Below are 133,457 nucleotides of genomic sequence, written 5' to 3' on the forward strand. Positions count from 1 at the left end.
CGGTTCCTTCTCTTAACCGACGGCAAACCATAGGCTCATTTTCGGATTTGAAACCGTCCAAGCCAATCAATTCATTCTTTACCCCGAAACGCGTTCCGCTTGCCGAGTTGGATCCGAACAGTCTCACTCCATCTCCGAGTCAGCAACGACTGCTTCATCATCATGCGAACAGTTCTTGGGAGCCCTCTCCTGCCCCGTCTCGCCCGTCTGTTGTTAGGTCTGCCACGCTTAATGATTCATCTAACCGAGTCTCTAGTCCGCTCGTGAGAAGTGCGGAACGATCTTCGTTCCTAGCTCGCGCCTCAAAGCTATCGACCTTGCAGCCTAGCAAACGCCAAAGGCTCTGCTCGGAGACAGAAGAAATCAGTCCTGTTAACACACCAGACTCCCGCAGTCGCTTCTTTGCAGCCGGTTCGAATGACACTACTCCAAGCGGCGGCCAGAAACTTAATCGTCCAAAGAAAGCGCGCAAATCCACGTTGGACGTGTTCTCGGACGATATGGCCGAAGATATCATGTCGCAGCTTCCTGACCCGAGTGAGGCAGCGAAAATATCAGCTAAGAAGGCCCAGACAGTGACTAATACTGATGAAATCGATAATAAAGAGTTGGAACTGACGAATACGGACGGTCCAACTACTGTCAAGGGCGACGCCGACAGCTCGCAAGCGGAGGTCGAGGAGCCCACAACTCAGACTGCACTTGAAAGCGTGACACCTTCCAAAACGGTCAGCGCCAATTCGGAGCCTCATGTATTTAGTCAGGTGCTTGACTATCATATCAAGCGGCAAAACTCGACAATACTCTCGAAGTACTCCTTCAAATCCAATGCTGGTGGAACCAGGCCAGACCCACATCTCTCAGGCGCGAACGGTACTGAAGCAAGTGCTGTGCGCAAGGTGGATTTTCGCGGAACCGGAACACCCAAACAGCCCAAGCGTCTCACCCCCTTGCAACGCTTGGGCCAGAACGCTTTAGCCCGATCACGATCCTTGAATAACATGCCAGCCTCTCCTTCGATCTGGAGATCCCCAAACCGATTTGAGAACAGGTCCAGCGTGAGCCCTGGTAACCATGCTCCTGCAGCTAGCCAAGGCAGCGAGGATCTCATAGTCCCAGACAGCGAAGAGGAAGACGACGGCGCACCCGACACCGCGGTTGACCGATCTCAATTAGCAGCTTTGGATCTCAAACGGTTTTCTTTTACGACGAGATAATGTATTCCCAGTTGGTTTATCATAGTGCCTGGTCTTCATGCATTGGTGTAACGGAGTTTGGATGAGTTGAAGGTGCTCAGGAGCTCAATATTTTGATCGATTGGTCAACGGTTTGGTGTCTCGGCGGTTGCTTTGTGCCTTTGAGGGCGTATTGAGTACATATCCCATACTTCGATAGCATGGCTTTGGGGCAAGACATAGCATTAGCACTATCTTGGTGTCGTACATGGATCTCAGACCAAATTTCAACTTAAAGTTTGGGTTTCGCCTAAAGATGGAACCCGGGGGCGGTCCTGGCGCTAACCGGAATCCGATTAGCGCGATCTGTGGCACGATCTGCTGTGGCAGGAAGAGAAGGCGGTGAAGACGGTTACCGGGGAACCACGACCCGTAAACAAAGGGCGTTGGCCCAGCCTCTCGATTTAGTGTGGAGGATCCAGTTGTATACCGTCAGATGGCCCAGCCACCCACTATCTTCGCTGGTGACGCTCTCTTGTTTTGCAAATATTCGGTGGCAGGAAAGTCTCGCTGATTTGGGCTGCAATTGTGGACTTGTCCAGATACGATCTCTCCCTCTCCATCTTCCTCCCTCTTACAGAGACCACTCTCTCAAATTGCCCGTCTAGACCATTGTCGTCCCACTGAGACTCTGGGTGACGGTGCTTTGGTATTCATTGATAACTGACCACTCTGTACAGCTCGGAGTCTTCCCTTCCACGAGATACTTCGGTACATTCCTTCTTCCATCGCCATTCCTCCCATCTCTTTAATCCACCGCATTCCACGCCGACTCTTGCGACATTCTTTTGAGCGGGCCACTGTTGTCACTGTCTGGGGTCAAACACTCGGTACTCGACAGTCGAGGTCACAAAGTCCGACTATCTTCACCTTCGGGTCGACAGGACCGGGCGCAGCCGTTGGGCAAAGTGTGTAGGGTTAACGGCACTCCTTCTCGGGGCTCCGAGAAGTGAGGCTCAACAAGGGAAGGGATCGAAGGAAGATAGACACAGCGAGAGGCTGTTGGGAACTCAAGATGCCGAGATTTGCGCGGGGCTTTGCCCGTATGTGTTATCTCTCTCTTTGATATTGCGACAGAAATCCGCTAACAGATTGCAAGGGTTCATTCCGATGATCGGATATCACCATGTGCTCATGATCATTATTGCCGTTACTATTATTCTTCTCTGTGAGTTATCACTCCTCACTCTCAGCGTTTTGCATGCAACTTACTAACCTACTCCGTCAGCGCTGTTACTGGCAGGATGCTCGTCATCATCACCCCAGATGCCCACAATTTTCCTGATCTCTATGTACTATGAGCGCTACGATCCGGTCTTCGACCTCGCCCAAGTTAATCCTCAGGTCGTGACAGCCACAGCCAATATTGTCGGAGGTGCCCAGCTGGAGGTTCGCGTGGGCTATTTTGGCATCTGTGTTCAACCGGACGGTGGGTCTTACATCTGCAACAACAACGCAACCGCATTAGCAGAGATCTTGAACTTTGATCAAGATCCGCTGAACCTCGTCTGGGTTGCGTCAACGTTCAAAGATGCGGTTGTCTTCCCGTACTTAATGTGAGTTTGCACTTTCCCCCGGACCTAGGCTCATGAGACTAACCCTCCTAGAATCATCGCCATCATCCTTGCTTTCATCTGTTTCATTATCCTCGCAACCTTTCCTGGCTGGCACGAGGAGGTTGACGCGAGCGGTTCCGAAGTCGAAGTGAAACCGTTCCCTTCCCGCCCCGTATCGCAGGTGGCCCTGGCCCTGATCTTCGTGGCCGCAGTGTTCGTGCTAGTATCAGTGCTATGGCAACATACAGCCTCTGTTGGAGCAAGCACAATAGTGCAAGACCTAGGGAATGGAAGTGTCAAGAGCGGCGTCGGAACTTCCGCCATGGTTTTGGGTTGGTTCGGATTCGCCCTGCTGGTGGTCGTGACAATCGGACTGCTAGTCATGATTCTGAATTTGCGGATGTTAAGACAACTGACGGACGAAGAGCCCTAAAAGGGCGGAGCATGACCTTTTGTTTTTCTTGGTTTTTCTTATGTTTTCACCTCTCGACTCGATGCACGCACAATACCCCTTCTCCACGACCTCGACACAACGAATACTACGACCGCCGCATGAATAATACAATACTATGAGACCCCGATTTCTCCACCAAAGATAATGGTCGGATCGACTGAGATCAACCCTTGACCGAATCGGGGTAGATTAATCGACTCTACGATCTCGACCTTCATCAACCCATGATACACCATGCTTGTTTTTTGTTATTTGACCTTCACCATATCGCAAATGTACATTCCCCCCGCGATCTACGCTCATCGACTCCATTTTCCGTGTTGTATAAAGAGTTCTTTCCTTTTGTTGTGGCAATCAGGATCTGGTGCTTAAGGGTTGGAACCTATGTTTATGATTGGATGGACAGGATATGGCTAAGGTTACATATGATATATGGATTGGATGCGCGAAATGAAATATATGGATACAGCAATGATATGACCAACTACCAACTTCTTGCGCTGTATATATCACTCTAAGAATTTCTAGTAGTGTGTATTCCGTACTCTGAAGAATGATTCGGGCTGTGTCTCTTCGATTCGGCGACGATTCGTCGTAAATAGAGTGCGTAGGTAGGGCTTTTTGCTCCGTGTTATACCTCCTTTGCACTCAACCACACATTCGCCTAGGCAGAAGGGGCGACGATAACTGCACGGCGGGCTCCATCATGCCTTCCTACTCAGAATAGGCAGGCACGACCACTTTCAGACATCGGGAAGGAGCGACCGGCCCTCCTCACCCATCGCACCTTCCTTGGCATGTGTTTATATCTATCCATAATAGGAAGGCACAACAACCGCGAGCGAAGTTTCGGGAAGGAGCGACCGGCCCCCCTCACCCATCACAACTTCCTTGGCATGTGTTTATATCTATCCATAATGGGAAGGCTCAACAACCGCCAGCGAAGCTTCAGGAAGGAGCAGCCAGCGGACTTACCCGAGCTTCTGTTGACGTTCGAGGAATGCAGAATATTGCAGTCGACGAAAGAATCGTTCTCTCACTGGCATCTCGAACATTGACTCCATTATTGCCGTATATCAGGGTACAAGGCCAATAAATCAAGCTAAGACGTTATCGGGAAACCCTAAGAACTCGCACTGCTCTAGGTCCTGGAAGGGCGCATTCTGACTAGGGAAGTCTAGCATCTGAATTGGGCCGCTAGCGTTGTGCACCGGCTCCCAAGGCCCAAAGGCCCGGAGGGCTTTGAGTGTTCTCTTATAGCCGCGCGCAGTCAGGTATTTGGCATCAGGATTCGGTTGTCCGGATCGTACGAATTCCGCGAAATAGGACGATATAAGCTGCGCGGCGTAGAGGTCTGATGGGTCCCGGATTGTGTCGAGGTTGCCGAAGACGAAAGGCAGGTCTGAGCCGTGGAGGCGGAAGTAAGGGAGTTGGGGGTCTCCGTTTGGAGAGTCTGGTGTTGGTGGTGGTCCGCCGATATTGTTTGGGTCGACTCCGCCCATTGTCCGCTGCATTTGGTAGTAGTATGAGGGCTTGATTTTACCGGATGAGACGCCTGCATATATAGCGGCTTGATTGGGACATCGGACTTTGACGTCTGTTGCTATGCGTTGTGCAATTGTGAAGGAGTCGAGTGTTATATTGCCTGTGTTCGGACTGGGGAAGTGGTTCGAGTCCAGGATCCTCAGGGCTTGGGTTGTGCTGAGGTCCAGGGGTTCCTGGATTCCGTCAAGTTCGGTTTTGATGTCGGTGGAGGGGTACTGGATGAAAGAAGCGCCTTCATCGACGGTGTTGCCGAACATGACTGGGATGTCTGCATGTTCTGCACCGTGGTCAAGGCCTGGTGTGTCTATGTATTTTCCGTCCTGGACGACATGGCGTGCAACTGTTGGCAAGGTGACAAGGGTAAACGCAGAAAGCTCCCTTAAGCATGATATCTGCTGCTCAGTCGTGCCCTCGCAGCGGGCCTCGGAAAAAACCTTCTGGCCGGTTGTTTGGTATAGTTCCAAGATGCTTAGGTAGGAGTTATTTGGCGCTTCGCCGGGTACATGCACAATATGAACGCCGTCTTTTACGTCTGACATTGCAATGGCACCTTGGAATTTGCCCCGTGCATGCGGCGAGCTTAAGAGGGCCTTTACTGAACTAGCCCCTGCTCCTTCGCCCATTATCGTGATTTGTCGAGGATCACCACCAAATTGAGCGATATGTTTGATTGTCCACTGCGTATCTTAGCATTGCTTTAGATCATATCCAGGTCACTGGGCCAAATTACCTCAAGAGCAAGGAGCTGATCTGCAATGCCATAGTTCCCTTGGATGTCTGTCCCTGGAACCGCTAAAAATCCCAGCGTCGAGAGTCGATAATTAAACGTCACGACGACTATGTCCTCCCGCGACGCAAGATTTCCACCATCTGTCACAGGGTCCGAACCTGTCCCAGCAGTGAAATCACCACCATGGATCCAGAATAACACGGGCCGCAGACCAAGCGTGGAGTTCTTCTTCGGGATATATGGTGTCTGGATGTTGAGGTACAGGCAGTTCTCGCTTCCACCGGCAAACTGCACACAACTAGGACCATATTCCGTAGCTTCGATAGTGTGAAACTTGCCGGAATACGGTTTCGCGTAAGAGAACCGGGTCGGAGAGTCAGCGTATGGGATCCCCAAGAAACGGAATGACTTTCGATCTCGGGAACCTATGTACGTGTTGCTCTCGGAGTTGACTCGAATCAATTGCCGCTGTGCATCCCTGTCGCGTCTTTCGCCGCCGCCACTACTCGATTGCGTACACAACACGGGAAGCTGGACGTTTCGAGAAGGAAAAGGGTGATGTTCAAAGTGCTCATCACCATCCTTAACAATCAGCACCCCATTTCGAATGTAGAACCGCTCTTGTTCGATCTTCTCTGTCTGGTTTCTGACATAAAAATGGTATGAAAATATATTCAGGAAGTCTTCTTTGTACTCCATGATTGTGGAAAGGGAGATCATGGTCTCTCCAATCTCTTCGCATGCATCGCGAAGGTCATGTTGTCCCGTAGGGTCCAGCAGAATCGCCCCAGCATGATTCTGATCGTCGGACGAGTTCAAATTATTCTGGTAGAGAAGGGTAAGTGACGTCTTCTCGTTGGCAACGCGACCATGCTCAGATAGCCGGTAGTTGTGTAGGGGAGCTTGGGCTTCGGTATCCAAGTCCGCCGGCCCAAAACCCCCTCGCAACAACCCTAATCCATGCGCATGCAAGCTGAACACAGCAACCACAAGTAAGCGTACCATCATAGTGGCGATTGCACGAGCAAATGCTCGCTCAGTTGCTCAGGAAGGAGTCGCCTGCCTCGCAGTATAAAAAGGTATTCGACTGCCGCAGGGAGCATTCCAATTATCCGCATTCGTCGAAAGTGAGGGCCCCAATATATTAGCTAGATATCGGGTACCTCCCCGCATCTTGTCCTCCTTGTTTTATTCTAGGCAGGGCCCAAGGGCGACACTTGCAAGCCAGCATGACATGGTGAACGCGGGGAGGGCATTAACCTTAGTGCTGGCAGTCACTTGAGCTGGCCTTTAAACTTTGGGACCCAATCGTCAGCGAGAAATAGGGCGATAGGATTCTGCCAAGAAGATAGTTGCAAGACACAGTTCAGCACCTGCGCTCGCTCTGTGAAACAGGGTATTTCAAGCGACGCTTTGGTTGGCCATGTCTTGCTGCGCATTATTTAGATCAGACCTTGTGGCGGGACTGGTCAAGTCGCCAGCAAGGGATTCGAGAACCACTTTGATCCGAGGCCCCGGACGGACTCCATTTGCTCAGCCCGTCAAGAGGAATGTTTGCAAGCTCGAATCATGGAGATCGCGTGCCTCTGACAGGGACGGACAAGTCCGCCAATTGTATACGGCCCTTGAATCAGCACCGGCACTAGTACCAGATGGACCCGGAGACTCGGAGTATACATACTGTGCTGATCCGTGTTTCCGTAATCAGTCAGCCCGCGCATGTTACGGAGTATAATGGACGATGAAAAGAAAGTCCGAGAGACACACGGTTGGTGACATTGGTGGACGGAGGAAGAAGTGAAGCTTGGCGGGGCAATTGGTGTCGGTGTCCCGTGATTGAGTTCAGTAAACACGCAACTATACTAATGGAAGATTATGGCACAGTTGTACAAGGCCTTGATTTCGCTTTACTTCTATTCTTGCTCTGTATTTCATCGTGCTTGGGGTGACACCGAAAGTAGGTAATGAGACCAAATTCAAGATGAATGCCGCACCGGGCAGCCAGAGCATATTAAAACGAACGCTCAAGGAATGAAGAAGCTTGCTCCGCCCACTCTCAACGCTTCTTGGCAGATCCGAAGGAGCAGATGTAATTCAGAAACACATTGAAGAAGCTAATAATTCATAGGTCCCGGCCTCTCATCATAACCGCCACCGCCCCCCTCAATCGCAGAATGATCATCAAGAGACTTATAGTATGCTGGATGGCCAGTTTCACGACCACGGGCTCTACCACGGCCACCTCCACGGGGATTTCCACGACCGCGCGCACCGCCGCCACGGCCGCGGCCACGATAGCCTCCTCGTCGATGCCCATCATCATGCCCATGGCGGTTATTACCACGGTGGTTGTGGTTCTGACGACCAGACTGTCCTTCGGGATTGCTCTGGCTGGGATAGAGAATATCATCGTCTCTCTCCTGCTGATGGCGTCTCTTGCCAGACCTATTCATAAACTGCTCATCACTTTGGCCATCTTCTTCAATGCGTAGGACGACCTTTTCGCCCACGACACTCTCAACCCCAATGGCCCTATCACTGGGGACAGGGTGCCAATTATGGATCTTTGAAGCATCCACAGGTCGAGCTCCTTTGCGTATTGCTAGGACCACAAACGGGACTCTGTTTTCTGTATGGTATTTCTCTGTACCTGGAACTGGCTGCAACCGGGCGGCCCAGACTCTGTTTTCAAAGATGCCAGTCCCGGTGACAACCCAGCTTAGCTTTTTGCCGATACCGCCAACCTTGTCTAGGATTGAACGGCTTGCGGGCCTTGGAGTGATCAAAATACTGTTAGCCATATACTTCAGATCATTTGAGTCAGCCAAGCCATGGGGCAGCAATGGGTTTAATATCTGTCGGATTAGGCGGTCGGAATCTGCATTTGGGATGAGATAACCAGTGAAGTAGGTTGTTCGCTTTATGCTGAGCCGACCATACGGCGATTTTGTCATATTCAGCGCTGGGTTGCGAGTTGCAACATTGTGAGAGTTGATCATACGCTGCACTTCAGCAGCTTCAATTACGGGGGACAGGTACGCAGACCCTTCAGCAACCTGGATAACTTCAGCATTGATAGGTTTCCGTGAGTCAGGACCGCTTGTTGTCTGGAAATTCCGGTTAAGCGCCTCAAAGAAGTCCCGGAATCCCTTCACACTGTAATGGATTAGAATGAACTTTCAGCAGGCGAGTTTCAAACTTACTGTTTTGGACGATCCTCATAGACGCGGATTTCGTCAGCCTTCTCATAGGTGAGGATAATGTCTGAGAGGAAATTCTGCTTGAAGTCCATAGTTGACGAAAACCGCTGGCCATTTGGCCCAACCTCGGGCTTCAAGCAAATAAGATCGAACTCGAGCTTCCTGCTATCGACAATGCGCTTGACAATATCAGAGAACCCAGCTTCTGAGCGACCGGTCAAGAGCACTGTAATTGCATCTTTCTGCTTCATACTCAACTCCACCAGTTGTACCTATACGTAATCAGTGCACGTCCCAGGGCATGTTTATGTGACTCGCACAATTCGCTCGTTCCACCATCCTTTCCAGGCGCGAGGCTCTTCTTTTTCTAAACCGTCGCCGGTGGCAGACAGAAGGTTGGGGTCATGCCACCATCCTCCATTTGCGAAGCTTTCGTAGGCTTGTAGGAATCCAATGCTCGGACCATTCCATAGCTGCGGGTTCGGAAGGGGACTTAAGAACACTGAGCGAAAGGATTAACTCGGCAATATTCGGGACCTGGAAAACTCAATTTCCAGCCTTACATGTGTTGTCGAAGTCATAGACGTGAATCGCTTTGACCTGCGGCGGAGCTAGAAGTCGCGGGCAAACAAGGTCAGCAACATCCCCGCCAACATACGGAAAAGACGCAGTAGGTGCCTTACCTGGTAGCTCTCTGTTGATGATAGACCATCGACGCATTCCTGTAATAGTCCGCGATAAAGACTGGTGGTCCACGTAAGACCCATTTGCTGCTCCGCGCGCCATTGCGTAGCTTTCAGCGACAACCGACTTGGCAGACCTTCTGATCATTGTCCGAGGGACATGGTAGCGCTGTCGAGTATCCTAGTAAAGCTCTCCGTATTCTCTTCTCCAAGCGGAAGTTTAATCCGGAGCAGCGCTATCCGGGGTGTTAGTCAAAAGCAGGTCCAGCTTCCAAGTCGAGTTCCTGCTAGCCAAAGGAAAATTGTTGCGGAGGCGGGCAACGTGACCGGCCCTGCGGAGGTGAAAGTAATGCTGTCACAGCCACCTCACATTTTCTTGACCTTTACAACCACCGGAAGACCTCCCGCCCCATGCTTGCAGTGCCCGACTGATGACCGATGATGGCGAGATTCAACAGCGGATTCTGCAGCGAACTCTCCAAGAGATAGCGCAGGAGCAGCAGCAGGAAGATGTCTCGGACCCATGCGTCATTTGCCTAGAACCCATCACAGAACCCGCCGTCGCAGTTTCCTGCAACCATGCGAACTTTGACTTTCTTTGCCTCGTGAACTGGCTGGAACAGCGCCGTAACTGCCCACTGTGTATGGAGCCTTCTACTTCTCCGTTTCTAGCCCTTCGGTACTAACACCTCGTCCAGGCAAGAGTGACGTATACGCGGTCAAATACGAACTTGAGCACGCAGACGGCCCGAAAATCTATAAGCTTCCTGATCTCCCTACGTCGACGGACCTACCCTCCACTGCGCACATAAACCCGCGTGGCCGATTACCGTATCGAAATCCCCGCCGCCGCCCGCGACACACACGAAGCCCCCCGCTACAAACTCCCAACGATCCCCTCCTCCGTAGACAGCATGTCTACCGCAATAATCTGTATTCCCTCCGTGTGGGCTCAAATCGTCTCTCCCAATACCGTGAGTTTACACCGGAGATGTTCAACCGGGACGAAGAGTTAGTCTCGCGAGCCCGCAAATGGATCCGACGAGAGCTGCGCGTGTTTGAGTTTCTTCATCCCGACACCTCATCGTCGTCCTCCTCCCCAGTAGCTCGGCCGGGGCAACAACGACTCGAAAGTCGCCGAGGCAACAACGCCGAGTTCCTTTTAGAGTATATCGTCGCTATTCTCCGAACAGTGGATATCAAAGGTAGCGCTGGACAGGCGGAGGAACTCCTAAGGGATTTCATAGGGCGGGATAATGCGTCCCTTTTCTTGCATGAGCTTCAGGCTTGGTTGCGAAGTCCGTATACTTCGTTGGAAGACTGGGATCGCAACGTCCAGTATGACGAACCGAATACGCCTGCTCGACGAGCCGGCCAGGATTCCACGACTTCTAGCCGTACATCCACTCCGGATTATAGAGGCATTGGACGGGACTCTCGCGGCCGGATCAGCAAGCCGCGGTACTCTCGTGGACCGGAGCACCAAAATAGAACCTCCCATTCTCTTGCGAGAAGGGTCCAGTATGCGCGGGATCGTTACATACCGGACTAGTAAGGCTCCTCAACTCGGAATGATGTTATGAAATGCATATAGAAGGTATTATATAGACTAATCTATCGCTAAAAATATGGTATCTATGTTGATGATAACAAAAAGCAAGAGTAATGATCGTTTCTCATAGAAATGCAAGGTCGTGGCTTCCAATTACCTCCGTCGGAACCGCCCAAACTGACGTCCTCCAGCTCTGCCTCCTCTATTCCGGATCTTCAATGACCGATAGTTCGCATGGGCCTGGGGATTGTATTTCCTCGTTGATGGCTTCTTCGCATTCGTATCTATGTTCTCCTTGTCTCTCTCCTGTTCCTTGGCCTTCGTCCTTTGCTCCCGCTCTTGAGCTTGTTTCGCATCGCTACCTGGCCCTGCAGCTCCGATAGCCTCCCTCATTTTCTCAGAGAAGCTCTTACTCCGGCCCAGCGGTTTCGACTCCGCGTCATAATCTGGATCTGAGTCTGAGTCCGGCTCGGCATCGGAGATTGAATGGAGAGAGCCCAGATCGTCATCTTCAAAAGGTTCCGGATTATCGGCCTTCGGACCATCTATTTGCGTTTCGGCGATGGCGAGGAGGTCGCTATCGTCTAGTCCCAGTTCATCAAACTCCCCGGTTTCGACAACTGGTGTAGAAGCACGTTGAGGTCGAGGGTGTGACTGTGACTGTGACTGTGACTGTGACTGTGACTGTGACTGGGATTGGAGTCTGGCAGTTGTTTGCTTCGGCGGCACGACGGGCCTCATGCGCACTAATCTGGTCGTCCGCTTCTGCCCCTTCTTCTTGAATTTACGTCCTGTGGCGCTGGGATCAGCTGCCTGACTATCAGGCACATCGACGCCTGCTTCCGTTTGGTCGATTTCGATCTCGCGAAGCACATCCCATTCATCTTCTAGTCGTTCCTCTTCCATATCCCGTAGTCCCTGGACAAGCTGTGACAGGCCTTTGCCCACGAACTGCTGAGGTTTCCGGACGGGTAATAGACTCAGTCCGCTTTGTTCAAATCCCGTTAGACCCGATGTGGATCGGCGAAGAAAAGATGGCGTCTCAAGACTTGTAGTGGCAGGATCAGCATTTCGTGCAGGTTGTGGACTTTGTTCCGTGTCATTATTGTTGCCCATAGCCCCCCTCGAAGCCCCATCATCGACAATTGACGAGTATTTCCAAGCCGTTGGAGTCGCAAAGAGAGCAGAAAGCATGTACTTCTTTCCTGATGACGCTGGTGTTCGGTTCACTCTCAGTGTATCTTCCTCCTCTTCTTCTTCCTCCTCCACAATAGTATCCATCGTCTTCCGCCTTTTCGACGGTGTTTGAGCAGCCATACCTTTAAGACTCGCTATCCTGGTCGCAGAGGGCGTAGCGGTGCTACCGCCTGATTCGGAGAGAAGATCGAATAGGCCGAGCGCTTTCCCATCCCGCTGTGGTGTCGGTCCAATGGCTGTCTTAAAGGGGGAGGCTTGCATATGAGTGGAGGGGCTAAATAGCCGCCGTAATACGGATGGGGAATCATAAGGGTCGACATCGGCCGGGTGCGTAGTTTTGGTTTTTGAGGGGGTCTGAAATATGCCCGCGCCGGATTTTCGTGGCGTGGATGTCGTCTGATTATGGCTCTGGGACTGTTCTGGTCCGTTTGGCGAAGAGTGTTTGCGCTTCTTTGATCGCTCTTCCGATTCAATCGATTTTGAATACTTGTCGTTCTTATTGCTCGGTGCTGATTCTTCGGATTTCAGTCGCGAGTATTCTTTGTATTTCGCAGCTAGATTGGGAGCGATTAGCGGGTTTCATAGCCTAGAGACACTGGTAAACACGCAATGAGGCATACGTACCTATCTCGGGGACTTTCTTGATGTCGCCTCGTCCTGCCTTCTTGCCTCCGTTTGCGGCCGCGAATTCCCTCTCCCACTCCTTGAGTTCGGCGCGCAGGGTGGCCGCCTGAGTTGCGATCTCTGAGACAGTAACAGTGGCCATTATTGCATTTCGGACAGATTTGAAAGACAAGAAACAGATATGCGTGGTTTGGTATCGACAAAGGCAGCGTGGTGGTCATGAGGTTCTTCTTGTCGCGTAGAAATCAATTAACGCGTGACGCGGTCCAGGCATTCCACGTCTGCCAAAACGGCGCTCCTACCACCCCACGTCATCGGTTCTACACAAATGCGCTACCCCTGGATTCACGGAGGATATGATGAACGATTTACCGGTAACAAAGAGTGCTGCCGAAACAGAACAATTTGAGACGCTGAATACAAGTTTTCTGTATACTAAACACGTTCACTGGACAGTCTGGCTAACAAGGATAGAACCATCGGGATAACTTCAACATTCCGCAACTGAGACGTTTGATCAGGCTTGAGCCTTGCTGTGACTGGCTGGTCGACAGCTTCAACTCTTTCGATGGCTGCGGCTATCATTCTAGCAATCATACTTTGCACATTCGCTCTTGATCTCCTCACAGCGCATCTTCCACTTCGGGTTGGAGAATACCACACGATCTGCCCATCTTATTTGATCGTGCTTAAGCCGCCGAGCTACGAGGTTTACGGCGCCTCCCATCCAGACAGCATGCGCGTTCGTCTCGGCCTTATCGGCGCCAGTACCAGCAAGCATCATGCGAAGGCCTTTTGACAGAGCAAGCTGAATAACGCCATATCCTCCATTCGATAATAAGACCGGCGTATAGTTGCTCAATATACCCGGATGCGTTCCACAACATTGCGTCTCAGCCCTAAACACCTCAAAGCACCGCCCTCTGCCCCCTCCTCGACAGACCTCCCAGCCACCCCCTACTCGTGCCTATCCTAATCCTCTTCCCCCAAACCCAAAACACGGCAACCACAAGATTATTCGCAACAGCAACCGCACAAAACACCCCCGCAATAACAACAGCGTACCCCCGCTCCTCGATCCAATCCAACAGGTAACTCCCCATCCCAAACGAAATCGCCTGCTTGCCCAGATTCATTGCGATAAGCATCTCACTCACATCTGCAAAGTAACTGTCTACGCTATACGCCAGCGTAAACGTAAAGAAGAAGTACGCGCCGCATTGCGTCATTGCCACGCCTGCGAAGTACCCCGTCCAGTGGAGTTCGTTCTGTGCGGTTAGACCGTACGTTATTAGGCCGGCAGGTGCGAGAAGGATTGCAGGGAGGAGAGCAGGCAAGCGCATCTCGGCCTCCCGGACGTGCGAGTTTTTCTTGGTTAGTTTGGCTGCGATGATGTCGGAGGTTGGTGTGAAGGGGAGGGCGATTGCGAAGCCGAGGATTGTTGCGAGGGCGATTAGGCCGCTGGATGTTTGCGGCCAGTTGTAGGGGGATGTAGTTATTAGGAGCGGGAAGGTGTAGTTGAATGTTAGGGCGCCGAGGCCGATGTAGATTCCTGTCCATATCATGTTAGATAGGCATGTTTTCGTGGGCTGGATGTACGGTACGTACCGTAGCTGGTGATTACCCAGAGCACGGCGGGGACAAGGAAGTACGCGAAGGAGCGCAGTATAGTGCCGAAGAACTCTGCTTCGTGGTCGATGGGTGCATAGGGCTTGAGCGTCTCCATGAAGGATCTCCGTTTCGGGATGGGGTCGGGGCTTGCGTTGGAGGCTGGTAGCGCTTCAACCTCTGTAGCATGCCCTACTTGCTTCTCGTTTTCGTCCTCTTCGAGTGAGCCCCCCGGTCCAGAATTAGGCGTTGATACCACCACAGGCCCCGGTCGATGAAACCGCGACTCTTCGACCAGAAAGAATGCAGCCACGAGCAACGCCCCAGCGAAAGCCGCAACGACATAGAAGAACAGCCGCCAAGAGTATCCGCCAGCAAGCATATAACCAGCATAAAGGGGCCCCGTAGAGCCGAGGCATAAGCAGACTGTTTTCGTCAGCTCATCTTGCTCAGCATGGTGCGTTGGGTAGGGAATGGTGGGGAATACCAGTATAGTACCCAATCCTCTTCCCCCGCTCATGCAGGTAGAAGATATCGTTCACCAGCTGCACGGGAAGAGACTCGCATACTCCACTGCCGAAGCCATGGAAGACTCGAGCAATCATGAGGCCGGTGAAGCTTGTTGCGCGGGAAGCGCCGATGAGGCCGGCGACGAACTATCAACGCGTCTGTTTAAGTTGTCCTGATGGGGCGGGGGATGATGTGGGTGGACATACCATGACCATAGACAAAAGCGTCACAAATCGCCTCCCTAGTTTGAGGTACATCGGGACAAGTACCAACGACCCTATACTACTCGTTAGACGCACACATGCCAGCAAAACATGAGGGTATGGTGTGTATTCTAAGGGCATCAGAGACACACCAAAGCCAAACGCCAAATTTGGATACGAAATCAGCCCCGACGCATCAGCATGCGAGATATCAAACTCCTCACTATAAATTTCAATATAGACGGACGGCCCAACAAGGGAGCAGTTGCCGAGGAAGGAGTATATCGAAACAATGATGAGAATGGAGGTCTTTTTCCAGGTTGGCCACTGTCATCCACTAGTATCAGCATCATGACCGGTACGTTTGACGTGTAGATCAAGAAGAGAATCGTACAAGAAGTGGATCATTGGGATCATCCGTAGGAACAGGATAGAGTGCTTGTCCATAACTGGCATTCGTAGTTTCGCCTTCTGCAGCTGATAGGTCGACGGTCCCTGGGATGGAGCCCTCACGGGCGCGGTTTTGAGGTGGCATTTTGGTGGTATCAGGGGAGAGAGCGTTCAAGTCCAGATTCCTTCTGCTCTGGGGACCGGAGCCCATATCTGGTTATGTATCATCCCGGAACACTCTGCGAACGCCTCTTGCGGGGCCATTTGTGGGACGGTCTGTCATGTCCTGCATTCCCCTCACTGCTCTAGACCCTGCAGCCTGTCAAGGTGAAGTAAGGGGTTGAATCCGGGGTGAGATGTGGAGGCGAGTCTTGCGGGGAAAGTTGGAGTCTGCAGGTGCGAGTCAGTTCAGGCTAAGCAGCATTGAACTGCCTGGCAGCCCCACAGATCAGTCCAAGGAGGAATCCAATAGAAGATGGGTGGCTACGTCTCCAGTCTACGCTTTGGAGCAGAGATTATAGGGCCATGATCATGTATTGGTGCTAGATATATACGTCCAATATCCAGCTTTCCCTTTGTCTAACAGGACCACCTCAGTTCACACAATATATTCACATATCCATCCTAGCATACCATACCAACAACCGACCGGCAGTGTTGCTATACTTGTCGTGCACTTGTATCGTAATCGCTGGTTTGAAACCGCTTAACCCCGGAAGGGAGAGCCGCTGGCCGAAGGGATACCACTGGGGAAACCGCTAGCATCGGGGGCGCCGGAGCTGGCGTCAGGGAAGCCGCTGGGGAAGGGCGAGCCACCGGTGGGAGTAGGAAGACCGGTGGGGAGGCTGCCGAGGCCACCAAGGCCGGAGTCAGAGCCGGAGCTGGAGTCGGAACCGGAGCTCGAATCGTCAGAGCCGCCGCCGAAGAGGCCGCTCAGCCAATCGCCAAAGCCGCCGCTGCTGGAGCTGTCGGAGCTGTCGCTGGAGCCACCGAGGCCGGGGAAACCGGAGGCAGAGGGGGAGTCACCGCCGAGACCACCAAGGCTGGGAAAGCCGGAGGCGGAAGGGGAGTCGCCGCCGAGGCCACCGAACTGGCGCTTGACGTTGATGCTCATGGTGCCGGTGGGAGTAGGGGCGGGAGCTTCACCGGTCTCGCCGGTCTCGCCGCCAAAGCTGGGGATGCCAGAGGGAGCCGCACCCTCGCCGCCAAAGCCACCACCGGGGAAGCCAGAAGCGGAGGGAGCGTCGTCGCCGAAGCTGGGGGTGCCAGATGGAGCGGGAACTTGCTCGTTGGGACCGCCGGGGAAGCTGGGAAAGCCGCTGGGAGTGGCACCGCCAGAGGGGGCAGGGAAGCCACCGAAGCCACCGCCAGGGAAGCCAGAAGGAGTGGCACCGGCAGCAGGAAGGCCGGTAGGGGTAGGGACACTGCCACCCTCACCACCCTCACTACCACCGAAGCCGGGGAAGAAAGGAATGAACTGAGGAGCGGGGAGGGCAAGGGCGCAGCCCAGGATGCCAGCGGATGCAACAAGAGAGTATCTCATTTTGATATTGAAAGAGTGGTTTGAATGTTGGATAGTAATGAAAAGAAAAGGACAGACGTTAAGAGACAACGAATACCAGATTCGGTCAAGTGAGTGATGTTGTGAGTGAGTGAGCGTTTGGCCGGCCGACAAAACAGAAGAGATGGAAGCGGTCTTTATAGCTTTGAACTCGGGAGCAGGACTGGATTGGAAACAGGCCAGGCACACTAGCACAAGGAACGGAAAGTCAAACAGTTACCCACTTGCCATCGGAATAAGCACTTAAGGTTGGGTGCTGGTGAAACTGAAACCTCAAATTAGCTCATACGGGTCCGTAGGGAGGTCGAATCCCGCCATGCCCTGGACCGCATGGCGTGCTCTCTGACCAACAATCCTAGAGACGGCCCCAACATGCCGGAGTCACACTGCCCATGTGCGCATACAGCCGTGGTTGATTGTACGACCAGTTCTTCAACTGCACCTTTGATGGTGAGATGGCCGTGGCGTGGTCTCTCGAGTCTCCGAATATGACCCGCGGTACAAGTCAATTTCAACTAAACCCTGATAGGGTCCAGCAGGGCTGATCATTATCTCTCACTCTTGAGATGGGATTGATTGATTAGATCGTGACTGCGGGCTGACGACGCTGCACTTCCTAGCACTAATCCATCGACGTCCTTCCATGGCTCAATTTTTCGACAGGAGTCCGGAAGCACTGACAATAAGATCGAGGATTGACATGTCCAGAGACTCCGCGGAACAGTCGTGCGGCCATGGCTGTTCGAGGGATCTGGCAGGGCAGGCCTCCCGTGCCCGTGTGGGGAAGGATCTTCGCCGAATGACGAATTCCAACGCTAAGAGTGCTTGTCCGGAGATGTGAAACGCTGCGAGCCATGTTTAATTCGACACGGTTCCAGACCTCGATCGCCGGCTCCGAAACACGCTACAACCTCGGTGGTGATGTGGTCCTGCAGGTGCCCTTTTGACGGTGACTCTCATGAACCCCGGCCGCCCGCGGGCCGCAGCACTGTTGCTACTACTATGCATCCTTTTGATCATTCCTAGAGATAGAGAATAAGACGAATGATGGCAAAAGCTTGGGATGTCTAGTTTGGAGGCGCGGGATTGCCTATTCCAGGGATCAGCACTCAGTCACTGTAGGAAGGATCGTCCACCATCCAGGAACACCTCCAAAACTGGCCGTTGTTTATGTAGATCGCAGAATGTGCAGTGGCTGAGAAGTTTCATCGAGCTTCAAGATCAAGTTCTTTGCTTGTTATGACGACAGACTCAACCACTGCTCAGTTATTGACGCATATGAAGGTCTGGAAAATTCGCTGAATGATTCCATCATCGTCAACACCTACGGTTCCCGAAGGTTGGAGCAAAATCATCTCACCAAGGCACCGGCTCAAAGATCGCTCTCGGCGAGATGCTCCTTGAAGATAAGATTTGCAGGGCTGCATGCGACAGCAAGCTTGCTGGCGTTGTGTTGAGAACCAAATAGAATCACATCCGCAAACGTCACTTGAGTGACCCTTCTTGTAGATAATACTTGAGCCAAATATTTGACGCAGCCTAGACGTCAAATGTCGGGCGCGAATAGATGAGTTCAGCCTCGTCAACCGACTACCGAAGCCCTATGGCTGGTAGTGGGCCTAGTCCACGTCTCAAGTTGTCCTCGGAGTCTACTAATATTGCAGCCCGCCTCTTCGACTGCCATCGGCGCAAAGCCAGATTCAGAATGAGCCGCTGTCAGCATTGAACAAAGCGCATCCAGCCGGGAAAGCTCATACCATCCGGGTCTTAGCTGACAAGTACCGAGACAACTCGGCCGGTCGGCAGTAAAGAGCCGGCCTCGTGATTCTGAGTCTGCCCGTCTCATAGACTGCATGCCCCGGCAACATGTTTCGAATATTGTACAGGTGGAAAATGCTTGAGTTGGTTCAAGCCTTCGACATGCCAAGAAACTGATACACCATAGAGCCGCGTATGCTGTTTGAGATTTAGCAGAGCTCGCGCCCGAAATAAAGTCTAGACTCTAGTCCGCAGTCTAGACAGCGATGTCGCCAGTCCGGGGCATTTGACTAGGGACTCCGCAAAGGTGCAGATAACATTCCCGTGCCGCTGCCAGACTCAGAATGGGACTGTCAAAGATTGATTGCGGCGGGAATCTGAAACTCACGGGCCATCCTTCAGACGGCGAAGACTGCGTAAAGACTAGGGAGGCCTGTCGACTCTCAGCTGTTCAGGGGCAGCAATAATGTTTGTTACTTCCATGCCCCTTTTTGTGCCGTGAAATTAGATGATGGAACAGAGTTGAGGGCGCTGAATTGGAAGTGTGTGTGACGGAGGTGTCCATGGTTGAAGCTGCCACTGTTCAAGGAAACTGTGCATGAATTATGCTTTTTCTAATTACTAAGGCAGCTCATGCATAAATATCCTATCGCCCGATAAGCCGATCTATATACTGCTCGAGAACCAAAAGCATCACGCCTTTTCTGCATCGCAGACTATAGGCCTACGGTGATAATCAATATGCTTACCGGCGGCAGTCTTACTTCCTCAGTTGGTACTCTGTGTCTTAACAGCTCTGCTCATTGCAATGTCTAACGCTCTTCTCCGCAATAAGAAAACGGGTAAACACCCTCTGGCCCTTGCGCCGCATTGCAGAGGGGATGCAGCTTTGAATCCTCGCTGGCGCCTGTCTTCCCGTCAAATTCTTCTTCTAAGGCCTCAGAGCCTCTTTCGCCTCAGATCACTACTAAGACTACTGAACTGAATCAAACCCCCAAATGATGCAATCCCAGCAACCGATGGTGATAATACCCACTCCTCCTTGTCAGCCAATCAGGGTGCTCAGTTTCTCAACCGCGGGGAAATTTTGTGCCTGGCGCTGATACGGAGCTTATCGCCTTTAAAAGCCGAATTTCCCCTCATTCTGGGGATTTTTGACTTTTGCTTGGGTGGCCTGATGGTATAGGACGCGGCCGTGCTGCACTAGATCTACGCTTTTACCGTACAGCGTCCGAGAGCATAGAGATCAGCCAACATGTCTATAAAGCGCGTTGCAGTCATCGGCACAGGCCCCTCCGGCGCAATAGCGGTTGATGCCCTGGTGCAGGAAGGCGCATTCGACGTTATCCGTGTCTTTGAGAGACAGGAGAAGGCCGGTGGGAACTGGTAACTACATTGGCTCTACATACTTATCCACCTACTAACTCCCATGCGCAGGGTCTCACGGAAAACAGAACGAGCAGAACCCCTCGACATCAACAATCTAAGCACTCGGACAGCCGACAAGCCAGTCGAGATCCCGTCTAGTCTACCATGTCATACGCCCTCTGTCAAAGCGCACCGTTATACAGACTCGCACATCTACCCCAACTTGCACACAAATGTTGACGCCAGTGTAATGGAGTACTCCGGGTCCGACGAGAGAATCCCAACAGTCCGCTCGGAGTGGTCAATTGGCCTACATGGCGAGGACACGCCTTTCCGGCATCATGAGGTCATATGCGGGTATGTGGAGAGCTTGCTGGAGAGGAACGGGTACCAGGATCTAGTGCAGTATAATACGACCGTTGAGCGGGCTGTCAAGGACGAAGAGATGGGCGAGTGGGTTTTGACGCTGAGAAAGGCGGGCACGGGGGAAGAGGGCAAGGAGGACTACTGGTGGACGGAGACGTTTGATGCGCTTGTTGTTGCGTCCGGTCACTACCACGTCCCTTATGTCCCATCCATTTCTGGGCTTAAGGAATTTGCGGAGAGATATCCCGGAAACGTGGAGCACGCGAAGCAGTACCGGGGCCCGACGAAGTACAAGGGAAAGGTATATCTCACCCAACACCATCCTGATTGAAGTATACTAAAAATCAAACAGAGGGTCGTAACAATCGGCGCCTCCGTCTCCGCCGCTGACACCGCAGTCTCGCTCATAAACTCCGCCCAAACACCCATCTACTCCGTGACCCGCGGCAAATACAACATCTACTTCGGCGACCACGCATTCAAGCACCCGTCCATCTCCCTCCGCCCTGCAATCTCCCACATCGAGCCCAAGAGCCGAACAGTTCACTTCGAAGACGGCACCTCCGTGTCGGACGTCGACCACCTCATCTTCGGCACAGGATTCACCTGGACCCTCCCGTTCCTCCCTCAGATCCCGATTCGGAATAACCGCGTCCCGGATCTCTATCTGCATGTCTTCCATCAGTCCGATCCAAGCCTTATATTCCTCGGTGCTGTCGGTGCGGGTCTTACATTCAAGGTCTTTGAGTGGCAGGCCGTTGCCGCGGCGAGGGTGTTAGCTGGACGAGCAAAGTTGCCGCCGCTGGAAGAACAGAAGAGGTGGGAAGAAGATCGGATTGCGGTTAAAGGTGACGGCGCTGGTTTCTTGATGGTTAACCCGGATTTCGAGACGTATTTCGAGCAGTTGAGGGCTATTGCTGGCGAGCCGGTTGGCAAGGGAAGGAGGTTGCCGGCGTTTGAGCAGAAGTGGGTGGATGATTTCTCGGCGGGCCATGAGAGGAGAATCCGCATGTGGAAGAGGGCGAATGAGGCTGCTGCTGCTGAGGTTCAGAAGGTGTCTGCCCAACCATAGAGCTGAGTGGCGGTAGATGAATAGCTATACTTCGATGTAAATGTTTAACCCAGGTATATATATGATATAGAGAATATCAAGACTCTGTGTACAAACATTATCTATCCATCTCAAGTCTTGAAATCTATCTATCCCAAACGCCCCAACAACCCTAACAAACCAATACATCCATCTAAATCGTAAATAAGGAAACGCAATCAAATGGTGAAGAAAACCACCAGACCTGTTTGTTTTATCGAGGTTAGAAGCAAGCGCTTGCAACGTCGAGAAATCAAAACTGGGTCTGGGCTCAAAGCAGTGTCCAAAAAGCCAACGCGATCATTAAAGCAAGGGGTATCATCGTCTTGCGACTAAGCACAATAACGCCTTTGTAGACGAGCGCGAGCACGATAACGAGGCAGCACATACACAGCATTGCGAAGATATGAAGAGAAGACCCTGGTGGTTTGAGACTGGTGGCCGGGCTTGAGGCGCCTCTGTTGTACAAGGGTTAGCGAGCTGGGTCTCTAATGGGTGATCCGGAGAGCAAGTTGGGGTGGGCATACCTCACAACAGGCCAGCCGCCGACGTAGTCGAGGTAGTTCCAGCCTAGGCGTGCGTCCTGCGAGTCATTTTGTCAGAGGTAGGACAGTAGCCATGGTGGCGGGAATACGTACGCCCTGGGCGAAGCCAATACTTGCGTTATCTATGGGTATAATGTCAGCAGCTTCTTCCTATGTTTGTGAAGAAGATAACGTACGGTAGTGGTAGTACAAGACATCAGGCTCGTCATTGGCGCCAGGCAAAATGCCCTGCCCGCCCGGGGCATATACCTGCCCATGGCTCGAGCCGTAGACCACTGATCCGCCCCCGTCAATAAGAGTCTTGTTGTCTCGATCAACGAACGGTCCGTGAACGCTCGTCGACCTTCCAACGCGGATGCTATACCTATAAGCCAGTCATGTTAGTCAAGTCTGCCAAGTCTCATGCGATCATATAGGGCACATACTCATTCCCCTTCTTCGGAAACCCCTCCGTATTGAAATGGCAGCACTGCCCGTGACTGAACCAAGTATAGTAGTACGGATCCCTATAGCTCATAAAGCCGCCCTCAATCGGCTTCGGCTTTGTATTCGGTAAAGCGACCAGATGGTCAGCGTCCGGGTGCGTAGCATTCTCAACAGACAGTAGGTCATCGGCGAGGGGAACCTGGAAGATCCCCTCCCAGTAACTCCCATACTGCAGATACGGCTTCCCCGTATCCGGGTCTGCTAAAAACCCCGGGTCAATCGCATTCGACACATTATACGGGTATACATCCGACCCATTCCCCGCTCCAGTATTGATCAGCGCGCCATGATCCGTCCAGTCTCCAGGCTCAGGAGACTCCGAACTTGCAACCCCAATCGCACTATTCCGCTTCCCGTTCTGGCTGATCGAGTAGAAGCAGTACACCCTATCCCTCCACTGCGTCACCATTGGCGCCCATGGTCGCCGCTGGTTCTGCTTCTGGACTGTGCTGTTGCCGTCGAGGACTGTCCCTATATTCTCCCAGGGGCCCGAGAGGCTCGCGGCGCGGAAAATGGGGATGTGTACGCCGCCTCGGAAGTGGTAGAGGCTATTGTTGTAGCGGAGGATGCTGGGGTCGTGGGCGACGGCATGGCCTTCGTTCGGGAGCGGGTAGTGGGTTGTATCGGAGATGTGGGAATTGGTGGTTGGTGATGCAGATGTGAGGGATAGGCATAGGAGCAGCCCTAGCAGGATGAGGGGGACCATTTGGGTCTCGGACGGTTATGAGCGTTGTTGGAGAGTGGGAGTGCTAATTGAGATCGAGGGAGGTCGGGGAGCTATAGGGGGAGATCGGGGGAGATAGCTGGCCATCGTCATAGCTCCAGCTAGGCTCTAGATCCTGGAAGAGAGGAAAATAGATCAGCGATAAGCGTAGATCATTCTCAAACAGGATGATTTACCAACCAGGCAGCGAGATAGGCGCACGGTCGGGGCGCATTGAGATCTCGTAAACAAATCGCCAGCATGACGTTGACGTTCGGTGGAGTGGCCGGACCCTGCAATGAGCACCGAGATAGCCGATGGAGCACATCGACACAACAATGTACTCGAGATCGAAATTGAACTGTACCGAGTACGTTCTTTAGAGATAGGCTTAGAAATAGCATTATCATTAGATCATCTAAGTCAATGTAAATAGCAACCAAGCACAGAACTGCTTGAGCCCTAGCCCAGAATACAAATATATATATATCCGCCACACATCGCCAACCAACCATGCAAAGATCCAAACCGGATCTAAACAATCATCCCACCAAGCAAAACCCCAGCAATAACTGCATATAATCCAACCGCGTTCGGATTGGCGTACAATCCTTGCGCGGCGCCCGTAAACACCGGGTCGGATCCGCCTGTTGTACCAGAGGAACCATTGCTGTCGCTCCCAATGTTTCCATTCCCATCGCTCCCGTCGCCATTTCCAATTCCATTTCCACTACCACCGCTCCCGCTGTTGCTGCCATCGCCATTGCCACTGCCGTTACCATTCCCATCGCCATTGCCGTTACCACCCCCAGTCCCAGGACGACCAGTGGGCGTCCCACTCGGACTTGCGGTCCAGCTCGAACTCGGGCTCGGGCTCTGACGAGACCACCAAGGCGGCGTTGAGCGGGAGCCGGTTGGGCGAGTCGTAGTCGGAGACGATGATGGGGATGTTGATATGCCGGGTGGGCTGGTGAAGGTAACGCTGTCGGTAGGTGAGGCTCCTGGGGGGCTAGTGGTGGAAGCGGGATCTGATGGCCCTGGGAGACTGGTGACGGTCGTTGTTGGGAGAGTCACAGTGGCAGTCGTCTCGTCCTGCGGAATGGCCAAGACGCTCGAGGCGAGGAGGGCGAGGGCGAGGAGCTTGTACATTTTGGACGATTGGAGACTGATTGAGTCCTTGGGTTAGGGCTGGATTGGTTTGCCTAACGAAGGTAAGATGGGAAGTGATTGCGTGCTTGATGGGTTGATTGAAGAGTGAGTAGCTAATGAACTATATAGGCCTTTCACCATCGCATACGGATACAGTAGCCGACCTGATGTCTCATAGTGCTAAAAATACCCCAGCCACAGCTCGTATACCTTGTCCAGTGGCTACCACGTTGCTGACACCGACGGGTTGCCTAAGCCGAGCTCTGAATTGATTTCCTAGAGTGCCTAGTTATTTGCGAGGATGCTTCTTTGTCTTTGCATGTAAGAGCCCCGAATGCCTTGTAAAATTAGAAGGACAGGCAAGAACTCAGACATGTCTTACTAGGGGTAAGCTACCAAAGGTGTAAGCCAGCGTTACTCGAGAACAAAATTGATCCCAGGAGCCACGGGATCTATCTTCTCAAGGGTCTTCTGGATTCGACAGTGTATATAATTGGAAGAACCGAGATTCACTGGAACAGCAGGTCCAGCCTTGGCTTCCCATACTAGAATAATTACCCGATGAGACAACTGCACATCATGAGGCCTCCGAATACATATGATATACAGATTGGTGGCCACTAGACGAGATGGTTTCAGCCACGCGAAGCCTAAATAACACCAGGACTTAGAACCACCACAGTAGCATAGAACGGGATGTTGAGCGATGAAGCCGCGCCTGCGAAATGGAGGCCATCGATAGCGGCCGACTTAGTCGAAGAGTTGCTTGACGGAGAAGGGTGGAAAGGGGCCCAAGTCTAATCCGCAATTATTGTGAATTAGTAAGTCCAGCGGATGTCCATGGAGTGTTCCTAGGAGTGTGCGCGGACTCCATGTCGAGTCGGTGATGCTGGATGGCGAAATAGTAAGCCCAATTCGCGCTCAACCACTGGCTCCAAATACAGCCAAGCGTGAAAACAACGTGTTCGATGCGGGGAGCTTGAATTCGAGACAAGGTCTCCAGTATTCCACATAAGCTCGCAAGAGTATGATAGCCGTGACCTCGAGCTCAGAACTCGTGTGCTGGGTAAAGAGCGCGGATGTGTTTGCGACGAGGCTTGCACCACACACGCACTCATCAGGTCATTTGACATGGCCGCTGTGACAACTGACTTGGTCATGCTATTCAAAAGCGAACCCTGCCATATCTCCCCAGTCAAAAGCACCCAAATAAGGGTCCAAGTCAGTAGACGCCTAGTACGTATCAGTAACAGTAGCAGCTAATCATCCAGAGAAACGCACCGTCAGACCAAAATCCTCCGGCATAGGCAGGTTGATCTCAGGAACAAACTGCTGGGGTACGTTCAAGTTGGGCACCTAAGCCATAACGATGTTAGCACCATGCCCCTGCATAGTGAGGACAGTTAGGGTACAGACCTGATTAGTTTTAAAGCTTCCCATACCCAGCTCACCCAAATGAGCACAATTCGCGTGTCGCGTGAAGAGCGTTTGCGCAAACAATATGACCCGCTCGACAACCTCCTGCTTATAGATGGTCGCCTGCACCGCCCACATCTTGGCTTTGACTAGAGCCAGGATGGTAGACATGAAGAAGTATTCCTTTGCACCCTTGATTACGAGTAAGAGACGACTCTCCATGCAAGCTAGGGCCACCTCGACGAGCGATATCAGAGATTCTGGAAGACCCGGGAGTGTGTGAATAAGGGAAAGACCAGGGTTCGCGGCTCCCTCGTGTAGTAACTGGCAGATCGAGCAGTAAGCTTGGACGGTCCAGTCTCCAAGGTTGCATAGAGATAAAGACCGCGACGTCTCCTGCAGTCGTTTCTGAGTCGATAGTATCATAGTCACTATTTCCAGTCGCGCCCGGGATGAAGGGGCGAAGAGCGGCTCTCGGGGCGCCTCGATTGCGAATGGTGTGTGGATTGACAAGAGGCTGAGGCCGATCTTGTTCTCTAGCATGGCTTTTGTCAGGGCAATCTTGTCCGCTGTTTTGATATGGCCGAGTTCAGGCATCTTCCAATTCGGTATCCTCGACATATGCCGGTTCAGTTCCCAGTCTAGTCGAAGGATATCCTCATAGCGGCATCTGATCCGCGGAGAGTGCATCAAATGGCAAACCTTTAGCCGTAAAGGAAGAGACTGTGTCAGAATTGTCTGGAAAGAGCAGTCCGTAAAGTCTTCTAATGATCGCTCTGTGGGTAGCTCTTCCACGGCTTCGTGTAGGTCAATGTCGTTGACATTCAAAGGGGTTGCCGTGTCATAGTCCGACTCCTGTACGGATGGGGGCATGCCCCGTTCAAAGGATACCTGGAGGTCCAGCTCCAGAATGGTGATCCATATGCGCCTTCGCATTTCCTGGTTAAATGGCGAGATCTTGGTATACAGGCTAGTGTCTCGATGATAACCGGCTAGCATGGCCTGCTTCACGAGAGTTGCGGTGGTGAGCCACGCTTTGCTCCGACCCATCCCGAGGCTCTTCTGAGCGGTTACTAGAAGGATGTGCAACCGAAGGATCACGATATCTGATCTCTTGATGTGGGCAGTCTCAATCCACTTATCTGCATGCTTAACCCAGTTGATGGCGGTATAACAATCAAGGCTGGATCCATTCTTTAATTCGAGAGTGGCGAAATCTGCAAGGTTCCAAGCGCAAGCAAGGACGAGGAGCAGCTGCACAACAAATGCTGGAGACACCACGGCCGGGTTGTGCTTCTGGTCCCAGAACGCTTCCAATTCTTTCAAAAACGTGGGAATATGGAGTATTCTATGCGTCGACTCGACATGAGTGAGATATAGAACGACTAGCTCGTCGACGGTGTCTCTAGAAGGCAACAACGCAATCAAAGACGGCGTGTCTAGATTCTGAACAGCCTCGTTTAATATCTTTTTCTTCCAGAGGCCCCTCGTAACCCTCGTTAGGTCGAACCGGAGAGCAGATAAATGAGGACTGGCGAGTCGGATTTCTTCTGCGAATGATCTGAGGTCCGGAAACTGGGCCAGTTAGCGATGTATCTAACTTGTGCTTAACCAACATACCTGCGCAATGAGGTTTGCGAAGATGCCGGACCCATTGTACCGGGTCTTTGTATCCTTTCCTCGTATCATGATTCGAGGCGAAAGATCTAGCTGCTGCGACGGCGAAACCGGAGGCTCATCGTCCTGCACCGAGTCCGCACGCGAGTCCTGGTTGGAAGGATGGTGTCGATGACGGTGCAATAGCTCAGTATTCATGAAGTCCTGGTTGACAGCAGCCTTCGGGGCGCCCAAGACAGTTTCGAGAAACCGATCACGCTTTTCGCCAGGTGTAGGGTTCGTATTCGTCAAATTTGTCAGTTGAGGCCGAGAGGAGCTTATCCCCGAGTCTGGGGTCGGGTGGGCAACCGGCCGATCGACCAACTGCATCTGACTCTGTGTGCTAGCCGGGGCTGAAGCTCCAGATCGCTCGGCAAAGGACGAATCCACAGTGCTTGGCTGCTGCCATAGAAAGCCATCTTCGTACGAGCACTTGGCGGGCGCTTTGCTCTTCAGGCACCGGCCGCAGGTCGGATACTCGCGGTCACATTTCAGTTTTCGGCTGCGACACTGCGAGCAGGCTATTGTTCGCCTTCTTCTCTTCCGGATGCGCTGCTCGGGGGGCTGAATGTCGGCCATCCTTGGCTTTGATTCGGAATTGACATTCCAGAGGGTCTCCTGTCGGGGTTTTGAGGGAGTCCAGGACTCCAGAGTTCTGACTTGCGCGGCTTACGTGTCGGGCCGGTCCTCTTAGCCTGTTCGGGCAATACCGTCCGCTCTTCCGTCTTCCATGAGACACTTGAGCCTCGAGCGACATAAAACTTATAGAGAAGCAGTATGAAACGTTTGCTCTGGTGATGTTAGCCAGAGATATGATTTCTGACTTAAAGTGTGCCCAAACGCCTTTCACACGTGATTATCTCCGACGGACCTATTTATGGCTATAAAATACCCATAAGGGAGCCTCAGGCTGGATCTACTTCCTACCTATCCATCTGACGAAAATGAGTGAGAATTATGCTGTGTCTAGTAGCTTGTCTTGTGCTTGCTGGAAAACCGGAGACAAGAACGCCTTGTACTGCATAGTCCGCTGTACAGTGCCGAGAGCAAGGACCAAGTCACAGTGAGCCATATCTGCATAATAGGCAGGTAGAACGTCGGAAAATAACAAAACAGACGGGACTGGAACTAACGACCTGAGCTAGGTAGATAAATTTCCTATACGTGCTCCAAAAGCCAGACCAATCCTAGGCCGGAGTATACTCGGTACCTTCTTTCGGCCCTCGGGGATAATCCTCGGGAAATTCGGGGTGCTATCTCCGAGGCCGGGGAACGGGGTATATAGCTGACGCTCACCACAACTTCATTCCGTCCAACGAATCTTCCCAGTATCGATACCCTATTCAAGACCGCCTGGTCCTACAGTTGCCTAGAGTCAGCACAATGCTTCGCTCCTTTCTCTCAATAACCGGCCTCCAACGCAATGACTACATTTTTCCAACCGTTGACCCCAAACAAGACGGCCCAGACTGCAAGAAAGACTGCGCAGACTGCACAGTAAACCTCCCAGAAAAAGTCAAGATCGAAGAATCGCGACCGCTCTACGGTCATATTAAGCAGTTTCATACCCACGTCCTAGTTGCGACGGGGAGGTCAGATTGGAAGCAGCATGTGGAGCATGAGCGAGGGAGTTTGATGGAGGCTTTTGATGGAGCTTCTTCTCAGCACGGTGTGAGTGTCCAAAGTCTCTCTATCATGGCAGAACAAGCTAATTATATAGTAGCGCATGATGATCTCTGCGTCAAATCTGAGATCTCCAGATTTCAGTGGGGATGAGACTAAAGAAGGCAACGGGACCACCGTTCTTCTTCTCCCATCATTTACATTCGTCGACGCCGTGAGTCCTGGGGATGTTAAGGAGGTCATCAACCACTTCATCGACGCGCCATTATCACACCCGTCGAAGACAATCTCACCACCGCCCGACTTCCGACTTAAATCTCGACCATGCGAATACGACCATGTCGTGCTCCTCTGCTCACACAAACGGCGCGATGCACGATGCGGCATTACAGCACCCTTGATCAAAAAAGAGCTTGAGAGGCATCTCCGGCCACACGGCCTGTATCGCGACGCAGACGACGAACGGCCTGGTGGCGTAGGGATCTTCTTTGTTTCCCATGTTGGCGGCCACAAGTTCTCGGCCAACGTGCTGATCTACCGTAAGAAGGAACAGCAGATGATTTGGCTGGCGAGGGTTCGGCCTGAGCATTGTGAAGGGGTTGTAAACTACACACTCCTGCAGGGGAAGGTTGTGCATCCTGATTCCCAGCTGCGAGGAGGCTTTGACCGGTTGAAGGGGTTGACGAGTTGGTAAGATAGACATTGTTTACTGTATGTATCATTATACCAAGTCACAAGGCATCGTCCTGTTTATGAGCTGGTTAGATCTGCCAATGTTTGCGGCAAATCCGTCCAAGTTGTAGACTTCAAGCGCAGGGATATTAGATCTTGATTTCGAACCAACGTCATAATAATGGCAGTATTGATATATCAGTCGGGATATTAGCTCCAAGGGCCCCGGCCCCGGCGTCGGCTCTTTCCTTCCTAATCGGGCATAACGGCGGAGATAAGGGCATCCCATCCGTCTACGTCACTCTCTCTCTCTCTCTCTCCATCTCCTTTGACCGTCGTTGATTCCATTTTCACAGCATCAGGAGACAACATGTCTTCATGGAGTCTGTCATAGAGAGACCAGGAAAGCGACGCAGACGGCCTAAAGTCTCATGCAGGCTTTGCCGCTTACGCAAAATTAAATGCGATCGAGGACGACCCTGCAGTAACTGCTTGCGTTCCAGAACCGAGAAATGTATCTATGAAGACCTTGGATCCTCTTCAGTCTCGTCCGGGCAGCAGCTTACTCCGCCAGCTGAATCTCTGAGTTCAGCAACTGGTGCATTGGGAACGCCCATCCACCCATGCTCGCTGAGAGCCGAGTCTAGTCCAGATGATGAAACAACGAGGTTGAGGTCAAAGATTCATCAGCTTGAAGAGCAGCTGGCGAAGATAACACGTCCCGCCCATGCTTCGTACCCAGACATCGAAGCAACGAGCTCCCACATAAGCGGCACATTCCACCTTCATTACAAGACGGATCCGGAACACCGTGAGCCAATTGCCTGTGGTTTCAGCCTCAAGACACGCTTACTCGGCCAAAGTCACTGGGCTGTTAGTATAGCCTACTCGGCTCGTGACTTGTTCAAATTTGTTGAGCTCTATATACATGAGTTTTCCGACGCCTGTGCTGGCATAGAGAAATGCAAAGCCCTGGCCAGGCGCATCAAAGCACAACGGACACCTCCTTGGCCCCCTATGCCTTCCACATTACCTTCACGACTCATTTGTGACACATTAGTCGATCGCTATCTTCGAAGAACCGAGTCCCTGTACCGAATTCTCCACATCCCTACTTTCTATAAGAAATATGAAAAGCTCTGGAGCAGCGAAAGGGAGCAAGATCTAGACTTTGTAAAACAGCTCAAGCTTGTTCTTGCAATAGGCGCAATCACATACGACGATCAGTTCTCGCTACGGACCTCAGCTACGCAGTGGATATATGAAGCCCAGGTATGGATGTCTGGACCAAAGTACAAAGCGAGACTCAACATCGAGGCCATGCAAACAAACCTGCTCTTGTTAATTGCCCAGGAGCAAGTGAGAGTTGGCGGGGATGTGGCATGGGTCTCGGCTGGGGCTTTGCTCAGAAAGGCCATTTACATGGGTCTCCATAGGGACCCAAGCCACCTTCCCCAGAGAACGGTATTTGTCGCCGAGATGTATCGGCGACTCTGGAATACCATACTTGAGATCAATCTTCAGTCAAGTCTGTCCTATGGCTGCGCTCCTTTAATCTCACTTTCCGACTTTGACGCCGTCCCTCCCGGTAATTTTGACGATGAGCAGCTTGAGGATGAAGAGCCTATATCGAAGCCTGATTACGAGACAACCCAATCATCCTTTGCAATAGCACTCCGGAGGACTTTGCCTCAACGTCTGGCGGTCGTCAAGTTCTTAAATGACCTTGATTCCCCGGGAACTTACAAGCAGACTCTCCAGCTCGATGCTGAACTGCGCGCGGCATATCGAGAGCTATGCCAGACTCTGCGAAATTTCACTGATTCATCTGCAAGTCCGCTATCCTTCCAACACCAAATTGAGATGGTCGACTTTCTTATGCAACGCTATTTCTCCGCTCTTCATGCTCCGTACCATGGCCCGTCACTTCACGGAACAACCTACGCCTTTTCACGAAGATCAGTCGTCGACTCTTCGCTGAAGATATGGAGAGCCGCGTGCCTTCCTACATCTGGCTTGTCGAACGGAATTGTGAATCCTGATATATTTCCCGATAACGATAAGGATGGCGGCCTTCCACGCCTAATTTCATGCAGCTCGGGCTTCTACCCAACCGCCGTAAGCCAAGCAGCGGTCATACTCATCATGGAACTTCGAGCCCAATTACAGGAGGATGCTGGCCTAAACCCCTTTCCCCTGCGCCCAGACCTTCTTTCTGTGCTAGACGACGCAAAAGCGTGGTGTGTGAGGGTTATCGAAGCTGGTGAGACAAATGTCAAGGGGTACCTGCTTATTAGTCTTGTCGTGGCGCAAGTCAAGGGAATGATTGACGGGCTTAAGGATGGCGACAGACGCATGAATGACGTGCTGATTAGCGCCGTGGAAGATGTCGGGAAGGTGTGCTTGCCGGTTTTGGAAAGGACGGTCAAGAGCCTCGATGAGGATCAGGTGCCAGGGGTGAATGTTGATATACCGGTTGACACAATGTCGAACTGGGACCCTCTGGTAAGTAACCCCCTCGACGAATCTTCCGGCGGCTTACCGCTTTAGACATCGCATCCAGGTGACCTGTTTAATTTTGAAGGCACCGGCCCCATGAGCTCTATGTTCGATGATTATTTCAACCTGGGAGGGGATGATTCAGGACTGGGAGTAGATTTCACCCTTTAGTGTAATAAACCCATTTGTTCAAGTTTGGATAATGCCGAGCGCACCACGTTGGACAATTGCAAACGTACCTCAATCCAAAAGTTTACTTTACTAGGTGCTTTAGTAGGTCGACACGCAGGTCTGTATTCTATCTACTTTACTGGAGGCCGTGGGAAAGCTCTCACCTTGCAGCTGGAGTTTTTACTTAGACCTGAAATCATTGCCCGCGATTCTTATACGTCCGTCGTAAGGCACATAAGCTTCTCAATTGCCGCAAGCATGTTTTAGAGAGAAGCTTGATCATCTGTACACGCTTCCCTCCTGTTGAACAATGCCTTGGTGTTGACGCCTTAGGCCTCAGGCACAAACGACAAAGCCCTAACTCAGTCCCACAGACACCGCAGTCTCGAATTCTGAAGGACAGAGCTCATGTTTCCTCGTTCTAGCCTTCTGATTACATCAACCCTGGATTATCTCAAACTTGTTTTAAGGCAATCACTGGGCTGTAGCACTGATCAGTCAACCTTGTACGCCGGCGAAGACATCGACCATTCACCCTACCTCATTATCAAAAGCAGAACTGCCAAAATGGGAGTTGTGTACAAATTGAGCTTGAGGCTAGGAGCTATCCTTGATTCACATGCATTGCAATAATCCCAAGTGGGTAGGCAAACCGGTATCTCGTCGGCGAAGTATATCCAAATGGGATGGTAAACCATGCTGGGCGCTTGCAGTTTCTGCAGCTCTCAAACAATCCAGTAAGTGATCTTTCAGGTATTCCCATGTTAGGCGTACCCGAGTACGAAAGAGGCATTGGCTGTGTCCAAGGAATGGCAGGTATTCTAGCAACACAGCCCGTTCCTATCCATGCGGGCTGACTGGAACCATATCGAAACTAGCCGAGGAACCTTCCATTCAACACGTTTGCCTGTGGACTTTGAGTTGCAAAGAGGCCTTTCGACTTCGATCTCATGCTGTGGCTAAATCAAGGACAAGCCACAGCCTCAAGGGCTATTCTATGCCGGATCCCTGGCTAAAGGAGCTGACAAGCCCGCCAATAGTCCGGTCTCTGTGTATATATATATTATCTCTCTGCTCCCTTTCCAGTGCGTACGCAGTAAGTGCTCGTCGGATCTGCTTCTTACTCTCGTAGACCATGGGCCTCAAACAATGGCGTCTTTCGTCCAGTGGTCGTGAGTGGCGCTTAAACTCAGGCGGGATTGCGATTTGATTATGGCGAGGACGTCTCGGATAGAGGTCAAGCTAACAGTCAAATGAGGTCGCCAGGCCGAAGTTCCTTGCTCCCATGGCCGCTATGACATTGATTTGTGGCCTGCTTGATGCCATAAGGTACGTTGTGTCGCGGCCGGAGATGCTTTGGGAAGAGCGCGTCTGGCAGGTTGGGGGACAAATTAGTTTGGAAGATACCGAGATGATGCAGACAGACTATTACTGTGCTCACTATCGCCAGTGACGATGTTCGTCAGTAAAATAGGCACTGACAACCATGGCAATTGTAGGGGTGACCAGTCAAGGATAGATAGGATCACTCAAGATTTACTGATAGAATGAAGCGAGTGAACGTATATGCACTGAACCCTAGACGCCTTGCACACGCGACCAGATCCTATAGCAGGGTGAGATCTTCCTATAGACCTATAGTGGTACAGGAGCCAGTGCAGACCGCCACCAAAGAGAACCATCTTAAGTATGTACAGAGAAGAAAAAGAACACCAGAGCCTAACAGCGATCGTGAACCAAACCAGACGCAGACGGAAGTATGCTAGATATAAACATGAATAAGGAGATTGGGAAAGATTGCACCAGAGGGCGAGAGATGGTTATAGAGGTATGTAGGTAGCGAGGGAAAGAGTAAGGGTCATGATCCGGAGTCGACCTGATGTTAGGGCAGCCCCGCGCGAAGTTCGCCTGCAAAGCCGCGCAGGGGTTGGCTTCGTCTCACAGTCAACAGTGCAAAGACTGGAAGCGCCCTTGCAGGTGGGTTCACGGCCGAGACCGGGCCGGTGTTTTGTCTTTACATCGTCGAGGAGGATTTGTTTTGTTTTTTATTTAGCAGCAAGGGATGTTACTGCACGGGCTGGTAGCCCCCATTCCTCCATTCGCTCTGCTTCCAGTTGCCTTGGTAGGTGTTCATCTCATTGCGCTCGGATTCGAACTTGGCGTCGTCAAGGGCGTGCTCGAGACGGCCCTTCTTGCGCTGGCGGATGAAGAAGAAGATAAACAGGGCGAGCAGAACCGCTCCGGCAGCGGCGGCTCCCACGTAAACACCGGCTTTGGCACCCGAAGGCAGATCGTCCCATTTCTCCGACAGCGACTTGGGCTTGGGCTTGTTGATCTCCTCGGAGGCGGTAGAGTTACCCCTGCGACATTAGTATTTGGAAACAAACATTGGACGGTAAGAAGCTCACTTGATAACGTTGATGCTCTCCCAGGTGCCAGACTTGTCACCATACTCATACTCCTTCCCACTGTTGAAGTCGTGCACGCGCACATCCTTAACAGTCATCGTGTACGGGCCTGCATCGTAATCGACTTCACCCCCAGCCCACTCAATCGTACCCTGGGCGTTGCTGGGATCACCGGCGGGCCAGATACCGATGCGTACATTGCAGGGCGTTTGCGGATAGGTGCTTCCAGTGCTGTTCGTAGTTTCATCGTAGGTAAGTGTCCGTAGGAGCTCGCCATCCACCCACCATTCCAGCTTCTCCGATGTCCAGTAGGTGGTGTAGTTGTGGAATTCCGTGTCGGCGTTGTCAACATAGAAGAATTTACCGTTCTTGTAGTTCGTAACTCCCTGGCTGTAGTAATTGGTCTGGATTTCCGTCGTGTTGTATCCGACCCATTCCCAGTCAATCTCATCTAGGTCATCCGACTGCAGGACCACGCTACTAACAATACCGCCGCCCTTGGCCATCTTGGCGTGGAATTCGAGAATACCAAAGAAGATGTAGAAGGTGGACTGGATAGTGGGCGACTGGAGTTTCTTCGCGATTGTAAATTCAGCGCCATCCTCGGTGTAGTTGATCTCGCCATTCGTCACGTTCCAAATCTGGTCGTCAAGGGTCTCATTGAAGGCCCAGGTGTAGTTTGTTCCGAGCGCTGGGTTGGGGTCGCAAGTCTGGTTGGTGGGATTGCAGTGCGTCCACGTTTGTGCGACGACAGGGGCGATAGAGGCCGCTAGAAGGGCCAGGTTTCGAAAGAGTGTCATGTTGAGCTCGTTGATTGTGGGCTAGCTAAAGAGCGTGGTTCGGCAGGTGCAGATGCCGATATAAGGCAATAAAGGGGCGGAGGGCCCGGAAGGAGTGACGGTTGGTGGGAGGAAAGAACGGACGTGCGGTTGAAACGCACGAGGATGGGATTGAGCCCAGTCAACGAGGAGAGGGAGGAGATGATGAGGTCGAAGATCGAGGGTCGAGGATAACGAGGAGGGAAGTTGGAGAAGAAGAGGGCGGGCAGAGTCTGAGAAAGGAGGCTAAGCCCGTTGAGAGTTGAGACGGGGCCATTCTGTCTGATGATTTCATTGATATTTTTACCCAGCGCCTCCGCCTATCAGGCCGGACTGGAAACTCTTTGTTTGTTTCTGCAGCGGATGGCGTTCAGGGGTGCGCCTAAACAGGAAGCTACCCCAAGAGCTAATCCTATCTGGGCTACCTTCAGGGACTTGGCTCTGCGCTAGTCTCATTCCAGCCGGCACACGGTGGATCAGCGGGGTCTGTGACTGCCCGCCTTCCAATCAATTATCAGACTGGCTGACTCAGGGCTCAGGTACGCGACTCCTGTCTGCCCTGTCGGGACTTTCTCTGTCTTTTCTTGTCGTGCAAGGTTCCATTGGTGTGAAGCTCTGGAAGGGAAAAAAGGCAGCTATCCAATGCAGTTACTGATTCAAAATGAAAGACATCAAGGTGAAACATGTGGGTTACAGGCTCCTCGGGGTACAACCCGTACGGGGGCGTGATTGGCCCGATAACAGCTGGCTCAGGAGTCCACAGGGTGAGTCCACCGTTCCTGGCCCGTTTTTGCCAACTTCCAAGCATCTAAGATGCTGAGGTTTTTATAACTGTCGTCCGCCAATGCACGGCAGTGGACTCTCGGCACCCGCGGGCCTCGTAACCCTCTCGAAGTCGGCCAACGTCTTGAGTCATTGACGGCCAAGTCCTCCCTCCTGAAGCTCCCCGAGGTCGGCGAGTTGACCAGTTCGAAAGCGAGCCGGATGGTGGCAATTAGATAGCTCGATCTAATTGCCGATGGAGATTGGAATGGAGGCGGTGTTGATCCCACTGTCGATCCGTGGGAGATTTCTGCTCGCAGTTCGCCCATCACTTGAACTGCTGGGGCCGAAATACCAAATTGCCCTTGCAGCGCTGTATCACACGCTGCATGTCGAGATAAGCTTGGGTCTGGAACCAGGAGCGCAGCTGTAAGCACAGGAACCCCTGTCGTTGACAAGTAACAAAGGACTGTGGCTGTCCAGTCAAGAATTCAAGACTCTTGACTGTCTAGCCGCTTGTGTCTTAGTTGGTCCACCGTCTCACTGGCTTTGTGAGACTGAGTAGGGGTGCGGTCCGACATATGTCTGACCGTCTGTGACCACCTAAATGACCAGTGTGACGGTCACAGCGAAACAAGACTGATAGATCGGCGCTTGGCATACCTTAAAGGGTCTAGCTCCCGTAGCATAAAAAAGCGCTAGTCCCAATCTAGAAGCCTATTAGCTAGGCAGGGCGCCTGATTATTGGTTAGTACTAACCCACTTTTAGTCACGTGTATGTCGTCTCTGACCGTCATAAAAAACATGGACATTTCGCTGTGTCGGTCACAGTCCGTTTTGTGACGACATTTTAACATCCCTAAGACTGAGACCTGACTCAGTCAACATCTTAATTCTCAAGTCACCGTCCAGTTCCACTGTCCAGGAGTGATTGTTTCACCTGCATACTCCTTGCAGTTGGAAGTCAACAATGTATCTAGCCGCCCGCTGTCAGTCAGGCCGGATTGATATGCTGAAAATGCGTCTCACTCATGATATACCTGGGTCCCTGCATAGTCCTGTGTCCCTCGCCTGGAACCTGTTACCCCTTTTCTTTGACTTCAAGATCTCAGTCTAGGAGATGAGAATTATAATAATCTTCGGTTCATCCGACGCAAGTCATTTTTTTCTCAATTGAGATCGAGCCAAAAATAGCCGATTATCCACTCGGCTTATATTTTACTTTCCACCGTCAGCGCACGAGGCTGTCCTGGGCTCCGACTTTGACATCCCGTTCACGGGCCTTTTGCGCTTGGCCGTCTCTCGGAGGTTCTATATTTACCAGTTTGATGCGGACTGTATGCAGGTCACAGGATGGTTACTGTCGGTCCATTCGGATTCCTGCCTCTTCATGCCACTGCGCTGCACGTCAACGCTCTGAGCATTACTCCTAAGAGACCGTCCGCGAAACCGTCTGCGTCACCAGCAGGAGTAGTACAGTAGTACACGCGGAGGGCATGCCATACTCAATGACGTAGTGCATTCAGATCTCGACATGACCAGGGCTGGGCGGCACGTCCCCTTCCTCCCAGACAACTTGTTCGCTTCCAAGATCGAACTCTATCACTCCGCCAGACTGCAAAACATCCCCATGTTGAAACCAGTTCTTCTTCCAATCTGCCCCGTTGATTTTGACGCTCTGCACGTAAAACCCGTCCTCCAACCCTGTAGCTCGAATCCGTAGCGTTTCATTCCCGTTGATCGTCATGTTCAAATCCTTGAACGACGGCGAGCCAAGCAGGTACACATCCGTTGTCACGATGGGGTAGATCCCTAATATTGACCAGAGGAGCCAGGTGTTCATTGCCCCGGCGTCTGAGTTTCCTGGAATGCCGGAAGGACCGTCGTGGAAGCTGTAGATATATTGTTAGTTGGTTTATCCGGTGATCCCTTGAATTGCTCAGTTCCTCAGAGGAAGGTGTATGGAAGGGTCACGGACTACTGATAAGCGAGCTCTTTCGTCCTCTGGACAGATTTGCATTGCTTGTTGATGTAGTTATAGAGATAAGGCGTAGCAAAATCGGGCTCGTTTCTAAGTCAGACTATCAGTTTAGGTTCACATTGGTTTCCATTAACACTCAGATGGGCCAGGGTCAGTACCCGATGTTCATAAGAGTTGTTATCCCTGCCCCGTTAGGACCAAGGGCTTGTACCGAGGTGTTTGGTTTAAACTACGAAGTTAGTTTTTTCATTCAAAAGCATGAGATCAATATGGTACCATCAAGTCAAGCCGTGACTCAAACATCTGAGGACCGCCCATGAAGTCAATTAGGGTTTGCATGTCGTGTGGGATCACGAACGAGTATTCTGAAGCCGTATGTGAGTATCACACCATGTCTTGCTTCAAGGAAGAGGAGGCAAATCCAGGATAGCTTACCCCAAGGAACCGCCTCGTAGGTGTAGTCGCTCCACTCGCACCCATAACAATATAGCGGATCATATCCCGATTCATTGAAACTACCATTGGAGAATTTCGGGGCGAGAAATCCATTGAAATCAAGACTCTTCACGTTCGGATTCCATATTTCCTGCCACCCCGCTGAGCGACGAAGATATTTCTCCTGGTCACCCGGCATTTCACCCGCCGCGACCTGGCTGATGGCAAAGTCATTGAGACTATACTCCACTGTACGAGAAATGCAGCGCGTACTTCGGTCTTTAGAGACGTAGCCGAGTTCGAGCCAGTCAAGTAGGGCTCCTCGACCTTCTTTAGTACTTGCGGTGTAGTCAGTCGGATCATGTGTGTTGTACGGCACGACCTCCGCGTTTGTCTTCATGGCGGCATACCCGTCTGTCCAGTTAATTGCGCCACGGAGGCCTTTAACGTACGCATCTGCTAGGACATTGTCGGCATTTGAACCGCCCTGAACGAGACCGTTCCAGTTCCCAGAGCGGCCGTCGGGGAGGAATCCTTGATGCCTTTCTTTGTTAGCCAATCCCTCGCTTGATTTGGGAGCAGACACACCTCCAGATGTCGATGAGTCCGCGGATCATCGACTCGTAGTATACAGGTTGGAAGATGTGGTAGAAGCTAACGGTGCAGCGGAATATGTCCCCTGATATAGTCAGTAAGCTGCGAGATAACGGTTATGGGGGGCTGACAAAGAGTGTAGAAATCATCCCACGAGGGCTCGTCCGATTCCCAGAGCGGATTCTCACCAGTCCTGTCGGATGGCATCAGGTGAATAAAGTAGAGAGAGCTATACAGCAGCCGCACATTTGTCAGGTTGGCCGTATCATCTAGCGGAACTTGAATCTTGCTAAAGACATCATCGTTCCACACTTGAACGGTAGAGTCTACCGTGTCGTTGAGCCTCCAAGAGGGAATCTCAGAGCGGATATACAATTGCGCCTTTTCAACGGAAATAAAGGAGATCCCTATCCTTGAGGTAATGCTCAATTGTTCGTCCACGTCCCAAGTAAATGTTCCGCCCACACGATCATTCATCGGTCCCGAGGTCGCAGTGTTTGTCAAGTTATCGTAGATTGCGAAACTTGGCCGGCCATTTGCAAGGCCTTGGTACCCTCGCATCGGATCGGTGTTTGGCCCTCTGAATAATCGGGCGGCTTCCGGTGCCATATCGAACTCTCCGTAGAAGTACACAGTAAACGGTGCGCCTGCATGATTAGCATAGACCTGGGACCTGGTGGGCGTCTATCTTATATACCGTTATTCCAGCCTCCTACATATGTCCCGTAACCAGACCAAGCCTGCCCATTATCGTGGACTTGGATCTCTCCACCAATGTAGAATTGACTGTTTGGATCATTCGGTGATCCGGGAAGATACTGAGAACAAGTCAGCCCCAGCTTGGTGCCAAATTTAATGGCTTGCTTACATGAGAGACATCAACCAGGACATGTTTCTCCCCGGCAGGAAAGTTGTACTGAATGATACCGGCGTGACGGGAGCCCGATAGTTCTATCTGAACGCCGTTCTGCAGTTGCGTCTTGAAGTATCCTACACTCGCCGTATCATGACCGACCTGAGCAGGATAAGCTGGTGGAAACAAAGATGTGTTACGTGGCGAGTACCCTTGGTTGACTATATGTCAGGTTGTCAAGTATGTTTACGGGCGTGTCGATGGACGTCAAGGGCATTTGTGGAATGATTCCATACTTCGGAGCGCCGCCAGTGCCGCTTTCATGCATCATCGCTAGACCCAGTCAAAAGAGTCTCTCAAGCAGCCCCAAGACATACTTATCGCTGTTACGTTGCCATCTGGAGACCAGCCTCCATTCAGCACAGCCGTGCTCCAGTTCGCCGCTGTAGTGTCGATTCCAACCTTGACTACTCCAAAGGGACGAGCACCGCCGACGAAGATGTCGCCCCCTCCATAGCCTTGCCCTGGAAAGGGGCCTTCAGACCCAATAAAAGGATTCACATATTGAGAATAGTCCACTTGTGCAATAACAGCTAGAGTCAGGCTCAAGAGCCAAAGGTATCTGAGCGACATTAGGTACCGCATGTTTAGATACTTTGGAAAGACATGCGCTCACCATGAGGAGACGGGATATTTAAATCCCAGCTCCGCATTATGATGTTCCTTCCCCTCAGCAGAGTAACCGACGTAGTACCAGTACTAGCACATAAAGTAAATGTGCGCATTGCGGAGTGACCAAACATAAAGAAGCACCAGGCCGATCTACATACCAGCCGGATAAACGCACCGCATTGGGGTTATTCCGGCCGGAATAGCCGCACAGCAACACAATCGAAAATTAATCCTCAATTTTGTCCCGCATTGAAGAACGAGCCTCGAATCCAGCCCCTCCTCTCCATACACATCATCCGTCACAATGGGCGTCGCTTTCGACAAGTGCGAGACACGACCGGCTAACATCGAGGCCATCCTCAGCGGCCTCGACCGGTACAACCCCGAGACCACCACAGTATTCCAGGACTACGTGGTTCAACAGTGCGAGGACCGGACATTCGACTGCTACGCCAACCTGGCTCTGCTCAAGCTGTGAGTGCGCCTTTTACCATTGTTTCACGATCGCGATCAGTATCCCTCGGCTTCTGGCGGCCATGGCTTGCATGATGTAGAATTCTCACTTATTATCACGTTTCCTATTACCTGATACCCAATTGGGCATGTTGAGCATTACTATCTGAAAGCCATTTTCAACCATATCATACTCCTAGCAGCGCCAAAATCTACGCCTGTTTGCTAACTGTATCCGACACAGCTACCAATTCAACCCTCACCTCCTCCAGCCTGAGACTGTCACCAATGTCCTCGTCAAGGCCCTTACCGTCTTCCCTTCTCCCGCCTTCTCCCTCTGCCTCGCCCTGCTCCCCGCCTACACTCAGCCTTTCCCCTCTTCCGAAGCCGAGACCGCGGCTGCACAGACATCCGACTTTGTCGAGTCCGTTCAGAAGCTCGCCCGGCTATCCTCTCTCCTTGAGTCCGCCCAATACGCCCAGTTCTGGTCAACGCTGAACAGCGACGACCTCTACGCCGATCTTGTTGCCGACGTTGCTGGCTTCGAGGAGCTCGTCCGCATCCGCATCGCTGTTGAGGTCGGCAAGGCTTTCCGTGAGATCAACGCCGAGGTCCTCGAGCAATGGCTCGACGTGCGAAACAGCGAGGCCCTCGAGAAGTTCGTCACCGAGGTTTGCAGCTGGGAGGTTGACAAGTCTGGTTCAACTACTGTTGTCAAGGTTCCCACAAACAAGGAAAACGAGGCGCGCAGTGAGGTCAAGAGCGAGCGTGTCGGTGTTGACATGTTCGGTCGCGTTATCCGGAGGGGCTTCGAGCAGGCTGCTTAAGCGTATCTCCAACCAACAAATTTCACTTCGCATTACTGAATAATATCATAGATCTTGAAGATCTTGACGTATCCGATCCGTCTGCGCGGATCAAAAAACGGACCATGTCCGGCTTGAGTCGTTGAGATGAGCTCCAGCAAATGATTATGAGACAGCATGGGGAGGATTGGGAAGTCTGGACTGGCGCATTGGCGTTGTGTATTTGCTTCTCCTCATTCCATCATTCTATACCTACCTACCTATGACAACCCGATTTCCTCTATCCTGTATCTGTTATAGATCCGAGAGGTATCCTGTCTAACTTAACATATCAGCGACAATCCCGCTGACAATGCCAACAAGCATAAGACTGGCTGAACCTGAACCGGTAGCTTTTCATGATTCAAACAAGTCTATATTCATCATCAACATAAGACGTAACCACATAAGCGTACTACCAAATCTATTTAGCAGCCTCCTCCCACTGCACACCAGCCCATTCCTCCCTATACCCAACGACTCCAATCTCCTTGGGTCCGCAATTCCTGTTACAGACACCCAAAATGATATTTCCCCACTCCATCCCGCCATCATCCTTCCCAAGGCCAACCCCTGGCCTGCCCTCCTCAAGAACACTTATCGCATGCGGGACAAGCTGCAGCTCAAACACTCTTTCGCTGCCACAAGATTGACACCGCGGCAGACGGCTCGCACCGCTCGATTTTGTGCTAATTTTCACAGCAGAAGGGGTGTTGTCATGCAACAGTTTCCCCACGGCATCGGTGTACGAGTATAGCAGCGGGGCACCCCGGAATTCATAACGCAGCACTTGCTCCGGGTTATGGCCTAGTCGGGTGGAGAACTTAAGGAACGCCTTATCGATGTCAGACTCGAGGTCGTCTTTCGCATCTGCGCCGCCGCTGCCCCCCTCGGCGTCTTCGCTGGTATCGATTGTGACGTTGTCGGGGATCTTAGGGGTTGGTGGGCGCGAAAGGGTTTCGCCCTCGGCGTCAATGTAGAAGTTTGTGTAAGGTTCTGGGAATTCCGATTGCGATGGCCAAGGCGTTAGTGGGCCAGTTGGCTCGGCGGATTGGGTGGATGGGGGCGGGGAGGAAACGCGGACTTTGTCGGCGAAGCTTTCAGCGAGGGTGTTGGGAGTAGACTTCGTGGATGCCGGCGCCGGGCTAGCGACAGGCGCAGCGAAAGGGTTGGCTGACTGTGTAGAGCCAAATGCTGGTTTCGACGAGAAGGGGTTTGCGTTCGCGGAGACGCTGTTGATGAGAGTTGAACTCCCGAACAGGCTAGCACCAAGATCCGGCTTGGGCGTCTGGAATTGTTCCACCTCTTTCTTCTCTGGTTCCTGCTTCTCGATCTTCTGAGGCGGCTGGTGGCTCTTATGTTGTCTCGTTGCGCGAAGAGCTCGGATGCTGCCTGGCTTTCGGTTGCATACTTTGCGGGGGCAGGAGAAGATATAAAGACGTCTATCGGCGTCTGGGAAGTGTTCGTATAGTTCGCCATCTAGTTCGAGGAGGAGCAGCATTGGGTTGTTGCACACTTTGCATTTGGCGAACTCTCCGGAGGGCGGGGTAGAATCGTCTAGCCATGTCTATGAATCTATGATCTCAGTATTTGTGATTTAAGACATTAAATTCGCTAAGTAAGGTATCTTACCGGACAGCCACCAATATGGGTAACAGCGTCCTCGATTATCTCCTCAGAGGCGTACCCAAGTACGACTCCGGTCTCAGTGTAGTCCCCCTCATCTTCGAAACCGGAGGAGTCGCTATCGTATGGATCCATTGCGGTAATTGCGGTGCGAGCAAAGAAAAGTGATCTGATAGCGGGGAATTCAATCTCTGCGCAGATAGCGTCAATATGAGGCCGAAATAAGACGTTGATGCGATTGTAGAGATCGAGGGCCTGCTCTATAGCAGAAAAAATTTATGGATTGGGCGATAAGCGATATGGGGTCAGGGGCGCCATTCCGTATCGGGGTTAGCGTTCTGTGTCTGTTACATCGTCAGCTCGCTCGATAGCTTCAACTTCCATCCCAATTAACCTCATCAGGGTAGAATTCATCAATCTGTCTATCGGGAACTTCACATTACACCTGGGGCACCCTGGCTTGAAATAATCTAGACGCGATATCTAGAAACCGTAGTCAGGCACAAGGCTTGACGAGCATACGCTAAGCTCCGTCATGGAGCCATTCTTTAGCGGCAGGTTTAGATGGTGCCTCTTTGTCTGGGCTCTTTGTTATGCTACAGCTCTAGCATTCATTCCAATTCCCAAGCTTAGTGGGGCAAGGTCGTCCCTCAAGTCGGTTGAACCTGGGCCGAAACAAGTTGCGGTTATTGGTAAGAATTACCTCGCTAATATCAGCCTACTTACTGACGTCCTGGTAGGAGCTGGGGCAGCTGGAGCATCTACGGCATACAACTTGCGCAAGTATGCAGACTTACTCGGAGTACCTGTTAATATCACTGTCTTTGAGCGTGCTTCCTACGTCGGTGGCCGCTCAACGACAGTCAATGTGTTTGATGATCCAGCATTCCCAATTGAACTTGGCGCATCCATCTTTGTCCAAGTAAACTACAACCTCGTCAATGCATCCAAAGAGCTTGGTCTTGACGTCAGGGGCGCCAGCTTTGAGCGCACCGGGAACAGGGACGCCATCGGTATCTGGGATGGAAAGGAGTTCGCCTACGTGATGGAGGATTCCTCCAGCTGGTGGAATATTGCGAAGCTTTTGTGGCGCTATGGATTGGCCCCAGTGCGTGCCCAGAACCTCATGAAGAGCACTGTCAGCAAGTTCCTCCAACTCTATAAAGAGCCGTTGTTTCCTTTCAAGTCTCTTACCGCTGCTGCTGCCTCGGTGGGGTTGCTGGATGCGACGTCCACATCTGGAGCTACGTTCCTGGAGAAGAACAATGTATCCCCTGACTTTTCTCGGGAACTAATCCAGGCGAGCACGCGCGTCAACTATGGTCAGAATCTGCCTTTGATTCACGGGCTTGAGTCTATGGTCTGCCTTGCCACAGACGGTGCCGTGGCTGTGGAGGGAGGTAACTGGCGCATCTTTGATGGAATGCTCAAATCTGCGCAAGCGAACGTGCAACTCAACCACACGGTTACAGCCATCAGCCGGAACAAGGACAACACCGTTACGCTTAACTTCAAAGATGAGCAGAGCATTAGACAAAAAAGAGCCGATTTTGATGAAGTTGTCATTGCCGGTCCATACCAGTACTCCGATATCAAGGTCTCTCCAGCACTCGAACACACCCCGGACACTATTCCTTTCCACACTCTCTACGTAACCCTCTTCTCTTCACCACATCGATTATCAGGCAAATACTTCAACCTGAAGAACCCGTCCGATCTTCCTCCGGAAACCATCCTTACTACTCTCCCTGCCGGTACAGACCTCGGCAACGCTGAGGAAGGCGTCGGCCCAGCAAACTTCTGGAGTATCAGCACCCTCCGCACCGTGGACGCTCCATCTTCTTCAGAAGAAGAACCAGAGTCCAAGACAAAGCACTACGTCTACAAGATCTTTTCCCCCACCCGTCCAAACGAAGCATTCATCCGAGACATCCTAGGCCTCGAACAACCAAAAGTAAAGAAAGCCGGGTACATCACTGATCTTCCCAGCGAAGAGATAAGCTGGTCATACGAGAAGATATGGCACCCCTACCCTTTCCTGTACCCGCGCGTGACTTTTGAAGACCCGCTCCTTGCGCCGGGTGTCTGGTACACAGGCGGCATTGAGAGTTTTATTTCGACCATGGAGACAAGTGCGCTTATGGGAAAGAATGTAGCAGCGCTGATGTCGCAGGCTTGGTTGGATGAGGATGAAGATGGGCAGGTGAGGGGGTTGGATGATTCTCCAATTGTTGTCCAAGGGGAAAGTGGGGAGCTCTGATTGTGAAAAGGCATGGCATTTCTAGGTAGAGCATCTAGCGTCTATCGCGTATCTGCTTAGGTGCTCTGGACAATATAGGAGTATGGCGTTAATAGCATTTATCCGAGGAGCAGAATCGGAAACGTATTGACAAAGTCAATTCATTCATATATCAATCATTAATGTATAGACGTAGCTATCGGTAAAGAAGGCATTAAAGCCAAGGCAGTTAAAGCCTGTGAAAAGGGTAAACTTTTCCTGTTGAAGAAGGTGTTGAAGAAGCCATCCCAGTGCTATGTTGATTCTCATTCATATATCCATATCCCGTGACCCGCGTAAGGTTGAAAAAGCAGACCCGTAACCCCAAAAAGCACTCCGCAACCCATTTTATGCGCAATGATGTTGAACTCGTACAAGAGCAAAAAAGTAACAAGTCAGAAAATAAAACAGAAGAAAATTGGTATCATATCCAAGATTAGAGCCTCGAGCCGCTTAAACGGGGAGGGGGAAGGTGCTGGCCCACTCGGCAACCTCCTTGCGGAGGTTGTTGATCTCTTCAACGGTGCCGGAGGCGACCTTGGCCTTGAAGTCCTTGAGCTTGTTGGCCTCCTTGGGAAGCTCAGCCTGGACGGACTTGCAGATGTTGATGGCCTGGTCGATGTAGCGAGCGATGCGCTTGAAGTCCTCCTCACCCATACCACGACTAGTCATGGCGGGGGCACCGATACGGATACCGCAGGGAGTGAGAGCGGACTTGTCACCGGGGATAGAGTTCTTGTTGCAAGCAATGTTGATCTGCTCGAGGACGGCCTCGACACGGGCACCGTCAAGAGACTTGGGGCGGAGGTCGACGAGGACCATGTGGCTGTCGGTACCGTCGGAGACGAGCTTATGACCGATAGCCTTGAACTCGTTCTCAAGGGACTTGGCGTTCTTGATCACCAGCTCCTGGTACTGCTTGAACTCGGGGGTAGCAGCATACTTGAGGGCAACAGAGAGAGCAGTGATGGTGTGGTTGTGGGGACCACCCTGGTGACCAGGGAAAACGGAGAAGTTGATGGGGCCCTCAAGGTCGTACAGGACGTCCTTGCCGGTCTTGGGGTCGGTGTTGCGGACACCCTTGCGGAAGAAGATCATGGCACCACGAGGGCCACGGAGAGACTTGTGGGTGGTCGTGGTAACAACATCGGCGTACTCGAAGGGAGAGGGGATGACGCCAGCAGCGATCAGACCGGAGATATGAGCCATGTCAACAACAAGGTAGGCGCCGACCTTGTCAGCGATCTTGCGCATGCGGGCATAGTCGATCAGACGGCAGTAGGCGGAAGTACCGGCGACCAAGATCTTGGGGCGGTAGAGCTCAGCGTTGGCCTCAAGGGTGTCGTAGTCAATGATACCAGTCTCGAGGTTGACACGGTAGGGGAGGGTCTCGAAGTAGGTAGAGACAGCAGAGATCTTTCTGGCAGGGGTCTGGTAACCGTGGCTCAGATGGCCACCGTGGGGGAGGTCGAGACCCATGAGACGGTCATGGGGGCGCATGAGGGCCTGGTAGACCTGCAGGTTGGCGGGGGAACCACTCAAGCATTGAACGTTGACACCCCACTTGTCGGCGTCGAGGTTAAAGGCCTTGAGGGCACGGGACTGGCACAGAAGCTCGATGGCGTCAATGTGCTGGTTTCCACCGTAGTAACGAGCACCGGGGTAACCCTCGGAGTACTTGTTGCACATGGGGGAGCCAAGAGCATCGAAGACGGCACGGGAGGTGAAGTTCTCAGAGGCAATCAGAACGATGGATTCACGCTGACGTTGGATCTCATTTTCCTGTAAAGCGTAGAAAGTTAGACTTGGTCAATGAGAACAGATCCCACGGATGATACGCCGCAGGACAAGGACCTGCAGTTGCAGATGATCACATACCATGATCTTAGCGACCTCAGGGTCAGTGTTGACGAGGCGGTCCTCCATTTGCTACACCGGTGAGTCAGTCATGGTTCAGGTACAGCTCTAAAGAGCTGAAGAGCTCAATGGGGAACTTACAGCCCGGTGGGCATCTGACAGAGCGTAGGCGGCCATTGTGAGAGGTGAAGCGAAGGAATGAAGATAGGAAGAAAAAGACAAAAGCTGGTATGAGGGAGGAATGGGGAAGAAAAGGAGGAGGGAGACTGGAGAGTAATAAGAAGAAAAAAAAGGTGGTGGGGTAGGAAAAGTTGCCTCAGAAATCTGGAGCTAAAGATCTGACGGCGGCGAATCGGACCGCGATATCGGAGTTTCCTGCCTCACCCGGTCCGCAGTTCTCGGAGAATCTACTCCGTTTCTAGTCGTGTTACGCGGTGTCTTACATTTTATAAGATGAGAAATATACATCAATTATTGATGTTGCCAGTGTAGCATACGATTTCTGTGTATAAAGATGACATGCTGTGAGTGATGAGGACCGCGGTGGCCTGGAGGGGTAATCGGTGCATGTTACTCTGTGCCCCCGCCTAAGGTCCTTCCCGGCCTATTTCCAGTCACAGTCGTGACTTGTTCGCCTCAAAAGACTTGATGGTAAAGCCCCGTGTATGCTATTATAGCATGGCCATGGCCTGCCGAGGCTTCGATAGTCGGAGGCTGTATGTCAAGTGAGAACCTTTGATGCTGACCATTGGAAACTCAGCGGGCAGTGTTTGCTACATTGAGTCAATGGCAATTATTGCATGATGGATCGCCAATCTCTTGAATGGGCATTAGCCACCACGTCCGAAAAGGTCGATAGCACATGAGGATCTTATGGCTGTCTTTCTAGCAGGTCGCTTCTCAGGAGCAATTCCATGTCCGACTTTGACAAATAATGGGCATACCTTCGTCCTTCAGACTTCATGGGCCATGTGCTTTGGTTTTCTCAAAATTGGCTTTGTTTGCCCTCCTCCCAAAGTCAGAAATCACGGATCTCAGCCTCGTAATCTTGTCCTCGAGATCCTGAATCTCCTTTTCCTGCTCTGCTACAGTACGGTCCACGTCCGGCAAGCCCTCCACAACAGCTTGTGCTTTCTGTACCCGGATCTTGATCGAGCTGACTTCAGTCGGCAGTTTCTTGACATCCAATGGAGGAAGCAAGTTCGAGCCCAATGCAGCGATCTCAGCTGCAGTGGAAGGACCGGGACCTGATGAAGATACAGCTGCTAGTAAATCGGCGTTGGTATTCCCATCGTTGACCCCTGATGTTGGCTGTTGGCTTTGATCTGGCCCAGCGCCGTCGTTTCCGCCATTGGCAGCCCCTGCTTCGTTTGCGTTGGGAGCAAGAAGTCGAAGAATCACTCCATGAAGCGGAGGAATGAAATCAAAGGTCTGCGGAGGTGGGAAAGGAACAGCTTGCGGTGTTGTAAGCGCGTCGTTGATTATGGCTGGCGTCTCAGGCGCAGAAGACTTCGGTCCTGGCGTTACGGCGGTCGGCGATCTGGAGGCCATTGCGGGCGTGGGGAAGATAGCGATCCGAGGTGAGTTGCCCCTGATAACGAACCGGAAACAAGAAAATACTAATGATGGGGCTCCAGATAGCAAAGGACGTTGCTGTCCCGAAAGCTGGGGAATTGTTTAGGGAAGAGCCGGAACGCGGTCGAGAACGGAAGAGCGACAGCAGAAGTGACGTAGAAAGCGCGGGAAAACAGAAAAACGCCTGTTTCCCAAAGCGTCACCGAAGCCCCTCCCCCTCCATACTATTATTTTGTTGTGCTCACCGGACAGCCTCGGCCACTTTTCCTCCGCTTTCTTTTTCTGAATTTCTTCAATTTACTAGAACTTTTACAATTTCCTCATCTCTGTAAGTACCTCAGTGCCATCAATTGCTTCTACTACCCTATGAGCTTCGCTGATTTGATCATACCAAGGATCATCTGAGTTAGATATTCAATATGGCCAAGGTTGACCAGAAGGCTGTTCTGAGTATGCGATCCTTCACTCGAGCCTCATGTTCCCCAAATGGCATCCATTAACACAGCTTTCTAGTCGTCATTGACGGTTGGGGTGTCGCCGGCCCCAACTCCCCCAAGGAGGGTGATGCCATCGCCGCCGCTGACACCCCGGTCATGTCGGGTTTCGCCGAGGAGAACTCGAAGACTGCCTCGGGTTACACCGAGCTTGACGCCTCATCGCTTGCTGTCGGTTTGCCTGAGGGTCTGATGGGTAACAGTGAGGTCGGCCACTTGAACATCGGTGCCGGCCGTGTCGTCTGGCAGGACAGTGTGCGCATCGACCAGACGCTCAAGAAGGGAGAGCTGAACAAGGTGGACAACATCGTTGCGTCATTCAAGCGCGCTAAGGAGGGCAATGGCCGTCTTCACCTGCTGGGTCTCATCTCCGATGGCGGTGTCCACTCCAACATCACTCACCTCATCGGCCTGTTGAAGGTCGCCAAGGAGATGGAGATCCCCCAGGTCTTCATCCACTTCTTCGGTGATGGCCGTGATACCGACCCCAAGAGTGCTTCCAAGTACATGCAGCAACTGCTCGACGCTACGAAAGAGATCGGCATTGGTGAGATCGCGACTATTGTCGGCCGCTACTACGCTATGGACCGTGACAAGCGTTGGGAGCGCGTTGAGATTGCCATCAATGGTATCCTTTCCGGAGAAGGCGAGGAGAGCTCCGACCCCGTCGAGGCTATTGAGAAGCGCTACACTGAGAACCAGACCGATGAGTTCCTCAAGCCCATCATCGTTGGTGGCAAGGACCGCCGCGTGCAGGAGGATGACACTCTCTTCTTCTTCAACTACCGCTCCGACCGTGTCCGTGAGATCACCCAGCTTCTCGGTGACTTCGATCGTTCACCCAGGCCCGACCTCCCCTACCCCAAAAACATCCACCTCACCACCATGACCCAGTACAAGCCCGATTACACATTCCCCGTCGCCTTCCCCCCTCAGCACATGGGCAACGTTTTGGCCGAATGGCTCGGCAAGAAGGACGTCCAGCAGTGCCACGTTGCTGAGACTGAGAAGTACGCCCACGTCACCTTTTTCTTCAACGGTGGTATCGAGAAGCAGTTCCCTGGTGAGGTCCGCGACATGATTCCCTCTCCCAAGGTTGCCACCTACGACCTTCAGCCCGAGATGAGTGCCGAGGGCGTCGGCAAGAAGATGGAGGAACGTATCGCCGAGAGCAAGTTCGAGTTCATCATGAACAACTTTGCTCCTCCTGACATGGTTGGCCACACTGGTGTCTACGAGGCTGCCATTAAGGGTGTCGCGGCCACCGACAAGGCCATTGGCGTCATCTACGAAGCCTGCAAGAAGCACGGCTACACCCTCTTCATCACCGCCGATCACGGGTAAGTGTTGAAATTCCATGCAGCCCCGCACAACCGGCCCAGGCTAACGTAGTCAACCCAAGGAACGCTGAGGAAATGCTCAACGAGAAGGGCACGCCCAAGACATCGCACACCACCAACAAGGTTCCCTTCATCATGGCCAATGCCCCCGAGGGCTGGAGCCTCAGGAAGGAACCCGGTGTCCTCGGAGACGTTGCGCCAACCGTCCTCGCTGCCATGGGTATCGAACAGCCCAAGGAGATGACTGGAGAGAGCCTCTTGGTCAAGGCATAGACGTAATATGAATATAGATTTTTTGTGCACGCTACCTAGAGACAGCGTTGTTTATGAAGAGACGAATGTCATGGAGTTTCACATTTAGAAGCATATATTGTGGCTCTGGGTATCTTTCGGATGCCATGGCGACCTTAAGGCCGGTACCACTTAAGGCGACGGCGACCTGTAGCCCTGCCGACTATTCTACCGTAATCTCTTCTCTGTGAGCGCGTATCAACCCTCCTCCGGGTCTCCCCGCGGCCCTTGACTCCCGCTCAGAAGCAGAGACAATGCGCCGATTAGATCCATTCCGTGAACGGGAAGCGGCGCTGGCTGATTCGGCTGGTTTTCATATGTTGGCTCTCATCAATACCAATTCATATTATCCGCATGCGCTAGCTATGCTCAATACCTTATCCAATAATTTCCCGTCAGTGTTAGTCTCACGCAGAGGCCGACGCGGCAGCAGCCTGTTGTTGAATTTGGCTCTGGTACTGGACGATCTATCACACACGGTTAGATAAGGCCAGCTATGCAGGTCTATCATAAGGAAGCTCACCTCAGTCCTCTTCTTATCGCTCTTATCCTGGTTTTCCTTGATCTGGCCCTCGATTCGCTGACTGTGGGTGACAATCAGCAACAGCTTCGCTTTTAATCCACCATCCAGCTTCTGCGCGGTAGGAGCCAGATGAGCAATAGTTGAAACGTACATTTCCTTCTCAATGAACTCCAGACGCCCATTCACGGCCATCAATGCCTCCGTCTTATCCTGCTTCAATAGCACCGGCCCGATCTGCTTAAAGATATTGGCGTCATCGTCGAGGGAGTTGAATTCGGTCTGAACGCTCTTGTTCTCCTGCTGCTGGGATTCGAGTTTTTGACGCGCGTCAACGAGGCCATCGAGTTCTGTTAGGTACATTGTCAGCCATTGCTTTCCTTGAATCCACTGTTGTGTCTTGTATCGGGGACTGCAGCCCCGCTCCGCTCCTCTGGGACGCAACGGGATGGTGGACGCACCGGTTTGAAGGGCCTGGTACTCATCTGAGAGGGCCTGCATCTGCTTCTGAGGGTCTGCCATGTTTGCGAACTGTGTAAACTATGAGTAATATTAAAAGTTGATGGGCGACGATGGGGAGCGGCAGAAAAGCGCCTAAGGGCACGAGAGCGACACCAAGGCGGCGTTGTCCAGAGAGACCGATCACCCTCGCTCCCCACCCCCATCGCATCCCCGCGAAGAAAACACTACAGCAGCCTTTGGTTTATCAGTCTACAGTATTTCTCTGTCTACCTACATTATCTTTCTAGAAGGAATCCCTCGTTTAGCTAGTCCGTCGCAGCCAGCAAGCCTTCTCTTCCAGCCGTATCTATTTCGTTCTCCCCAAACTCCCCGCCTCCAACCGTACCTGTCTTCGCCTCCGAGCCAGCCCGCCAGTTCTGAACGAGTCGTTCTACGCAGCTTAAAAGAGATCTCAAACAAGCGCTTGGGTCATCATCGTCAGAATGAGCAACACCGATTTCCTCGGCCGAGCGATTGACACGGTCAAGAAGGCCATTGAGAGCGACAATGAGGGCGAGTACGAGAAAGCTTATCAGCAATATTACTCAGCATTAGAGCTGTTCATGCTGGCTCTGAAATGGGAGAAGAACCCCAAGTCCAAGGAGATGATCCGCGCAAAGGCAGGCGAGTACATGGACCGCGCGGAGAAGTTGAAGAATCATCTGGCATCGCAGGACAGTCGGAAAAAGCCGAGCGCGGTAGGCGCCAACGGCAAGGTGTCGCAGGGCAGTGGGAAAGGCGGGTATGTATACATTTTTCTGTCAGTGTTCAGGCTTGCGGTTGCGCTAACTTTGTACCTTCTCTGCTATGTAGGAAAGAAGACGACGACAACGAGGACGCCGATTCCAAGAAGCTACGGTCTGCCCTTGCTGGCGCCATCTTGTCGGAGAAGCCGAATGTGAAATGGGAGGACGTCGCGGGCCTCGAGGGTGCAAAGGAAGCGCTGAAGGAGGCGGTTATTCTTCCTATAAAATTCCCACATCTATTCACAGGGCGGCGACAACCGTGGAAGGGTATTTTACTATATGGGCCTCCGGGTACAGGAAAGTCCTACCTTGCCAAGGCTGTCGCGACGGAGGCAAACAGCACATTCTTCAGTGTCAGCAGTAGTGATCTGGTTTCGAAATGGATGGGTGAGAGTGAGAGGTATGTCGTCTAAACTTCAATCGCACATCTGTTGCAGACTGACACTGCCCTACAGGCTTGTGAAACAACTCTTCAACATGGCCCGAGAGAACAAGCCTGCTATCATCTTCATCGACGAAGTCGATGCGCTCTGCGGTGCGCGTGGGGAGAACGACTCGGAGGCGTCTCGCCGTATCAAGACTGAACTGCTCGTCCAAATGGACGGAGTAGGCAACGACTCCAAGGGTGTCCTCATCCTAGGCGCAACAAATATCCCCTGGCAGCTAGACGCCGCCATTCGCCGAAGATTCCAACGACGAGTGCACATCAGTCTTCCGGATATCAACGCGCGCATGAAGATGTTCATGCTAGCTGTAGGCTCAACCCCGTGTCACATGACACAGGCCGACTACCGGTCCCTAGCAGAGCAAAGCGAAGGCTACTCCGGTAGCGATATCAGTATTGCCGTGCAAGATGCGCTTATGCAACCCATCCGTAAAATTCAAACTGCCACACACTACAAGAAGGTAATGGGTCGTCTTTCGAGCTCCTCAGTTCAATGCTAACTCCACTCCCAGGTCCTACATGAAGGGCAAGAAAAGTTAACGCCATGCTCCCCTGGCGACAGTGGCGCCATGGAGATGCGGTGGGAGAACATTGAGGCCGATCAATTATTAGAGCCTCCTCTCGTGCTCAAGGACTTCATCAAGGCCATCCGCAACTCGCGGCCAACAGTCAGCCACGAGGACTTGAAGAGGAACACGGAATGGACCCAAGAGTTCGGTAGTGAGGGTGCTTAACCCTTTGGGCCTTGTAAAAGTCTTTCCCTGCGTACCTCATCTCTGCTTGTGTCCGATAGACTACGTCTCTATACAATGTCCCTACGACGCGACGTCCCCCTTCTGTTGGTTATACAGGTGCTCCGCAAATCTTCCCATCTTCTGAACGAGTTAAATGACCACCCCTATACATATCTTCCCCCAGTCATCATCTATTTTTTCCGAGTCATTTTCCTGTCCATTTTGCATACCACGCGTTCTTCCCTTGATTCAACAAGGGGATGCATCCTCTTTTCACTTCACATGCCGGTGTTAAGCGTTATCACTGTTGGACGGAGGCTACTTAGGCAGGCGAGGCGTTATATTAACTTTCAGTACTACTCTTGTTCTTTTCTTCTTCGTGGCCTGTCTCGGCTCTAAAATACACGGGTTACCAGGCTTTACTCCGTATACGATCAAGAAACGAGTCTCGCTGGCTTGAATCAAGATCTTATGTTCATCTCTCCACGCAGACACAGGGACTCAAGGCTGGATGTCTGGCGGATGCATGATGAATGGCGGTAGGTAGACAAAATGACATTTCTCAGTTTATGTACGTAGCAATCACCCAAAGAACAAACCTCCTCATAAGTACCCGTTCAGCTCTCGCAAACCAAGGGTAAGTTCATGCAATCCCAGAAAGACGCCTACTCAAGATAAGTACACAAAAACGAAAGCATAAACAGAACAATCAATCATCGCTGGGGAATTACTTGGTTGATATAAACAAAAAGACAGAAGAAAGAGAAGAGCCTCGGCTGGCGAAAATGAAATGTAGAGCGATATAGGTAGGTGGAAGAAAAGACATCTGGAGCAGAAAAGACAATCTATGCCTTTAATGACTCCCTTTCCCTCCGCCTCATAACCTCATTCTTCGCCCGCTTCAAGCCTTCGCCTAGCTTCGTCATCCTCTTCCATTCACGGCCCAGCTTCTGCATGCGGACGACGGCCTTGACCATAGAGACAGCGGTCTTGAGCTTCGCCTTTGGGCTGCGCACATTACTGCGGTCACGAGCTTTGACGCCCATATCAGAGATCATGCGGAGGTCGGCCTCGTTGCTACAGAAGGGATCAGGTTAGTACATTGACGTTTACGTCGAGAATGAATTCGAAGTGGGTAACATACCAAGCAACCCTGACACGCTCCCCAAGTTCCATCAATCCCTTGCTCCAGGCTAGGTCCCGACGGAACTTCTCCTCTCTCTTGAGGCGTGCTCGGAGCCAGATGATCTCTTTGCCGAGGCCGAGCATTTCCTTTTCATGCTTGGTCTTGTTTTCGCCCTTGACATTTGCTTTCTCCATGGCTTGCCTGTAGCGATCCTGGAGAGAGTCGAGTTCCTTGAGCGCCGCATTCGCTTTCCGGGCATAAGAAGCGCGCTCTTCACGTATTCTGTGAAGCCGGTATTCTGTATCACTTAATAGAGCTTCTTTTTCGGACACCTGCAGAGCCAAGGCCTCGGCCTCGAGGGTTGACTGCTTAAGCAGCTCGTGCAGGTCTCGTTGATCCTCTTCACGCATCGCGGCTCGTTCAAGATCATGGTTCTTTTGCTTCAGTTCTCGCAAAACACGGTGCGCGTCTGAGAGCTGCTTCCGCAAGGTCCGGACATCTTGATGCAACTTGTTGGCTGGCGACGATGATGGAGATTGAGCTTCAAATTTTCTTATAGTCGCGTCATGCAATTCTCTTTCAAGCTCAACAACCTTAGACTTGTAGGCGCGGATAGAAGCTTTTTGGTCGGCTTCGCGCTGTATCAACGCTTTTTCACGTTTCCGTACCTCGTCTAAATTATGGCGCAGCATTGACAGGTCTGCAGCAGTTGCCGACTGCTCATTATCAGCGGGCGGCTGTTGCTCCAGCAGATCCTCCAGCTCACGGATGCGCTTTTCGAACCGTTGGAGCTTGTTCTTAGTGAGCGCGAGTTCTCGATCCCTTCCTCCGGAGGTAGATTGCAACTTGCTTTGAAGCTGGTCGATCTCCGCAGACAGCCTGTTCTCCTCCAAAGCGGCTCTCTCGATTTCAGAGTTCAGTTGGTTCTCAAGAGATTCCTTAGTTTCCAGGAGCGCCATTCGGTCTTCCTTGAGTCTCTTAAGTTCCGTCTCCATCCGAAGAGAAGATTTTCGGAGCTCGGTCTTCTCTTTATCGAACTTCGTGGTGTCACCAACCTGGTTTTGGACTTGGTCTAGTTGTGCTTGAAGCTCATCGCGTTCTGCCTCAATCTCTGTCTTCACAGTTTTAAGATCATGAAGCTCAACGTGCGCGTTGGCGAGTTGATCGCGAAGCTTTTGCTTATCAGCAAGTAGCTTCTGCACCTGGCCATCCTGTTCAGCAGGCTCTTTCCGTGTGCGCGTTTTGGCATATTCTTGTTCTTCTTCTAGGCTTGACTGGAGAACAACCACCTCATCCTCCAAAGATTGTACCTTTTCCTTGAGGGTCGCTTCCGCACGCCTCGTAAGGCGAAGCTCTTCCTTGGCAGACAGAAGTTCATGCCGTAATTCGTCAATGGCATCTCGCTTAGCTGACAAGTCATCGTTCAACTCCTTTACCTGGCGACTAAGGACAGCTTCAGCATTGAAATGCCTCGTCTTCTCGCTATCAATGACTTCTTGCAGCTTGTACTCTTTCCCGGTCAGTGTGTGCTCCACTTGTTCTAGCTTCTCGATGGTCCGCTTAAAGCCTGCTGCTTGGTCCTCGGCCCTGTCCTTTTGGACTTGCAGATTCCGCCTCAAACTCTCCCATCTATCTTGCTCGAGCGCAAACTGGCCTTCTTTGTCTTCGATCTCATGCTGAAGAGACTCAATCTCTTCTTGCAAGCGCTCAATGTCCTCCAAGTATTGAGAGCGCACATTTTGCGCGTCCTCCGCGGCGTTCTGCTTTTCGACGTCGAATGTCTCTTGGAGTTCGCGGATTCTAGATTGTGCCTTTGCCAATTCGTTCTGCAAATCGCCGGACTCGTCTGTCAAGGCGTGATGCCGAGTTTGGAGGAGAGCCTTCTCGTCCGTTTTCCGCTGAATCTCGTCTTGCGCTTCATGGAGTTGGGCATTGAGGTCGTCACGTTCCCGAAGAACTAGTTCACGTTCTCGTCTGATCTGTTGCAGTTCTTCAAGTAGCCGCTCCTTCTCGTCATCCGTGGTCCGTCGTGACATCTGAGACTGTTCCTCGATACTGGATATTTGTTGAGCTTTTGAGTCAAGTTCCTCTTTAAGTGCACTGTTTTTATGGCGAAGCTCTTTCACTTCCTCCTCCAGTTGGCGAGTAAGACCTTTCGTGCTAATTGACTTGTTCGACATCTCGTCATGCAGTTCTTGAAGGTTCTCTTCCGCGCGTTCTTTCTCCTCCAAGGCTTGTTGCTCGGAGGTCCTGGCCTCTATGGCATCCGATCTTGCTTGGTCTAGAGAGTCCTGCAATTCCTCCAGCTGTTCCTTTGCTCGTCGAAGTTCAGATTCCAGCTCGGAGAGAGCGTCTTTCTCTTGATTATCTTTGTCTTTCAGTTCCTCGATCTCCTCTTCGCGCTCCTCGATTGTTCGATCTTTCTCCCTTAAAGATGCCTCCAGGTCCTCAATATCATCACGGAGCTTGTCGATTTGATCTGACTGCGAGTCCTTTGCCTCCCTTAGTTGTTCTTGTAGCTCCTTTACACGCTGGTCCCTGATCTCAAGCTCCTCTCTCATCGACTCCATTTCCCGTTGTATCGTCTCATCTGTGTTCTTCCTACGCATCTTCTCTTTATACTCCTGGAACTGTTGGCGATAGGCTTCTAGGTCACGTTCGGCTTGTTGCAGGCTCTTCTTATACCGTGATATATCGCGTTGCATCGTCAACTTCGAGACCTTAAGTTCGGTGTTCTCGTGTAGTGCCGCCTGATTGTAAGACGGCCCAGCCTTCTCTAGTTGTTCTTGAAGGAAATGAATCTTCAGTTTCAGCCCGAAATTGTCCTTGTCAAGCTTATCGATGATCTGAAGAAGTCAGCAATTCGCATTTAGAACTTTTGCCGCGCGTTGCCCACCTTCTCTTGTTCCTTTAGTGTCATGTTACTTCCGTCGCCTAAAACGCCATTGTCCCGGCTGGCAAGTCCCGGAAGTGGGGTGCCTGCCACACTGCTGCTGGCTACTTGCGGAACAGGCGTCGGGTCGTCAACTGTCGCGTCCTCTTCATCAATCCCTGTCATCTCCATAACCGTCAACCCTGGGGTATTGCCATTGCTCCTGTATCCCCCTCTCGCGTAAGACGGAGTCTTTGGTCCGCGCGTCGTAGACGCATTCCTCAGATAATTATTCTTCATCGCACTCTTCAGCATTGGCGTAAACTCGCCCTTCGCGCCCATTGTCGGGAGTTGTCGTGAGTTTAACGCGCTCCTCGTTGACTTTGTGCCGGCAGTCGCACGCGGTGTATTGAGCTTCGATCCCGCAGAGCTGCGCCTGCGGCCGTCGCCGAGAACCTTCAGGACATCTTCGTCTTTCGAGGGCGTTTGAAATGAGTTTTCAACCGAGTCAAGGGCGGATAAGTTGTGTCGTCCGACGCTGCGGTATCCATGCGTCAGGTAAGTCGCGTTTCCGTCGACTTCGGTGCGCGGGGTGTCGATGTACGGGTAAGCCATTTTCCGGAGAAAGCGCGTCGTACGCTGATACAATTAGTATGTTGAGTAGTATTCCGAGGCCCTCCAGCGCGCAAACATCCCCGACACCACGGGAGAGATAGTTAGGCTCGATGGGTAGAAAGACGACGCATTGGCGATGGACGTGTTTTGGGCGGTGAGCACAATGTTCGGGGGCGTTGTTGGTATCTAGCCAGAAGCGGCTTAGCGTCGACGGATCAAAGCCGCTGCATAATCCGGACCGAGTGATTTTCCGCTCTTTGTATGAAGTCATACCGATGGTAATTTTAGTTTGACTTTTCGGAGCTGCAGGCGAAACAAAACAGCAATAGCTCTTGTACAAAGTACAAGCTCATCAGAAACTAGAGCCATGGCGCCAATGTCGCAAGAGGACATCGAGTGGTTCAAATCCACTTTTCGTCCCATCCCAAAGCCCGAACTTCCCGACGACTGCATCGAGTACTCGTTACACTATATTCCTTCGGACCCCACCCCCGCTGTTATCGATGAAGTCGCAGCTACCCGGACACACTTGACGGAGGTGCAGAAGTCCGCAGCGGAGTTGACGAAGCAGTTGCTGAAGGATTATATTTGGCAAAGAGAGGCATTCCGCCTGGAGATCACAAAGAAAGATGGTGCGCTCGCACGTGAATGCGACTCCTTCCAAAAACACCTCTAACTAGGTCATTCAGGCACGACCACGTTGGGCGGACGAACGAACTTCGGGGACTCGGTAGAGGATGAATGGGTAATTGTGCATCTGCTGCGCGAGTTGACCAAAAAACATAAAGATATCTGGGCGACTGTGACAGATAATGATGGGCAGTTTCTCCTTGCAGAGGCGGCAGGGGCATTACCTTCGTGGCTCGAGCCGGAAATTGCAGATAATAGGGTAGGTACTCGACTGATATCTATTAATTTGCGGAGTACCCTAACGACTATAAGGTATGGCTACATCAAGGGGACCTTGTGATCGTCAAACCGAAGAATGAAAAGCGCAGAATCACGGAAACAATATCTCTGTTGGAGGCGAGAAGGATAATAAAGGACGAGCCCAATAGATTGATGCGCTCAGCCATGATTCAAGAGGAGGCATTTTACCGATTGCGGAATTACCCGAAGCAAATCAGTGAGAACCTTCATTCTGCTTTGGTCACTATCCCTCGCAAGGTCGCCTTCCTCTTGCATCAGAAGCCCGCCTATATATCTCCCGCCGTTGAAGCCTTCTATCTTCGGGATCCTATCGCGCTGAGGCCTCTGCGAAGTAAGAATTCTGAAGACCTCACTTTCAAGCCTGAGGATTTCGTCACAGTGAGCACCCGCTTTACACGGACTGGATACGCACAAGTCAAAAGTCAAGATTTCCCGGCGCCAAAGTCATGGGTTGACAAACTGCCTTCTACCGATGATCGGAAGTTATACGATCGTGCGGATACCGGGATGAAAATGACTTGTGGTTTTGAGATGCTTTTGTCGGACCCGCAGAACCAGGATAAGCCACTAGTGCGGGAAATGAAACTAATACTCGAGGATCTAGATACCGGTGATGAGACTCTTCCCACTGCTGAGGAGATCCAAAACTGGGACAAGCGTGAAGATGACGAGAAATGGCTAGATATCAGCTTTGAGGACTTGGACAGTGAGCTCAAGGGGAAAGGAAAAGAGAGGGCTAAATCTGCGGGGGAGTTTGGCGACGCGAATGCACAGGAAAACCTGCAACGAATCGTTGCTCAGTTCGAGAAGTTCTTGAACGACGAATCAGCTGGTTTCGAAGGAGCCGACTTCATCGACGACTACGAGACGGATTCCGATGTCGACGAGGACGAGGAGGAAGAACCGGATAGCGAAGGTGAAGACAAGGACGCGTCCTTTGACGAGGAAGAGTTTTCCAGGATGATGAAAGAAATGATGGGCATGCCTTCAGGGCCATCAATGCCTCCTCTCAGACCACCGAAATCATCGAGTCCGGCTAACCGAGTGCAAGAGCTGGATACCGACTCCGAGGATGACACTGAGCAGATCCGACAACTCTCACGGGAAATGGAGGCCGAACTAAAGGGAACGGGAGTGCTCGATCTGAATCGTCCTAGCGATATCTCCAAGGGCAAACGCGCCGTGTCTCAGGGAGTTATGGGGGATGAAAGCGGTGACCCCGACCTTGAGGGTCAAGATATCAATATCAACCTGGTGAAGAACCTTCTAGAGAGTCTCCAGGGACAATCAGGGACAGCGGGTCCGGCCGGGAATATGCTCTCTATGCTGAACCTGCCCATGCCTAAAGATGATCGCCAACGGTGAAACCCGGCCATTTAGATGACTTCTTGATATCTGGAATCTCCGCATCTCGGGTGCGGATGAACTCTAAAAACATTGGATGAACCGGTCAATGTCCGATCCCTACCTACTTGTGGTGCCCGGATTAGGACGCGGAGAAATCACGGGCGATAAGCAGTATCAGTCACGTGCCAACCTTGTCGGCTGGATTGAGGTTCCCCTCTCGGGCCCTCGACCGTCTTTCAACCACTTCTCCCCTCCTTCCACCCCACCACGGTCCTGATCCTAATAAACTTTGAGCTGTGCGCTACACTGCTAGACGCGGTCATCCCTGAAAGCCAATCTTGGTTCTAGCGGTTCAAGATCCTTCTACACAGCGTTCGGATTTACCTGGGCTCTAGTCCGGTCCCAGCCGTGGTGGTGGTGGAGCCCCATGGTGATGTTAGGTGACATCCTACGCTTCCATAAACGTATATAAACGGGTCATTCCAGTCACAACTGAAAGTTCTCTTATCATCGAGCAATCTCGGCATCTGTGTACCTACTTCGAGTCTATGGCGACTCCAGCACATTGCTTCTATTGCTTCGAGAGCCTGGCTGCCGAGTATGATGGGAACGACCCCATCAGCCTTACTACTGTGGAGGAACTATGGGAAAGATACGAACAGTTCAAGAAACTTTCCGAACTTCAAGTCAGCCAGGAGAACGAGGTCCCCGGCCAACAACCTATAAACGATGACGAAGCATCAGGTCAAGGAGTGCAGACCACTTCTCGCCCTCAGACTATTAAGATCCCAGAAATCGGCCGCCTGCAAGCCCAAGCGGCGTCGGATTCTAGCGCGTCTACGACGCCATCGGCGATGTCCAACAAGTCATCAAGCTCCATCTTCTCGAGCGCTACCACATCCAGCTCAATATCTTCACAGTCTGACACACCAGCCGGGGAACGACAGCGACTCAGCGATCAGAGATATCCCTTGTTCGTTACATGGAACACACTGTCAAAGAGCGGCCGCAAATCCTTACGTGGGTGTATCGGCACGTTTGAGGCGCAGGAACTCTCTCACGGTCTAAAATCCTACGCTCTCACATCGTACGTACACCGATACACCCAATCCAGCCCATCAATCCACCTCCATACCTAATCCAAACCAAAGAGAGAAAAAAGACTAACAGAGAGCAGAGCCTTCGAAGACACCCGCTTCTCCCCCATCCCAGAATCCCTCCTCCCCTCCCTCTCCTGCTCTCTAACCCTCCTAGGCACATTCGAGCCCTGCACCAACGCCCTAGATTGGACCCTCGGCACCCACGGCATCCGCATTTCATTCATCCACCGCGGTCGCCGCTTCGGCGCAACATACCTCCCCGACGTCCCCGTCGAGCAAGGCTGGACGAAAGAAGAAACCATCAAGTCCCTAATGCACAAGGCTGGCTGGGACGGGTCTCACCATGAAGGCAACACACATCGGCGGTTCTTCCGCGGCAGTACCAGCAGCAACGCTCGGAGTGGTTCCTCGAACGCGAACTCGAAGCTTGAGCCGTGGGAGCAGGTCTCGGATTTCCGTACAATCAAGTATCAGGGTCTCAAGGCGTCTGCTGACTATGCCCAGTGGCAGGAGTGGCGTGATTGGGTGCTCTCTCTGGATGATGGAAGTGGGAAGCTGTTGGCTTGATCACGGCAGTCTAATGGCAGTGACGATGGCTAGCGGCGTGTGATTAATGGCCTGGTGTTTTGCGGATGGAATCGGCCTCATCTTTGTTAGTACTATATGGACATCTCGGGCTTATCTGATGTAATAGGAATTAATCTTAGGTTTATTGAAACTTCTATCCACTCTCACGTTGTTTATATCATAGGAGAGCGTAAACCTACAGATCGAAAGTCAAGCTAGTTACCAATAGCCTCCAATATTCTTGGTGTTCATGAATAAGCACTTGTAGTGTAATTTGAGAGAAATATACCGATCGATCCAGTAAAAGACAGAGATAATGTCCCAAACTCATCACCCTCTTCATAGAGATTGCTACCCTAACGAAAATCCACGGCGAGAGAAGAGGAACGAAAACAGAGGATGCCATCAAATACTAAACATATGAGATAGAGGGTATCGCTATTCCATGGATAAATAGACAGACAGATAAAGAGGTACGTTGGCAAAACCAGTTGAGCCAGTAGTCATATGTGCGAATGCTGTCAATATACTCATGATCATATCATATACGCAAATCAGCCTTCAGCCAAATAAAATCACCGCTCACTCCGGGCTGCAGTCCGACTCCACAACCCAGCAACAGTCTCCTTGACTTTCCGCTCCTGCTCACGGATCTGCTGTTCCGTCTGGCCGCGGCCATTGCCACGGCTATCGATCTCCATGGGGTCGCCTCTACTCCGTGGGGTAAGTCTGTCTTCGTCGACGACCTCACTCCCGTTAACGTGCTCAGGTTTGGGATCGACGCTCATCATGCCGTCCATCATAAGACCGCCATTTTCGCGAAGCTTGTTGATAGCGCGAACGGTATCGATAGCCTTGTGCAGCGTGCGGCGAGCGTTGAAGTTCTTCTTAAAGGTGGGGAGGAGATCTTCACCTCCGAGGCTGTCTGTTACGTCGTATGGCGGGTTGATCCAGCGGTGCTGGAGAGCTTGGTGGGCAGTCAGGCGTTTCTTAGGGTTGACTGTTAGACAGCTCTTGATGAAGTTGCGGGCGTCCTGGGATACGCCGCGCCAGTACTCAACGGGGGTGAATGTGAAGTTTGCTGTTGTGATGTCTTGGAATTCTTCCACGTTGTTGTCACGGTCAAAGGGCATGTAGCCGCAGAGCATGAAGTAGGTGATGACTCCGACGGCCCAGATGTCACTGATTCAGATCAGTTGCTGCTCGATAGGGTAAAAGATAGAGACAAAACATACACAGGTGTTCCGTGGCCGGTCTTAGCGAAGATCTCGGGCGCCATGTATCCTGGCGTACCGCATGTCGTCGTGAGAACATGGAGCTGCTCTTCGTCCATAAACCGTGACAGCCCAAAGTCCGCAATCAGCAGGTCTGCGTTGTCCTCGGGCGTGCGGAAAAGAAGGTTCTCCGGTTTCAGGTCGCGATGTACGATGCCGTGGTCGTGTAGGTATGCCACCGCGGACAATATCGTGCGAACGAGGTCAGCCGCATCAGACTCGTAGTAGCTGCCTTTTCGGCAGATGCGATCAAAGAGCTCTCCGCCAAGCGCAAGGTCCGTAACAAGGTATACTGCAGGTAAAGCGAACAGTCAGCGCGCAGTCACAGCCAAACAACTTCACGGGAAACCGTACAGTTATTCATCGTCTCGAAATAGTCCACCAGCGTCAGAATGTTCTTATGGCCCGTGGATACTTTCTTCAATATCGCAATCTCATTCCGAACCTATATCCCATTAGCTGAAGCCCTTCAGCTATCGCCGGCCGCAGGCAATCGACCGTAACCGGCATCGTTGGGCTGATGCGTACCATATTTTCTTTTCCTACCATCAAGCGCTTATTGATCACCTTCGCTGCATAGTAATTGCCGGTATCGATATGTACGCACTCCTTCACGACCGAGTAGGTGCCTGCTCCTAGGGTCTTTCCGGTTTTGTATCGGCAGGGTTGGACCTTGGGCTTCTGGCCCGGTTGAGGTTGAGTGGCCATTATAAAGGATGTATAGGTTGAAAATTGAAGGGTCGGTTTCGAAGACGTGGAGTTGTGATGGGGTTTCGAGGCGGCTTGGGGTGATTACGGGGTAAGATCGCAGTAGCTCCTATCGCAGTGATCGGTCAGAAGGAGAGATAGATGGTATGGGACATCAGTGCGCAATGGCTGTAGAAAGTTGAAAGCTATAATAAGAAGAGATTCGGGTTCGAAGACAGCGCATAGAGGGAGGAAACAAAGGGCGCAGGACACGGTGTGAGCTTACCTTCCCAAGACCGACTCCTGCGGGGTTCTGATGCGATAAGGTCGGATCGGCGATCGTCTCGAATCTAGACCGACCGTCGCAGGCTAGAATATCAAACAGGAGATACTCAAATATCGGAACTAGGTCGGCTATAAAGGGGAGGAAGCTCGAGTGAAATATGTAGCCGAGGAGTGTGGGAGGAGAGTTAGAGTTGTATGGTCCCAGCCGAGTGGGCGATCTACACTAGGCAGCGGGGTATTTATACCAGATGAATGTTCGACTCCGTAGCTCAGGCAGGCTAATTCGAGATTTGAAAGCTTGAAGCTATCCGGTTCCAGAGCATGGACTACTACTGAGCATTCAATGCGAAAATAACATCCTCCTTGCAGGAGCGGTTCATTCCATGCATACCGACTTTACATGTGGCTTCTATATATAGGTATCCGTCCCACCCGATCTATATATTTTGACAGCTGCCACCTTTTTGACTCGTAGTCCTAAGCAAAACACTGTTCCCAGTGTGCAAACCGGAAGTCCAGCCTCTTATTTCCTTCATCCTTCATTGTACGCATAAATTATCCTTCTCCTTCGAGCTCATGGCATCCCAAATCCTGTCTCGTGACTTATCGGGCTTGTTGTCTTCGCGATAGATCTGCAAGCACATACGGAGTAGCTCTGATATTGTGAAGATAGGATCTTGGCCAGCGGAAGTGGTAGGCAACGAGAAATCTGACTGGCCTCTGTTTCCTAATTGAGAATAGCTTCAGAAAATTGCTTGAAGGCCTCGGGTCTCCAGACAAGCTCTATATAAAGGCCTCTGGCCATTGTATAGTTAGAGTTCTCCAAGCAATCCTTTCAGTATATAAATCCTCGATTCTCATTGGTCAGATCTCATTGCCTGAAGCTTTATTGTCATATTAACTTTAAGCTAGCCCGATGCAATCGCCCAGCCCGACTTTTTCTTCGCGTCGACGACTCGACGTGGCGTTGCAAAACCCTCTTATAATGAATCATGAATCATGATGCCGACGGTGGCCCAAATCCCCGAACGGCCTCGACACATCGACCCACGCTCCACTGGCTGCCACGTTGGTCGAAATTCAGTCGTCTACATCATCCAAGAAAGAGACAGATAGTGCTGGTACCACAAGGCTAGATCGATATAGCTATTCCGAATCTCCTGGTCATGTACACGTAGGGGATTGTCCTAACAGGATATAGTACCAGACAGATGTTCGAAGCCTCATGACCTCGAGGTGCTGTACATGGCGAAAGGCGACTAGACATATACCGGTGTCTGATTTAGAGAATTAGACTAGACAAGGTACATATGTAAAAAGGGCGATAATGCTCCCACAACGCCGACCCCCTAGCCAGTCATGCTTTGCAAATGAACACAGACACACTGAACGCCGCGAAGTAGCCAGCCAAGCAAATGAAGAGAGAAGAAAAGGTTAAGGAAATCACATCTGACCAAGAACCTCCTCAACAACCCCCTGCAGCAATTTCAACTCATGGAATTTCGCCACGCTCCCCAAGACTTTCAGTCTTTTTTCAATGTCCGCCCGATTCATGGTTTCCGTCCACTTGCCACTGCACGAGCAGTGCTCCATGAACTCGCTGATCTTCAGACTTCCACACTTCGAGCACTTGAGGTCCTGCGTCTGCCATGCTACAACCATGCCCCAAACCTGGCCGATGAGCATTTCCTCCTGCGCGAGGCGGTCGTATTCGGTTTGGCAGAAGGGGCAGCGCCATGGTCGGGACGAAGTAGCGCCATCAGAGCCAGGCTCAGGGAGGACGTCTTCATCACGGCAAAGGTCCAGGTCGCGGATGAGGCAGCAGGCACTACATGTGAGTTCTGGAATTTTGAGACTATTGCCGGGATTCTCGAAGCGGCCTTCTTTGCTGAACTCTCGCACTTCGAAGAGAGCGAGCAGCTCGCGACGGAGAAGGCGGGTTTCGAGAGTAGTTGTTCTGGACAAACTCAGAACTTGCATGAGGAGCTTGACGAGCTCGAGGGCGGGATTGCGTTTTTCCTCGTTGGGGTCCGTGAGGACACCCGGGAGGACGGGAAAGACATAGTCGGAAGCGAGCTCAGGATGCAGCAGTTCTTCGCGCTGGCGCCGGATGAGGCCCGATATTTGTTTCTTGAGCGGCTTGGAGAATCTCTCGGATAGGGCGGCGGAGAGTGCCTCGTTCTCTTCGCCTGGTGCTGGCTGTCCAATGGGGATCTGGGTCATTCGTGGCGTAGAAGAGTCGTCGTTCTCTGGTCGCTTGAAGTCTTGCATGAGTTCAATGTACTCCACAACCCAGTCGTGGAAAATAGTCTGCATAGGCGTTGGGAGGAAGCGGCTAAGCTGCCAGTGCATGACTGTTTCCAGCGGCTGTTCTTCCGTCTCTGCAACTTCTTGACATCCCTTGCCGCCGTAGTTGTACTCGTCGTACCAGACGAGGTAGTCCCAGTATTCCTTGATGTCGAGGTCGATGAAGTGGAAAGATGGGTTAGCGCGGATCGATTTCAGCACATATTGGCTGTACGCATAGGCGTTGCCAACCTCCGTCTTGGAAGTCTGGAGCAAGAGACGGGTCGGACTGGCAAAGACGACATTCGAGCCGACACGCCTGAACTCGGCCATGAGCTGTTGGAAGGACTTCCTTGACAGCATCCGCACGTATTGATGCAACGACCGGTCATAAAGGCATGACGCTGGGCTCTCGACCCATCGGATTAGGTGCTGCACCATGATATCCGCCATGTTATTCCCTTGACACGCTTCCGACCACCAGTGCTTCACCATCTCGCGTAGTACCACTGCACCGGCGGACGCAAACGCCTTTTCAGAGTATAGTACCCCAGAGCCACTACCTTCAGCGGATGGGTCAGACGGCGCCAGAAGCGAATCAGCTCCCTCTGCTTCGTTGATGATAGAAGATGTGAGAATGGTATTAATGGCGAGATTGCGGACCTCCAACTCGACGCAAACCGTAGTATAAGAGCCTGGGACATTGACAGATGGCATGCCAACTCTTTCTAGCGGACCGGTAATGTCATCCTTTTCGTATCCAGCATGGTCTGGCCTCGCGGTTGAAGACCACCAGAGAACAACGTTGTTTTGCTGTAGCCGCCTAGCATACGAGACATCGATCAGAAATCGTGGGTCATCACTTTCCAGGTTGCAAAGCGGAACATCACCATATCTGGCGAGCATGGTAAGATGTTGAACCCAGGATGAGAGGTAAAGGTAGTGTGTCACCAATCGCCTGGCAATGAAAGACTGCCAACCCAGAGGGGGCAGATTCATATCCGAAACTTCTGGTTTTACCGGTATGATTGGGTATTCCTTCAGGATCGGGATATCGTGGCAGAGGCGACTCCTTTGCTGCGATTGTATGATCATAACAGTCGGGAGACTCTCATCGTTACGAAGTTTCTTAATCAGATCACCCACTTCTAGGTGCGCTTTCCTCCTCGTCGTGATCTGAGTAGTCCTGAAGTGGATCTTGTCCTGGTACTCAAAGGCCCCCTCTGCCTGACCACTCTGATCCTGCAACTTGCGGGCAAGAAGCTCTGAATAGATCTTGTCGACATTCGGAAGACCTTGAACATCCCTCGCACGGTTAAGAATGACTATATGTGCTTCATTCTTTGTGCTCGAGAAAATAGCAAAGATCTGTTTCTCGCCCGAGGATACATGATAGAGGAAATGGTATGCCAGAGGCGTGTCTTGCAAGTATACTCGTTCTGAGGTCGTGCGGCATAACGTCGAAAGGTCAAATCCTCGGTCTAGTCCCTCTCCGAGCACGCCGCGCTGTCCTTCATCAAAGGTACAGATGCTGCCCAGCTTGAGGACTGCTCTGAGGTTCAAAGGAATATTCCTCTCGTAGACTCCCTCCACGCTGGGGTGTTGCAAGAGGACGTCAATTTTGTCCGCCTCTCGTAGGAAGGTTTCCTCAGACAACGTAAGCTTGAACAAATGGACGGAGGGGTGCCCATTTGGTAATGTATGGTTGACCTTTTCCACCTCACACTCCGGAACATCTACATCAGGGAGCGAATCTTGCTTCAAGTTGATGTAGACACACCGTGGGACCTTGACTGTGAGGGTATGTATTTTCCGGTCAATCAAAACAAACGCCCGCACAATCCCAGGCCTCGAGGTTTCAGCGAGCTGTAAGACCTGCCACGTACTGATATACAGCAGCTCAGCTTGATTTCTGAAGAGATGGCTCAGTGAGTCTCCTCCAGTGTTTGCCCTCTCACCAAAGAGTTGTCGGCGGCGAAGTCGAGCCTGTTTTTGGATCTTCCACTTCTGCTTCTGATACTTCAGGAACCCGACGTAGTCATCGTTGATGGATGGCATCTTCGCTGGGAGACTGGCGAAGGGGTCCAAGGACGTCTTCGGTTGGTTCTCAGGGTGTTTTCGCTTTCCCGATGCCTTTTGGGGAGATGAGGATTTTAGCTTTTCCATTGAGCTCGCCATGGCTTCGTCGAGGTTATCAGCATGCTGGACGCGGTGGTCAAGGATGTTCGTCGAGATATCAGCCAGCGGGTTCTTTTCGGATTTCCCAAACATGTCAGTCATCTTCACCTGCTTGAATCGGTCATCCTGCTTATTGATCCTCCGCTGCAGCCACTCTGGGTGAGCGACCCTAGGCACGGGGTTGCGAACTTTTTGGAGGGCAGCTGGGATTGTGATGAGCTTCTGCACAACCGATCCCAATCGCTCCAAGTAGTAGTCCCAGTCAATCACGCTTCGAGGATCCATGTCACCGGGGTCATCCTTGAGCCATTTTCGCAAGAAGTGGCGCTTAATGCTTTCCTCGGCCGAAAAGATGGTGACTGGAATAGCTCGTTCTGTAACAGGCGTGTTCCTCGGTCTTGCTGAAATGATGTATTTACAGTTGAGACCCTTGTCCTTGACCATCTGTTCTCCCAAGAACTCTGCCAAACGTCGCGCGGTGGTAATCGATGTCGACTTTTGATTCCCATACTCCTCGAGAGTCTTCGTCATGCTTCGATTTTCGGAAATAAGCTCGATGAGTTCTTCATCAGCCAAGGTAGCACCGTGCTCGTATAGTACATCAAGCCACCTATCAGCCACCCGAGCTACAGCAGCATATGTCTCAGCGAGTGTTTGACCCTCAAGGAAGAACTTGAAGATTTGCGTCTGGAAAATTTTGATCAACTTGAGCTCTCCTCGTCGCTTGACCTCGAAACCCTTCAATTCTGCCAAAGAGCCATCGTCGTTGAAAACAGCGTAACGCTTCTTCAAATTCTTGTCCTCTTCCTTGGAAGTAGGCAAAATCATTGCTCTGTACGGTCCATCGACTTCGAAGAAGATCGAGTTCTCGCTGTGTGTCTCGTACTTGAACGTTGCAGGGTTTGAGAGAGCCTGATATTGGTGGTTTGTATAACTCCCGTGCACAAGATGGTTTAGCATTACACAGGGGTAAGATATGCCGAGTTTCTTGCCGTTTTTGAGGGTAAATGAGAAGTTCTCGGGAAATGTTCCTGGCAGCATACACCAAATACCATCGGTGTCAAGCTCCAGCGGTCGCCCAATGCGTTCAACAAGTTCTCTGGCCATCTGGATGATACGTGCACCAGTCAAACAGGTGACACCGGCCATCTCCATGGAATACCATCGAGATCCCTTTCGCATCACATAACCATAGAAACTGTTGAGAATAACCTTGTGTGCAAGTTGTAAAGAGTCGTACAGAACGATCATCTTCTTCGCCTCCTCAACCTCTGCGGCCGAGGCACCTGATGACTTCAAGGACTCTGTTTTCCCTTTCCACACCTTTTGCTTCCCCTTGAAATCGTATCTTCGGTCTCGGAAGCTACGTACAGTGTCGACGTAAAATGGGTTCTCCCTCTGGCAAATGATGGCTTCTCGCACCATTGTCTTGCTGTCGTGGATCTTATGGTAAATCTTCTTGCTGTAGTCTTGGAGCCGCTTCTTGACGATGGCAGCTTGCTCCTCGGCACTCAACTCAGTAAACGTCCTCATAGGGCTTTTCTTGGTCCTGCCAGGGAAGCGCTCATTTTGGACCGCGTGCCGAATCATATTATACTCGTCGCGCTTAGCTGGAAGGAATTCACCTCTCCAAGCCCATGGTAGACGTCTATCGCAGGTTTTTCCAGGACGATTGAAGTCACATGCGGCGCAATTTGATTCTTGAATAAGCGAGTCAGGTTGCAGTCGATTCGTAATCATGATGTTCGGATACATAGAGGCGACATCCAAGTGGTAGATGAACGGGACCTCGTTTCGATGCGGATTTTCCTTGAGGTTGATGAGGAGTTTAGCAATCTGAGCCTTAACTTCATCATAATTCGTGACGTCGTCGAGGGACTTCTTCTCTTCCACTTCAATGCTGAACTTAAGGGCAGCATCGAGATCACGAAGTAATTCGTCGACGGCGGTTGGGTCAATGTTGAACGATACGGGGATATCGCTTCGGAACACTCCAGCCTCAATACTTTCTACGTGTCCACCGACGTAGGTCTCGGACTCAAGCAGATGGCCCTCGTAAAAGGCTTCCGGAGGATCTTTATGCTTGTTTGGCAAAACGATGTTGCCCTGGTATGCTTGGACCATCAGTAGCATTTCACACAACGTTCCAGTACCTTTGCGCAGCGTATCATCCGGATTCAGCGGGAGAATCGTGCAGAGGGAGAAGATGAAGGGGTGGATGTATTTCATGTATAGATAATACGTGGCGACTGCATCGGAAACAGAGTACTCGGCCAGCGTCTGCGGGCGTTCGCTTGCGTACGGCGTCATGAGTTCCGGATCAAGTTCGTCAGGGTCATAGCCAAGCTTCGCAACGGTAACAGCCTTCAAACCACGAGACCCCTGAGGTAGGTAACTGTCACGGTTGACCCATGCAAAACAGTCCATGTGCGCGCAGTGATCGCTCACGTAGATGTCTTCGCTGTTTTTCCTGAATCCAATCTCCCTGTACATGTCGATACCCAGGACACTTGCTCTAGCTTCAACAAACGGCCAATCGAAGAAGTCACCGTTGTATGTGGCTATTACCGTCGGTTTCGCTTCCTTGATATGTTCAAAGAACCTCTCGAGAACAGCCCGTTCATTCGGCTCGTTGAAGATCATAAATGGACCGCTGTACTCGGGTTTGGGCGTGTATTCGAAGTCGTCGATATCCTCCGACACTATCTCTCGATTGGTGATCAGAAATCCTTGACCATCGATCATATACGATATCATCATAATCTGGTCGATCACTGAATCGGGAAATTTGAGCGGCAGCTTCGTTGTCTCGATGTCGAATGCAAGGACGACCGGGTCCGCTCGTGTAAGTCGTTCTTCCAAGCAAGTCAATGAAATAACGCCATGGATCGCCTCTACCGTATACCATTTTCCTATCCGTATATCTGATCGAAGGTCAGCCACTAACCCGGGTAAGGTTCGAATCATGCATACCTTTATCAATCGCCACTCTAACATGGTATGGAACATCGTACTCTCGAATATCAATTATATAATCACTCGCAATAGTGCTGCCATTAGGTCGTGCCTCATTAAGTTCGTCATCAAAGAGATCAAATCCAGCGTTCGCGCTGGACAAAGTTAGCTCATGCTTTAGGAAAGTCCCTAAAGTCCTCACCTCGAGATCTCCACATAAGTGTCCATCATGTTGACATTCTTCTTGTTCTTCTCCGCCAGAGGCAGAAGCGTCTTCCGCACCTCAAGTAGATGGCTCACACTGGCAAAGTCCAACTGGAGAAAAGTCCTCCTGTGCCCAAGCAGATGGTTTGGTAGCTTGAGATCTTCCTTCACCACCCTCTTGATCTTCTTTATGAGCCCTTCGAACATCCTCCGACACCATTCCTCGACCTCCGGCTCGTGGCCCGTCTTGACCGCAATCAGAAAGTAAGGGTCATATTCTACCGTCGCTTTAAAGCTGCCGCCGTCGTCTTCGAGAAAATAGTAGTCAACACCAGCACGCCCTCCTGGGACATTCGGGTCCTCTATTGAGGTGCTGTGCATGTTTATAAGCCATCCTGCCCTTTTCTCGCCGGCTTCGAAGCGCGGAAACCCGAGTGTTTCGTCGATGCTGTTTGCTAGCCGGATCGCCTCGAATTTTTCATCTTGAGAGGTAGCTTCTGAGGATCGCAAGGACGAGAATTCGACGGTCTTCGTTCTCTTGGGATTGAACGATGCGGTGCCTGACCGGAACTTGTTTCCATATTTGCTCGGTTTTCGCGAAGGCATTGCGAGACGCCCCGGCAGCTGAGGATCACTGCAATACTGAAGGTGAAAGTTGGTGGGACATCGAACGGAAAATGGACGACCGCAACGTCTAGCTTCTTGCCTTAGGATCAAAAACGTTTGAATATGGCGAAATGAGCGAGTGATTGGTATTCAAGATCTCATGGGTCTCGATTTGGCCCGACCATGCAGAACCCGACCCATCTAAGGGCTCCGCGGCGAGACCGACGCGTTCGCGTTCTACTATACGCGTCCCTTGTGATTGGCTGGAGAAGTTTGACCGCCGGCTAAATTGGATCTCAAGGGACGGCCTGTAAGTATACGGAACAACTTTACCTCCGCGATATCATGATTCTTTGCCCAAAAAGGTGAGCAACATCAGTCCACTTGATCTACTTTGCGCCAATCAGCAGCACAATCCAACATGGCAGATGATTCACGGGAGCCGACAAAAACTAGTGAAGTCATGGATGCAACTGAACAAACCTCCAAGCTTCCATCGCAACCAAAAACAAAGTACGAGCTTCCGAAGTCGCAAGTTGGGAAACTATGGGAAGCCTTTGGCAGCCCAGAGGACCAGGTGAACATGCTTCCCACGGCGCATGGGAAGAAGGCCAACGATAACTCGCTCACGGAAGCTTGGAAGACATTTGATGTGAATAAAAATGCATCCACATTCTATAAGACGTCGTGTGGGCGATCTTCTCTGCTTTACGGAATTGGTGCTGCGTTTGGCATTGGAGGGGTGAGGGGTGTTTTGGGAGGTAAGTCTACCTGGTGTCTTTCATACATGAAGCGGAGTGGTCCAGAACTGATGTAAAATCTTTACAGGAATGCGCTCTATCCCGTCAGCATGTAATTGGGCAGCTGGCGCCTTCGTTGTTACGGCGCTCGCATCCTTTGAATTTTGCCGGTACAATCGCATACAAGAATTGGATAATATGAAGCAAGCTGTGCAGATGATGCAGGAGCTAAAGCTCAAGAAGCAACGAGAGAAGGAGGAAAAGGCGGCGGCGGAGGCCGCTCGTTTGGCGGAAGATGAACGAAAACGCAAGAGTTGGAAGTTCTGGTAGAACTTTTACATATTCTGGGAGTCATGGAGTTTGACCCATGTTGTATATTATGAAGGTCGGGGTGTACTTTTAATGTATATAAATCCTTGTTTTCCTTGAACGCCAATTTGCCCAACGCATTATTCAAGAAGCCTCCCATATTAATGACTCGGTTGACGCCGCTGTCGTTTGCATAGTGTGCCCCATAAACAAAGATCGCTGTCCGCTGAAATAAAAGTATGCCGTAATGAAAGTATGCCGTCGCAAAAGTCAAGGTAAGAATAGGTTCAAACGTCGAATTTGACCTTCTTTTGTATGGCGCCTGAGTGGACCGTTCGCAACTTATTCATGTTGTCGCCAACACGGCGCTCTCTTCGCCTCTCGCGCGCTTCTCTCGCTTCTCGATTTTTCCATTCCGCAACCTGCTGCTTCCTCTTCTGCGACCTAGCCCAAGCTATTGCCGCGGTAGGCTTGAAGCCTATGCCGTTTATACCGTAGCCATCGTCGTCTGGATCGGTCGGGTCGTGACCGGTTATTTCAGAGTCGCTCCAAGTAAGCAGATCCTCGACCTTGGCACCAGGAGGTGATGGCGATCTGCTCGGATTGCGCACTTTGGCAGACGCGGGAGCACTTTTTCTCTTTCGCGGGCTTATAGATGGTTGCCTCAAGGTGTTCACGGGCGTTTCTGGAATTTCGGGCTGAGGCTCGGCGCTTCCGGTCGGAGTTGGAGTAGGGGCACGGTTGATTAGCGAAGGAGAAAGGAGCTCTGTAGCTTCAGAAGAGTCCGATTCGTGCATGTCATGAGAGCCATGAAGGGTTGATCTGTTGGAAAGGCGATTCGCCTGCAGAAAAGGTATAAAAGTGGTACTATGGTGGAGACTGCGATCGGGGAGCTGGTGGTGGAAATCGCCCCGTATTGCCAGACCAGCTAGGCGGCCAGCCACCACGGCTCCAGGGCTATATCTTCCCTGGTCCTCCCAGTCACGGACTTTGGCTTCTTGAGGGCTAACGATTGATGGACTAGACGCTGGCGAGGTGGACTGACTGAGGTCGTTCAAAGCTTCTGGAGACCCTCGTTCGAGAAATGAGGTGCTCGTAAGTAATGATAATTCCGATGCCATCATCGTCGCGGGGCTGAGACTGCTCTGGTTGAGGGGTATAGACGGTGGATAAGTCTGCTGTTTGAGCAAGATTCCCAGCTCCTACGAGCGCCTTTTGATGATAAATAACAAAGACATCATTGATAGACTCAACGGAAGAAGGATAGGAGTGATTGTGCCATTGTGATGGCAGTGAAGGAGAGAGGCAGGCACGATTAGCTGGGAAGCCTCCCTTGTAGGTGAGGGGATGGCCGCGTTTCCCGTCGGAGAAGGTTCCAGGCACTCAGCAGATCTATGTAGGTGGTGAGACAAAAATAGAAGATTCAAATGTGATATTCTGCAACTAGAACCCAAGTTTTGAAAGGCATCGGCCTTGATCACATAATTTACAGAGATAAAGCCCGTCAGATCATGAAAGAGCAAATTGAAACAGAACAACGAATAAACCAAAACATAGAATAATGCAACCGTACAACGCCGCGAGAAGACGCCCTCCCGTTTCAAGAAATAGTAGTGGCTTTAGACCTTCTTCTTCTTCTTGGATGGCTCTGCATCAGTGTCGTGCTTCCGCTTCTTCTTTTCCGATTCGCCTCCTTCAGACTTGCGCTTCTTCTTCTTCTCCTCCTTCTCGCCCTTTTCTTTCTTCTCCTTCTTGTCCTTCTTCTTATCCTTCTTCTCCTTCTTCTCGACATCAGCATCCTTCATCTCAGCGTCGCTGTCGTCGCCATCAACGTCCATACCGGCCAAGACAGCATCCATGGCGTTTTTCTAGTAGCAAATTAGTTGTCTGACCTGCGCAGTAAATGTGGAATTAAGAGACATACCATGGCAACCTCGTTCTTAGTAGGGGCGGCACCGGTTGCGTAGAACTCAAGACGCTCTTCAACCTGCTTCTTGAGAGCATCACCGTACTTGGTTGTAGGGGTTTCACTGAAGTTGTCGATTCGGGAAGCGATGGAACACTTGTTGGCCAAGAAACGCGAGATGCGGCCCTTGTTCTTGGGACCAGCCCTGCCGATGAAGGAAGAGTGGTACAGAAGACCGTACTTGGGGGTGTTGCCCTTGGTCTTCAGTGCTCGGAAAAGGGCCTTCTCAGCACCCAAGATTTGGACAGTGGACGCGGGGTACTTGGAGAGGTTGGTCAAGCTTCCAGCGTGCGAGATGAGGCGAGCGCCAACAATGTCGCCGATAAGAGCAGCAAGGTTGGGAGCGACCACGTTCATCTTAGAAACCAGGTAGGAGTGGAGAGACTTGCGGTACTTGGAAAGGCTGACGACTCGTTGCGCGAAAGAGATGACGTTCTCCATGTCGGATTCCGAGATGTCCTGGCCCATACTGCGCTTCGCAGCATCGATGATGCTCTGAGCAACACCCTCATCGTCCTCAACAAGGGCTGCGATGTCATGCAGGCTCTCGTCAGTCAGAGTCTTCTTGTCCTTAATGAACAGGGCAAGCTGTGCGTAGCGCTGGTTGTCCGACACAATCTTGATGAGTTCGGGGAAGTGCCAGGAGTACCACTCGCGCACTCTCATGGAGAAGGTGTTGATGGCCTTGTCGAGCTGGTCAAGAATAGCGATGGCCTGGATGATGTGGTTGTCGTCGCGCTGAACGGAGAACTTGACCTTAGCACGCGAGTAGGCGTGACCAAGACCGAGCTGGGCAGTGTCCATGTCGCCCTCCCGCAGTTGCTTCAGCAGCTTGCTGGCGTGCAGCCTAACTCCACGGAGCATATCTTGAACGACCTCGCTGGTGTCACCGGTCTCGCAGTCGACGAAAGAAAAGGCGGACTTGATGCTGGTAGCCAAATTCCTATCCGCGAGTCCCAGCACAATGTTCTTCTTCTTGCTCGGTTTAGGCAGGTTCATTTCGAGGAAAGAAATAAGCGTCTCAGAAGCGACACCTTCTGAGATATCGTTGATCTCGCTCAGGGCCTGCTTGTTGTTCCTACGTTGGGGTCAGTCGCGGACCGCACATAAGCCTAGGGCCATAGAGCATACTCAAAAGGCAAGAAACTGGAAAGCTGGACCATCTTTCCGAACTTTGCCAGGTCGTTGACACCCTCCTGAACCTCCTTCAGGTTATGTCCCACGGTATCTCCCTTGTGGGCGACTTTGAAGAGCGAGTAGCCCATAGGACCCTCGAAAAGGATGAAGTCAGCCATTGCGAATGGGTGAAAATCTATAGCACTAGAAATATAGCACTTCCAGGCGTTATGAATCGATCCCCCTTCGACTTTGGCGGAACTTTGAGGCTGAAAACCTGCTGTCGGCCGGCGTGGGAATTGACAAAAGTGCCTGAAGGGTAGATTTGCAGAGTCGAACCGCCGGAGCTCTTTTTTTTTCACAGCCGGCGCTAGTAAGAATCCCGAATGTGGGCTTTTTGCCAAAACCACGGACTCACCGCATTCGACGGGAGACGCTACGGGGTGCGGCTACACTTTCGCAGCAGCAAGCTCCTTTTCCTTCGTTACTAGTCCTTTGGTCTCTGATAGTCTTCCGGATATATCTGCTCGTTGTTTGTTTCTTCTGCAGATATGTCGGCAACTCAGCTGCTCAACCCCAAAGCGGAGTCGAGGGTATGGAGAAATGCCCCTCAGTAATTGTGCAGAGACTAACAAGAGTACAGCGGAGAGGGGAGGCCTTGAAGGTGAACATCAGCGCTGGTGAGGGCCTTCAGGATGTCTTAAAGTCCAACCTTGGTCCGTCGGGGACTCTGAAGATGTATGTCTCGAAACTTCATTTACAGATGTGCTAAGCTAATTACAATCAGGCTCGTGGACGGTGCCGGTGGTGTACGAACTATCCATGCCATTGAAACAGTAACGGTGTCTGACAGTGCTACAAACAGATCAAGCTGACGAAGGATGGAAACGTTTTGTTGCGCGAGATGGTAAGCGGACTCTCTACCGGCGAGCTGGAGACGATGAAATAGCTAACTATCGCAGCAAATCCAAAACCCCACCGCCGTAAGACCTTATCCTCCCCTGCGACGATGCTTCGTATTGACTCCACAAGGTTATGATTGCTCGCGCTGCGACCGCTCAGGATGATATCACAGGTGATGGAACGACGTCGGTTGTATTGCTTGTCGGAGAACTCCTCAGGCAGGCGGATCGTCATATCTCAGAAGGACTGCACCCCCGAGTCATTACGGATGGTTACGAGATCGCGAAGAACGAGGCTCTGAAGGTGAGGATGTTGTAAGATTCCATCTGATCTAGCGCTGATTATGCTGGCGAACAGTTCCTCGACCAATTCAAGATTGAACGGACGATCGATCGCGAACTTCTTCTTTCCGTCGCCCGAACCTCCCTTAGTACGAAGTTGAACAGCGCTCTCGCCGAGAAGCTCACTCCCGATATTGTTGATGCCGTACTTGCTATCCACCGAGCTCCAGAGAAGCCCGACCTGCACATGGTTGAGATCATGACAATGCAGCACCGCAGCTCTTCCGACACACAGCTTATCCGTGGTCTTGCTCTAGACCACGGTGCTCGACACCCCGATATGCCGAAGCGCGTCGAGAACGCCTTTATCCTTACTCTTAATGTCAGCCTCGAGTACGAAAAGTCAGAGATCAACTCCGGATTCTACTATTCATCCGCTGAACAGAGGGACAAGCTGGTGGAGAGCGAGCGCAAATTCGTGGACGCGAAGCTACAGAAGATTGTCGAACTCAAGAAGCAGGTCTGCGGTGATGATCCTAAGAAGGGCTTTGTTCTCATTAACCAGAAAGGAATCGACCCTCTGAGTCTGGACGTCTTGGTGAAGAACGGAATTATGGCTCTTCGGAGAGCTAAGCGGAGGAACATGGAGCGTCTCCAGCTTATTTGCGGAGGTATCGCTCAGAACAGTGTCGAGGACCTTACCCCTGATGTTCTTGGGTGGGCCGGTCTTGTCTATGAGCACCAGCTCGGTGAGGAGAAGTACACATTCGTCGAGGAGGTCAAGGACCCCAAGTCCGTTACTATTCTCATCAAGGGTCCCAACGGACACACCATCGCACAGGTCAAGGATGCAGTCCGAGATGGTCTCCGATCAGTGTACAACACCATCGTTGATGGATGCGTTATTCCTGGTGCAGGAGCGTTCCAGGTCGCCTGCCATGCTCACCTTACATCGGACAGCTTTCGCAAAACCGTCAAGGGCAAGGCCAGATGGGGTGTCGAGGCCTTTGCTGACGCTCTTCTTATTATTCCCAAGACCCTTGCCGATAACTCTGGACACGACATCCAGGATTCCCTGGCTTTGCTGCAGGAGGAGCGGGCAGAAGGCAATGTTGTTGGCCTGGACCTGACTACGGGAGAGCCCATGGACCCTGTGCAGGAGGGTGTGTTTGACTCTTTCCGCGTTCTGCGGAACTGTGTCGCTTCCAGTACAGGTATCGCCTCGAACCTGCTGCTCTGCGACGAGCTCCTGAAGGCTAGGCAGATGGGTAAACAGGGTGGACCCGGAGGCATGGAGTAAAAAACTCACACACAAAAATATAGATGAAAGAATCATACCATTCGGGGGCCGTACCTCAGCAGCTTCTGCCTAAAATGTACTGAATATCTTCAAAGATTGGTAAATAATACCATCAATTTAATTCTGATACGGCTATTGCTGTTGCCTGTCATTAGAACAACCTGTTGCATGTGGACCAGATATATTGTTACCCTAGCTCTAGCAAGTGGTTAGGTCTTGAATCACTATTTAGAGGTTCATTGAGTATTGGCGGAGTTTTTTTCTCTCCTTTTTTCAACAAGAATATATACAGGTCGCTAGATAACTAAGCTGCCTACTGCATAGCAGAATCAACACTGGAGAGGGGTATCCAACAAGATGCACAAACGCAAAGTCACTATTCTTCTTCATCACTATCTGGGATCACCAATTCCCGGTTTTTAGCATGCTCCGACTGGCTCAGGCAAAAGCCTTCCTCCCGAACGGGTTCTCGTATACTGACTTTATGGGCATCAGCCCACTCCAGAACCTTGGACCGTCGGATGACGACTGGAATCGCCTCACCATCCCCTGAGCTTGACTGCATTCCCTTGCGTGTCTTTGAGGGCGTAGCGGGCTCAACGGCGCCCAAGCCGCGGAGTGCGGTGATGACATCCTCTGTTAGCATACCTGTAGCCCGGCCGATTTCCTGAACAGTCATGAGTTCGTACGGGTGTTTCTTACGACCTCTATTGGAGGCCGGTTTTTGCGTTTTCGAGTCGTCGAATTGCGCCAATGTCGCTCCAACCGCCGCATCGTTGCCGTCGGAAGACGACCGCAAAAGGAGATGCCTGGCTATCCGTTCCTCCCAGAACCGACCGTAACTCCTGCTTCCCATCTCGCTGAGCGGCTTCTCGGGGCCCCCGATTAGGCTGCTATCCTGCTCCCACCGACTTATTTTATAGCTTACCCCCATCAACAGTTTTCCCAGCTGTTTATGTTGGTATGGCGGAAAGACAAGAATGCAGGCTAGGTTATTCGCGTCCCAGGAGAGCTTCTCCTTTGAGAAGAAGCCAAGAATATGGTACGTCTCGTTCGGGTCATTGTCGCCAGTATTCGGATCGGTGAAGACGAGGATATAGTAGAGAAAGGAGACGACGTCAAAGAAGACAGATTTATGGTCAAGGAAGAGCTTCGAAAAGAGCGATAGATTCTGGCCGAACAGTTTGTGGTCTGCTCCGTCGACTTCCCAAACGGAGTAACCCGCGTGGTCATAGACCTTTACCCCGGGAGGCGTTGTGCGATGCGGACAGAGTCTTGTATGACTCGCATGTGTGTCTATGCCGCAGGAGTACCGAAAGCACCAGCGGCAGACATAGAGGATGTCTGTATCTTTGCTCACGAGTTCTTCGGGGTATATGGACTGGTACCACGTCTGAAAGCGCAAGTTGCCGAGAACGACATGCTGGACGTTGCGGGTCAAGGATTGCGCTTGGGGATCTTCGGTGGTGGCCATGGGCATAGAGAGAGCTGTGGCGAGCTTACGAGGTGAATAATAGCCGGGTTATCACGCGTTAGGCAGGTTCGAGTATAGTTTGTCCCGGGATTGGGATGAGGACGCGTCGAAAGGAATCGCGCTGCGAGGAGGCCATTGGCGATTGATCTCAAAGGCTATATTTCCTGATAAGTCCGCAGTTTGCTTCGGAATCAACATGCCATGATGGAATGGGGCATGGATGCAACTCAACTTGCGATACGAGTCGGCCGCGGTAGTAAATGTTGTTGCTGGTCTAGCGCTTGTCACGTGCCGTACCATACTCTATACAAAGCAGCGGGCTTGCCTGACACCAAAGAAGCTCAAGAATTGCCTCAAAGGCTCCTCTAGAAGTCGCGAGGAGCTCTGCTAGTAAAGACACCTGTATCGGAGGCAGACAGGCTATACTCCGTCCATTCGCACACTGTATCCTACTTTGAGCCTTCCAGGCATCTGCAGAACAATTAATTTAGCATAGAACCATCGATGATCATTGATCAGTTGATCCACCTGCGGCCAATAAATACGCGGGGTACGTCCAATCGCGGCGGATTATCGAAGCTTCGAATGCACTGGATGAAAGACCCTTCCGCCGGGTTCAAGCTCCTGAAAGCTCCAACGCAACTTATCTCGTTGCCTGGATTTCCTTTACCACACTCCTGTTTTCCTATGACCGATAATTACTACTTCGTACATCGGAAGTTCGCCCCTTCTGCCGCCTGACGGGAGCTTTTCAAGACAAACTCCGAGGGTGGGTTTGATAGGTCTGTCGATATCACAGGCAGCAGCCGTCGTATCCCCAGCGCCACCCTCTCCTCTTACAAGCTTCACTCCTCTTCTCTTTTAGGAGCATTCCCTTCCTTCTCATTGTCCACTTCCATCATTTCATCACCGTTAACCATTCTTCTGCTGGTCATCTTCAGTCGTTGTCTTTTTTTTGGCAGCCAAGTGGCCATAAGTGGGCCCGTCATACTTCAACATGCTTAAGCCGTTTCTGATAAGGGACCTCCACGAGGATTCCCCATCGCCCGATATTATTAAAGACACCGCATCTAATTTATACAATGCCACCGATGTGAGCATGGGTCCTCAGCGGCGACATGGACTTGTGCAGTTAGCCGCAGCAGATTATGATGAAATCGCCTATCTTCATCCCCAAGCTCGCTTGTCTTATCTAGATGATGACGATGGAGATATCATCACGGCAAGTGCCTTGATCAAAAAATAGTCTGTTTGACATTTGCTGATAGGTTCTAGGTCGGATCGTCCCTCGAGCTTGCTCAGCGCCTCGACGAACCGCCTCCCCAAAATCCCGATGCAGATTTTCCATCGACCATACATCTGTTTGACATCAGACGGAGAAGGTCCATCACAGATCTCTGGAAGCGGTATGAATACGACCAGCGCCGGCATGTCCCGGAATCGCCAGATATAGATGTGACTACGGCGGACTTGGGCGACCATCCAGCGACATCCCAAGCCGAGCAACCCGATACCAGTCGTGATCAGATGTCGCACGTTGATGATGACAAGGCGAACCAGCCGGAAAACGAGTCATCCGAGTCTTTTCTTTCCGCGTTCGAAATGGAGATGGCCAGGTTGATGAACGAAACACAGCCTCCAGAAAACAACGCCTTTGAGAGCACCTCATCGCCCAGCACGGTGCAGACCGAATCGACCCCTAATGTTCCGCGGGAGACTGCCGAAGCCTTTGCTTCTGCTCTACGGGGTCTCGTAGAAGTGGCAGAGATTATTAAATCTGGGGTACTGTCCAGACTCCCTGAGCTTGAGAGACATTTGGACAACGCCCGAAGAAATATACCAAACGATCTCACAGACTCCATGCGAAACACTCTATTAGCCTTCGAGGAACAGGTCAAAACGATGCTAGCCACTCTTAACAACATACCAGAAACTATCAGGCGGGACAATCTACCAGGGAACGCTAATATCTTCTCGGAGCTCCCTACACCGTACAGCGCTATGAACGGGTTGCGCGAAATGAGCGTGCAGCTTGGCGGCATGGGGCAGACGTTGATGGATACCCTCGAATCCGGAATTCGAGGCGCTTTCCCAGGCCAGGCGGATAGCATATTCTCCAGCTTCCCGAGTTTCTCAGAGTCAACCACTCCGGCAGCGGATCCACACAGTACTGAGCCAGAGAGTGCCTCTCGTCAGCAAGATAATGCATCCCCCGGCCAGGCACAGTCAGATAATCCCGCGGCTTCTCCGTTTCAGCAGTCAGCGACCGCCCCAAATTTGGCATCCAACTCGCAACCACCTGCGTCTCTTTATCCCTTTTGGGGTCCTACTCGGCTCCCCTACATGCCTCCTTTCGACTGGCCAGCATCTTCGTCTGGCTTTGGCCCGTCACCTTCCACCGTCAGCCCCGGCTCTGGCACTGCAGCCGAATCACATCAAACCCACACTGACCTACCGGAGCCACCCAGTCTCGAGTCCCACCCATCCCGATCATTGTTTATTGGTAACATCGGGTTTAACGTAACCGAGGCGATGGTCAAGGATGTGTTTCTGTCTAAAGGCCTCGAGGTTGGTGTGAATTTCCCGCTAGATTCCAGGAGTGGGAAACATGCAGGTTTCGGCTATCTCAGTTTCATATCGGATGAAAATGCTACGCGGGCAATGAAAGAATTGCAAGGGACAGTTATAGATGGACACCGTATCAACCTTGAATACGTCGACCATGCCCCTATGACAGAGCTGTTGTCTCAGGAATCTGAGGGACCAGATCCCACGTCGGCTTCTTCTACTCAGACGTCAGGTGTTGTTCATAACGATAATGCAGAAAATACTCCGGTCTCTGCGCCTAGCAACAACACTGATCCGGAGGCACGTAATGAAACGGTACATGACATGCTGCTTGCTCAAACAGAAGCCCGTTTCCCGCCTGTATCTCAACTAGATGCACACATGCTGGCTGGACAGTCCTCTGAAGCAAGTCAATCAAACTCGTCTTCAGGCGCTGCAAATGCAAGAAACCCTCAGACAGCCATTGGGGAAGGTGCGAGAAGTTACGTCAGTTCACATGAACCTTACCGCGGCGCTTTCTCACCGAATTCAACCTACTGGTCTCATGTCGAACCCCCCGCGAACCATCAGCCTCCTCCTTTCATCCACTACCAACGCCCTCACGTCCAACGCCATCGTTTGCGCCTAAATCCTGATTACCAAACTCCTTGGGGTCTTCACCGGGCAACCACCATGAGGGAGCCAGAAACGCATCGCAGATCTTTTGATCCTTTTGAGCCCCAGCCCGGACTGAGACGACGAGCCACTGAGCGCCATGCTCTTCGTGGTCCACGCGTGTACCCCAGGGGTCCCCGCCATCGAGCATCCTTGGAAGAGCAGACGCCAAACTTAAGCGCGCATAATGAAGAGCCAGATCTGCAGGCGTCCAGGAGAGAACTCAGGGAGGAACAGAAGCGGCGTGCTATAGAGGAATGCGTTTCCATGCTGGTTGACATGGGATATGGAAGCGAGGGAGATGGCGGCCGCCAACGACTGGAAATATATGCAGCCGCAGCCAAGGGCGAGCTGGCTGAGGCAATCGACATGATTGAGGAAGAACGCATGGCTTATGAACAGCGCGAATAGTCTGATTCGATGTGATATTATTGGTTTCAAGTTCGAATCCTTCGGTTTTGGCGTAGTGTCCGAAATGTTTTATATTCTCCGAAAGTCTGAATGTACACTGATTCGAAATAAATTGGACATCTCCCAGCTCTCTTCATCCCTAATATTAAGCGATGTGCTCTTTTCCATTACTATGTATTAAGTTGCAACGCTAGTGCAACGAAGACAATTCTCTTTCATAATACACACATCACACACCGCAACTCGGTTTACTCAGTAACCAATGCTGAACCATGTGCAAGAGTATGTCTCTGATCATTATCTTGAGAGGTTATATAGAGGATAAAGTTAGATGTCTTGCCTCGGGTGTCTGGAAATCATTTCTCTGGTTGCAGAAGATCTGAGGTATCTGGAATAATGAATAGATCAGTAGTCCGAGATGCATAGTACTAACTCCCCGATACATGGGAATAGCTTCGTGACCAAGTAGTTAAATCAAAATGAGAACGTGTCCCTCGCAGCATAACAAAGTCATCTCCTCACAGTCTAATAGTCACACTGTCCGCGCACTCTTTCCAAGGAGAAGGTTCACCATCTGCTCATTCCCCTGGCGCGAAGCAATCTGAAGAGCGTCACCACGTTTCCCATAATTAGCCTGCATATCAGCGCCGCTGTTGAGCAATTTTTCCACAGTCCTCTGATGACCCTCCCAAACCGCAGCCTGTAGTGCTGTTCCCAGACCGTAATAATTGTCAACGGGTATATTTGGATCAGCACCTCTAAGTAGTAGAAGCTCAACAACCTCTTCATGGCCTGCGCTCGACGCTGCAAAGAGTGACGTTTCGTTATTTCCACCGCGCGCGTTGATATCAGCTCCTTTGTCAAGGAGCAGCTTGACAATATCCTCATGACCTGCACGCGCCGCACCCTGGAGTACTGTCTTATAGACGTTGGGTTCGAGGTCCATATTGACCCTGGCGCCGTTGGCTAGAAGTTGTTCGACGATTCCCTGGTGTCCTTGAGCTGCTGCTACATGCAGCGCTGTGCCGTCGAATCGTTGCGCATTGACATCGGCGCCTTTTGTAAGGAGTATTTTGACAATGTCCTCATGTCCCGCACTTGCTGCTCCCTGGAGAACAGTCTTAAAGCACTGCCGCTTGAGATGGATATTGATGTCTGCGCCGTGGGCTAAGAGTTGCTCTACAATGCTTTTGTGACCTGCATATGCGGCATGATACAACGCAGTACACTCATTCCCATGTTGTGCATCAACATCAGCACCTTTGTTGAGAAGCAGGTCCACAATATCTTCGCAGCCTACCCTCGCTGCAGCCATCAGCGGTGTCCCACATTCTACCCCTTGCAAATTGTTAATATCAGCACCATCCCGAAGCAGGAGCTCGACGACTTTCAGATCTCCATTTGTCGCAGCTAAGTATATCGGACTCACTTGGTCTCCGATTTTCCCCTTCCAACCACCACAGGGGTAGGGGCAGCGTAGCTCAGTTTCCAGCTCGTCTTTGGTGACGAGGTTTGCGATACACCACGCCAGACCCTTGCGGGAGCCTGTTAGGGTCTCTTGCAGGTTGAGGCCTTCAGAGAATGCTTCCTCCGCAGTCTTTGCGGGGTTTGGTCCCGTGCGATGATTAGATGGGCGAATTAAGGAGGCACATCGAAGACATTGTAGCGCAGAGAGTCTCGGCCATGTGTATCCTTCCACCAGGAAGGGTTCTAGTGAGTTTGGTGAGAATAGTTCGGGCTCCAAGTGCTCTTTGAGTTCTGTCTGGCTTTCGAAGGTCTTTCCGCAGCTGCCCTTGTTCGGACATGGATAGTTGGGTAAAAGGAGTTGATTATCTGGTGCATCTGTCTACAGATAGAATGAATATCAAGAACTCAATTTGTATTTGGAGTGTGGACGAACCTTTGTTAGTCCCTGATTCCGTGTTAGATGTTGATTATTGTTCCGGCTTGAGGGGTTCGGCTTTTTCGGCGGCACTCTGTAGAGGTATAATCAGCCAAATCAACAGATTCCCAGGAGCTTGCTACTTACAGAAGTTTAAAATGCGCATCCTCAGGATACACTGCTGATGCCCAAGGCGGTAGTGGTGTTTGGAATTTTACCTCACTATTCTCTTCGTTCGTGTTTCCGGATATCCTCGCATTCGCTGATACAGACATGCTAAGCTGCGTTCCAGGGCGTACGAACGACTGCCATGTCTCAGCTGTGATTAGATTCCACGTCTTCGGCTTTCCCATAACAGGGCTGAAAAGCCAGATTGATTGGTGACGGACAACTGCCCTTATCGGATTATCTCTGAAAGCATGTTTAAGGAAGTCCATGAAGCCCTGTTGGTTATTAGAAATCCGAGTTTAAACAATAGAACAGTCCAGAGTAAGCGCACCTCAAATTTTTCACACACTTCCAGCGGCACAGGATACCGTCTCCCGATAGCATCCTGGAACCGAACCGGCTTCTGGTCCCAGGGCTCCTGCAACTCATTGATCTGCAACTTTAACTGCTCGGTACCGGTTCGTATCCGAACATCGAGATTGTGTGACCCAGCTTGCACCTGTTCCTGGAGATCTTGCACCATCTGGCTGTGAATGAGTCCTCATTAGCATACCTAACGATAATGTTTTCGAGACGAACTCCTCATAAAGTACCTAGCCGAAGATTGCATAAGAAGCGCCAAAGCTGCTGTATAACTTTGGATAGGCTCCCTGAATTGTTGGATCTGCTTTTTGCCAAATAATGTCCACTGTACCTTTCTCCTCAGACTACCAATTCCCCTCGTCCCATTCTGATGCACAGAACCGACACGGACACTTTTGTACTTATCAATATGCCGATGGAAATCCTTCATCAAGCGCTCGATTTGCACAAGAAGCCGTTTCGTTCTGTCGACATGCTCCTGTGACGGAAGTGTATTGTTCGTCACTACATACTGGAACTGAACAACGACGTCATGAAGGGTGGAGAGCTCGAGCTGAATCTCCCGAAAGAGTTGCGAGTCTTCAGAGGTCTCGCTCAACGCCTGAGAAAGATTCCATATCAACGTAGCGACTGCTATAAAGTCGCCAACACTGAAGCCGAACGCGGAGGCCATGGTTCATCGATTGATGGAAGCATGCGGATAAATAAACAAGATGTCAATGGACAACAGATGGGATTGATCCCGTCGACATCAAGCCTGGGCTGAAATCCATAACTCGTATTCCCTCCGGGCACAGCCACAAGGCAGACGAGGTATATTCCGTTGTAAGAGCCAGGGTAGACGTGGGTATTGGTTATTGGTTGCCATAACTTTGAGACTAGGGTTGACGAGTGTCTGACAGACTGGTGTGCTGGTAAGGTTTCTGTATATACAAGATGAGTAGTTGAATATGCGATCCCATCCTATGTTTGTGCTGTTGGGAAGGTAGTAGAGGGGATGTCTTATCGATACCGTAAGTGGAGCTGCCATCTGTTATCGATAAGACCTCGGCTTATCAGCTGAATCAACCGGCGATTTTCCGACTCGACCACAACAATCACTGCTCACTAGTTCTAGAACAATTCATTTTACCCAGCAGAAATGCAGACATGGCGACGAACATTCGTCACGTCTCTTGCCAGACTGAACCATAAGCCTCCAGCAGCGCCAAGCTCGACGCTTCTCCGATGCGCGCAAGTCCTTCAAAGCAACCGGCAAGAGCCCTGCAGTCTTGAAGACCAGGAAATCAAACTGCAGGGCTTCGTTCGCTCTGTCCGCAAGCAGAAGCGCTTCGCTTTTGCGGAGATTACCGATGGCTCGTCCGCTCAGGCCGTACAGGCGTTTCTGAAGCCTGAACAGGCAGCCGAGTATGTCAGCCGCGATCTTCTTTGACTTCCTCGGACGTTGCTAATCGGTTTGGCTCAGACTATCAACCGGAACAGCGATTGAGATATCAGGTGTATGGAAGGCCTGTCCGCCTGGCAAGGAGCAGAGCCATGAGCTGCAGGTGACAGCTGTGAACATCATGGGCAAAGCAAACCCAGAGGTAGATCTTGTGATCAATGACAAAGTTGACTTGCATTGACCGACATGCCGACTTGAACAGACATATCCTATCCAGAAAAAATACCACAGCCCTGAATTCCTCCGCCATATTCCTCACCTCCGCTTCCGAACCGATATGAACGCTCTCCTCGCTCGCTTCCGATCAGAAGTCCTATACCAGCTTGGAAATGTCTTCCGCGGCGCTCCAAACGGCGGCTTCATTCAGGTCCAGCCGCCAGTAATAACGTCTTCGGATTGTGAAGGCGCGGGTGAGACCTTCGCCGTCATTCCGCGCGTGACTCTGGCCAAGGGTCTCCCGGAAAATGAATATGACCACTTCTTTCGAGCGCCCAAGTATCTCAGCGTGTCGTCGCAACTTCATCTAGAAGCCTACGCCGCAGAACTGGGAAATGTCTGGACGCTATCGCCCATGTTCCGGGCCGAAAAGAGCGAGACCCCGCGTCATCTCAGCGAGTTCTACATGCTCGAAGCGGAAGTGAACTTCCTCTCCGATCTCGACGCACTCACCGACACAGTCGAGTACCTCCTCCGCGACCTAACCCGCCGACTGTACGACACGCCCGCAGGACAAGAGATCCTCTCATTCAAGCGCGAGAAGAGCCCAGGAGCCCCGGAGTCGGAGCAACCGGTTAACCTCCGCCAGCGCTGGACCGATCTCATGGAAGGTCCCAAATGGCGCCGTATAACCTACACAGACGCCATCGCGGCCCTACAGGATGCTGTCTCTCAAGGGAAAGTAACCTTTGAGTTTCAACCCAACTGGGACGGCGGTCTACAGCTAGAACACGAGCAGTACATTGTTGAGTCCCTCAACAACGGCCAGCCCGTCTTCGTCACAGACTACCCGAAAGCCATCAAGCCATTCTACATGTCGCCGTCGCATACAACAACCCCGAATGGAGAAACAGTCGCCTGCTTCGACCTCCTCCTCCCCGAAGTCAGCGAAGTCGCCGGCGGCTCGCTAAGGGAGCACCGTCTCCCGGAACTCATCCAGAACATGCGCGAGCACGGGCTCATCAAGACCACGTCGGAAGGGGGAGCAGTGTACCCGGGCCTGCAGCCTAATGAAGACCTGGGCCATTTGCAGTGGTACGCGGACTTGCGGAGGTGGGGGTCTGCGCCGCATGGTGGGTTTGGACTCGGTTTCGACCGGTTCCTGGCATATTTGACTGGTGTGCAGAGTATTCGAGATACGGTTGCGTTCCCGAGGTATTTTGGGCGGGCGGATTGTTAGATAGCCTCGATTATCTTATAATGGCTGTGTATTTGTATAGATAGGTGGGTGTAGGATACAAATGTAAACCTGAGTAGTATGTGTGCTCATTTTATGAGAAATCTAGACTATCTAGAGATGTAGCATATCGGATGACAGCGAAGCCAAACCCCACCGAGGCTTTATCGTATGATTGCCTAGGTAAGTCGAACGGTCGCATTCCCGAGGTCATATTCAAGCCCAGCTCTTGACATCATCTACTCAAGTACATTCCATACTGTTCTACGGTGTACCGCTATAGAATCGGTAGGACAGGAATCGAGTCCCGTCCGGACGTCCCTGCCGAGAATTGGTAATCCAAACCTTAAAGTGCCCAGGTACAAATACCTGGCTCCTTCCTCTTCTCCCCTCGCTCTTTCCTTCCCTCCTACATCTATCTCCATATGCTTGGCCATCTATCAATCATCTATTTCCATATGCTTGGCCATCTACCAGTCATCTATTTCCATCTACTTTACCATTTATCTATCGGCGAGGTAGTTGGGCTAGGGGTTGCCCCCGTACAGTCCAGCGACTTTGCCATAGAGCTGCCATTTATTTACCATCTATCTGCCATATATCTATCGGCAGGCTGGTTGGGCTTGGGGTTGCCCTCGCATAGTCCAGCTAGTCTGCCCATAGAACTGCCATTTACCCACTCCGCATCGGCGGACTAGTTGGACTTGGGGTTGCCCCCGTCTAGTCCAGCTAGTCCGCCATAGACCTGCCATCTATCTGCCATCTATCTATTGACGGACTAGTTGGACTTGAGGTTGCCCTCGTGTAGACCAGCTCGTCCGTCATAGACCTGCCATATATCTGCCATCTATCTATTGGCGGACTAGTTGGGCTTGAGGTTGCCCTCGTGTAGTTCAGCTAGTCCGCCTCTAGAAGTTGCCATATACTTTTGATGTAACGGTATGTCCCAGGACCACCTACCTAATGTCGGTCAGCGTGGTCAGGGACTGTCTGGTTCACACGGAACCCATCTCTGCAAGAATGCCAGGCTCAAAAGGCAGTGAGGCCAGTCCAGTTTACGATCCTCAGCGGACATAGTGTATCGATAGTCTCAACACTCACTCCGTTAAGGCCCAAAGAACGAATGCCCTCTCTTGTCGTCAGTTCGCCTATCCAAATCCCCCATTACACCCTTGACCGCTTCCTCAAGATTTCTCCAGATCCTCATCCGGTTCCTCAACCCCCTTATTTCCCGCGTTTCTCGCTTGATATTCTCATACAACATTCGCCAATCTGTAGTACTGTGTGGCGGGACTTTCCACGCCCATGGAGGGTTCGATATCCGCTTGTTTACATCGATCGTATGGCCAGGGACGGAGTCCTCCTGGCAATGTTTCTCGATGTCTTGCTGAGTTACGGTCGCCCAGAAATAAGGCGGCTCAGAGCTCCATGCTTCCCATACCCATGGCATATCTTCTTGTAGCAGGTGTTTCCAGCCGGTATTAGGTAGGTGTTGGAAGCTTGTTGGGAAGGCGAGGCGTAGGTTGTGGATATCTTTCGAAACGAGGTTGGTGAGGATCATGGAGCGGATTTCTTGGGGCAGAGCCGTGAACGGGCCTTTCTCTGTTACGCCTTTGGGAGCAGGGACTGCTTTTGGAGGGTCAGGACCTGCATTGATGTCGGCGTTGACAGCCTTGTCAATAAGTTCCTGCAGTCTCGGAACGAAGAACGGATTCGTAACGGTGTAGCCGTACTCATGGCCCCATTTAGCCTTTTCATCATTGTCATCACAGACGTCAGCATCCTCATCGTCTGTAGTATAGTTTATCCCAAAGTAATTATGGTCTCCGGCATCGAACCAGTCCACGAGACGATCAACGACGATATGCCCGACTCGAAGCTTGCATATCTGTATCCAAGTACCCCAGCACCATGAGTGAAAGACAAGAGACGTCTCATATTCATTAAAGTTAGACTGCGGATCCCCAGGGGCTTGGATATTCCAGACGCCATGTCTAGCCGGCGAAACGGATGCGTCAAATTGATAGATCAGCATATCATCGCAGACTCCAGAGAGAAAGTAGTTGCTCTCAGCCTCGAATTCCAATTCGCACGCTTCGGGCTCCCAAGTCAGATTCTCGGATGTCATCTCATCTCCCTCTTTCGAAACAAGGAACTGCGCCATGCGGCACCCGCGCATCTCGTCGATCGAGGTCTGAGAACATTTATACGCATCTTCATTTGAATTGCATCTAGGACCCGCAATGTGTTCGAGAGCCTCCCCTTTCACGCCAAATCTATCGTCGCTCTTCTTCAGCGGTTTGCTGGGATTGACGACGGGGGGTTGCGACCTTTGAGGTGGAAGCCGACCGTTGGCAAATTTCCCCTTGTGCTCGAACCACAAGATCTCGTCATACCAAGGTCGACCGGTATATTCGGCCCCTCTGTGCACAAGCTCTGCATCACGGACAACGTAGCAACACCCTGTCTCGGCCGTTGTGCACTCCTCGCAGACTTCCCTTATTCCGGCGGAGTCACATATTCGCTGGCACTGCGGAGCGACCAAGCGGCATCTGGGGGCTCGTCTATGGTGCAGATTCGGCTATGTTGAAGGGGCTGAAGCATAGTGCGCAGTGAAGCTGATGTAGTGTTGGTTGGTAGCCATGGCAGGAATTTGAATGCCAAACGTACCTGGATGATTCCTTGGGATATTAGCGGCTGGGCCAGTCATGAGTAATTGTTCAAGAACAATCTTACCCATCATAAGCTTATTAAATCGAGATAAATGTGTATAAGACAACTATCTTTAGGAAATCGTCGTTCGGGGTGCCTTCGGCTTAGGTGGACCCTCAAGCATAGCCAGGAAACAGACCGGTAACGACTGGGCAGAGCATTCATAGAGAAAAAGAAGGAATTATACAGCGTTGCACTGTACTGAAGATATGGTAGTGGAAGGACATTGGTCTGTCTCGTGACTTCAGGCACCTGCCCTGCAAGGAAAGCACCGCTACTCCGTAAGCTCATCGGTAACTCCGAGGAGCCTCATTCTCTTTCATCTCACTCATCCCCAATTATTAACTACGGTACCGAGTCATACTTCCAGGATTTCCGACTTCCGAGACACAATCTCCAATCTTACGAGTACGCAGCCGAGATCATCCTATATCCGACTATAAAGTCGAAAGATTAATGTTACATCGCGGACGACGAATTTTCATGGATGGATACAACGGACTCGGAGTAGGCGGATCCACGTCGGCACAGTCCGCCCCTTGCCCACGCAGCGCTCGGAGTATACAACCTAATTATCAACCATATCCATAACTCAAGAGTCAGGAGTCAACGCAATCATGACCCCTCGCGAAATTCAGTCACACGACTTCCGAGGAGAAGGTTTGAATCTTCCATGGAAAGAGGCATCTCATCGGATCCATGGGCCCGATGCAGTCAGGAATACGACGGGCGACCGTGGATTTGGAAGCTGACAAAGTATAAAATAAGGATAAAGATAAAGACGCCAGAGCCAAGACAAGACAAGATATGAGAGTTACGGAAGCGAGGCACGTGGATTCGCTCCGTATTCCTCATCCTTACGGGGTATCCTCTTCCAAGGTTCCTTCCAAGCCTCCAAGCCTCCGAGAACGGCTCGCTCTTGTTGCATCATGTTATTCGACGAGCGGCCAAAACTCGCCAAGCTAAGGTAATTCTCCGATCGAGTAAGGGGACGCCTTGCCCATAACAGGCTCGGCTCTCTTACCGTTGCGGCGTTGCCTCGCCTCGCCACTGCGATCCTGCTCCGTCGGATCCTGGATGGGACAGTGGACAGTGGGCCGACGATACGAAGAGGCGTTTCAGCCCAGGGCTCGGCTGGGCGCAGCTGCTCTAAAAGGCTTGGAAGCCCCGACGGCGGATAGGCACGGAGGATTTATGCGAGATAAATGAGTGGGCTGGGCTGTGGGTAAGCAGGAACCGGTTCTTAATATACGAGTGTGCCTAATATTGGTACCGCTGGGCCTTCGAGAAGAATTATTATTATGAATCGTTATGTAAGGAAAGCTGGAATGTCTTACCCTCGGAGTCCTCCTCTTCCGTCGGATCCGGTTTAAAGAAAGAAGCCAAGAGTCAGTCCGGGTGGTGGCAGTGGAGCACGCGGGGATGCCAAGTTGCCAACCTTACTGGCGTTAAGCATATCTGCATTGGGAATGAGGTATTTTACTACTATCGCCTCGAAAAGGCCTACTTTAAGCCAATTATGCTAGTGGAGATAAGCCTGTGCAACGTTCCACAGCACCCCTGATCGATGCCTTCGCTGAGCGTGCTCTGGGCAGATTACTGGTCGTCTCGGTCCCGTCAGAGTCTCAGAGACAAAGAGCGGATGATGTGATTCATCAGGCGATCTGTCTTTTGGAGTGGTAATGATACAAGTGGCTCTAGCTGCGCAGCCAAGGAGCCAACTAAATTGGGCCGACTCTGTTGGCGATACGCTTATCCTGGCGTCTTGTCGCACGATGCTACCGAGTCAGTCAGGGCTCTCTTTGATTATTATTGACGCAGTGTCACCACTGCCCAGCTCTATTCCAGCGACGTAACAGTCCTGAGTGAGCTTTTCGGACCAACTGCAACTGCACCTGTCAAGAGGCCCTCTGTATTGGAAGGGCGCGAGGAGCAGCTGACGGATCCTTCAGTTCGGTGCACAGCGAGTCATAGCCACTGGGACAAGCTTTATTCAGCTGGAATCCGTGCAAGAAACCAAAGAATCCGGGTGCCTGGCTGGCTCGTTTATTTTGCCCTTGCAAATAATTGCCACAGCCTTTCTTAGCCAGCGAGTGGGGCGTAAAATACGGTAAGCGAGAGTTAAGGTTCCTCGTGTTGGTTTAAGCTTAAGCTTCAGAAGTCACGCTCTATTCCCTTCTGGTGGGCGCCACTCGACTCACGCTGCTTCCTCGCTCTTTCTTCCCTTCTTTCATCTGGACTTCCTCTGCCTGACTGACTCTGATGCTGCGCTCTGGACTGTCTGCGTAGGCGTTCTACTATGATTCATTGCAGCTCCCTCCTGCAAGCCTGATTGTCCCCTGCAACCTGACTGGTCTCAACGTCTGTATAGACTAACTTTGCGCAGTGGGGTTGGCTCCACCCGCTCTAATTCTTACCTGAATTCTTACTTTTTTGACTCTTCTTTTGTCCCCTGCTTCCAACTGTCATCCTCTTCTACCTTCCCGCATCTCCCGCCCTGACCCTTCATCGGATCTCTTTTCTCGATCCCCTCACACTCTGTCTCTCCTCCTACATCAAAAAGGTAAGTGCCTTTCTCTCCGAGGCTCCCCAACCTCCTGATCACCTCCTGACGATGAAACAGCCCCTTCAGTCCCTTCGGGCCTGTCCGACTTGCCTGTTTGGGTAATCCTGCATGCCCCGACAGGTCAACCTTTTCTGTAGCCACCTCTCCAAAACTTCACCATTTTCGAATACAACTCACCCCCCGTGGCCCTGAAATCTTCGGCCTCGGGGTCCTACCACCGAAGTTGGATGGAGACGTATCACGGCCACGTCCGCACGCCAGCGGACGCCATTATTCTCTTCGAAGCTTGTCGCATCGGTATGCTGCCCCGCGTCCAGCGGCGGCTTTCTGAAAAGGAGCGTCAGCTGATCCAGTCCGGGTCGGTGTTTGTTTGGGACGAACGGGAAGCTGGCATGCGACGCTGGACCGACGGGAAATCATGGAGCGCCAGCCGCGTCTCTGGCAGTTTTCTAACGTATCGTGAGATGGAGGGGAAGCGCGGAGGCACCAGCGTCCCAACGCAGCCGACGAGAGGTGGGAAGACACCTGAATCGGCACCCGGCAGCGACGACGATCGGGGAGAAGGGCTGGACGATGGTCCAGACGGATATCGGTATAAGCCAGACGGCTTAATGAAGCAATCGTTCAGTATTACGACCTCCACTGGTCAGCACCTCCATCTCATCAGTTACTACTCGCGGGGGCACCCCAACGCGGCCAATCTCCTACAGCCGTCCACCGATCCAGCCCTGCGCAGCGTGCGCCCGCAAAAGGGCCTTTACCCGGAATCCACCGTCAACGATCAGCAGAATCTTCCTGTTGTCACGCGCGGTCCGATGACGGGCGCGCCTTATGCTGTGCCGCCGCCGCCGCCTCAGCACCACCCCATGGCCGCCGCGTATGCTCGCTCCGGCGCACCTCACCCGCAGTCATATGCACCCGCATACGCCTGGCCTCCAACACCCTTGGGTACTCCTCCTGCTGTCCCAATCCACTATCCCGCCTACGTCTCGCCGCACCACCCACCACAATACCACGCACTTCCACCACCGCCGCAACAACCCGGCTTACCCCCTGGCTATGATCGCGCAGTCTATGATCGAGCAGTGCATCCGATGGAGGGTGTCCCAATACCAGCACACCTAATCCCGCAAGGATCGATTATTATTCCCGCTCGGTCACCTCGCGTCATGGCCGAGCCCACCCCGCCCGAGTACGGCCCCGACCACCGCCGCGCCTCTCCACGCATTCCACCTCCACATCCTCACTCAAGTCCGCATGCAAACGGAGTCACCGTCCCTCTTACCGCCGCCCGCAGCCCGCGAGTCCTCAGCCAAGCTCCCCCTCCCCCACCTGCAGCTATCAGCATTCCGCCTCCGAATCCGCCCTCCAGACCGCCATCCGAAACTAACGGCGCCAACGGCACTGTTGTACCAAGCATCAATGTGCTCATGAACAGCACGCCGGGCTCCTTGCCGTCGATCTCAGCAGCCGTACCCCCACCTTCACTTGCACCCGCTGGCTCGGGCGCGCCTGCGACCGCACCTACCCCCGCAGCAGCAGTTGCAAACGGGCGGGCGGCGGAGGGGCCGCGCGACATACCCAGCGACAAGATTGGATTTGGCGGCGAGGACATGCGCGCGCTGAGACAGCTGGATCGTGTTTTCAAGGCGTGAAGCAAATCTTCACCAGTCCCATTCTTCCTCTGTGTCTACGACCCTTATGCATAGATTGCCTGCGCTGCGACGCTTTGCTTCTAAACGATTCCCACCATGGTCCTCGTTTTTTTTTTTTGTCCTTATCATTTTCAGATTGTTTACCTATTTTGAATGGTTTTGCTTCGGGTCGGTTCATCGGGTCGGCGTTCAAGATACAGAGGAGCATGCTGCATGGGTGGGTCTGCTTTTCTTTCTTGGTTTCGTTTCTTTGCATCTGGGCGGATTGTGCTATGGCCATCATGGATAATTTTCCTTATTGCACTTGGGCTAGGGATATGATGTTCTCTGCTACTGGGGCAGTACCCTTTTAGGGTTGACTACTAGATAATTGAGAAATCGCCGAGTGATTTTACTTTCTTTGGCAGTAGGCTACGAAGTGCGGGCACATAACACTCTGTCCGCAGTGTCAACATCAAATCTAGAGTTCGGTCTTACCGTGGTTCCCTCCGTCCCACCAGGCATCCATTCAACAGGCGCCCATTGGAAAACAATCATGTATGAAGCTTCTAATCATAGTAATTCATGAGTCTCACGTACCCAACCCACGTACCCAGAGCAGAACACCTACCTAACCCACTTGCACTGGCTTCGTCATCGCTGACGTGCACATCCACATCTGGCATTATTCCTACTCACGTACGGCATGGTCACATTTTACTTACTACTATCTGTCTGTAAGCGTAATGGTCTATGGACCTCTTAGCTTATACACCCAACTTCTAATGCGTACTGAATATATTCGGGGATATAAGGTTCTTCTCGACACGCGCGTATATGTATATTGTACTATGTAGGCCAGTTGTATATTGTACCTAGGCTATATAGGTCGCTGCTTAATGCTGCCTGTTACATACGACCATAGGGTGTGGAGAACAGGGCTTCCCGTCCGCTCAGCCGTACTTAAACCACACGCCGGCTTGTTAGTAGTATGGTGGGTGACCACATGCGAATCCTAGCTGTTGTATGTTTTTGTTTTTGCGATTTTGGCTGTTGGGGGTGTGATTTTGGCGTGATTTTGGCGTGATTTTGTTGAGGGGGTGGTTGCGTTGCGGCGCGGGTGGCTTGCTTATAGGTACTGTAGACCTAGTCGAACTGTAGCGAGATGGCGGAGAAAAAGGGAACATGCGCTTGTATGGCCAGGTCCCGTCAATACAAATCAAAGACATTACCTGCTTCTGTTGAATAGGCCCCTTGTTAAGGTGTTTGGCTAGATGTTAGGTGGCTTAGAGCTAGAGGGTCTGCTCAGCGCACGGTCTATATCTTTACTTTCTCAGAGCCAAAAGGTATGGTGAGGAGGGACGAGGTGGAAGAATATATAGTTATTCTACACGCTGCTTTGTTCTATTTGTTCAACATCACAAGTGACAAGTGAGTATTAAAGTACTATCTGTACCATATTTACATGTATTCACATCATATAGACAACTGAAGAAATAGAAATAAAAGCAAACAAGATACCTACCAGGGCGTCACGTATATCGAACGGAGCCTTATAACCTAAGTAACCAGACAAACCAGCCCCAGACCTCGTAACAAATGACATCGTCGCCGCGTACACGCCGTCAATCAATATAAGTACAAGCCAAGCAATGCAAGTAAGACATAAAGACAAGAATCGAAAGCAAAGTTAAACCATCCGCCCCATTTTTGATGTTGGTGTTGTTGATGTAGTATAGTCAACATATTCGCTTGATGCCGCGCCATGCCTCCAGTCCGCCTCCTGCGAGTAGGGACTCGACCTCATGGACAGAGAAAGTCGCCTTTCCCAGTTCCAAAATGGCGCCGTGCTTATCCATGCGAAGCCAATAACCCTTAGTTTTATTGGTGCGAAGCACCCAGAGTGCCGCCCAGCCAACAGTTGCCATATACATGGCATGCAGAAACATAACGCCAGGTTCACTTCAGGCTGCAGCATTGTGAGCGAACCATGCAACCTAGACCTTGATACCAAGCATGGTCGAGAATCATGTAATCAAGAAATCCATGTTCATCTCCTTGATGATCCTCTCCCAATCCCAGCTGTCCTCGCTCCGGGTATCCATGACCTCCCAAACGCGCTGAACAACCTTGAACGCAGGCTCGATATTCCTCAGGTTCGAGTATGCCTTGAGCGCCTCGAACCCCTTCTGGATGCGCTCTCGTTGCCGCGGTAAGAACGCAGAGCACCCGAGCAAGAACAGCGGCATGAGCACGATACTGAACGCGCCTGCGTCCTGCGGTAGTAAGTCCATATACTCGAGCCCATCGTCAACGACCTGTGCAATCTTTTCGCTCGGCCGCGACGGCCGGATCGTGCGGTACAGATACACCCACGTTGACTGCCGGTAGAGCTGCGCGAGGTAGTAGTTTGGTGTATTTGGCGGGTGGGACGTCTCCCACGTGCGGATTGACGAGTCGATCATCACGGCGTCCGAGAGAATCTGGTAGTCGACGGCGGGCTCGTAGCCCTCGCTGAAGCGTTGGCGGATGCGGTCGCGTAGCCGGGTGACCTGGGAGATGTAGCGGAAGAGGCCGTCGAAGACGCCGAGGAACGAGCCGGCTTGCGCGTGCGGTACGAAGTCGGGGAGGCGGAGTTCGCCGTCCAGATGTGCGGGTCTTCGATCAAGGGAGGTGATGGAGTTTGAGACGTCGTGATACTGGAAGAACTCGACGATGAACTGGCGGAAGTTTTCGTTGCGGGGCTTTTGCGTTACGAGTAGGTATCGCGCTGCGTCCATGTGCGGGCGATATTCGCCGTTTGTTTCGCCCTCGCAGATGGTGTTTAGGGAGAGTGCGATTGTAGAGGCGATGATGGGGTCTTCGGAGAGGAGTTCGGGTTCGGGGTCGGGGCCCTGTTCGCTTGTTTTTGTTCTCGGTTGCTCGGCTGTCATGTTTGAGCGTGCGATGATGTTGGCTTTGAGGTCTCGGATTGCGCGGTGGAAGTGGTAGAATTTGCGCTCTTTGACGCCTGGTTCAGGGTTTAGGCCTGAGAGGTGCGAACCGGAGAGGCACATAAGCGAGTGCATGAGGCCGCGGTGCTGCGTTGCCATTGGGAGGAGGATCTCTTTGAAGGGGTTCGAGTCGTCGTTGATGAGGGTAAGGACGCGGCTGAAGCCGTAGACGAAGTGGTCGAGGAGTCTGCGATCCATCTCGGTTTCGATGCCGTCAATGAGAATGGGGAGGGAGCGGAGGACGACCGTTTGAGTGCGGGCTGCGACATTAGCCGGCGGACAAGATGGTATAGCGCCAGACGTACCATCCTCGAGCTTCTGCTTCCCGCTCTTCCATATTTCCTTTGGTGGATACCCTTCGCAGACGACAGCGTTCTTCTGGCAGTTCAGACAGCTAACGAAGTCAGTCAGCATTTCCCCAGCTCATGGGTACACAGCACTTACGCAGGCTTTGTCTCGTCGCATTTCTTCTTGCGCCGTCTACAGGTGATACAGCCCGTCTTCGAGCGGCCCTTTGTGATCTTGAGTTGCCCCCCAGGCACAGGCAGCGGATGCTTGCGCGGGCGCCCCCGTTTCCGTGGAACATTGACGGGAGCGGCCGCGGGCTCCAGCGCCCTGATGCTCGCCAGTCCGTCGCTGTCGTCCATCTCCTCTACTTTCGGCACTACGTCGGACTCTCCTCCGGCTTCGGGCGACGCGACCACATTGAACTGGAGTACTGCGGAGGGACCGATAAACGTCGTGGACATCTGTGGGAATTTTACGCCGACGCCGCCCACGTCGCCGGGTGGGGAGTTGTCGGAAGAGGGTCCATCGTCCCAGGATTCAGGCGAGTCGTTGGAGGACTCGTCGGTGCTCACGCTGGCGCGATGGGAGAGCATGTCTTGTTCGTCCATGGAGTAGGGATAGTCTCTGGTTCGAGCTGGGTCTGGGAAGGTCAAGGCGGGGACTGGATCGGCTAGACTTGAGCGACAGTCGGCGGGCTGGAGGTAGCCATGGGAGGAGTTACTTTCGAGGTCGGAGCCGGCGGGATGGAGCATGAATGTGGGGGAGTTTTGCATGGACAACATCCCATACAGCACCGGGGGACTGAAGGAGGGCGTGTCAAGGGAAGAAGAGCGATGGGCGATGGGATGGGAATATGGGATGGGAGAGAGTGATGTGATGTTCCTGAGAAGTGGGGGCGAGGGTCGTTTGGTCTGCTTGGCTGCTTGCGAGAGAGCAAAAGGTGCCAAACTAAACGACTAGGAGGGCGACGGGCCTGAACTCTTAATATGTGCTCAGACTAAGCAGGCCGGTTTGAGTGAATAATACAATCTGGTTGTATGACTGGGCTCGCAATGAGGATCAGTGGGTACCTGCTACACCCAAGGCACCTGGAGGCAACTTGATCTCTTGTATTTGATGACACTTCAAGAATGCGGGGATGTGCACAAACTTTGCTAGAACCTTTTGCGCTTTTCTTACTGCGCGTTGCTTTTTCCTTTCCAACCCAGAAATCTCTGCCCCCGACGCCGGAGCTGGGGGAAGCCAACCGCCGCCTGGGGATTCCTTGTTCCAGTTGTTTTGCAAAGACTGATCGTTTCTGGCCTTTCCCCTTTGATTACGAACTGCAGATGTGCTGTTTTCTATTTTGGTGGGTGCCTTGACTCCGTCCAGAGGGCGGTTCAGGCAGTCGCTGTCAACGATACTATTAATGCCCAGCCCCGTCCATCGACTATTAGGCATTATTGAGACTCACCGAGTTCCCTTCCAATGTCTCGATGTTTTGATACATACCTCTCGGTTCCCGGTCATTACATGCATCGACACGGCTCAGCTGGCACCCCACGCTAGGAGCGCCTTGCCCTTCCGGCTTTGGCCGTGCGGAGAAGCGAGTTGCTGACGGCAGACCTTCTTCCTTTCGGGGCCCTGCATCCTGGCCAATCTTGCGTTTCTTTTCCTTTTGTCTGCATCTGTCCCGACTCTCCTTTTTAAATAATTCATTTCCCTCCCGGTCGCCGCGTCGCGGAACACGAAACCACCCAGTGCTGAATCTGGGGAAGTGGGTTGATCTTCGCTCCCATCCACCCTCAAACACAGCACGGACTCCATTCCACAAATGACACCAGCGAACCTTGTATCTTCAGATGATCAGGCTCAGGATCAGGATCGAGACAGGGATCAGATGATGAAATGGCTGAAGCAAAATCCAATCTGGCAGGCTGGTACAAATACGATTCGAGATCCAGACGGTTCTTCCCCGGACGTTCGTACTCGGTCGTCCTCCTCTGGTATTTGTGGAAGTGAACAATCACCGATCTTCCTTCTGCTTCCGCTTACCGGCACGCTTAACCTTGGCTTGGGCTACAGGGCAGCGATTGGATGAGAATTAGTCCGCGTGCTTGGACCATCTGTGCTGTTCTCCGCTGAGTCGGGTCGCTTGAAACTCGGAAGCTGAACTAGGCAGTCGAGCGTCAGACGACCGCGCCTCAAGAGTAGTTCTACTCTAATGTACCGTGTACCAGCGAGCACTGTGCAATATACCTCGCTGACTGTGGTACGGAAGCGTCACCACCATACCACGAGAAATCATCGCCCGTGTCCTCCGTATGGTGTACGAATGTGCGGATTACCCAGTGGGGAAAGCCGCAGGGCCAAGTCAAGGCGCACGCAAGGACGTCTTGGCTGACTGAGTCTGGATTCTGCCAGTCTGGACTTGTCAGAGTCAGGGGAGAGCTAGTCTAGGACCTCTAATTTTAAACGAGCTGGCCGCGGTCATGCATGCACTTAACCTGACACCGACCGGGGAAATAAGCATCATGATTCGAAACGCATGCCTTGATGATACAACCGGCTCTGGCTAGATACATTAATCTACCAGGGTCGAGTCGATCTTAAAACCTGCGTATCTCTGTACCTCTGTGCCTCTCCCGAGTCCCTTGTAGTCTTCATTGTTCAGTGACATGTGGATCCGCAAGGGAACTCCCGTCGGTGCCACTGGAAAAGACAGCAAACATTCAACAAAGAACTCCAGATTCACCCCGATATTACCCCAGACTTGGCCCCATCTCACAAGATTGACGAATATCTATACGTATTCCTTACGGAGTACAGCTGGCATGCTGACAATCCTTGCATATAAGCGAGCGAAATGCGGAGGCGACAGGGGCAGTCAGACACCAAGAAACCCCTTAGGCTTTGGCAGAACAGAAGATACTGGTACTTCGGCTTAAGGCACAGGTACAGGAAGACTCTCACTCCCATCCCCTCAATTCACAGGCGCAGCTCGGCTGTATGCCACGGTCCATCATCTAGTTTCTTCCCCGCCATCATCGACATCTCCGAGTCCAAACCGGAAATTTCATGGTGTGATCAGGGATCAGATCCTTCTCTTTAAAAGCCTAAAAGGCAAGAAAGTATCGTCTCCCCGAGAGAGTCCAGACTCTAGCTCGGACGCGTAATTGGCATCTGACCCCAGCCCAGCCCCTCGTCGAGGTCGAGCGCATGCCAGCAAGGAAGGTCAGCCGAGGATGGCATGGCACACAGCACACAGCATACAGAATAATTATGAACAATTACTCCGTAATCTGGCGGGAAATCGTTTTCGTACCCAAAGTTTCCACTATCTCCTCTTAGGGGAGTGCACTAGCGGGGGATCTGAGGATCGACCTCTCCTCTTTTTGGAGTCTCGGACGGATTCCGTACCCCGTGCATACTATGACTGTTGATGTGACAGTCGTCGTTATTCGTCAAATTGTTGCGGTTAATTTGTTCTGCCACCTTCCATGCTTGCCTATGAGGCGCTGCGTACTCCGTACTGAGTACATTTGTTTACCCTACTAGGTACAAGCACAAACGCGTAAGTATCTTATGCTTGGTTCCTGCTCCGGCCTCGGAGGACTGGAGATCCTGCCAGGAATGGCAAGCATATCCGCGCGTTACTTGTTCTCACCTCGATTACCGGCCTCTTATTGCCTGCATCACTCCATGGGAATCGACTCGATACGAAGTACTTATGGTCTGATCGGACCCGATCAACTCCACCTGCTTCACTGTGCAAGTATTCCACAGAATTCTCCACTGCTAGGAACAAGATATCCAGCATCGTTACCTACCTGATATTCTGTTTAGTAAACGTTACGCAGTCGCCAACCGGTAACATCATCATCGCTGTAACCTGTTGCTCTGCATATGCGGGGTTTATCCAGCCACTCATTCCTGGGCATTTTCCAAGCCTCGTCCGGCCGGTCCTCTCCGCCAGTCCTTCAGTCCTACCCTTCAGTACCTCCCCTGTTTCTATGACTAACAGTTTCCCTCAAGAACCTCCGCAACCCAACCGTTCAGGTGTTGTCTGATCGGACGTGCAGACCAGGCTGACAACCGAGCTTATCCCATTGGCGCCCTCGCCGGCTTCGACTGTTTGGGTAATTCGGAACGTGCTCAAGACGCTTCCAGCTTTTGCGTGAAGGCCGGGCACTCGACGGACAGTCGACGGAGGATTGGAACAATGTTACCTGAGACGGACAAGGTGGTCATCGTGGATGACTGGCGGAGAAGAAGCGAAGGGGATACGCAATGCGGCGTCCCAGTTGGGCATCCGAGCTTCGAGTCAACTGACTGTGTCCAGTGTCCACCGCCGTTGCCTGTCGGAAACAGCCGAGCTGGAGTTGGGCGGCATGGCATGTGAACTGCAGTATCACGAGAACGAGAACGAGAGCGACGTCGGCGTTCTTCTTCGAATTCTGATGGTCGGGAGAGAATGCGTAATCTGGTATCGCATTTCTGCTGTGATTATTGCCTCTATTCTCATTTCCAGATATCGCTTTCTCTCCCCGTATGACAGACTAGCTCGCTGTCAGGAACAAAACCCAGCGATCTGGATCAGAAACTCAAGCTTCGGAGGCTGATGGGCTATTGCTTTTGCGATGGCGCGTTTCTGCGCGTGGGGTGCTCATGGGGTCCTCTCCTGACTGGAGACGGTGGGTTGGTACTTGGGACTCTCAATCGGGGCTGACAGCTTATCACCTCTTCGGAGTCCAGACGGATGGATGGCAGCTCTGTGAAACCGTTCCCGAAACATAATCCTGTGTCAATCTCAAACAAGGATGCGGGATTTGTCCCAACGTCTGGTTTTCAATACCTGATATGGATAGCTGGACATCCACTTCCATTGACCTCAATAACCGGGTCCCGAGCATGGTTTCGCTCATCGCTCGTCCGAATTCCAACCGTGTGCGATATCCAGCGACTTGCCGTCGCCGTCTTTGGATTGGGTGCCCGACGACGCTTGTATTTCTGCCTGATCGACACTCCGCGGAGGTATAGATGTTGATGAGAGTAACGGAGTACGACATCACATCCGAATCACAATCCCTGGTGGCTCAGTTCAACCATTGCGTTTCCTACTCCAATATATTCTGTCAAGGTACATGGAGTACAGCACTATGCCGCGGGGCGCGGGGTTCAGTTGTTGCGGTCCGTTCGCAGAAGGAGAGCATCACCGTCCACAACCCTAAACAGTGTTTGAACAGCACGACGAAGAACACTACCATCAACGGCGATGAGCATCCATCGAGCCGAAAAAAAGCCATGCGGCGGACCTTGCTATAAATGCAGCAGCATATCTCCCCTGCACAAATGCGCATCCTATCACCTTACCAATGCTTATCACCCCAACCTGATAAGATGATAAGCTTGCATACGCACATCGATCGAATGACCTTGACAGCAGGGATCTTACACCTTATCGACCGATCAACTTGGAGAGAGAACGATAAGCAAGCCACATCCGAACCCCGAGACCAACACGGACGCCGATGCCAGATGGCAACTTCATGCCAGACCCGTCCGTCAGCCTCAGATCCGATAGTTAGCTCAAGTCCCGCGAGCCATTGAAACCCAATGCACGCTGACGATTAAGGTAATTCTAACCCTCCGTCCCCTATCTATCCATTTATTCCAGAATCGACGATCGCCTCCTTTTCGAACTCCGCTGTGATCTGATCGGCCATGGCCCATCATCGTTGTCTGAAACCGGGACCTATCTCCGAGATTTTAGGCGCATGTGTCCATGCACTATGCACATGCCCAGAAGACGCTATTGCGCGGCTCATACCCTAGTACGCCCACTATCAATCTCATTGTAACTATACTCGCCCATCGTGTTCCTCTATGACAACCTACTTTCTTGGCATCGCCTGCACTATACTAGATAGTAGGTGTGTACTACCCTTGGCGCTTTCTCTAAGCCGCCGGTTTCATTTTGTTCAGGTTGATAACCGATGGCATCGCCACTGGTGCAACCATCCAGAAACAGCGCCTCATTTTTGAGGCTCGGGTTTTGTACGATAGATGGTTTGCGAGCACCGAGGGAACTCGACTCGTTGGTCTCGTGAGCTGATGGCTCCAGTAGATGGACTCGGTAGTTAGGGTAGACTAGGGACGACCTCCAGCTTATCCATGTACCTACCATAGTCGTGGCCTGAGGCCCCTGGCTCGGTACCTGCTACTGCACCTCCAACAGGATATGGTATGCGCCTGCGGCTTATTCTTCGAGATTCAACTCACCGCGTGGAACGATGTGGGTAGAATAAGTTGCTGAGTATATGTATTACCCGCTCTTATACATCGAAAAGCATAGTATTACCAGGCCGGCTTGAGTGTTTCAACTAGGTGTCCTCAAATACTCGCTACAATTGATGTCTAAGTCTTATGAGATGAGAGCTACATATGCACATACTACGGATACCCAATACTGCCTCTAAACAAACGCAGTGAGCTTTGTGGCAAGCGAGGAACAATTATTCGATGTCCTTGCTTGCCCGAACTGAATTGGGACCAGTAGAGACACTCTTTAACAACAACAAACTACATCGATACACTTTCACAGTGAATTCGAATAAGACACGCTCCACCTCGAGTGCACCATCCCAAACCTGTTCGCCATGACCAGCTGCTGAACACAAGGGCAACCAGTGACACAACATTGTCTCGGAGAGATATCCAAGTGCAGACGCTGATATGATGACCTATTTTAGAAGCAGCCTGGAAGTACCGAAAAGGCATCGAGCCAAAATAGGCCAAGGGATTGACTATGCAGAAAACGAGTCAACAAAGCTCTCTGAGACCGTTGCAGCGAGCTCCAACCATCAGAACATCATCCGTAATTGGTTGACAAGGCGTCCGACTCGAAGATTCCTCTATTGTTACTTCAGCATCAGTCAAAGACAGAATTGACTCGGCCTGGCATATATTTCGTGGTTTGATGCCAGATATCTGCGCGTTTCCGGATTGTTCCACTCCACCACGATTCTACAAGCCGTCGACAGAGGTACAGTCATCTATGCACCGAGCACGGTATAGCGACGAGCCTGGGAAAAAGAAGGGGCATGTCCGCTATGCGCGATAGAAATCCAGCAGCATGGGTCATTCAAAACGCACGTCGGTCGACCTTCCGAAGACTTGGCCCTTTATATCCTACCAGGAAGTGAAACCGATAATGACGAGACGTCGAAGCACCGTCAAAGAGTGTGTCAAGTGGAAAGGACGACGACAGCATTGGCGATGGAGCAAGGAATTGGAGATCCCGGCTTCATGCTGCTCTTGCTTTGCCCTTGATTTCTGCAAGACATGGAAGGCACGTTTCCACCATCGGTTCTTTCTTCAATCTCCTTGCTTAACGATCCCCGAAAAAAGGGCATCAAAGACCTTATCCGACAAGCATTTGTGGACATCGAGACTATCGGCCTTGATCTGCTGGAGAACCATTGCAACCCAATGGACCCCAATATTATTAATGGCGACGTTATCTTTCCTCATGTCGGGAGATGACACCAGGGATAGCAATCACATTTGACTAGTGGCCACTTCTTGAAGAGTCTCGGAACTACGACCTTCTGCCCCAACCCAGGTCTACTCCTATAACAGCATACTGTACGTTCCCGAGCCCCAATTGGCAAGTCCCAGCATTCAATCCCCGAGTGTCTACAAAGCTGCCTCCAGTCTTGTGAGTCTCTGTAAGCAACTCGTCCAACCTGCAACTGCATGAGTTCAGTGTGAGATGACAAACACGGAACCTGGGATATGGTTCCAGCATAACGCCACCTCGGTGATTCGATTCATACGTCCATGAGCATCCCAGACTTGCTCCCATGATGGTCCGGGGTTATTTTCCTGCTTACGGAGTGCGTTCTGCTCGACTCAGCCAAGGTTACAAGCAGCATCTCGAAACAGACAGAGGAACCCAATTCAGAATCAGTGGTGGCTGGCTCAACGAAGAAAGAGAAAGAACTATTCCGAATTATATTCTAGCTCAGCCCATTATTGTCTGGACCACGTCTGGGTGGGTGAGCCGTTAGTAGCACCTCAAGTTGCTGCAGGTGTTGCCGCCGAGGCGACTGTTTTAACCGGGTGCATTCGGGAGAAGAATGGCTAGAAGGCCCGACGTACTAATGACAGTGTTGGTTTGGTGTAGGCGTTACTGACCAGTTTACCCTTTCATCTTTTCCTTCTGGCGGGCCCAGAGCTAGCAGATTAGGCTTCTGAATCACTTGTTACGTACTTCGGTTTACCCCCAGCTCCGTCTCCCACTCTAGCTAGCGAACATACCTACTAAGTGTGATGACTAGATCAGACCTTCTGTAACCTGAATAATTTCTGCAAAGAATGACCTAGTCACGCTAGTACTGAGTAAGATAGATCATCCAGAGCATTGAACAATCTCGGCAAATCCACGATCCCAAGTGGGACTCAGAGGCAGAGAGAATTGTTAACATAAGCATGATTCGGTAGTTCAAGTTGTGCTACTCAGCCCTGGAGTCTCAATTGCCACACAGGCGCCATGCATACGACACCTTTCCGCGAAGAGAAAGACAAAGAGTCGGAGGGGAGGGGGAGGATCTGGAACCCTCGACAGCAAGCAACCAGTCCGAAGGAAGAGAAGAACCACGTCGCTGTTGCCATTCAATGTCTCAGAGAACTCAACCACACCCCACCACAGATTTGCAGCGCTCTTGAATTTGAAGAGGGTGGAGTGGAGATAGCCCTCATACCTCCCAGCCAGCCATTGGCCTAGCTCCACCCCAGCTCCGCAAATTAGAGTACATTAAATTAAGGTTAGCTACCCACCCTCTTCCCCAGCCCAATCATAAGCTTAACTCTGTACCTTACATAACCTTCTTTTATTCCCCGAGCACTCATTCGCCAGCGTGTCCCCACAAGGCTTAAATCCATCGATCTCATTGTCTGACAGATGCCCCACCCGCCTGGCTCGAAGAGTCCAAAAGCGAGACAAAGCCCACACGGACCTTGGAACGCGCGTGGATTGTTAAGCAGATGCAGGCAGACGTCACTACGACGGTACCGGTACGCTCACCCTCGTCCCGAGGCGTCGTCTGTGCTCCATGGGCCGAGGCAAAGCGGGCGGCGGGTGGGAAGAATGGGGGGTGTGCATTCCCGTTGGATTTCTTTGTGGTTTACGATCTCTTTGTGATATCCGGAGTAGGTTTGTTTCAAAAATTCATGGTGTATGGAACAGAGTATCGCGTGGCTTAAGCCTTAAAGTTGGCTAGTGTTGGCTTTGTTTTAGCTTTACTTTAACCTAGAGTCTTAGTAAGGTTGGCGCCAGCCGCGCCCACGCTGTGCACGTTGTCCACGTTGTATAGGAGAGTTTGTGAATGCGAGTTTAATCTTCCTTTCATTTATGTTACGGTTGGTTTGAGTCTGGATCGGGCATTGGGGTTTGGTGCAATTGAGAAGAGGAGGGGGAGGGCTTATGGATTGGGGCGTAAATGAGACGTCGAGGAGGCTTGCAATTGATGGGTGAGGTTGGGTCTATCGAGGATCCAAAGGGGTTTCCCGGCGAAATATGGGAGGTAACGGAGAGTCTCGGAGAGAGTAGAAAGGTGAGAATTGAAGGTAAGTGGCAAGGAAGAGGGAAGTTGGAGTGGGTATGAGCTGACGAAATTCGTAGACATGAAGCAAGAATTAGCGGGGGCAGGCGGGGAAAGTGCTTCAAGTGGCGAGTTACAGAGTGAGAAACGTTACAAGTGAGGAGAGTTACAAAGTGAGGACTAAGTTCAAAGTCTATAATCTATACATGATCTTAATCTACATAGCAACGCAAGTAGATACATGTATAACTTGATCGCAGCTGGGGAGTAGGTACTCAACCCGCAACAGAAAGCAAGACAAGACAAGCGATCTATGAAACATGAACAATCTATTCCAAATCTGCGTCACGCGCAAGGCGTCTGCCGTTCCCAAAACCAAATTCCCAAACCAAGCCGTTATCCTAAAACCCCATCCTAGATTCGTCGAAAGCGTAAAGCGTAACCCGTGGCGGAGTATCATGAAGAAGAGAAGTCGTAAAAGAGCGTGGATATCATGAAAAAAAAAAGTTGCGCGAAAGAGCGTAAGAAGTGAAAGGCGCAGCCCCCCGTCATCGGGCTGGGCTTACGCGCCGAGAGTCAGGACAAAGCTGGTGTCAATGGGGCAGCCGTGGGTGGCGTGGTCGTCCTTGGGCTGAAGGTAGGCCTCAGCGCAAGAGGTGTCACCTGCATGGCAGTTGACGGCGGGGCAGTCGGTGGAGGTTTGGCTGGGGGCGACATCGAAACCGTGCTTCGTGAAGGTGGAGGCGGCACGATCCATGTCGATGCACGACATGTCCCAGAAGAGGGTCTCACCGGACTCGGTGTACTCGAATTGCAGGACGTCGGTCTGGTCCTGGCTGGTGGAAAGCTTGATCGAGACACCGCCGCCGTTGGGGTTGCTCTGCCAGCTCTCGGTGAAAGAGCCACCGCCCGCAGTGAGGGTATGCATGTTGCTGACACCGTTGGTGACGGACCACGCGTAGACGTCAGAGTCCATGTGGTTGACGATGGTGACACCGGCGCCGCCGCCGTCTCGACGGACAACGGTGGGCTGAGGGAGAGCCGCGGTGAGGGTGGCAAGGGTAGCAGCAACAAGAGCCTTGGTGAACATCATTTTGAAAGAGACTGACAAGAAACAAGAACGAAGTCTTGAATAAGAGATTGTGGTGGTTGAGTATGTACTCAAGAGAATGTAAAGTGTCCGAAGACAAGAGAATGGCTAGTCAAAGAGTGACTGAAAGATCGAATTGATCAAGAGAATGTTGAAGCAGAGGAAATCCCAGGGTCTCGAGGCCCTCTTTATAGCTGAGATCCCCGGCCTGACATCGGGTCGTTCCCCACCGGCCCGCTGAGATGCAAGCCATTGCGATGGCGAAATGGAGCAGCGAGGAATAAAGGAAAAGGGTTCCACATGAATCCAGACCCTGAATCCAACGACGTGAGTGTTGCGTGGCGCCCCTGGCTAGTACCTGACAGTGACGCCACAATGAGCGAGGACAAAGCTGGCCCACTCCGATGTACGGAGTACGGAGTACGGAGTATGGCTGCCAAATCGGTGATCCGGGTCTCTCCCGCGCAAGATCGCTCAATCGGCCGTGGCGGTACCAGCCGGCAGTGGAAGCACCCGAACGTACCTGGATGGTCGTTGTCAATACCGGTGTGTTGCTATACGAGGCTTGACTCCGACAAAGGCCAAGTTGGACATTACCATGGTTCCATCGAAGAACAAAAGAAGGCTAAAGAATGGTTACATGCTCAAGCCACCACGGAGTTGCTCGCCCCTGGGACGGGCCACGCGTCTCGATCCCTGGTCCTTTGTCCGCATCCTTGAAGACGATCTATCGTTCAGGACCGGTGTAGCCAAAAGGTTGGCTCCCCTTGTCGACCGTCGTCCACCGTGGGCCACATATGCCGAAGTCCTTTGAGCCCGACGGCACCTTTCAGATCCGGCGGGGGGCGCCGTCGACGATCGATCGCCTGTTCCTAGCTTGTGGTACTCTACCCTAGGCCTAGGCTTGGGATCTTCGCGTGTTCTAGAAGTTCTAGACCCTGGAAGTGGACTGGTCTGCGAAATTGGTCAACGAGACAGTGTGTGGTGAACTGAACCAACTGTGGTATATTGATATGTTCTCAAAGAGACCCAAAGATACAGATAAAACACAGGCAATGAAAGAACAGAATTAGATTTGGAATAGCTCTTTACCAATAGGGTGCCCGTAGCCCAGTCAGACCCGCCAGTGACCCTTCCGTAGCTGCCTCCTCGCGTTTGCGGCGTCCGGCAAGCTCCATGTTGATTTGCCGATGGATGTGCACCAACCAGTCCACGTAACTTTGGGCCTCGTTGTTACGGTCTTCTACTAGCAACCGCGCAAATTCGTACTCGGCCCCATCGAGTCCTTGCCGGGCGAGTTGGATCGTAACCGCCTTTGACCCCCGAATGGTAGAGAAGTACTGGAGCAGATTGCGAACCTGCGCGTTTAGATGTGTCTCCAGTACTGGAATGGACGATGTTTGCGGGCTGAGCTCTTGCAAGGATGAATGGCCAGGACCAAAGAGATCCTCCAGCAGGTTATGGGATACTTGAGAGTGAAGCCACAAGAGACACTGCTGTCCGTCATCCACCAAGTATACTCCACCTTCCTCGATCTTGGAGTAGCTCGCCCGAAGGGAAGGCGGAACTTGTAGCTGGCCTTGCTCGTTCGGGAATCCGTCCTCCGGCTGCATGTTGTGGATGGGAATGATCCTTGGGTACAAGTAGAGTGATAATTCGGTGCAGCCTATTGACCGTAGCATCCGAATGTCGTGGATGCGTCGGTCTGATGATTCCTGGCCGCCTGCACAAGATATTAGTCAAAGTTCTATTGATTTTGCTGGAACTTTACCTTTGAAGGCCCGCGACTTGATCAAGCCGAGGATGAACATAGAAAATTCTTTGAGATTCTCCGGCAGTACAAGCTGACCAGGAGGGTGCGATCCAGAAAAGACCTTACGGTATCCGCTGAAGATATCCACAGCCTTCTCCGTGATGTTCAAGCGAATGTCTTTGAGGTTCTTGTCCAGTGTTTTGGCGGCAGCTATTACTGTCAGAAACATGTTCATCAAGCGGGTAAGAACAGCATACCTTCTTTAGCGATTATGCTTACAACCGCATCCTGATCAATGAACTTCATCGTCTCCAGTCCGCCCTCGTTAACCGCCGCCACTATGTTGATACAGCGCACCCGACGCTGCCCGTTCGCCGATGTATACAACAAAGCAGCTTGGAAATGCGCGTCCAGCTTCGTGTCAAGTTTGCCATCATAGCTGAAAAGGACGGCAATGGCCTTGTCGGCATCAATGGCGCCAATTTCAAGATCAGCGCCAAATGTATGCTGCACAAAGTTTCCGTGGTATGCCGACACCTGCAACCCGTTTGAGCATCGGACTTTCATCAGCGCCTGGTACCCCGTTTCCCTTGTGACTGCATGTGCCACTTCCTCGGAGAGTTTTCGAATATCCCTTGGTGCGTGGAAGTTGGGATAGAAGAAGGTTTCTCCGCCGGTAACCTCGGGAACATGGCCTATAGATGTTAGCACAAACAGTGACCAGACGAATTGGCGACTTACCAATAGTGGCAACATCCATATAAGTGCCACTAGGCGCAGCTATGAACATGTCAACGCCAACACCAGCCTCCGCCAGCTTTCCTGCAGTTTCTCGCCAGGCAGTATTGTCCGTGGTGAAAAGCTTCCTCTCTGCATCTGTCCCATGAGCTTTAGGGTCATCCCGGAGCGCTAGGGCCCCAGGGCCCCACGTCGGCAGGGTGCAGATAGCACCGATGATTTTACCACCAGTAGCCTGCAAGGCCGAGAGCGCTGCATTCAGGGCTGGGAAAAGGGCGGGCTCCGGGGTCTTGACGCGGGAGAAGATAGATGGGATCTGATCCAGAAGAGAGGTAATCACATTTCTATAGTAGGTGAGCAGACGAAAAAAAAAAGGAATTCGGGCATCTTACTTTGATTCGTACGGATCCACAAATAGTCCGTCACTCAGAGGAACGAACGGTTCTTGTAGGTCCGTCATCACCATCATCTGCGCCTGTTGAAGTTCCGCCTACTTGCTGTTAGTGCGCTTCGTACATATCGAGAAAGGTGGCGTACACTAAGATTGTAGAACTGAATCTCGCGGTCATAGGTAACGATACCAATCTTCGACCCTTCAGGTATTTTCCGTGCTGGCGTAGTCTCATCGGGAGTTTCTGATGACTCTTCGTCGTAAAGCGCCTTCATAATACCCTTGCAGACACCCTTTAGGAAGCCTTTCTTGATAGAGTCATGGCTAACATCAATCAAGAATAATGTACGAAGACCAACGGGCTCCTTGTTCCAGTAATCCTTCGGTACGAGGAATTCGACGGTGCCCTGCATGAGCTCTGGACGCTGCATGCGGTCGACACGTGCCCCTGAAACATCAATCGGAGCAAAGTACTCGGTAGTAACGTCATTGGGGAAGGTGCACATGTTGCAAACGAACTTGCTACCGCCAGATCGGAAAGACATGAACGGGTTGATATATGTGCGGCAGCGGCGACAACGAGGAGGTCCTGCATCACCGAAATCAAGCACCGGGATCGGCTGTTCGCCGGCGTCGAGACGAGCAAATGGCTGCAATATCATTCCTAGCGGCAGACCGGTCGAGGAAAGGAAGTCAGAGGAAGATGGGATGTTGTTCAGCGTCAAGCGAGCATATTTCGGGGACGAGTTGCCTTGGTCGTGAGCCACAAACGGAACGGCTGCGGGAGGAGCTAGATGGCGCTCCATTGTAGGGTAGACATGGCTGAAATAGTATTGCGCCGGAATATCGCGAGAACGTGGTATGCTAGGGATCTGCTCCGGATCAATTCTCCCCTGAGTAGGGACCGTTCCATGAGCTGCCTCTGATGCGGCACCGAAAGTCGGTTGTGGTATACCCCCGGAAGCACTTAATGCTGGGGAAACGGCGCGAGGAACTTGATTCAGCCCGGTATTTAAGAATTGCGTAGATGGCTGCGGTAGGGCGTCCCCGGGGCCTGTTGGCAGTTGTTGCGCCGCGGGTGCTGTCCCGATATCGTGGTATGCGTGACGGTGCTTCTTCTTCGAACTCCGTGCGGCTCCTTCTCCCATAATACCCAGCCCGCTCATTTGTGATGTCAGCCCGGCCATCGGGTCAGCCGGTGAGGCCATAGCGGGTTGCGAACTCGTGTTGTATGCGAATTGGGACGGGGGTTGTAAAGGTTGCTGTACCGGCGGAGAACCGTATGCGGAGGCGGGCCATTGTTGGTTGTTGGGAGCACCGGCCCCGTAGTAAGCGCCGGGCTGAGGAGGAGAAGGGCCAGGAGGAAACCCAGCATGTTGCTGGCCTGGATAAGGAGGTTGGTGAGGATGTCGATTGGGATCGGAGGGGTGTTGACCAGGAGCGACTCCCGGCGCGGGGGCCTGATAGTAGTGCTGGTCCGCCATGACGGGGGGAAAGAAAGAAGAGAATTAAACACTTATAATTAAAGGTCCTCAGCACCAGGCCATTACTGAGAAGGAAAACAAGCGCCCTGAGGGAAGCTGCGCGGTGGATGATGGACTGGTCTGAAATGACCACCTTTCACGGCACTCTAAACAAATCCCCGGATTTACTAATCTCCGGCCGTCCCCCCATTATCGGCCTCGACCGTCTGCTCTTCCAGCATCTCGACCCTTATCTCGGTCTTTTCACCATGTTCTCTATATATACTCTGGCTGAATCTGACGGTGTGCGCTTCTGGGGACGTCGGTATCGTTCCGCTAGCTCCCAAATCACCAATTCCTAGCCCTACACCAACACCATAGATAAGCTTCATACTCAGGAACCGCGCCCCACCAGCGGAGTACCTATACCTAGAGGGATGCCGACCCTTCACGACGACGATGAGCTTCTCCTGGCTCGCATCGGCTACAAACAGGTATGGCAACCTGTCATATCATCAGTTCACCGCTGATTACTGGACCTTAGGAGCTCCGTCGGGAATTTTCAAAATGGTCGACCATCTCCTATGCCGTCTCCATCCTAGGAGTGCTGGGCTCCGTACCAGCGACATTCGGTGCTCCTTTGGCCGCCGGTGGGCCTGCAACCGCAGTTTGGTGCTGGTTCTTAGGCTCCATCATGGCCTTTTGCATAGGCAGTTCCGTGTCGGAGCTAGTCTCAGCATACCCCACAGCAGGCGGGATGTACTTTGTCACTAAATACGTTGTTCCTGAGGACCAGGTGCCGATATTCTCTTGGATCCAAGGCTGGTGCAACCTACTCGGACAAACGGCCGGGGTTTCTAGTGTGGCTTATACCGTGAGTCAAATGCTACTTGCTGCTGCAAGTATGGACTCACGGCTGGTTGATGGGGGATACTCGTATACGCCGTACGCCTCCATAAACATATAACTTGCGCTGCACCTACTGACAGCTTGAAGAACTGCGTGGGATACAGTACGCTTGTCCATTGCACTCCTGATATTTCTTGGTGTCATCTGCTCGATGACCACAAAGTCACTGCATCGCATCTTTGTCTGGTTTGCGCCGATCAATAGTATGTTCTCCAAGTTAAGCCTGTTAGCTTCACTATCTTACATAGTACTCCCAGTCGCGGCAACCTTCACAATCTGTTTCGTCCTCCTATACAACACCCCTAACAAACAACCTGCTAGCTGGGTCTTCACTCACGTCACCGACGGATCAGGCTGGGGCTCCAAGCTCTTCTCCTTTCTCCTCGGATTCATCTCTGTTGCGTGGACCATGACCGACTACGACGGAACTACCCAGTTAGTACTTGCTCACTCAACCACCCAGCGTCTTCCTGACAAACAATCAGCATGTCCGAAGAAACCCATGACGCCGCCACCCTAGGGCCCGTAGCCATCCAATGCGCCGTTGTAGTGTCTGGCGCCATGGGCTGGCTCCTGACGATATCCCTATGCTTTTGCCTTACCGACTACGAAGGCATCCTTAACACCCCCACCGGTCTTCCAGCAGCGCAAATCTTCCTCAATGCAGGCGGGAAAGCCGGCGGCATGGCCATGTGGGGGCTCGCTGTGCTTGTCCAACTATTCACAGGGTGCTCCGCCATGCTCGCAGACACCCGGATGGCCTACGCGTTTGCCCGCGATGAGGCCCTCCCCTTCTCCTCGTATGCCATTTCTAACCACCAAACCATGCATAACTAACAGGCATATCTCAGCACTCTCTCGAAAATAAACACCTACACCCAAACTCCTGTCAACGCCGTCTGGTTCGTCGTGGTCTTCGCCATAGCACTGAACTGCATCGCAATCGGATCCACCCAAACAGCCACAGCCATCTTCTCCATCACCGCGCCAGCCCTCGACCTCTCCTACGTCTCCGTGATCCTCGCGCACCAGATCTACAAGCACCAAGTATCCTTCGTTGAAGGCCCTTTTACGCTGGGAAGATGGGGGAGCTGGATCAACTGGGTTTCGATCATCTGGGTGTTGTTTATAAGCACTGTTCTGTTCTTCCCGCCGCATGTTCCGGTTACGGTGGAGAATATGTATGTGTCTTCTCTCCTCACTTTCGCCCTCCTGATGCTGGATTACGTCTGTGCTGACTTGATGCGTAGGAACTACGCGGTTTTTGTTGGGCTCTTCATTGCGGCGTTTGCGCTGGTTTGGTGGTGGGTCGATGCGAGGGGGTACGTCTGTCTTTACAGCATTTTTCACACCTCGGCTTGCTTGAATTATAGGGACTAACTAAGATCGCTTAGGAAATACACCGGGCCCCGGACAAACGAGTACCTGCAGGAGATTCCGACGGAGGACTATGCGGAGAACTACGGGACCATGGAATGATATTTGTGGGTGTAATAAGCCGGAAGACGACTAGAGGGTAGATGATTAGAGATAGACGAATTAGACGATGAAATAATTCGGGGCAGTATACAGCAATCCCTATGTACGTTTCATAGAAGATCGATTCAAGACTAGATCTTATTCACGATGCTAAGAGGTATCATATATAAAGTACATGAGGATAAACCAAACGACCCCTCGTATAATATCACAAACATGCAAATAAGATCAACCCCCGGCAACAACAGCAAGCCCCTCATAGATCTTCTGCTTAACAGCAAGGAAGCTCCCTGCCCCCTGCGCGATCCCCGCACTCGGCCCGGCCGGATAAGCAGCTGCCTCGATCTCAACCTTGCCAGAGCCAGACTTCCGCACGGCAACAAAACCATCGATGAGGAGCGTTCCCTCGCCGCGGAACTCCGCTTTGTGGCCGGCGCCCTGCATGAGCTTGCGCAGGTCCGCCAAACGGAGGTCGCCGACGTGGAGCGGCCGGGTCATGGATCTTGTTCCGGAAGCCATATTTGCTGGAAGGGTGTCGAGGATGGGGTAGGCGTCGGGTTTGTCCAGTGTTTGTTTTGGCTCGACGGGTTCGGGTTGGGGAGTGGGTGTGGGTTGTTCGGAGGTGATTTCGCCCTCGACTAGCTTCTGTTTCTTGTGGGGCGAGTCTGTTGTGTCTTGGTCTGTTGATGCGGGCTGGGGTGCCTTCAACTGGCCTGTCAAGGTGACTACGCCGAGAGTACGGACGTGCTGCCATTTAAGTCGTCGTACGAGGTTATTGCTCAGTTTGACGGTCCAGGCGCTTGTGTCGACACTGGCGTCAATGACCTCCCCGTTCGCGGGGGTTAAGATGACCGCAGCTGTAGCTGACGATACATCACCAGACTTTGCGACTAGGAGTTTCTGGCATTCTGTCGCTAAGGCCATTGTTTCCTCCTCCATTCCACCCACGAGGATCAGCTTCCGCGGCTGAATCAGGGGGATCAACATCTCCAAGCTCCGTTTGTCGTGTATGCCAGTAAAGTCTACAAATGCGAGTCGAGCATTAATAGTAAGAGTGGCCTTTTCATAGATTGCTTTGGCCGGGCCTTCAAACGCTTTGTCGTCTTCTTCATCCGGACCTACTACCGCGTCCGCGTCGTCGCCATCTTCCGTCAAGCTCAGATTATCAAGCATATCCGCATCCTTCCTCTCGGCATTGTCAGAGCCTTGCTTGCGCGCTGTTCCAGCGGCAGACTGAGTCTCGTCCCACCGACGTTTCTGGCCCAGCTTGAGCTGTGATTCAGTCCTGCGCTGCTGCATGTCGATTTCCTCGCGCTCCTCGGCACGCAAGTATTCTTCGGGTCGGATAATTTCTCCATATTCGTCGCCTTTCTTTCTCGGCGCTACGTAGGGAAACATTCGCTCGCGACCCTTCTTGCCGCGGACATCGTAGTCGAAGACATTCTTCCGCCGGAGTAGGACGTTAACACCCAAGTCTTCGTCAGAGAGGCCCAGTTTGTTGCGATTTGAATGAGCCAAAGAAGTGGAAAAGTTCAGTACTCGTCCCTGCTGTTCAGAATCTGACTCTTCAGATGAAGAACTAGAGCGATCATCCAGGGCATCAGCAGCCGTATCAAGGTTTTCCTGGCCTCTTGCCTGGGCTGTATCCTGGAATTGTCGCTTGGTAGCAAGATATTGTTGATATAGCAGCTGTTCTCCAGACTCAAGCGGCGCACGCTGTATATCCGTCCACGACAGCTCCCTTCCACCACTATGCACCTGTTCGAGCATCTCACCATCGGATCCCTTTTCGAGAGCAACTCCATCGGTCCGTTCTTCGTACCATTGCCAAATCATGCTGCCGAGGGTCCTTCGGTGGGACTCGTTCTGTTTGTCGGAGAACGTGCGATGATGTAGCGGATCCGTAAGTAAAAGAAGGTTGTTTTCACCACCGGCCAGTAAACGCAAAGATTCTTTCGCGAAGCCCCAGTCCAAGGACGAATCAGAGGCAAGGATGACCTTCGGCGTGGGATCGCTGAGCAGTTTTTCAAGCTTCTTTTTCCGCTCAACTGTCCTGAGATGCTTGAATGTGAAAGGACCCAGGCCCTTGCCGTCGGCCTTACCTTGGCGCGCATCGGAGCGCTGCCCGTCGGTATTTTGTCCAGCAGTATCTGCAGCTTCGGCCGCCTCGAATTCCCGAACGATACTTTCATCCATCCATTCCAACATACTCCTCGCGAGTCTCATAGTGGTGTTAACTTTCCGGCCGGCTAAATATAGTCCACCCCGTTTCAGGACATCATCCTGGGTGTCTCTGGCGGCATCGCGCCATGCATGCTCTAGGGCATACGCCAACTCAAGCACCCGCGCACTCGTGTCTGTTGGGATCAGCACTGTGCCACCTTTGACAAGAGTGCTCCGAATCATATCTAATAGCATTTCATCGCGCTTCTTTCTTCCACCGTGAAGAGCTAACTTGTCGCCACCGCGAGTACTGCAGATCAATGCTGTAGGTTTCCGCAGTTGCTCAATGACTTCCGTTCCACTCGCACCAGAGCCTCCGAACCAGGCCGCGCCCGCAACAACACTCTCTCGAGCTTGGTTCCAGTCAACAGCGTAAACGATAGATTCCATGCCATGCTGGATATGCCATATTGTCCCACCCACAGTATGACCAGCGTTGTAAGCAGTGAGCGTGAGACCGTTCAGCGGAGGAGAAAACGGAGACGGGATTGGTTGGTGCGGTTGCGAATATTTCAGCGGCTGGATCAGGGAGAAGTATCTGGCAATCTCCTCAGTTGTCGGAGGTTGCAATAATATCCGTCCGGCGCTGGTCGCGTCCGCATTGCCATCGGCCTCGGTCACTGATGCGGCGGACGCAGCGGCTGTCGAAGCACCGGGTTCCGAAATGGAAGCTTTAGGTAGGAAAGTCGCAGCTAGCGGCGCTGACTCGTACAAATCTTGTAAAAGGGTACGTCCCAGCGCGATAACAGGACTTGTCGCATAGACGGGTATCTGAGTAAAAAGAGGGAATGTCTTGCAACAATGAACGTAGGCACCGATATGCGAAGGCGTCGCGTGTGTTAGGAGGATAAGCGAAAGCGTAGAGACATGTCTAGCCGGTGGAAAAGGAGACGTTAGCTTTCTCAATCACAGGCAATGAACGTGAATGAGACCGGCAGGGGCAAGGTACTTCTCCAATTCTACCAGGTCGAGAGGGTCGAATGTATCATCCCAGCCAACGTCCACGAGGATCTTTACCCCGCCATCAAGCTCTAGTATAGACTGGGACGCCTTGGAGGCCGACGATTGGGCGCCGAGCAACGGAGTAAAAGTAAACATATTTGCATGAGCTGTCGACCAAGGAAAGCTTCACGACGCGGTCGACAGGTAGCTGCTTATTCAAGGCATCGGTTCGGGTTCGGGGCGAAGGTCAACGATCAGTAGGAAAAGATGTTGGAGATATTCTTCAGCGCAGCTCCTGCTCAATAGAGAACATAAAAGCGACAATGGACGGCAGGACTGGCGGTTGAGGTCAGTATCGGAGCACAAGGAAAGCCGAAGTGAAACAATGAAGTTTGTCGTGTTTGCATCCAGATTACATAATGGGAGCACTGAGTCTTGGCACTTCTGGCCCAGAACAACCTATGGGGCTCAGTATACTCTTGGGCAATTAGGGCTAAGGTCAATGCACAGTCTTGTCCCCTTTCCACATGGTGAATCTCATGAACAACCATTCAAAACCTGTTTCATACGTGCAAGCAGACAGTCCAGTAAGTGAATTATGTCTCTGAACTCAGATTAATCACAGCTGCAGTACCTCTGTCAGCGCACATTGCTCAAAGAAAACACTAATATTACATTCATTTTCCAATGCCAGGTAACAAGTACTATCTAGGGCCTAATCAGACACCAACTCCACTTGTTCAGTCGATACCTGATCAGTTCCGTCATCATCAGCTGCCGTACCAGAAAGGGCGTCATACGGAGCCCCAGGCGAAGTTTCCTCTTTGTAGCGAAGGCGCTCATCATCCAATAGCTTACTGACAGCTTCTCCAGCATCAGATCCAGTTATCCCATTCATAGCTTCAGCAGCATTGGACACTAGGGCTCGCATACCCGCCATGGACCCCTTGTCCGAGCCACGCTTTATATCGCCCAGCGTCTCTAGGACAAACTCCACAGCCAAAGAAAAAGCACTAATCTCGCCGAAATTTTTTGCGAGCTGAGGTCGTAAACCGTCATCCAGTTTATCCATGAATGCCCGATACAGGCCCAATGTGGTCCGATAGAGCAAGAAATAATCAATGGAAATCTCCCGGAATTCGAGATCGATTACATCGCGTACATGCTCAAGTAGCTCTCCTGGGCCCGATGTTGTCTGCGTAGTGCTCGTTGCGTTTGCGCGCCTATTGTTCACTGCCATTGGCTTTCTTGACCAGCAGACATCGGATTGGTGCCATTGGGATTGGTCGACGACCTTATCAATGTCTGACATGCTGAGTCCCGGCTGCTCGATTCCACTGCGGAATAGACGGTTCGCGAACATGCGTGACACAGGGGCTAGAGTTTCCAGACACCGTTCTGGCTTGCCTGAAGCTTTTCGCGAAGCCGGACGCCGTCTGGAAAGGCCAGTCAAAGAGACTCCCTTGCTGATCATAAAATTTTCCCGGTACTCCTGCACTGGAGCTTGTCGTCCGCCCACAAGCATGCCATCTCCATGAAGAGTCAAGAGTAATTCCATATCTTTCCACTCTCCCTTGAGAAGTTTTTCGCGATGTAGTGCATTGTATAAGTGACATGCGTACAGGGCAACATTATAAGTTGATAAGAAATTGATTCCTATCTCGTGAAACCGTGCTTTGATGCTAGACAACCAAGTACCGCTGAGTAGAGGGTGCAATTTGAAAAGCTTGTGCGGCTCTCGGTAATTGTGTGAGAGGTCGTCACGACCCCATAAGTGTCGCAATGGATCACGTTGAAGCCGAACTATCTCATTTATGAGCGAGTTGATATCTCTGCCAGCCAGCGCGTCGGGTACTGGGACACCATGACTTTTGTGGTAGGCTCTTGTCGATGAGATCGTGTCCCGGACAAGGGCTGAAAATTCGCTGAGATCCTCGAATCCGCGGCCAACATAAACTCCTTCTAGGGAGTAGTGAATATCAAGGAAGGTCTGTACACCAAACAGCAGGGAAAGCGAGATTTTTCGTGTTTTGAACATGACTTTCAAGTCCTTGGTAAGCCGGTCCTCGACGGGCACCGGTGAGATCTTCGTATAAGAGAAGACTTCGAGCAAGGCCTCTTTCAAGATTTCCTGGTCTCCCAGGAACGTGACTCTGACCGATATGTCGGAAGTGGCATCGTAATCGCCATGGCGGCAGCCAGTAAATGAACAGCATCTGTCCAGTTCTTCGCGTGAAAGTCCTTTACCCAGAGCTTTGAGGACCCTCAATAAGAACATGTAAATGGGCCAGAGGGGAAAAAGCCATTTTGTTTCTTTGTACACTTCAGGACACATAAATGTTTCCAGACATCCGATGTGCTTTTCGTTGCCATATTCGACTAAGTTAGACTGGGCCTGGTGTTTCACCATCTGCTCGAACCCACCAACTTTATCGAGAAAAGGCTTCGTGACATCTTCCGCGTTCTTAAGAAGGTCGAGCGCCGTGTCCGTTGTGAGCGATGCCGCAGTCAAGGAATAGGTGCCTTGTCTATAACCCATCCACGTTTCAAGTATAACACACCTGATGGATTTATAGCCACGAATCAGCGACGCAAAGCTAGAATAGCCTTCCTCTGATTCTCTATTGACTCCTGCCTCGTAGGTGACATTTCGTGGCGACTGCGGTAGAGAAGCGAGACTGGGCTCAGGCGGATGGCTCTTGGTGGGTTCTCGCACAAAAAGCTGAGAGAATCTGTTCGGAAGACTGATGTTGTCGTTTGCGACCCGGCCCCGGGCAGCGGGTCCATGGGACGAGACACCGCATTCCGAAGGCTTTAGGATAACTCGGACCTTTATCAATTCTTCTATGAAGTGCTGATGTGTGGCGCTTGATTTATAGAAGCTGGGGTACGAGGAGTTGTGTTTCTTTCGCAGTTCGATACAACGGTCAAGAATAGTGAAGAAGATATGGAAACTTGCAGTCTGACGGGCAGGACATTTTGAGGCGATGAAATAGGCCAACTTGCTGTAGTCCTCGATTACGAGCTTGTAGACACCTGCAACTGGCTCTACCAGCTCTGATTCAGCTCCTTTATTTGGTTTCTGGAGATAGCTCTTGGCCGGTGTTGGGGGTGGCGTGAGCGCGGCTTCCCAGTGTCCACAACGCTTCGCAGTGTCAATGAGCCATTCTGCGACATAGTCGGTATGCTTCTTGTACTCTTGGTAGCAACTGTCCTTCATATTGACGGCTAAAGCCAGGAGCCACGCAGAGAGGGTGGGGTGAAGAATCGGGCAACAGGAGAGAGATGGGATTTGGGAAATAAAGACGAGATCTTTCACCAGTAAGAAAGCCCTCCAGAGCTTTACCCCAAGTGCACAAGTTGCACTTAACCTCGGAGTGAATAAGTGCCAGATGAGGCAGCATCTAATTGGTCCGAGTTCCAACGGTGCTAATGTCAACTGCATTTGTTCCCACTCCAGGTGAACCCTAGCCGCATGAGGCGTCCACCGAGAGTGAATTTCGACAGCGACGGTAAATGAAGACTTTTCTTGCGAGAAGCCATCAGACCATAGGCTGATTTCAAGGAATTCCCATTCCCTCCATGGAGATGGACCGGCCTGCGCCCTGCCAGTATAAATTGGTCTGAAGTCCCTGAGATTTCTCTTCTTGTCTTGTCTTCCACACTCCTCTGTCTCTTCCAATTCTCGCCTCCATTCCATTTCTTCTCTTTCTATCAACATCTTTCCCTCGTGATCTGGTGTCCTCGCACTACCAAAGTTGCTGACCGCTGGAGACAATGAAGTTTCTGAAGGAAACCGTCCTCGCAGTGTGCGCTGCGACTCAAGCTCTGGCCTTGCCCAGTCAAGCTCCGCCTGGTGAAATCCAGACTGCTCTCGCGAATCTCGGAGTGGACGTCGCTACAATTCCCCAGTTGAGTGGCAATCCCACAGAGAACGGCTGCCAAATCGCTGTGAGTTCCCCGGATTTATGATGCTGTGGGACGGTGATACTGACAACTTCGGCCACAGTGTAATGCCTTGAGTCATATCCATGGTTCCGAGAAAGTGATCGCAAACAACACCACTGCCTACCAGAGCATCACGCATTCGTACTGGTCAGCTCAGCAGGGAGAAGTCAAGCCGGCCTGCATTTTCGCCCCCACGGTCGACACCGATGTTTCCATTGTCATTCTTCTTTCACAACTCACGCAATGCCCGTTTGCAGCAAAGAGCGGCGGTCATGCTGCGTTTTCCGGTGCTTCAAATAGCCAAGGTGGTATCACAATACTCTTCCGTGACCTGAATGAGATTACCTTAAATGAGGACAGGTCTGTTGCCTCCATTGGGCCGGGCAACAACTGGGGCCAGGTGTACAAAGCCCTAGAGCGCCACGATGTTACTGTTGTCGGTGGGCGCATGTCGGACATCGGCGTTGGAGGCCTTCTGACAGGCGGCGGTATCTCCTATTGCTCGAACTTGTATGGTTGGGCCCTGGACAATGTGGAAAGCTTCGAGGTAAGTGCCGTGTTCGAGTTTGAAGAGAGTTTGGCACTCTAATACAAAGCAGGTCGTTAGCGCGATAGATGGAAACATACTCACGGCAAGTGCGACCCAACACCCAGATCTCTATTGGGCTTTGCGAGGAGGAGGCAACAACTTCGGTCTCGTCACCAAGTTCAATCTGTACACGTTTCCCGGCTCTTTACTCCGAGGCGGCACCCGCGTCTTCAGCGAGGATCAGTTTTCTAACGTCATCAGTGCGTTTGTAGACGTGGCTGAAAAGGCAAACGACGACCCTAACGCTCAGCAATATGTCATGTTCGCAAATTTGGGGGGAACAAACGTTGCATCTGCCGAGTTGACCTATGCGCAGAACGTCAGCAATCCTGCCATCTTCGAGACATATCATGCAACGCCGGCTATCTCAGACTCTACTAGCTCGCGAACTATGTCTCAGTATGCTGACGATGGTGCCGCCCAAGACCCGTATGGAATGCGTGACGTCTTCTGGAACCGATCGTACAAGCTGGATGAGGATTTCGCGAACTGGGTAGTCAAGCTGTGGCTCGCTGTTCTCCCTCGCATCTCTAGTATTTCCAACGCCATGGCGGGACTTACCTTCCAGGCTATTACAGACCCGATACTCGAGAAAATGACTCGTGCTGGCGGCAATGCTCTAGGACTAGATGAGTCAAACGGCCCGATTCTCTTGCTGCACGTTCTCGGGATGTGGAATGGCGCCTCGGGTGATGATGCCATCTATCGCCTCATCAATGACTTCTTCGCCAATGTCACAGCTGAGGCCGATTCCAGGGGTCTAGGAAATAAGTTCATTTACATGAACTATGCAAGCCATGTCCAAGATGTGATTGCCAGCTACGGTGCGGACAACAAGGCCAAGCTGCAGAAGATTGCTTCAAAATACGACCCTGCCGGTGTCTACCAGACACTTCAGCCTGGACATTTCAAGCTGACGCGTAGTCCAGTACCTAATCCGTACTAACAACCTGTGTTTTGTCTTTGGGTTCACGAGTGTATGAACACGTGTAGAAGGTTCGCATGGGAGGCGCGTGATTAGAAACTGGGATTTGAACGTTAGCAACAATGAGAAGCTACCAAAGCAATAACGGCAAGTCATTTCTATAACTAGATACATCCAACAAAGATAATACTAGCCTTAGTTGCGGCCACAGCAGTACGCCATGGAGATCTGAGAAGCCAGGACCGAAACAAGATGCCGCCGTGGGCTCTGGCTTGTTCGGATGCAAATCAATGGCAAGCTCAAGTAGAAGCCTGGGAGGTTTGAGGCATAGTAGAGCTGTGCATCATATCATGTAACAGATGTGTACCTATAGAGCCAGAGTCCGGGCTTGTATTCCTTGCTGTGGCTTATTATCAGCATAGATGATCTTAGGTGGATGGTTTGACTTACAAGGCGATCTTATTATTCCTTAGGCCTATACCAAGTTTGCAGCAAATTCATGAATACACCCCGATATTGCTCTAGAATCCGCTGCACATTGGATGAGTCAGTAGCGTGATGTGCTGTAGCTAGGTCAACAAACCCCTGTGGTAATCTCTTCACCAGGCGTCTAAGAGCTGAGAAACGCGCCTTTTATTGACGCATGCCGTAGCAAGCTTGATGAGTTCTGCATCTGCTCCTGGTGCGCCAACGGCACTGTAAAATTTCCGTGCGGCTCAGCGACACTGTGCGTCCAACGCAGAGAGCTCTTTGCGATGTGAGTTAATGTCATTAGTTGTTGTTCGATGCAGTTGAGATGTATCCCTCCCTGGGTTGGGCTCGGAAGCTGCAGACCTTGAGGCTTTGATGGCTCCCCAATATACTCGGCTGTAACGATTCTTTCGACGTGGCTCAGATGTCTTCGCTTTTGTAATCGGCGATTTTCTTCCTAAAGTTAGACAGTGCCTTATTTGACATCGCGTCAATTCGCTCGCTGAAGACGTTTCGCACGAGCTTCGGGTGTTCCGTCATTCTTGCTTGAATTTCTGGTTTGCGTCTGTGTGGTCTCCTTCATGGTATATATACCAAGATCCTGGGGCTCATCAATCTTACTATTGGCCAAGTTATTATGGACAATGATGTCAGCGTCAGGCCTGCTGTCTTTGGGACGAACTCCTGCATGCTTGCCTGAGAACCTTCTGCATTATAACTGACTTTCTGCCGTCTTTTTGGACATTGTCGAGTGACTTGATTCGGGCCGGCTCACACAAAACAAGTTGTTCACATGCTCCATACCAGGATATGACACTCTTCGGGCTCCCATAGGCACATGACTTGATCTGGCTGGATGGGCGAGTATGCACCAAGAATTGATGCAAAGATAGCCGCAGCAAGTGAGTTCAAGTCACGGCAGGAATCATTATCTTCTGCACTACCTAACCTGCCCTTCGAGTACCAGAACAGTGGTACAAACTTTGACTCACGCTTGGTACTCGGGTCGGACGCCAGTTTGATACGGAGAGCCTCCTAGGAAATAAACGGTCAGCGTGGGTTGATAAGCCACTTGTGCAGATTCACTGATCATCACGGCTTCTGTGGCCATCTTGGCATAGGACTTGCCCTCCATGCTCGCCTATGACAGAAATCACATATACCCAATGAGAATTTCCAGTTGGATTATCGAGTTCGTGTATAAGCTTGAGATGTACCCCGCTATCACTAGTCTGAACTCTGAAAGCGCTAAGAAGTCGCTGAAGTTGGGAGGACCTAGCTTATCGAAAAGTTCGAGTGGGTACAGGGTGCGAAGTACGCGCAAGTATGCATTCGACGAAGGAATAGGAAGATCTGGTCGTAAAACATCTCTCCCACTGGGAATCTGAGTCCTTGACGTACTCCCCAAGGAAATCTATTGTCTTGAGGATTCGAGTTGCGAAGATTGGCCAGGTGTCTGCACGACTCAACGCAAGGATCGGATCATTATCCGCAGTGTTGCCCGTGATGAAGTTCTGTAACGGGCAACAGATCGATAGCTGAGCAGTCGGCGAGTGTATAAGAAGAGATGGCAATTGAAGGAAGTGACAATGTTCTGGGTGCAAGCAGGCCACAAAAAGGAACGGGCAACAAGACAAAAAAGACCACAGGTAGACCAAGAGCAGCGAAGACCAGAAGTCGGGAGACAAAGGCCTTCGGAGACCTGTTCGAAGCTCCAATATAGGTGTCCGTTGCTCGCAGTATTGGGATTGCAGGAGGTAAAATGCCGGGGCCCGTATCCTATTGCCTTGTTGCTAATAGTGCCCAGATGTTTCTGTGTTGCTTATATGCCCATCAATGGCGGAATAGAGGGCACTACGACCTAAGAGATCAGCGCAAAAACAGCACTCCATTTGTCCTGTTGAGGACCTAGTAGGAGGCCACTGGCTTTTAACCTCGTGACAAAAAGCAATTGGAAGTCTTACTATGGTCTCACTTCGTGTCTTCCCCTAGCTGGTTTGGAAGGGCTTCAGCATCCGACTGGCTTCTTCTTGCCTGCAAGCAGTAATAGGTGGGCGGCCATTGCGAAAGCAACAAGAACGGCTTCTTCCTCATCCTGCTGGCAAGAGACATAATAACTCTCAGTCACTAGTACTCGAAGAGCACTAAAGTGATGATTGAAGACTTTGTCTCGCAGTAAACAGAGTATACAGAGAAGAAGTGAGGCTGGAGGTCATGATGAGCGCCAAGACTTCCGGATACGGAAGGACCCTCGTTAAATCCGGCAAGCGCCGCTTAGATCCGCGGGCTCTTTGTTGCTGTCAGCTGGCTGGATTATTGCGCCTTCCCCTGTGCCCAAGCTCGCCAGTTGGGTTATAAGGGAGCTGGGGGCCTTTTTTCAGCTCGTTTCGACAAAGTCTTACTCTGTTTTTTGTTCATCTATATATCAAGGAAGCTACGATTGGCTTTGTTTACCTCAACACGATCGCCAATAAACCCCCACCTTGATCTACGGTCGGCTCGCGATGGATCCGGAGATTCCCGACCCTGTCCGCCCTGCGACTGAGACATCGTCAAAAGCGGATCACCTTTGCGTGCTAGTTCACGGGTAAGGAATAGCCTCAAACGTTGCAGTAGACAGTTGCTGATAGGGGACTTTTCTGACAGACTATGGGGCAACCCTTCTCACATGGGCACCATCGCATCTGCCCTGCGGAAACGCTACGATGAGAGTCAACTACACATCCTCGCCGCGGAGTGCAACACCGGAAATCTCACGTACGATGGCATTGAAGTGTGTGGAGAGCGACTCGCCCAGGAGGTGGAAGAGACACTGAGCAAACTAGAGACCGATGGGCACAGGATCCAGAAACTGAGCGTGGTCGGATACTCGCTCGGAGGACTGATATCGCGATACGCGATCGGCTTGCTGTTTGCCCGGGGCTGGCTTGACAATGACAAACTAGAACCGGTCAACTTCACGACATTTGCATCCCCGCACCTCGGAGCTCGCGCTCCAGTTAGGGGTGCACAGAATCTGCTCTTCAACGGGTTAGGTTCGCGGACAATATCGACTTCCGGGAAACAAATGTTCTTGGCCGACACCTTCCAGGACACAGGAAAGCCGCTGCTCAGTGCTCTCGCCGATCCTAACAACATCTTTATAGAAGGACTGAAGAGATTTAAGCACCGATGTGTTTATGGGAATGTGGTCAACGACCGCACCACGGCCTTCTATACCACAACCTTCTCAAGCGAAGACCATTTCAGGGACTTGGGTAACATGAACATCAACTACCTGGAGGGGTATGCGCCAGTGGTTATTGACCCAGACGTGTATAAACTACCCATAGCAGAGCTAAAGGAGCGACCTCCTTTTCCGTCGCGGATATGGCAGAGCATTCGAAACTTCTTCAGCAAGTTGCCGTTCTGGCTCTTCTTCTGCCTTATCCTGGTGATTGCCATTCCAATCTTCCTTGTCTACTCCGTCCGGGAGACTTTCCGCAGCCGCGAACGCATCCGCGAGCACGAACAGGGCACTGGGAATACCTTCAGGAGTTATCGCGTACCCCGTGGCCTTAGGAGAATCCAGACTGCGATGGACGAGGTCTTTGAGAATGCAGCAGCAAGACAAGATCCCGACTATATACCCCCCAGCGCAGCTCCCGCAGACCTAGAGTCTCAGGCAGAGTCCTCTATCGACAAGTCCGAGACGCTAGATGATTCACCACCTGGGACATCCCCAGCAGAAAACTCGACCGACAACACAACCAAAGTAAAGAAGGCCAGATGTGGAGAAAAAAGCCCCACCCTAGCCCTTACCCCGGATCAATTCTCCATGATCAAGTCTCTCAATGCCGTCGGTTTCCGCAAGTACCCAGTCTACATCCACAACCACGAGCGTACCCACGCGGCGATCGTGGTTCGAGTAGATGATCCGGGCTACGCAGAGGGCCACACCGTGATCAAGCAGTGGCTTGACCAAGAATTCAGACTATGAAATGCCGCCGTAATACCAGTTTTGTGACTAGTTGCGCATGGCGCGAAATCAATACGGCGCTTGTCCTATACGGCGTATCTACAAGTCTTGGAAATTCGGAACGAAGGTGGAGACCGGGGTACATATACATGCCGCTAAACCCCGGACAACCCCAGTCCCGGCGAAAGATCATCTCTCGCCCAGGCTGAGACCTGTCCGACTGAACCACGACCGCTTGTGTGATAGGCCCCCCTGCAAGCGAATCTTTAGATCCAACTAGGGGGGTGGGGGAGGGGCACTCGTGGACGGAGGACGGATATCCGCCCCGCTGCTAAGAGCCCCGGCCTGTCGCATCCAAATCCTCGGTTCCTAATTCATGCATCTCTCTTCCGCATATCCCCAAATTCGTCCATCTTTCGCTCGCATCAGAATTACTCGGAGTCGTCTCGTGCTGCGCGACTGCAACAGAGATGCAACGCTCATGCGCTTCTACTCCACTCGTCGTCCTTTTCTTATATACTACTAATAATACCTAATTAGACCATAGAGACCAATCAGCTAATCCCCGCAATGATCTGACCAGCTCCACCAGTGTAGCACTCCCCCGCGCTGCACGCACATTCCCGCTGCGCAACCTCGGCCCACTGACGTCGTCACACATGGCGTTTAGGCCAGGTCCGAGTCGTTGACACTGACAGGTGTTAAGAAGTACTCCGTAGTACTTCGTAGTCTCAGTAACAGCCACAACTAACAATGTGATGAACCCAAAAAGACAGACCAACTCTAACTCTAACTTTAATTAACTCCGGAACTGCCACATTCATCCATTCCGTTCTCTTTCTAATCACCTATAATACTGCTTCTATACCCCAGGATATCCGAGGCACACTGCTACGGAGTAATCATCACTAGCGGTAAGCAAATAGGCTATACGAAAGGACCAAATCCCGCCCAATATACTTGCAGGCCGTGTCTATCTAATCTCGGAGCTCGCCGCAGCTTCCTTTCTGTGCAATCGTACGACCCCCTAGCAATTCGGGGTGGCGACATGGTAGACCCCGGCGCCGTTTCATTGAGCCTCAGTATTCGTCCTCACTCTACGGAGTACTATCCCGTTTATTTCCGTGGTGGGAAAAGAATGGTTGGGCGCGCCTTACTCCGGGCCAATATATGCCGCCTCCACTGTACTCGGTAGACGGTATGCATAATGCAGTGCTGTGCCCCCGGACGAGCTTACTCCTACTGGATGGAGTTACGTGCCTTTCGTCTTACTTCGGCGTGATGAGTCATGACTCTAAGACGGTTACCTACACGACATCAGTATGCTTATTCTTGTGCTACGGACGGTGCAGATACCGGGAGTGGCTTTTGTGGCGTTCCGTGGCGTTCCGTGGCGCTCGTTTGCTGCTGCAGTGCTGCTTCATGCTGTACAACTACACAGTCGTCAGTGCTCGTCACCGTGCATTATGTGTATCTAAGATTAGGGATGGGGGTTAGGACTCGGGCGAAGAGGCTTTGTGGCGTTCCGGCGTGCCTATTGATGGGCGGCGTTGACGGTTGCATGCGTTGTATGGAATGGCGAGGAAGGGGACGGGATGGCTAGGTTGGACAGAGTGGATGCTTGTAGGACGTGGTCTGTGCCATCCTAGTTGGTGGCTTGAGTCTGTGCGCTTGCTTATGGTCTTAGGGTTCTACGCCATACTGGCGGTGTCGGATTTTGATTCCTCCTGCTAGTTAAAGGAGAAAAGGAGCATTTCTGGGCAGGTAGAGTTGTGAGCGCTTACGCTTTGGAGGGGGAAGGTCTGTTTGATCAATCATTCTTTGTATTTTGTAGCCAGCTACTACCGAAAGAATAAGCATATAGTAATCTATGAGACATCCTATCCCTGTAACATGAATATAAAATAAATCGAAATGGGAGGCAGAGAAATATATAGGGAAAGCCATGACATGAGGGGAATCTAGAAGGTAGCATATAAATGTGAAGGGGAAGAAAAGAACAAAAAAATATGGAATAGA

At 51.8% G+C, this 133,457-nt stretch overlaps 45 protein-coding genes across 45 annotated transcripts in view; 18 read left to right on the plus strand and 27 right to left on the minus strand.

Annotated features, from left to right (window-relative positions):
• DSM5745_03403 (putative exonuclease) overlaps positions 1–1,217 on the plus strand; it is a gene marked incomplete at both ends in the record, with an annotated part of 2,310 nt that extends 1,093 nt beyond the window's left edge. Inside the window, one exon of the mRNA XM_026745419.1 lies at positions 1–1,217. This exon is cut by the window's left edge and continues 881 nt beyond it. Coding sequence (XP_026606285.1) covers positions 1–1,217 — 1,217 coding nt within the window.
• Positions 1,218–2,250: 1,033 nt separating this feature from the next.
• DSM5745_03404 (Fig1 domain-containing protein) lies at positions 2,251–3,224 on the plus strand (the record flags this gene model as incomplete). The annotated part of the gene is made up of 4 exons (XM_026745420.1): positions 2,251–2,278; positions 2,335–2,403; positions 2,464–2,791; positions 2,843–3,224. 4 exons carry the CDS (start codon positions 2,251–2,253, stop codon positions 3,222–3,224), a joined length of 807 nt encoding a protein of 268 aa, XP_026606286.1.
• A 1,118-nt stretch (positions 3,225–4,342) lies between these two features.
• On the minus strand, positions 4,343–6,528 carry DSM5745_03405 (putative carboxylesterase; the record flags this gene model as incomplete). Its single annotated transcript, XM_026745421.1, has 2 exons — positions 4,343–5,467; positions 5,521–6,528. 2 exons carry the CDS (start codon positions 6,526–6,528, stop codon positions 4,343–4,345), a joined length of 2,133 nt encoding a protein of 710 aa, XP_026606287.1.
• Positions 6,529–7,634: 1,106 nt separating this feature from the next.
• On the minus strand, positions 7,635–9,506 carry DSM5745_03406 (rRNA 2'-O-methyltransferase fibrillarin-like protein; the record flags this gene model as incomplete). Its single annotated transcript, XM_026745422.1, has 4 exons — positions 7,635–8,676; positions 8,724–8,992; positions 9,041–9,222; positions 9,284–9,506. The coding sequence occupies 4 exons, from the start codon at positions 9,504–9,506 to the stop codon at positions 7,635–7,637; spliced, it is 1,716 nt and encodes a 571-aa protein (XP_026606288.1).
• A 1,602-nt stretch (positions 9,507–11,108) lies between these two features.
• Positions 11,109–12,918, minus strand: sld2 (the record flags this gene model as incomplete). Its single annotated transcript, XM_026745423.1, has 2 exons — positions 11,109–12,706; positions 12,777–12,918. 2 exons carry the CDS (start codon positions 12,916–12,918, stop codon positions 11,109–11,111), a joined length of 1,740 nt encoding a protein of 579 aa, XP_026606289.1.
• Positions 12,919–13,684: 766 nt separating this feature from the next.
• On the minus strand, positions 13,685–15,632 carry DSM5745_03408 (uncharacterized protein; the record flags this gene model as incomplete). Its single annotated transcript, XM_026745424.1, has 6 exons — positions 13,685–14,328; positions 14,385–14,810; positions 14,872–15,040; positions 15,101–15,171; positions 15,250–15,424; positions 15,492–15,632. 6 exons carry the CDS (start codon positions 15,630–15,632, stop codon positions 13,685–13,687), a joined length of 1,626 nt encoding a protein of 541 aa, XP_026606290.1.
• A 561-nt stretch (positions 15,633–16,193) lies between these two features.
• Positions 16,194–17,030, minus strand: DSM5745_03409 (extracellular proline-rich protein; the record flags this gene model as incomplete). Its single annotated transcript, XM_026745425.1, has 1 exon — positions 16,194–17,030. The coding sequence occupies one exon, from the start codon at positions 17,028–17,030 to the stop codon at positions 16,194–16,196; it is 837 nt and encodes a 278-aa protein (XP_026606291.1).
• Positions 17,031–20,061: 3,031 nt separating this feature from the next.
• DSM5745_03410 (uncharacterized protein) lies at positions 20,062–21,612 on the plus strand (the record flags this gene model as incomplete). The annotated part of the gene is made up of 3 exons (XM_026745426.1): positions 20,062–20,192; positions 20,244–20,841; positions 20,893–21,612. 3 exons carry the CDS (start codon positions 20,062–20,064, stop codon positions 21,610–21,612), a joined length of 1,449 nt encoding a protein of 482 aa, XP_026606292.1.
• Positions 21,613–22,102: 490 nt separating this feature from the next.
• On the minus strand, positions 22,103–23,367 carry DSM5745_03411 (endo 1,5-alpha-arabinase; the record flags this gene model as incomplete). Its single annotated transcript, XM_026745427.1, has 4 exons — positions 22,103–22,213; positions 22,269–22,297; positions 22,352–22,539; positions 22,601–23,367. The coding sequence occupies 4 exons, from the start codon at positions 23,365–23,367 to the stop codon at positions 22,103–22,105; spliced, it is 1,095 nt and encodes a 364-aa protein (XP_026606293.1).
• A 531-nt stretch (positions 23,368–23,898) lies between these two features.
• Positions 23,899–24,513, minus strand: DSM5745_03412 (uncharacterized protein; the record flags this gene model as incomplete). The annotated part of the gene is made up of 1 exon (XM_026745428.1): positions 23,899–24,513. The coding sequence occupies one exon, from the start codon at positions 24,511–24,513 to the stop codon at positions 23,899–23,901; it is 615 nt and encodes a 204-aa protein (XP_026606294.1).
• A 1,161-nt stretch (positions 24,514–25,674) lies between these two features.
• Positions 25,675–28,164, minus strand: DSM5745_03413 (putative C6 transcription factor; the record flags this gene model as incomplete). Its single annotated transcript, XM_026745429.1, has 4 exons — positions 25,675–25,746; positions 25,795–25,869; positions 25,930–27,504; positions 27,550–28,164. The coding sequence occupies 4 exons, from the start codon at positions 28,162–28,164 to the stop codon at positions 25,675–25,677; spliced, it is 2,337 nt and encodes a 778-aa protein (XP_026606295.1).
• An 804-nt stretch (positions 28,165–28,968) lies between these two features.
• On the plus strand, positions 28,969–32,550 carry DSM5745_03414 (uncharacterized protein; the record flags this gene model as incomplete). The annotated part of the gene is made up of 4 exons (XM_026745430.1): positions 28,969–29,256; positions 29,309–29,898; positions 30,237–32,385; positions 32,431–32,550. 4 exons carry the CDS (start codon positions 28,969–28,971, stop codon positions 32,548–32,550), a joined length of 3,147 nt encoding a protein of 1,048 aa, XP_026606296.1.
• Positions 32,551–34,615: 2,065 nt separating this feature from the next.
• DSM5745_03415 (glycoside hydrolase family 16 protein) lies at positions 34,616–35,758 on the minus strand (the record flags this gene model as incomplete). The annotated part of the gene is made up of 2 exons (XM_026745431.1): positions 34,616–34,910; positions 34,959–35,758. The coding sequence occupies 2 exons, from the start codon at positions 35,756–35,758 to the stop codon at positions 34,616–34,618; spliced, it is 1,095 nt and encodes a 364-aa protein (XP_026606297.1).
• A 2,302-nt stretch (positions 35,759–38,060) lies between these two features.
• Positions 38,061–41,034, minus strand: DSM5745_03416 (uncharacterized protein; the record flags this gene model as incomplete). The annotated part of the gene is made up of 10 exons (XM_026745432.1): positions 38,061–38,430; positions 38,517–38,609; positions 38,678–38,748; positions 38,796–38,884; positions 38,955–39,496; positions 39,543–39,633; positions 39,680–40,195; positions 40,246–40,366; positions 40,417–40,622; positions 40,779–41,034. The coding sequence occupies 10 exons, from the start codon at positions 41,032–41,034 to the stop codon at positions 38,061–38,063; spliced, it is 2,355 nt and encodes a 784-aa protein (XP_026606298.1).
• Positions 41,035–41,377: 343 nt separating this feature from the next.
• DSM5745_03417 (CSN8/PSMD8/EIF3K family protein) lies at positions 41,378–42,353 on the plus strand (the record flags this gene model as incomplete). Its single annotated transcript, XM_026745433.1, has 2 exons — positions 41,378–41,547; positions 41,771–42,353. 2 exons carry the CDS (start codon positions 41,378–41,380, stop codon positions 42,351–42,353), a joined length of 753 nt encoding a protein of 250 aa, XP_026606299.1.
• Positions 42,354–42,795: 442 nt separating this feature from the next.
• DSM5745_03418 (small subunit rRNA maturation protein TSR4) lies at positions 42,796–44,132 on the minus strand (the record flags this gene model as incomplete). The annotated part of the gene is made up of 2 exons (XM_026745434.1): positions 42,796–43,938; positions 44,004–44,132. 2 exons carry the CDS (start codon positions 44,130–44,132, stop codon positions 42,796–42,798), a joined length of 1,272 nt encoding a protein of 423 aa, XP_026606300.1.
• Positions 44,133–44,532: 400 nt separating this feature from the next.
• DSM5745_03419 (putative prenylcysteine lyase) lies at positions 44,533–46,257 on the plus strand (the record flags this gene model as incomplete). The annotated part of the gene is made up of 2 exons (XM_026745435.1): positions 44,533–44,689; positions 44,738–46,257. 2 exons carry the CDS (start codon positions 44,533–44,535, stop codon positions 46,255–46,257), a joined length of 1,677 nt encoding a protein of 558 aa, XP_026606301.1.
• A 471-nt stretch (positions 46,258–46,728) lies between these two features.
• DSM5745_03420 (glycine hydroxymethyltransferase SHM2) lies at positions 46,729–48,309 on the minus strand (the record flags this gene model as incomplete). Its single annotated transcript, XM_026745436.1, has 3 exons — positions 46,729–48,057; positions 48,154–48,204; positions 48,274–48,309. 3 exons carry the CDS (start codon positions 48,307–48,309, stop codon positions 46,729–46,731), a joined length of 1,416 nt encoding a protein of 471 aa, XP_026606302.1.
• A 783-nt stretch (positions 48,310–49,092) lies between these two features.
• DSM5745_03421 (RNA polymerase II mediator complex middle subunit MED9) lies at positions 49,093–49,683 on the minus strand (the record flags this gene model as incomplete). The annotated part of the gene is made up of 1 exon (XM_026745437.1): positions 49,093–49,683. The coding sequence occupies one exon, from the start codon at positions 49,681–49,683 to the stop codon at positions 49,093–49,095; it is 591 nt and encodes a 196-aa protein (XP_026606303.1).
• A 443-nt stretch (positions 49,684–50,126) lies between these two features.
• DSM5745_03422 (2,3-bisphosphoglycerate-independent phosphoglycerate mutase) lies at positions 50,127–51,814 on the plus strand (the record flags this gene model as incomplete). The annotated part of the gene is made up of 3 exons (XM_026745438.1): positions 50,127–50,157; positions 50,221–51,541; positions 51,604–51,814. 3 exons carry the CDS (start codon positions 50,127–50,129, stop codon positions 51,812–51,814), a joined length of 1,563 nt encoding a protein of 520 aa, XP_026606304.1.
• Positions 51,815–52,239: 425 nt separating this feature from the next.
• On the minus strand, positions 52,240–52,874 carry DSM5745_03423 (tubulin-binding prefolding complex subunit YKE2; the record flags this gene model as incomplete). The annotated part of the gene is made up of 2 exons (XM_026745439.1): positions 52,240–52,299; positions 52,356–52,874. 2 exons carry the CDS (start codon positions 52,872–52,874, stop codon positions 52,240–52,242), a joined length of 579 nt encoding a protein of 192 aa, XP_026606305.1.
• A 422-nt stretch (positions 52,875–53,296) lies between these two features.
• On the plus strand, positions 53,297–54,778 carry DSM5745_03424 (AAA family ATPase VPS4; the record flags this gene model as incomplete). Its single annotated transcript, XM_026745440.1, has 4 exons — positions 53,297–53,595; positions 53,667–53,999; positions 54,055–54,505; positions 54,557–54,778. The coding sequence occupies 4 exons, from the start codon at positions 53,297–53,299 to the stop codon at positions 54,776–54,778; spliced, it is 1,305 nt and encodes a 434-aa protein (XP_026606306.1).
• Positions 54,779–55,623: 845 nt separating this feature from the next.
• Positions 55,624–59,391, minus strand: DSM5745_03425 (putative spindle-pole body protein (Pcp1); the record flags this gene model as incomplete). Its single annotated transcript, XM_026745441.1, has 3 exons — positions 55,624–55,855; positions 55,923–58,750; positions 58,801–59,391. 3 exons carry the CDS (start codon positions 59,389–59,391, stop codon positions 55,624–55,626), a joined length of 3,651 nt encoding a protein of 1,216 aa, XP_026606307.1.
• Positions 59,392–59,758: 367 nt separating this feature from the next.
• On the plus strand, positions 59,759–61,686 carry DSM5745_03426 (putative regulatory factor Sgt1; the record flags this gene model as incomplete). The annotated part of the gene is made up of 3 exons (XM_026745442.1): positions 59,759–60,023; positions 60,081–60,280; positions 60,334–61,686. The coding sequence occupies 3 exons, from the start codon at positions 59,759–59,761 to the stop codon at positions 61,684–61,686; spliced, it is 1,818 nt and encodes a 605-aa protein (XP_026606308.1).
• A 530-nt stretch (positions 61,687–62,216) lies between these two features.
• On the plus strand, positions 62,217–63,335 carry DSM5745_03427 (AMMECR1 domain-containing protein; the record flags this gene model as incomplete). Its single annotated transcript, XM_026745443.1, has 2 exons — positions 62,217–62,755; positions 62,846–63,335. The coding sequence occupies 2 exons, from the start codon at positions 62,217–62,219 to the stop codon at positions 63,333–63,335; spliced, it is 1,029 nt and encodes a 342-aa protein (XP_026606309.1).
• Positions 63,336–63,910: 575 nt separating this feature from the next.
• On the minus strand, positions 63,911–65,317 carry DSM5745_03428 (serine/threonine-protein kinase; the record flags this gene model as incomplete). The annotated part of the gene is made up of 4 exons (XM_026745444.1): positions 63,911–64,517; positions 64,571–64,901; positions 64,964–65,054; positions 65,138–65,317. 4 exons carry the CDS (start codon positions 65,315–65,317, stop codon positions 63,911–63,913), a joined length of 1,209 nt encoding a protein of 402 aa, XP_026606310.1.
• A 1,707-nt stretch (positions 65,318–67,024) lies between these two features.
• DSM5745_03429 (DNA polymerase epsilon catalytic subunit POL2) lies at positions 67,025–73,810 on the minus strand (the record flags this gene model as incomplete). Its single annotated transcript, XM_026745445.1, has 3 exons — positions 67,025–72,969; positions 73,019–73,155; positions 73,203–73,810. 3 exons carry the CDS (start codon positions 73,808–73,810, stop codon positions 67,025–67,027), a joined length of 6,690 nt encoding a protein of 2,229 aa, XP_026606311.1.
• A 421-nt stretch (positions 73,811–74,231) lies between these two features.
• On the plus strand, positions 74,232–74,880 carry DSM5745_03430 (Cytochrome c oxidase protein 20, mitochondrial; the record flags this gene model as incomplete). Its single annotated transcript, XM_026745446.1, has 2 exons — positions 74,232–74,571; positions 74,639–74,880. 2 exons carry the CDS (start codon positions 74,232–74,234, stop codon positions 74,878–74,880), a joined length of 582 nt encoding a protein of 193 aa, XP_026606312.1.
• Positions 74,881–75,146: 266 nt separating this feature from the next.
• DSM5745_03431 (uncharacterized protein) lies at positions 75,147–75,980 on the minus strand (the record flags this gene model as incomplete). The annotated part of the gene is made up of 1 exon (XM_026745447.1): positions 75,147–75,980. One exon carries the CDS (start codon positions 75,978–75,980, stop codon positions 75,147–75,149), a length of 834 nt encoding a protein of 277 aa, XP_026606313.1.
• Positions 75,981–76,478: 498 nt separating this feature from the next.
• sik1 (snoRNP complex protein NOP56) lies at positions 76,479–78,120 on the minus strand (the record flags this gene model as incomplete). The annotated part of the gene is made up of 3 exons (XM_026745448.1): positions 76,479–76,727; positions 76,784–77,903; positions 77,957–78,120. 3 exons carry the CDS (start codon positions 78,118–78,120, stop codon positions 76,479–76,481), a joined length of 1,533 nt encoding a protein of 510 aa, XP_026606314.1.
• Positions 78,121–78,492: 372 nt separating this feature from the next.
• On the plus strand, positions 78,493–80,425 carry DSM5745_03433 (chaperonin-containing T-complex subunit CCT6; the record flags this gene model as incomplete). Its single annotated transcript, XM_026745449.1, has 7 exons — positions 78,493–78,534; positions 78,585–78,679; positions 78,729–78,750; positions 78,807–78,848; positions 78,904–78,924; positions 78,974–79,147; positions 79,202–80,425. The coding sequence occupies 7 exons, from the start codon at positions 78,493–78,495 to the stop codon at positions 80,423–80,425; spliced, it is 1,620 nt and encodes a 539-aa protein (XP_026606315.1).
• Positions 80,426–80,801: 376 nt separating this feature from the next.
• DSM5745_03434 (putative histone acetyltransferase (MysT1)) lies at positions 80,802–81,899 on the minus strand (the record flags this gene model as incomplete). The annotated part of the gene is made up of 1 exon (XM_026745450.1): positions 80,802–81,899. One exon carries the CDS (start codon positions 81,897–81,899, stop codon positions 80,802–80,804), a length of 1,098 nt encoding a protein of 365 aa, XP_026606316.1.
• Positions 81,900–82,896: 997 nt separating this feature from the next.
• DSM5745_03435 (RNA recognition motif domain-containing protein) lies at positions 82,897–85,532 on the plus strand (the record flags this gene model as incomplete). The annotated part of the gene is made up of 2 exons (XM_026745451.1): positions 82,897–82,992; positions 83,175–85,532. 2 exons carry the CDS (start codon positions 82,897–82,899, stop codon positions 85,530–85,532), a joined length of 2,454 nt encoding a protein of 817 aa, XP_026606317.1.
• A 532-nt stretch (positions 85,533–86,064) lies between these two features.
• Positions 86,065–88,618, minus strand: DSM5745_03436 (uncharacterized protein; the record flags this gene model as incomplete). The annotated part of the gene is made up of 5 exons (XM_026745452.1): positions 86,065–87,378; positions 87,433–87,508; positions 87,562–87,857; positions 87,914–88,109; positions 88,176–88,618. 5 exons carry the CDS (start codon positions 88,616–88,618, stop codon positions 86,065–86,067), a joined length of 2,325 nt encoding a protein of 774 aa, XP_026606318.1.
• Positions 88,619–89,086: 468 nt separating this feature from the next.
• DSM5745_03437 (asparagine--tRNA ligase SLM5) lies at positions 89,087–90,785 on the plus strand (the record flags this gene model as incomplete). The annotated part of the gene is made up of 3 exons (XM_026745453.1): positions 89,087–89,352; positions 89,411–89,531; positions 89,592–90,785. 3 exons carry the CDS (start codon positions 89,087–89,089, stop codon positions 90,783–90,785), a joined length of 1,581 nt encoding a protein of 526 aa, XP_026606319.1.
• Positions 90,786–91,887: 1,102 nt separating this feature from the next.
• DSM5745_03438 (uncharacterized protein) lies at positions 91,888–93,522 on the minus strand (the record flags this gene model as incomplete). The annotated part of the gene is made up of 2 exons (XM_026745454.1): positions 91,888–93,341; positions 93,453–93,522. The coding sequence occupies 2 exons, from the start codon at positions 93,520–93,522 to the stop codon at positions 91,888–91,890; spliced, it is 1,524 nt and encodes a 507-aa protein (XP_026606320.1).
• A 2,765-nt stretch (positions 93,523–96,287) lies between these two features.
• DSM5745_03439 (camp independent regulatory protein) lies at positions 96,288–97,715 on the plus strand (the record flags this gene model as incomplete). The annotated part of the gene is made up of 1 exon (XM_026745455.1): positions 96,288–97,715. One exon carries the CDS (start codon positions 96,288–96,290, stop codon positions 97,713–97,715), a length of 1,428 nt encoding a protein of 475 aa, XP_026606321.1.
• Positions 97,716–99,721: 2,006 nt separating this feature from the next.
• Positions 99,722–101,748, minus strand: DSM5745_03440 (Zn(II)2Cys6 transcription factor; the record flags this gene model as incomplete). Its single annotated transcript, XM_026745456.1, has 2 exons — positions 99,722–101,081; positions 101,132–101,748. The coding sequence occupies 2 exons, from the start codon at positions 101,746–101,748 to the stop codon at positions 99,722–99,724; spliced, it is 1,977 nt and encodes a 658-aa protein (XP_026606322.1).
• Positions 101,749–111,121: 9,373 nt separating this feature from the next.
• Positions 111,122–111,652, minus strand: DSM5745_03441 (putative extracellular thaumatin domain protein; the record flags this gene model as incomplete). Its single annotated transcript, XM_026745457.1, has 1 exon — positions 111,122–111,652. One exon carries the CDS (start codon positions 111,650–111,652, stop codon positions 111,122–111,124), a length of 531 nt encoding a protein of 176 aa, XP_026606323.1.
• Positions 111,653–112,737: 1,085 nt separating this feature from the next.
• DSM5745_03442 (Sec23/Sec24 family protein) lies at positions 112,738–116,015 on the minus strand (the record flags this gene model as incomplete). The annotated part of the gene is made up of 6 exons (XM_026745458.1): positions 112,738–113,372; positions 113,421–113,612; positions 113,660–114,097; positions 114,144–114,484; positions 114,533–114,630; positions 114,678–116,015. The coding sequence occupies 6 exons, from the start codon at positions 116,013–116,015 to the stop codon at positions 112,738–112,740; spliced, it is 3,042 nt and encodes a 1,013-aa protein (XP_026606324.1).
• Positions 116,016–116,431: 416 nt separating this feature from the next.
• Positions 116,432–118,382, plus strand: DSM5745_03443 (amino acid permease; the record flags this gene model as incomplete). The annotated part of the gene is made up of 8 exons (XM_026745459.1): positions 116,432–116,488; positions 116,539–116,939; positions 116,991–117,106; positions 117,161–117,338; positions 117,389–117,703; positions 117,755–118,084; positions 118,154–118,225; positions 118,298–118,382. The coding sequence occupies 8 exons, from the start codon at positions 116,432–116,434 to the stop codon at positions 118,380–118,382; spliced, it is 1,554 nt and encodes a 517-aa protein (XP_026606325.1).
• A 228-nt stretch (positions 118,383–118,610) lies between these two features.
• On the minus strand, positions 118,611–121,703 carry DSM5745_03444 (cleavage polyadenylation factor subunit CFT2; the record flags this gene model as incomplete). Its single annotated transcript, XM_026745460.1, has 2 exons — positions 118,611–121,476; positions 121,555–121,703. 2 exons carry the CDS (start codon positions 121,701–121,703, stop codon positions 118,611–118,613), a joined length of 3,015 nt encoding a protein of 1,004 aa, XP_026606326.1.
• A 559-nt stretch (positions 121,704–122,262) lies between these two features.
• Positions 122,263–124,767, minus strand: DSM5745_03445 (uncharacterized protein; the record flags this gene model as incomplete). The annotated part of the gene is made up of 1 exon (XM_026745461.1): positions 122,263–124,767. The coding sequence occupies one exon, from the start codon at positions 124,765–124,767 to the stop codon at positions 122,263–122,265; it is 2,505 nt and encodes an 834-aa protein (XP_026606327.1).
• Positions 124,768–125,324: 557 nt separating this feature from the next.
• Positions 125,325–127,030, plus strand: DSM5745_03446 (FAD-binding oxidoreductase; the record flags this gene model as incomplete). Its single annotated transcript, XM_026745462.1, has 3 exons — positions 125,325–125,498; positions 125,557–126,042; positions 126,095–127,030. The coding sequence occupies 3 exons, from the start codon at positions 125,325–125,327 to the stop codon at positions 127,028–127,030; spliced, it is 1,596 nt and encodes a 531-aa protein (XP_026606328.1).
• Positions 127,031–129,984: 2,954 nt separating this feature from the next.
• Positions 129,985–131,459, plus strand: DSM5745_03447 (uncharacterized protein; the record flags this gene model as incomplete). The annotated part of the gene is made up of 2 exons (XM_026745463.1): positions 129,985–130,067; positions 130,127–131,459. The coding sequence occupies 2 exons, from the start codon at positions 129,985–129,987 to the stop codon at positions 131,457–131,459; spliced, it is 1,416 nt and encodes a 471-aa protein (XP_026606329.1).
• Between the last annotated feature and the right edge of the window lie 1,998 nt (positions 131,460–133,457).

Source organism: Aspergillus mulundensis (genome assembly GCF_003369625.1).
Source record: "Aspergillus mulundensis strain DSM 5745 chromosome Unknown scaffold_2, whole genome shotgun sequence".
NCBI lineage: Eukaryota > Fungi > Ascomycota > Eurotiomycetes > Eurotiales > Aspergillaceae > Aspergillus > Aspergillus mulundensis.